The sequence below is a fragment of the Cyprinodon tularosa genome, unplaced genomic scaffold (assembly GCF_016077235.1).
Source record: "Cyprinodon tularosa strain WSP-4 unplaced genomic scaffold, ASM1607723v1 ctg84, whole genome shotgun sequence".
Lineage (NCBI taxonomy): Eukaryota > Metazoa > Chordata > Actinopteri > Cyprinodontiformes > Cyprinodontidae > Cyprinodon > Cyprinodon tularosa.
In genome coordinates this window covers 3,089,333-3,193,626 of record NW_024039607.1, presented here as the reverse complement: position 1 = coordinate 3,193,626, position 104,294 = coordinate 3,089,333, and the positions used below count along the sequence as shown (strand labels likewise).

General features: G+C 36.2%; 5 protein-coding genes across 15 annotated transcripts; 1 reads left to right on the top strand and 4 right to left on the bottom strand.

The window, feature by feature from the left end:
• Positions 1–2,266: 2,266 nt before the first annotated feature.
• On the bottom strand, positions 2,267–10,628 carry sar1aa (secretion associated, Ras related GTPase 1Aa). 2 transcript variants are annotated; one of them, XM_038272723.1, is made up of 7 exons: positions 10,558–10,628; positions 10,063–10,131; positions 8,055–8,174; positions 6,034–6,099; positions 4,959–5,062; positions 4,699–4,830; positions 2,267–4,628 (listed from the first exon to the last, which is right to left on the bottom strand). In XM_038272723.1, the coding sequence occupies exons 2-7, from the start codon at positions 10,118–10,120 to the stop codon at positions 4,512–4,514; spliced, it is 597 nt and encodes a 198-aa protein (XP_038128651.1). In that variant the 5' UTR covers positions 10,121–10,131; positions 10,558–10,628; the 3' UTR covers positions 2,267–4,511. The 2 variants fall into 2 exon arrangements, with proteins under 2 accessions (XP_038128651.1, XP_038128649.1); XM_038272721.1 differs by having other exon boundaries at positions 10,063–10,135; positions 10,558–10,625.
• A 1,856-nt stretch (positions 10,629–12,484) lies between these two features.
• Positions 12,485–17,654, bottom strand: ppa1a (inorganic pyrophosphatase 1a). Its single transcript, XM_038272601.1, has 11 exons — positions 17,101–17,654; positions 16,863–16,927; positions 16,418–16,471; positions 15,449–15,568; positions 15,276–15,362; positions 15,071–15,197; positions 14,866–14,993; positions 14,678–14,763; positions 13,556–13,625; positions 12,742–12,781; positions 12,485–12,647 (listed from the first exon to the last, which is right to left on the bottom strand). The coding sequence occupies exons 1-11, from the start codon at positions 17,159–17,161 to the stop codon at positions 12,619–12,621; spliced, it is 867 nt and encodes a 288-aa protein (XP_038128529.1). The 5' UTR covers positions 17,162–17,654; the 3' UTR covers positions 12,485–12,618.
• Positions 17,655–18,229: 575 nt separating this feature from the next.
• lrrc20 (leucine rich repeat containing 20) lies at positions 18,230–22,540 on the bottom strand. 3 transcript variants are annotated; one of them, XM_038272599.1, is made up of 5 exons: positions 22,430–22,540; positions 19,751–19,827; positions 19,373–19,522; positions 18,562–18,729; positions 18,230–18,472 (listed from the first exon to the last, which is right to left on the bottom strand). In XM_038272599.1, exons 2-5 carry the CDS (start codon positions 19,818–19,820, stop codon positions 18,339–18,341), a joined length of 522 nt encoding a protein of 173 aa, XP_038128527.1. In that variant the 5' UTR covers positions 19,821–19,827; positions 22,430–22,540; the 3' UTR covers positions 18,230–18,338. The 3 variants fall into 3 exon arrangements, with proteins under 3 accessions (XP_038128527.1, XP_038128528.1, XP_038128526.1); XM_038272600.1 differs by lacking the exon at positions 22,430–22,540 and adding an exon at positions 21,459–21,690 and having other exon boundaries at positions 19,751–19,842; XM_038272598.1 differs by lacking the exon at positions 22,430–22,540 and adding an exon at positions 21,459–21,689.
• A 1,424-nt stretch (positions 22,541–23,964) lies between these two features.
• On the bottom strand, positions 23,965–30,980 carry ndr2 (nodal-related 2). The gene is made up of 4 exons (XM_038272815.1): positions 30,697–30,980; positions 30,288–30,584; positions 25,807–26,525; positions 23,965–24,507 (listed from the first exon to the last, which is right to left on the bottom strand). Exons 1-4 carry the CDS (start codon positions 30,713–30,715, stop codon positions 24,355–24,357), a joined length of 1,188 nt encoding a protein of 395 aa, XP_038128743.1. The 5' UTR covers positions 30,716–30,980; the 3' UTR covers positions 23,965–24,354.
• A 4,914-nt stretch (positions 30,981–35,894) lies between these two features.
• On the top strand, positions 35,895–103,890 carry pald1a (phosphatase domain containing paladin 1a). 8 transcript variants are annotated; one of them, XM_038272676.1, is made up of 20 exons: positions 35,895–36,078; positions 52,978–53,160; positions 53,357–53,459; positions 55,995–56,174; positions 56,509–56,676; positions 56,752–56,912; positions 58,136–58,211; positions 58,925–59,079; positions 59,209–59,305; positions 62,244–62,348; positions 62,507–62,602; positions 62,678–62,812; positions 63,966–64,082; positions 66,095–66,274; positions 66,380–66,577; positions 66,833–66,973; positions 67,070–67,141; positions 72,751–72,891; positions 89,601–89,756; positions 101,490–103,890. In XM_038272676.1, the coding sequence occupies exons 2-20, from the start codon at positions 52,988–52,990 to the stop codon at positions 101,637–101,639; spliced, it is 2,604 nt and encodes an 867-aa protein (XP_038128604.1). In that variant the 5' UTR covers positions 35,895–36,078; positions 52,978–52,987; the 3' UTR covers positions 101,640–103,890. The 8 variants fall into 8 exon arrangements, with proteins under 8 accessions (XP_038128604.1, XP_038128601.1, XP_038128605.1 ...); XM_038272673.1 differs by having other exon boundaries at positions 52,975–53,160; XM_038272677.1 differs by lacking the exon at positions 35,895–36,078 and adding an exon at positions 43,118–43,489.
• The last annotated feature ends 404 nt before the right edge of the window (positions 103,891–104,294 follow it).

The window sequence follows — 104,294 nt, the reverse complement described above, 5'->3', positions numbered from 1 at the left end:
TTACAGTTTTATTTGAGAACAGATTTGGAAAACTATCACTTACCCTCCAATTTTGTTAATCTGTTACATTTAATCCCCATACATGCATAATAGTTTGTGATTGTAACATCACAGTATTTTGAAAAAATTAAAGAATGCCTTTAAATCATGCAAGTAATGTTTATCCCTTTGAGATAAAGCTAGACCATCACAGGTGGTTTTATTATTTTTTATAGAGCTAGTTGTTCTTGTTTTTTAAACATTGAAATGCTAAGAAGCAGTGCATCACAGGGGCCAGTTAGATTGATAAATGTTTATACATATATTGTCTTAATGGTTTTAAATATTAATCTGTGGAGTCTGGAGCTTAAAGAAGAACATTTTAGGACATGTGAAACGTAAAGGTATAGTGGAGGATTTTCGTGAATTTTTGAAAAGACCCGTCCGCTGCACTTTAAAACAAAATATGCACATGCACAACCCTGTAGGGAACACCTTTTAAATGCATGCAAGAGCATGCAGGAGACCATTTCTCCTCATGCACACTCTTTTTAAAAGTCGCTGTTTGCATCACTTATACAAGCTTACTTTCCAAAAGAAGATTTGCCATTTTGACACTATGTCAGAATCACCACCGGTAAGTGAAAATGGGGACAAGCACGCAGGACAGCCTTACATAAACATATTACCAGAATGATTGACAATTAGGAGGACCACTTATTTTGATGATTCACTAGGAAAAAGAACATCCTCCACTTTACCTTTAAGAAGTGTGTGGTTGTTTAGCTTCCCATGTTTCGGACATAGCAGCCTTACAGAAACTTTATCTACCAGCAGGAAATAATAACTGGTATTTTTCTGCATGCAAGAGCAGCAAACCAACCTGAATGCAATGCGGCAAAGCAAAATCTGAAACGGAAACTGATTAAAAAGCAGGATTATAACCTACCAGTGTTTGCAAAATGACAAGTCGCAGAAAAGCTGTGGCTCTCTGCTTGAAGTTTGGGATAGAAGAAGTTATTACCCCTCTGGAAATGTTGTGACCCCATATGTGAATCCTAAAATCATCTCCAGCTAATGGCCATTGAATGATACAATCAATAGTCCCAAGAGACATTGAATTTAAATTTCTGAGTAAATAAAACAGAAAAAAATAGAAGAGCACCTGTTCGTGATGGTTGTATGAGGAAGCAAACTGTTGCATACAAATTTACTGCTCATTTTGTAAATGTTGCTGATCAGCTTTGTTTTCTCCAGTTTATATCAAAAGGCCAGAAAGTTGTGAGTTTAGAAAATGTAAGCAGTGGCTTTGTTCATCTTTGATATTTATATTTGACTAAATTGTCAAACTGTGTCTTTATAGCGGTTCACTAACATACTTTAGAACTCAATATGTATATACATCCATTGTAGAATCTGCAAGTTTAGAGGATTTCAGGTTGCTTTGGTTGCAGATTACTATTAATTGGATGCACCACAACACAAAGCTGTTGAAAGTGTATTTTGTTTCTGAATTAAATGGATACACACAGCTTCCTGCGGTCCTACTTTACATTTCTAGTTGAAAGATGAAACTGCAACCAATAAAAGCTCCTGTTCTTGACGTACACGTCAAAGATTGTGCCCAAGTTGTTATTTTGTTTTTTCGAGTTTGCAACTTAAAGTTCTGGATTTAGTGTTTGTACAGAAAAAAAAGTGCATCACTTGAAGTTCTTTGTGTTTACTTGAATTTGCAATGTAGTTTTTTTTCTATGAGAATATTGTTGCTATGTCTTTGTTCATGCTATCAGCAGGGCAGATGCTTGTTTTTAGTATTGCATGTTAGTAAGAATGTACTTCTATGCTGAGCACTTTACAAATAAAGGCACTGGGGCCAAGCAGAGCGATGACATCAAGCTTTTTTTTTTTTTCTTGCTTTAGAGAATAAAACAAATACTTTGGTTAGAATTTAGGAATTAAATAATATATATGTCTTTACATTTCAACAAATTTTATTGGAATAATGAAACATTTCCTGGAATAAAAAAAAAAAGAAATCTTGTACTTTTAAGAGAAAATTGCACAGTCAGTGAAGATGAGTTAATATTCCAGAAATAAACTTTTTAATAGAGTGATTAGATCCATTGTGTGAGCTCCTACTTTAACTAAAAATAATTTGCATTATCTCATTTGTGATGATAGAAAACAATATAGTCCATCTGAAAGAGGGACAACTTAGTACCAGAATATCAGGAGCAACACAAGGAAGGTATAGATACCCAAAAATGACAAAAACACCAGAAAAATGAGTTGGATATAAAATAAAATTTTATTATATTAAATCCCTTACAAGAATTACATCTCTTATTCATTTTGTGAAATACACTCTCTGTTTAGTCATTAAGCATTTTACTTTTGCCAAACTATTTATTATAATACTAGAGAAATAAAAACGTCCATCCCTTTTAATGCCAACTGAAAGCTGGCTGCTGTACAAGAATTAACATCTGTATTATACATGATTTACAGTAGTTCAGCAACACAAAGTAAACTTTCCAACCAAACAGAATAAGACTTAACACCCGTATTCTGTATAAAAAAGTTTGTATGTTTTACTTATTTGCATCATTATTACACCTAACATTCCAAAGGTTAGCTTGCCTATAAAATATGGAGAAAATGGTTAGATTCAAAGATCAAATATTCTTTCTTTAGGTTTTGTAGGACAGAGACTAACACAGTTTTTTTATCCATAGAAACTCCTACACAAAAAAAAAATAAATAACCGACCACAACACTCATTTTTATTCATTTTCTAAAGTGCACTCTCATATCTTTTCAGATAATCAAAAAGTACATTAGAAGCACTAAAAATTAAATGCTACTTGCGCATAAAAATATTGCTAACCATTAAGTTTCACTTTAAATTGGATATAAGTCTGAGCTTAATTAAAGAAAGACCATAACTATCAGGAAGAACAGAAACGGCTGCAGTTAATGCTGCACTTAATACGAACAAATGGAAAATAAGAACGGATGGAGAATTAATTATAGCCTTTGACTTACTTTCAGGGTTAAGTCATCTCTGCTACAATACTGCTGGCTATTCATGTTATTGCTTTCTTACATTTCCAGAAGTCATTCAAACTTACACAATTCAGATATTATGAATAAAATAATTCGATAAATAAATAATTTCTCAGGGATGTTGCTATAGAGACAAACAATAATGAAACTATGCAGCTTACCAGTTAAATGTAACATCTTTTGCTTTTTTTTACATTTGTAGGTGAGCATTCAAAAAATTGTGAATGACCCCTTAGGGACATACTCTATATGAGGCATTAATAATAATGCTTCATTGAACCTGGCTGTTTACTTTTTCACATTTTAAAGGGAAGTCATCGTTAGTGATGTTATAGTGATGCTATAAAAAAAGCCATTAATTTTTGTCTTCAAATCACAAAATAAATGTTTCAAAGTAAAATGTTTTGAAAGAAAAGAAAGACAGAAATCATAGCGGTTCAAGTGATTATGCTTTTAGCTGTAACCAATATAAATATTGGTTTCCATATGGCTGATTTTTCAGATAAAAGTGACTTATGTACGTAAAATAATTTTTATAAAGTGCAATGCTCAATATTGTTTTTTTATTCTATTATTAAATATATTATTAAATAGCATCAAATTTTTATATTTATTGGTCAATTCTTTGAACAGAACACATCGATAATACTCCATTAGCAGGTTTCTTAGTCCGCATGAATAGAATATCACCGTTATATTTTCAAACTGGTAGCTTGAAAAAAACAACTATAACTCTTTGAAACTCTTTTTAAGACTTTGGTAACATGATGGATGATGATATATGTATTTAAGTGTTAATAGTAATCAACTTGTAACCGTGGAAGCCTAAATAAATAAATAAAAATAAATAAATAAATGAAAGGATTCTCATTGATAAGCTTTTTAATTTGAATCCTCCAATAGTGCTTCTGTTTGTTCACCCTCATATCTGGTTTGTTGAGGGGATTTAGTGTTATTCTGGTTTGGTGCTCAGTAAGAAAAAAGAAATCTTGTTGGAATCCAATCCATCTCTCTGTTAATCCCCAAGAAATTAGCATACATATTTGGCTTTGTGCTTTGGAGGTAGCGGCTGCGCATCATCAGGTCAAAATTAATCCTGTCTTTCCTCATTTGCAGTAGAACTTGTAAAAAAATCTAATCTAAATCCCAGCCATATCTGTCAGAAATCAGACAAGCTTTAAGCTACCCTAAACGAGTCCTTGTGTGTCGTCATTCACTCACTAATACATTTATAAATCAAGCAGCTGATGCGTTAAACAAATAATCCAAGTCAGCAGAATATAAATCTACAATCCTACAGATGGTTTATGTATTCTAATTAAGTACTTAACACGCCGTGCAACTTTCTCACATTATTAAAGCAGTTTTTGTTTGCATAGAAAAATTGAAATGTTTAACACGTTTTTTCTTTCCAAGATTATAATTTTCATTGGTTGATAATCTTTAGATTTTCTTAACTTATCCTCTCAGTCTATGTATTGTGATAGCCATCTAAAGCCTTCCCCGTAGCCTTGTTTCTTCAAAACGCTGCACATGAATATCTCCAGCGGGCGAACGCTCTGGTCATTCACAGAGAGGTTTCCCTGTTGATAGGAAACAGAATAAATAGAGATTCTCCTCAGTCTGTAAGTGAAACTCTTAAAGTATACCTACCTTTCCGGTCACCTGGCCATCTAAACCAAAAGCTCCTCTCAGTGCTCCTTCACTGACGGCCTCTGGGCGGTCGATTTTATTACCCAGCACCAATACTGGTACACCGGCTATGGTTTCATCTGAAAGGAGAGCCTAAAGGATCACAGAACCAGCAGTGTAGTTATTTTAAATCAATCATAGCAAACATCCAGGAGCACTTAGTGCTCACATCTAGAGATGTACACTCCACTTTCAACACTTAACACACACTTGCAACTCACATCGAGTTCAGTCTTTGATTCTGCAAGTCTTTCATGATCAGCAGCGTCAACAAGAAAAACAATCCCATTCACAGCTGGCAGGTAGTTCTTCCAAACTCTGCGAGCTTTAAATGAAGAGAAAACTCTTTGTCATTTCGTTGTCCTCCCAGCGATCAACACGACAGTCAAATTATACATTAGTCAACATTGATTGGATCTTTTAACACTTCAGAATAATAATCATAAGTATTTAACCTGGAGCTATGACAGATTGTTCTTTAAATCAGAATAACAAACGATGCCAAACCATAATATTTGACAACATAAGTAGTTCTTTGACTGGACTTGGTGACTTTAGGACAGGAATATCTTTGGATTGGAATTATTGAAGCTCTGCCTAGATGTTTAAGGTTGTTGTTTTTAGCCCTTTCCAACTCCCCAATCTGCTCTGACAAACTTTTCATGTTCCTGCTGAAGAAAAGCACCCCCAAAACATCATACTGGCACCACCGTGTTTCAGTATGCAGACAGTGCTCAGGGTGATGTGCAATATTAACATTAAAAATAGCTTTTCCTGGTTCCCTTCACTGCATATAGCTAAGTTAGCTAAAATGCATGGAATTAAAATGAGAAAACAACTTAATGTTATTTCTATTCAGAAAAGGAAATATAACGAAAAGTCAGATCCTTCTTTAGAATTTCAGAGGGAAAGTAAATCCTTAACAAAACTGCATTACAGTTAAAATCCGTGCATGAACATCAGCTGACTTTTTAATGACAGCAATGCAGAGACACCAAGTGGCAGCACAAAGAACTGCAGAAACTGTCAAACCTAATATAACAATTAACATTTTCTGGACATATGTAATAAATATTATAGTGAATACACCTCCTGGGCAGCTCTCTACGCTTGGCCAGACCAGAGCTAAATCTGCGTAGAGGATTTCAATAATGTAGCTTTTGCATTTGAACACTGCTTCAATAAAGAATGGCGACCTTCTACATGCTTATTTGGGGATAAATATATCTATACTGATCCATAAAGCATAAACCGCAAAAAACAGAAACATAGAAGAGTTGGCTGCATCAAGCTCACCTTGTACATGTCCTCCTAAATCAAATGTGGTAAATGTCATTCCACCAATTGTCAGCTCCTCTGAGGCTTTGGGTGGAAGTGAACAGATACAGATTTAATTAAATAGGAAACACAAGGCCAGGGATCACACATTTTAATATACAACACCATGCTCTCATTCCACACCTTTGTGCACAGTTTTATTAAGTTATCACTTTCTCTATGTTTTGCACCTAAGGGACAGCCTTTTTTTTTTCATCTAATGAAAATGCGTTTAATTGAAATTATTTCAGGGTTTCTAAAGATCTGGTTTTGTAGATGCACTTTAGACACAGTCTGCTTTTTCACTTCTATTAATTCAGTCATTTGGGTCCATAACCTGACAATAAAAGCTCTTTAACTCTGATCTATGGATTTAAAGTAAAGTTTTAAACTATTTATCCTCAGCCACTTGTTAATGACTATCTCAAAACTAACTGTTTACTTTTCTTTAACTGAACATAGAAAAAATGCTAAACTTAACAGATTGGCTGATAATATAATATTTTTGCACCAATAAGGCAACATTTTACCCAAGCTGTTTTGTTTTTTATCTGTACTGTTTTATGTTTTATCTATTTTTTCTGTACAGCATTTTGGTCAGCTGTGTTTTAAAGGTGCGTAACAAATAAAATTGGATTGGATTGCAAGAGATGTTTTACTTTATCCTTTATATAATTCATACTCTATAGATACTTGATTTTGAATTAAACCAATGGCAAACTACAACAAGCTGCAAAACCATCTGGAAAAACATCAACTTTGATGTATTTTATTGGGATTTTATACAATAGACCAACACAAAATGGTGCATAACTGTGAACTGGAAAGTAAGGGGATTTTAAAATATCCAAAAAGTGCTTGTGAATTTAGCTCCCTGTGTCAATACTTACTGCAGAACAACATTTTTAACAATCGCAGCAGCAGGTTTTCACAACAGATTAGAACTTTGCCCATCCTCTTTCATAATTTATTGGGAAGTCTTATATTTTCCAGACCTCAGATTATTAACTGGATTTAAAGCTGGGCTTTGATTGGCCCATGCCAAGACATGATAATGATTTGATCAAAAAAAAAATAATCCTATTGTAGCTCCAGTTTTATGTTTAGGGTTCTTGTTAAGCTGGGAAGTAAACCTCTGTCCTGTTCTCAGGTCTTTTGTAGAATCTAACAGGTTATCTTTCGACATTGCCCTCAATTAATTTTCTATAAACTATCATAATTACACTGAACATAAAGTACTATTTTCTGGGTGTTGCTAAGTAAATATCAACCCACAACATGATACTGTCACCACTATGTTTCACTGTGAAGACAGTGGATTTAAGATGATGTAAAGATTATACACTATATACCTTCTTACAACATGTTTGCTCTGCTCCTAACATGCTTTGTAATAAACTGAACAACTTATTGCTTTCTTTCATTCTTCTTATTCCGCTTGAACTCAAGAACTCTGAGCTCCGCTTTACATATCTAACCATATAAACCTTCACAGAGAAGCAGTTTTTAGACTGAGAATAAAATCATTTACAAGTGGACATTATTCAGAAACATTTGAAAGCAAGTGGTTGCCCTGGATTTTTCCTAGGAGTATCGGGGTAAATGAGGATTAATATAAATGAATGACAAACTTCTGTTTCCTTTTTCTGCAAATCCATGTTTTCAGATCATACCACTTTATAATCATGCACAACTTAATGTTTGTCTCTGATACAGAATTTTTATTGCTTGCACTTGCTGTTAAAACACAAGTTAAACTCTGAAATGTTAGGAATAGGTACAACACCTGGAGACAAAATAAGTTAAATTAAGTCAAAACCTAAAAAATGCCCCTCAAAAAATGTCCAGAAGCCTGGAAAAACAATGAAAAAGAAAATGGAAATATGGTCAATATCTATATTTCCGCTTTAATTTTTAATTATGTAAATTTTGGTTCTGTATAAAAAACAAATTATTAGCTCAACATTAGACAGCATATTGCGCTTGAACAAAATCCTTACTTGGATGCAGTGTTGGTACATGTTGGCCAAGTCTGTCATCTTTCAACATGTGCAGGAGTGTTGTTTTACCAGCGTTATCTAGACCCAGGAAAACCAGCTTCCCAGACTTTCTGTACAAACCTATTCAGAATCACAAAAGAAAGATATGTTATTAATTTCATGCTTCTTTAAGATAACAGATGTTACTGCACCCTGTGCAGCTCAAAACAGTAAAAATAGTTACAATTAGAGCAAGAAGCTCTCAACAAATATATAAACCCAGTGACACAATTATATTATGTTACAACCACATTTTTTTATTTTATTTAAATTTTAGGCTGACATGAAAAAGTGGGAGGAAACTTTACATTTTAAAAACCAACCCTAAAATATTAAAAATGAGCAGTGTGGATTCATAGGCTGTTCTCTTCCAACCCTTAAAAGAATCCTTTCTAAAAATAAAAAATAAATGTATTAATTAAAAGTAGTTGCTTATGCTAATTTAGAAAGAAGCTGCAGGCACAGGAGATAAATTTGTTTATAGGAAATGTATTTGTTATAAACTTCTGAATTTTGGACTGTTTGTAGGAAAAGTAGCAAAAATTGTTCAAAGGAAGCAGAAAATAAAGACCCATAGACCTTGGGTCTGCAACAGGGGGTCCATGGAGGTACTGCATGGGGGTCGCAAATGTTTTGGTTAAATAGACATTTTTTCCCCGTGCAATTTTTTCCACTAATTGAAATATCTTAAAATACACATTAACATGAATTCAACACACTGTAGTAAACAGATAAATGGAGGCAGAAGATGTCTTTCAGTCATCAAGGCACACATTCAGCGACGCACAGGAGCTCTTTCAAGCTGGGCACCTTTTAATTCACAACACCTGACCCATCAACCAGGAATCCGAATCAGACATACTTTAATAATCCCAGGGTAAAATGACTTTCTTTACATTACTCCATCTGTAATATAGTGACTATAGATCCAGTTTGATATAACATGATTTCATACAATATATATAATTAGGGAGTCCCTGCTCCATCTCGCCATCAGTTTGGGGGTCCTTGGTCTGGAAAACAGTGACAACCCCTGTCATAGACCATATTGGATAGATGAGGAAAAAGAATTCTCTGCACATCACCTTCCAAACAAGGCTCCCTAAGTGTCCAAAAAATGATGTTACAAGCATTTTGCCATAGGGATAATATTATTATTATTATTGCTTTTTTTCCCTCCAGCAGGGACAAAGAAGTAGTTGGAGTTGGTAGGAAGATTAAATTAGTTAAACACAGCACAATGCTCAATGAAAAACCTTAAAAGTGGGAGTGGGGGCCTATTGGTTAGAGCATAGAGCTTGGAATCCTGAGATTATGAGTTCGAAACCCACTTCCACATACTGCTACTCTGGGTCCCTGAGCCAGACTCTTAACCCCACACTGCTCCTGGGGTGCCACACAATGGCAGCCCACTGGGGATGGATTAAATGCTGAGAGTGAATTTTGTTGAGGTGTAACAGTGTAATGACAATAAAAAATATTTATAAAACGCTAAAGATAACAAAAGACTAAGAGCTGGAAGATCCATAGTTAGAGCATAAATTGAATAGTTTAGATGAAAACACTTCATGTGTTAAAATGATAGTCAAAGTTCAGATCACAGATGCATAAAACAATCTGAGTTTATTAAATTTTACACTGAAGGACAAAAATCTGAATAACTGATTTGTGTGCAAAGAAAATATGCACCAATCACTTCACAAAGATCAGAAAAATATTAACTCGGATTTATTTATGGATTTGCAAAACTCACAACAGTTTGGAAATTTTCATTTTTATCACCTTAAAAAGAAACCTACCAATGATTTCCTATTCCACTGTGTGCTAACTTCTTCATTGATATCACATAGAATCCAAACAAAACAAATGCATTTCGTCATGAAAAATGTAAAAATAAAACATGGAAAAAGGCATATGAGCACTTATGGCAATGTCTGTTTACTGAAAGATAAAAACTAAAGATTCTCACCCAAGAACTGTAAAACACTGCTAAGCCCTCTGTAGATCCAGTCAAATAAAAACGACATCCTGATGGATTCCGTCTGCAACAAAACAGAATATACATATAAACATTTTAATAACATTTTTGGTTGAAACCTTAAATACCTCTTCGGGCCTGTAGTGATATTAAGCGCTCTGATCAATTGGTGCATACAGGTGTGTTTATCTGGGATGTATGTGACATAACACTGTCTAACCCACACGTGTCACAAACATCGTCTAATATTTAACCTAATCAAACAATTTACTATATTTATGAATTATTCAGATTAAACCTTTAGATGCTCTTCGTTTGTTATTGGATACAAAAAAAGCGTTTTATTATCGGTAGTTGACGCAGGTTAGCGTTACTCTGTTCGCTTTTTTATGAAGGTGACGACGCTGAAAAACAAGCAACTAATTATTAGGAAATGTCAAAAGCAACAATATTTATCCATACAGCAATAGAGGTGGAAGAAATTACCGTTATGAAGCGCTCAGCTATCGATAGTGTCAGCCGTCTCCTTGGAAACGGTCTTCTTCTTCTCCTTCTTCTTCGTTTTTATCGGTAGCTTGCATCCATCGTGTGGAGCATAACTGCCATCTTCCGGATTCCATATTAATGACCTAATTCTTAAATGCTTTGACCAGTTTAAATTCTCCCCTTTTCCAAATTAATTATTCAACTGTGACGCAATGTCTACAAATGTCAGCTCCCCAGCAAAACCTAGTTCTAATCTTAAAGACTTCCTTTGAATTTCATATCTGTTGCACCGAATAAAAACTTGTACTGTTTCTGTTGTATTACAGCCACATACACTAACCAGTGAGACGTTTCCTGTCTTATAGGAGGAAATAGCCTGTTCTTATATTTTTCCCAGCATTTTATTGTCATTACACTGTCAGAGTACAGACAGAGCAACGAAATAAACTCTCTGAATTTAACCCATCCCCTTAGGAAGCACTGGGACATTAATTTATTCTATTTATTACTACCTCTTCCCTCCGATGCCTTCCTCTATTTCTTGTACTCTCAACAGTTTTGTATCCTATAAAAATGTCTTCCTTTTATCTCAGTATCCCACAACTTTTTACTTTCTTTAAACACTAAATTTTTGCCCTTAGATGTAGACAGCGTTATCTGTGTCTCAATATCTTTCTTTTTGAAAGCCTCCTTATCCACTTTATCTGCTCTTTTGTTTTCCAAAAATAACAGCATGAACAGGAATCCATATCATTAATATATTTTTGTTTTGTTCACATATTATATGGTGAATAAAGAGAATTTCATTCCCTCTACTAAAAAATCCATACAGAATGCTTTCAACGGAAGGTTTTAAAGATAGGAGGTTCATTGTGATTGAAGTGTAAGCTTTTTGCCAAAGGTTTGGATCAAAGCCAGAAAGTCCAATGTGGGTTTTATTAGAGTTGGTTTATTTGCTTAACTTTCCACTAGTTTATTCTATCAAAAGGGGTTAGAGAGTCCTGATAGGTCTGCATGTGTTGATAATATAATAAACATTACTTATTGAAAGGTTTAAACATTGAGAAATTGTTTTAAAACCGCTGCTGCATTAAACAGTTTAAAAATCTGATGTGTTTATTGTGCTCCTGTTTATTTGCTTTAAAAAATAACAACAATCTCTTAGGCCTTCCCGAAAACAGCTAGACTAATACTGAGATGGGTGGACTTTGTTCACTTATCAGATGATTTGGAAGCTAAATTTTAATGAGGGACATTTGACTGAAGGGGTCAGAATACATAATAAGACCAAACTTGTCAATGAGATAATCAGTGTATTATAGTACCAATCCTATACGCATCTTGCCAAGAACATATTTTAGTTACCACATTGGATCTTTATGATTAATTGGAGCCTGCAAACAAAATCCAGAGGCTCTTATCTTTTGCTTCCATACCCTTTTACCTTCGGTTATACTTAAAATAGAACAAAGATAAAATAATTTACAAGAATTTCAAAGAGACAAAAGATTAACATCTGACGTGGCAAAATGCATTTTGGATAAAAAAAAAAGCTTTGCAGGAATAGATGTGCACTCTTTTCCAGTACAACATCCATGTTCAAATCATTAAAACACATCAAAAGTGTAAATATGTTGCATAAAATAATAATGGTACTAAAATGAATCACCACAATACAAATTGTGCAAAGGTATAGTGATATTTTATTTGTGCATTTGTCATATTAGTTAGAAAGGCATTTTTTTTCACAAAGGGATCAAAGAAGCATGCATCTTTTCATGTTATTTTATATATATATATATATATATATATATATATATATATATATATATATATATATATATATATATATATATATATATATATATATATATATATATATATATATATATATATATATATATTTTTATTTATTTATTTTTTTTTTTTTTTATTAAGATTTTCATCGACAGATCATGAGGGAACAAAGAAGTTCACATTGAGAATAGATCATTACATTTGTTTGATTGACATATGCCGTAAGAAGGATCCTTTTTAAGTTCCTGGAATGGCTTTATGTTCTTATTTATCATAGTAGAACCATTTATCAACTGCAAAAAAAAAGACATTCAGATTAATACAGCACAAGGAATTAGCAAAGTTTTGTTGCATGAAATATGGGTATAAAAAATAGCAAACAACCACCTGAGTTTGAAATCGTTTCTCCAGATCCAAAATCACAGACCTGTATAAGAATGTTGCAAATCTTTCAGATAAAATGTGAAAAAATTTAGCTTACAGAGTCTAACAAAAATATACAGACTTAAAACAACCTTTTATTTTTTTATATTTCTGAACAAATACACGTTCATTATTATTTATTCATTTATTTGTTTCAATGGTAACACTGATCTTATGCATCTGATCATTCTAAAACGTAATGAATTCTAAAACGATGAAAAACTATATGAAATAAGAAAAATCCATGTAATATCATTACTAGTTGTACTCATGTGTTGAGTGGCCAAGCTGTAATATCTAAACTGCTTCAATCTAACACTGATTTAGTTCTCTCCATCTTGTCTTCGTATCTCACTAGCTTACCTATCCATACTGAATAGAAAAAGCATCCCCTCAGCATAATGCTACCACTACCATGTTCCACAGAGTGTTTTTGCTACTGTAGCACATTAGTTTTTCACATTATAAACACTTTTTCTGCATACACCATAACAAGTAAAGGGAATATGACAATTGGGAGAGCTTTTTTAAGGGGTAAACACTGATTTACTGGTTATTTTTCTCTACGAGTTTAATGTTAAATGAATTATACAAAGGTTAAAATGCACTTTTTATATTCTTCTAAGTAACACTTCTGTTCTAAAACAAGTAAAGCCACATAAGTGATTTTTTTTATTTTGCACTTGGGTCAATTCATAAAATATGTGTCATCTTTGATTAAAGAAGGAATCATAATAAATTTCTAAGCCAAGATATTTTAAAAGTTATATATACTTACAGACTTAACCACTGCTTCAGCCTCTGCAGCAGAGCAGCAGAAGGGACTGTGAGAGACACTGGTGTTCATGCTGTTTAAACACATTGGAGAAAGTTTCTCACATATCAGATTTAACCAAACAATAACTCCTACATGCAGATCACTGCCTAAGACTTAATAGAGCCTCAAAAACGCTTATTTGTTTAATTAAGTTAGTCTTTTTAAAACAGGAATTAATAATGATTTCATCAATGAAAGCAATCAAAAATACTCTTTAAAGCATGTGAAAATCTGAAATAAAAGCATATTGTGCACACCTTCCAAAGAGGCTTAGTTCAGAAAATAAAAACAAATATTTATAAACGAAAAAGGTTCATACCTTTAATAATATATTATATAATCTTAAACATAAGATCCAACTTCTATACTTGTCCTAAAAAAAACAAAATGTAATTCTGTTTTCTTATATTTTGTCATTGAAAACTTATTACAAACCCATTGTATCTGAGACAATAATCCTTTACCAGTCCTTACAGGAGAATTTTCGAGCACTGATTATCTCCTGATGTCATAAATTGTCATTGTTACACTAACTGCATATTTACATGCTGTGATTATATTTCAATTTTAATACAATTTAAGGAGTTTTAAAAAATTTCTGAAACTTTAAAGCATCTAATTTGGCAAAACATGAAACAGTTGGGTATACTTAGCTCATTTTAAAGCCCTTTTATTATGAATAAAAACTTACTAATGGCTTCATATTTTTTTTTCAACAAATGTAGATGGAATAACGACAGAGGTATAAAATAACTACATAGAGGGAGAACATGTGTCGAACATTAAAACATTAAAAATTTGCTATCATTAACTGCTGCAAGGAAGTTGATTTTCTAAAGGAAAATCATTGATTAAATATTGTTTAGGTTCTTGAAAAATTTACTGCAAATGAGAGTTTTTAATTAGTTTCAATCTAAATTCAATATGTCAATATCAAACCAAATGTTGGCTATTCTCTTTTTGTGAACAAGATGGTTTGTGTCATCTTCAAACAGTAGAATCTGCCGCAGTTTGGAGACAATGCTATAACATCATTCACTGCACTGAGCAACATAAACAGGAAGAGAAAAAAAGGCCACTAACCAGTTTAAGCCTCCAGCATCACTCTTTTTAGTTATCAGTGCTTTCCAAAACTCATGTGTACTTTTCACTGTTTGAATGGCAAAGTCCTGAAAAACAAAAAACAACAACAATTTTTTTCTATTCACTTACAAAGTTCCAAATAATGTCTAACATTTTCAACAAAGTGAGGAACATCTAAAAGTGCATACCCTATCTTTGAAGTCCCCATTGAAAGCAAACTGGTTCTCAGGTTTTCCATCGGGGACTTTGTATCGTCTGAACCAATCAACAGTTGCTTCCAGATATCCTGGCTTAAGTCGCCTTACGTCGTTAATATCTGCAACCCAAATCCACAACAAAAAGTATGCTGTATAAGGTGTACTACGGTAATCATCAAAGGCAGGTTGCTCCTACCGTTAAAGTCGCCTGCCTCTGGGTCCTCAGTATTGATAACGATGACCTTCCAGTCGGTTTCACCCTCATCGATCAAAGCCAGGGTTCCCAACACCTTCACTTTGATTATTTCTCCACGAGAGCAAACCTGAAAGCATCAGTCACACCTCTGTGGAGGGATGCTAAGTGTTTGATCCATAGGAGCCTCTTGAGCAGTTTGAAGTACCTTGTTTCCAATGTCACAGATATCAATGGGATCATTATCTCCGCAGCATCCTGTGTCACTATCCTTGTGGTGGGGATCTTCCCATGTCTGATTAAAAATAAGATCAAATGGTAACAGATTTAACAAATTTATTTATTCATTTTTTTTCTGTATGCAGACAGAGATTATCTTGCCTGTGGAATAGCTCCATAATTCCAGATATAACCTTTGTGGGGAAACACGTTGGCTACATAACGAAGGTTTCCCTTCTTCACATCCTGCTTTAGTGGATTAAGAGGATCCCCCGTTGCTATCTGAGAAAAATAAACATAAAGCGCCCAAAAAAACAAAGTAAAAGACTGCATTAACTGAAAAAAGGAAAGGATTTTTACAATGAGCATAATCGTGGAGTTCTGTTTTTGTTTTTCCTTTCTATAGAATTTATGCCTGGCCTGGCGTTTGGCTGTGTTTCTAACCAGGCAGTCAGAAAAGGTGCACAGTCTGCCATAACTATAAGGGTTATTATTGATGCTTATTCCAGGTGTATAAGCATTGGACCTAAAACACATGGTTCAATGCTGCTGTATTTAGTTATTTATAGATTTACTGCAGTTATCTCAAAGTAATCATAGTTTGTCTTTTCTAAGGAAAGTACTCCTTGCCCCTCTTATAAAGCTGTCTGTTTCCTGATTGCTGCCAATACTCTTGTGGTTTATCATTCTGTTAGAAAGCTCTTCTGCATTAGGGTTTCTATAAGGTGTCTCTTTCATGGTTGTATTCATTGAAAGAACAAAATGTTGTTAACTTTGAAAACTTTCTTTCTTGTTTTGTTCCATAGAAAGTACTACTAGTTTAGTAGTTAGTAGTGTGATTCTTTTATATAAGCCCCTCAGAAAGCTGTTTTTGTTTTCTGTTTTTCCATTGCATTTAACTGCAGTGCATTAAAATTACAACCAAATCGGAGTATAGCTAATTGGATCAGAATCTTTGCATAGATGCTATTCACTGGATTATTTCACACTAAATAGGACTAAACTGTATTCTATAAATAAGGAGTATTAAGACTAGATTGTTTTTTAAAGTGGCTTGAGGTTAAATTTGCTCTTAATAAAGAAAAAAAAAAAAACTAAATAACTGGTTAAAGTGTAAAAACAAAAATGTACCTCCATCTTTGCATTTGTCCATCTTGGAACTTCTACAATGGCATGAAAAATGTTCTGCGGAGAGATGTGAAAACACTTTTCGTTAAACAAATGGTTCATTCTCTAAGCTCTTTTGTTGATTGAAAAATATATCAGATTAAAATCTAAAACAAGGACTACCTGCAGGGGTAAATTAAGCAGAAAATATCACTTGAAAAGGGGGATAAACTACATAGGACATAAAAACAATGTTTAAAAAAGCAGTTGGTTCCATATAATTAGCCCTTTTGAATTAATTCCTGTTCTACTTATTTGTTTTTTCCCCCCAAAAAAACCCTGATTCAGTATTGAAATATAGTTCAGTCAGCAGTAACTAAAATTCCTAAGAGCTAAAGTCGAAAGAGAACTAATCCAAACATTTCTTTATTATAGATGGTTCATGTTTTCAAACCGTTAAACTACTCACCTCTGCTTCGTTTGCATAGATGGGCACATCATGAAAGGGAGAGATGTATTTACCATCTGAGTTCTCTGGGAAAGGAGCAGAAATTTTTTTAATTTTAGCTTTAAAGAAAAAAGCCCTGGTTCATCTTTCCACAACAATCTGTATTTCACCTAAAGAAACAGTTATAAAACAGGTATAAAACTACAGTTTATAAAACTACAGTAAGTTTAAAGAGATTCAGAGTAAACGCTTAGCTTACTGAAGAAAACTCTGTAGTCCTGGGTGTTTGGCCTGCCCCTCTCTTCAATGGAAAAGCTCATGTTGGTTTAAATCTCTCTCCCTGTGCCTTTCCACTTGTTCAACAAGATTAAGCTGCTTCTACAGTAACTCTCAGGCAAAACCAGGCGAGTGGACATGCGCATTGATTGGTAATACCCACAACTACCCGTATAAGAGAGAGAGCTGCTGTGTGACATGTTCAGAAAGCAAACATGTGAACATGTTAAACTCATCTTTTTCTGTCTGCCCCAGTCCCCCATTATGCAGCTACCGTCTTACTGTGTGAATCAGAGATGTGAATTATACTCAGAGGCTAATCCTGCTAAAGCAGACACGTGCATTCTGAATTATTAATGCAAAGATTCTACCTTCATTTGTCATGCTTTTCCTCTCTTTCAAGCTGTGACTATTAACAACTATTTACAGAAACACACAGATGGACCTGACTGGTGTAAGCTGTAAACCGATTAACAAGACGGTAACATGTGCTGTTACCACGGTGACCTCTTACCTTTCAAGTTTTAGTGAAACATCTTCATGGGGTAACAAAGAAAATTATATATATTATGTATATAAATATATTTATATACATTTATACAGATAGTCTGCTCATTGGTGAATTAAATTAGGAAAATTTTAAAGAAAAGGACCTGGTAAACAAACCTTTTTTAATATATAGAAAGAGAACCCTTTGCAGTTATTGCCAGTCCTGCTAAAGATATATCACTCATCACAATTTCTATTCTAGTAAGATGACCTTTGACCCCAAGATCTGTTTTCAGTTGATTTCCTTTCTAAAGCGATAACATGAATACAATCTTCATTCATATATTGCATATTTAACCCACAAGAACAACTGAAATAGAAGGAAGTTAGTTATAGTTACATAATAAGTAGCAGCGCTCCAAGTACAAATGGAGAATAAGGTCTTACTTAATATATACACAAATATATGAAAAAAATGAATGTATTTCAGAAGGTTTGGTTTATTTTAATACTTTAAAAGTAATAAATAAAAAAGACACGTTTTTATACATTTGAGAATCCCTGTGAAACAGAAAACTGACACTACCCCTCAAAAGGCCAAAACTAATCTTTCTGCATGCGTCTTTTTTTCCCCAACACACTCCTTCCTAGCATTTTAAAGCCCTCAAATTCATTCCACTTAAGTAGTTAAAGGTACACAGCATACAGGGTGTAAAAATGTAATATAGTCCATCACTCTGTCGTTATCAAGATTTCAAAGTTGTATGGAGATTGAAGAGCAGACTGAGTGTTGGAGCTCAGAGGGTTGGACTTTATGTTGAGCCATTTCAGAGCTGGCATGGCACACAACTTCTCCAAAGGCAATTCTGTTGGAAAAATTTCACCAAGAAGAGGTTTAAAACAAACAATACTACAAAGAAACAAAGTTTTTTTTTATGTTTAAACATGTTATTACCAGTGATGCTATTTCCTTCTAGATCAATCCTCTCAAGTGTGGCTATTTCAGTGAGCTTCTCAGGGAAAAATGAGAAGCTATTATTAGCTAGATTGATGCTCGTTATATGCTCCATTTCCCCGACCTTGTCTGGCAGCTTGGTAAGAACGTTGTCTTGCAAGTCAAGTTCTGTAAGACAAGTCAAATACAATTAAATTGTGAAATCTTTCAGTGCAGATCTGTTTTATTTGCCAGAGAATTTCTGGAACAAACATACGGTGGCCAAGAGGTGCAAATGCAACGTGCACACCTGAGTTTACAATAAATCCAATAGCCCATGCAATCAAAAAATTTAGAGTAGAAAATACAATGTTTAAGACCAACAATCACAAAATACATGCAAAACCTAAATGCATCAAGTGGCAACAACTGCAAGTTAAGAAAAGTTGCAAACTATGCCAATGACTGTCTCCCCCTTGTGGTGTGAAGCACTTTCCTCAACTTGTACTTATTTTTGCTGCTTGTATAAATTTTCCGTTGCATCTTGTGTGTGTTAGCATTATTAAAGCATTTACAGTGGGTTTTCGTGTTTGCAGCAGGCTTTCACTTTGCTTCTCTATTTTCTCTTTTGCAGAATTTTTCTTTGCATGTGTTTTTTGTGTTTGTCTTAGTATTTTGTCTGTGTTTGCTAGTCTAAATCGTGCACTGACACAAGGTTTGCACCCCTCCGCCACCGTATGAACAGTTTAAGAAAAAAAAGTATAAAAAAAGTATAATCAATTATACTGAATTCATGATTCAAATTATACCGTGGTGTTTTATTCATCCTTACCTCTGAGCTGTGTAAAAGCTGAAAAAAAATTGCTTGAGATGGCCTTCAATTTATTGTTAGCCAAGGTTATAATGTAGATGTTTTCTAAGACAGTCGCCAGGACCTTGAACACACCATCTGGGAAGGAAATGAGCTGGCAGTTGGATAGATCTGCAGTAAAGGGTAACGATGCATAAGATTATCCAGTATCAACACAGGAATTAAATATTGTACGCCAAAAAGCATAAACACTGTAGGATCTACAGATAGTTTAGCACTTTATTCAAGCCTCTGCCTCCATCTACTGGCAACACTTGGAATAGCTACAAGAACATACACTTGATTTCAGATAGAAAAGGTGGAAAGAACAAATAAAAAGAATATATAAGGATGCCTCACCCAGGGTATCTTTGCCTTCCTCTACTGTTGCATTAACCCTTCGGGCCACATTTGCCACTGCTTCAGCCATCGTTCTGCTGTAACCATTCAAACAGACAGGTGTTAAACAGAAGCAACATCATTTATAATCATCAATATTAATACAAATACATAAACATACCGCACATAAGGGGCATATTTTTTTAAGAACCACCTACAACCTGTGTGAAGATTTCTGAAGCAAATTTATTTATTTTTATTTATTTCAGACATACAAGTATATAATAAACACAGTATATGTCCATATAACATACATTAAAAAAGTCAGAAAAATTGGCAGAAGCAAGAAGCTTATAATGCCTCCAAAGCCAATTTACATTGGACTAGAGAGCAAAAGAAAAAAAGATAAAAAGATGGCTACCATTTATAATACATACCAACGTATGATTTTAGAAAAATGTATTATTCTACAATAATATTTCAGGAAAAAAAAAGAAAAAAAAGGTAACGCACCAAATATCTGCTCTTAATTGCATTCACATGTTTCATAATTTTCTATCGTATTATTCTTGTTGTACAATCTTTTAGCTCCTGATCTAATTTGTTCCATACATCAACCCCAACAAAAGAAAAGCAATGTTGTTTTACATTTGTTCTTGCTTTTGGTTTTCTGAACATTTTATACCCTCTGAGATCATAAGCACCATCCCTGATCAAAAACAGACCCTGAATATGTACTGGCAACAAATTATTTTTTACTTTGTACATAAACTGAGCGGTCTTGAAGTCAAACAAATCTTTAAATTTTGATATTTTTAAATGTACAAAAAGTTGGTTTGTATGCTCTCTATAATCTGCTTTATTTACAATACGAATAGCTCTCTTTTGAATTGTGAACAATGGGTTTAAATTAGTTTTATATGATTCCACACTTCAATACAGTACATCAGGTAAAGCAAAACTTGCCAATGTTTTAGATATCTTTGATCTGATATAATCAATGTGTTTTCCAACCTAACTTATTTTGTATTGTTACCCCAAGAAATTTTACACCACTTACTCTTTCGATATCTGTCTCATTTATTTTCAATTTTGTGTGCACATTAATAGCACGATTTGTTAATATTATACATTTTGATTTCTTTAAATTTAAGGTTAATTTGTTTGAATCTTACCAACACTTTAATATATTTAATAATAATAATTGTCTCCAATAAGGTTTTTAAATCTTTACCAGAACTAAGGATATTAGTATCATCTGCAAATGATGTAAAATGTAATATTTTTTAGACTTAACATAGATATTAAAGGAGTCAACATATGACTTGATGTTGATGCTAAGCAGGTTTGAGAAGAAAATATGGGTCAAGCATATAAAAATGTCTGTTTTAATGTTTTTGTTTATTATTATTATTTTAGGTCAACTTTACTATTAGTTCTCAGCTTTGAATTGAAACTGCATAGCTATCTGTTAATCATTCTGCAGTGCTTGTTTCTTTTAAATCAACCTAACTGCAGAATAAACATGATAAGACCACCTGAGCAGAAGTTATCACTTTTGGTCATAAAATCTGGACAGGCGACACAAATTTCGCCTTTTTGTTGTAAAATCCAACAAAACGAATCACGTCAATAATTTACCTGCTCGTTCAAAAAGTTTTGAATTCAATCTACTCAGTTAAATAAATAAATTACTCCATACAACTTTAAAGAAAAGGAAAGTTCTTACCCAACAACGAGGCAGTTTGTGTAACATAATCTGTAAGCTGTCGCTAGTGGCTAACATTAGCTCTAGTCCACTTCCAGGTTTATTTTTAGCTCAATGAGATAAACCAGTTTACATGAATTAAACAATATTTATAACCCAATCAAGCCTTTTAATATATATATTGTAATATTTTTAAGTTTAGGCATAAACCAGGAAATTGAGCAGCTAAGTTGTAAGCTAGGCTAACAGCTAATTAGCAAAGAGGTTCATGAGCGTCAATGTTGCGTTGTTTTTTTTGTTTTTTTTACAGTCATAACCAAAGTCAAATAATTTACAAGCATTTTAACATATATATTTTGATATTATTAAGTTTAGGCATAAACCAGGAAATTGAGCAGCTAAGTTGTAAGCTAGGCTAACAGCTAATTAGCAAAGGTGTTCATGAGCGTCAGTGTTGCGCATTCATTTTACAGTCATAGCCAAAGTCAAGTCATTCATGGAATAATCTATTTTAGACGGCAATTGTCAACTATTATTTTCATAATAAATAACACTTCATACTGGATTGAAGTGATTCAAGTTTATTCTTTAACTTAAAACAGACAAAAAAATCTGTGTAGCCTGTTTTCAACAGATTTAATTTTATTTTTTTCAAAGGCTTTTGTTTTTTTTATTTATATATATATACTTATAAAAGCATGTTAGAACTGTAAATATACAGTGATATGATTATATTACTTTTTAAAATGTATTTATTACTGTTTTCAAGGCTGCACTTTGAAATATGAAATTGCCTAGAGCTGTTCTAAACTAAATTTCTTTTTGTTTACACTCATGTATACAAAATGACAAAATAAATCTGTCTGAGTCTAAGTCTCTAAGTCTTTGTTTTAGCTAATAGCTCCAGTGCTAACAGTGCTTACAAATGCAATATTAATTTAGTTATCATTTCAACTTTCGACTTTTTAGTTATATGTTAAATATTGACTTACCCTTTGAGTCCAGGCCAACTACTCCCAGTTTAACACCTACAGGCTACTGTGATCATTATTCTAGGAAATTCCCTGTCACTGCTTTTTCTGTCCAAACAATCTGACTACAATGACTGCCCTGGCTCTAAAATAATAGATTTTTAGTTTGGCATTGTTACAGCAAACTGCCAGTTTGCAGGACTGCCAGATACTTCTTCATACAAATAAATAAACAATGGTTTATGTTTCATGGTGCTGGAATATACTCACTTTGAGTCTGTTTGAAGCTCTCTAAAACTAGAGCCATCCAATGAAGAGTCAACTAAAGCGAGAATGGACATACTGATGCATTCATAAACATAATCAGAAGCCTAATTTATCATCAAATTATTAACTCTATTCAGATGCATATGTTTTTATAGATCAATTGCAAAATGATGAATATACTATGTTTCAATACCAGGATTTACTTTTCTTGCCAAGATTGTGTTTACTTTGTAAGCAAGAAGAATTGTTTCACGGTTTGTGTAACTCTAGAACATATGACTCCTGGTGGAGAAGTTTCTACGGAAGAGGATTAGGGCCACTGAAAAATTAAAAAAAGTTATTTTAAAATTTTATTTCAGTTTAATGTGGGGGAGAAGTTAGAATTCTGAGATTAAAGTCGGAATTCTGAGAAAAAAAGTCTTAATTCTGAGATTAAAGTCAGAATTTTAAGAAAAAAAAGTCAGAATTCTGAAACTAAAGTCATAATTCTGAGAAAAAAAGTCAGAATTCTGAGATTATATTCAGAATTAAGACTTTTTGTCATTAAAACTTACATCAAATTTAAAAATCAGTTGACTTTTTTTTTTTCAGTGGCCCTAATCCTCTTCCGTAGTTTGCAGTTCAGTAGAGATGTTTGGAGTAATTTTGGGGTTAGTCCAAGAATGCCACTATTATCAAATATGGAAAATAACAATACACGTTACATAAATCTATAACTATATGGTTGAATAGGTACAAATATTCATGCTTGAATACAGCACTCTGTGAACAGCCATGAGATTTAGAAGCATCTAACATCATTAAATGTAAAGTTTATATACATTTTATTAACATAAACAAATGCTTTTAAAAAAATCTGTTTCATGAATCTATATGTAAGCTCCACTTTTTAAAATTAATTATTATTCAAAGCCTCAAATCAGCGATGAGCCTGCTGCATTATGCTTCAATCAGTTTCATGAGGTTTTCATGATCTTCTATCCTTCAGCAAGGTGACAAACTGGCCTTGATTTTATATAATTTTTTCACAATCTAGTCCCCTGGGGCTGGGTTTGTATTTTATGCTTTTTGGTAAAATAATAAAACAATTTTTTTAGTTTTTTTATATAGATAAAAGAAAATAGGTTAAAAAAAAACAATCATACATTTTTTTTGGACCAAAAAAAGTAGTATAAAACTCAGTTACAACAAAACTTCATGTCACTATATTTAACAAGGCCCTATGATAAAACCTATGCAAAATACAACATGAACATAAATAGTTTTTAATATTTACATTAAATATACATTAATTGACAGTAACAGTATAGTGTACAATACAAACAGTGCACAAATATTTAATGACGTCATTTCATGTTTACATTGAACACATTGATAAGATAAAAATAGCCTGTACTGGATTGTAGCCATAAACTACAACACTTGGGGTATGATTTAATCAGTTCTTTAAAAAAAAAAAAGTCCTTCTTAATAACCAGAGCCCACGTCATGATTTAAGATCATGATTCCCATCATGGATAAGATGCAGTCTTTACAGTGCACAATCACTAATATCAAAGAGCTTTTTTCCTCTTAAAGGCTAAGTGTTTTTCTTTTCATTCTGCAGGAATCACTTTGCTTTTGTACAGCATGTGCTTTCCTGCCACTCTGCGAAACAGTCAACTCTTTGGTTGTGGTGTTCACTGACAGCCACACTCATCCACTATCATGTCTTCGTGGTGTCGAAGAAGCATTTCTCCATTCTCGTAGTATAGCATGCTCAGCGCGCTCATTTTGGTCGGAGCGCAACATGGTGGCACCACTCGTTCAGGATGGAAATGTTTCAGGAGACTCTTAGAAAAAGACACAATAAAAGTTGGTTTAAGTTAAAGTGTCATAGATCATTTCTAAAAGCAACATTTCATTTACTTGAACGATTTTATTAGCAACAAATCCTAGTTAAATCTAAATAGTATTCAATCAGAAGCCAAAATCACATCAATCAAGCTTTGTACAAGTATTCAACCTTTGACTAGTTTTCCAGTTGTTCAGACTAGAAAAACAAACTTCAGCATATACTACTATAATGCCACCAGCATGGTCAAACATGGTGGTGGCAGCATCATGCTATGAAAATTCTAGTCTTCAAGAACATGGTAATCTTAAACAAAATCTTTTACAGTCTGCAAAGGTCTTTAACCTGAGATTGATTATATAAAAAAGTAAAAGCTATTAAAATGAAAAGGCTTAAAATTTACTCTCCAAATGTGCAAAGCTGAAAGATCCATAGCCCCAAAAGTTTTACAGCTATTGTCACAGCTCTAGATGAATCTTGAGTCTATACCTGGAGGGGCTAAATATTTATAGGCATATTAAACATTTGGCATTTGAAATTGTTGAAAAAAATGCTGCTAAGTTCATTTTATGATGTATGTACATAATCAGTGGACATTTCCGATGTTTTTTGACTAATCTTGTAGGTTTACTGTACTTACAGTTAAAAAAAAAACAAAGTGATAGGATGGGTTAAAAACTGCACCTCTTTTAATTATCTTATTGTAATAACTTGTCTCATTTTCAACTATTTTGCTGCCTTTACATCATTTTAGGTTTACTTTAAATGTAATATTATAAGAAGCACCTGTCTAGCCTTCAGATTGAGGACCGTTTTTCCGATTTCACCATCACAATGAGGAACAGTTTTTGTAAAGTGGGCATTTTGCTGGTCCTCACAAGCTATTTTACTAATGGTTAGGTTTAGGGCTAAGGTGTCAATTGGGTTAAGGTTAGGGTGAGATATATATTGCTAATGGTTAGGTTTAGGGTTATGGCATAGAAAGGGTTGAAAATGACTGAAAATCAATGGAAGGCAAAGGGAGTCACCATGTCATGGTCCTCACTACATATAGCAGAACAAACATGGGTGTGTGTGTGTGAGGGGGGGGGAGGGGAGTTGGGGGGGGGGGGGTCTTGCTGGTGTTTATCTCTATCTACAATGCGTCAGTGATTAATTGCGATCACTTTTTCAGAGATAAGTTGGTGAAACCAGCTAACAAAAGAACCAATAACTGAGCAAAACCAACCTTTCTTATCCAATTTAATGCTTAAAGCAAACAGAAACTAATAGATAACAGATTGAGTGTGCTATTTACCTGCATATAAGCGTGATTAGTTGGATTCAGACCTTCTCCCAGAGGACCAGGGCAAGAACCTTCACATCGGTAGGCGTTATATCTTTTGGGAAAGACGATCCAAGAGCCCCAGCCAATTTGATTGAAATCGACGTGCAGGTCCACTCTGCGGCAGAGGGACTTTTCGCCCCCTTTCATGGGAAACTGTGGGTTTCTCGCAGTTTGATCCCTCTGGCCCCGTTTGCTCCTACGCCTCTTCGGCCGGGGGACCCTTTTAATTTCAGCAGGCGACAAGAACTTGGATTGCTCAGCTGTATGCAGCAGGCTCGCTTTAGCTCTTGAGCTTTCATCAGACCCCGTTTGGGAGAAGATCACCAGTAAGGCCTGACCACCTGTCTCAAACACAGGTGGAATAGAGAGGCTCCTCTTCTTCCCAATTCCTTTCTTACGCCTTGATATTCTTTTGGTTCGGCTTTTTGCAGCCGATTTCTGCCTGAGCCACCCTAGGAGGGGGCTTGTCATGTTGAACACCTTCCAGCTGTGTGACGAAGTTACCAGTGATGACATGTTGAGCAGTCCTACTGGCTCATGATGCAGGTGATACACCTCCACTGAGGCATTGAGAGGATTATGTGTTGGAGGAAGTCTGATCCTCAGCTCTGCAGCCTGGATGTGCTTATCAGTCAGCAACACGTGTAGGTCAAAGGTCACCACCCAACGGCCATGTCTGTAGGTCAAACCTGAAAAAAATAAAAAAGACCACTGGGTACTATGGGTTCACAATATTAAATCATTCTAGTTATCTTCTAAAGGGAATTAAAAATGTTCTTCTTCCCACTCTTTTTAAACAAATACTTTACTATTTCAGTAATATCTTTATCCTTTTGTTTCTCCTAATTTTTTATTATTTCTGTATGTTCAAATAGAACTTTAAAATATAATAAATGCTTTCATTTTTATTATTATTGTTAAAAGTAATGTAGTAATGCTATACCAAGACCCAATGTTCCCAAAAATTGCCCATCGTTCATAATCAAGATAACAAAATAAGAGAACTAAATAAGAAAAGGATCAATGAGATTTATTAGTAGGAAACACCAAAGAAAGTCTATAACTGTTTAAGCAAAAATAATCTGTGGATTGAAAAAAAGAAACAATTTATTGTGCAGCATCAAGCGAACTATTTAAAAAAAATCACAGTAAAAATGAATAATAAGAAAATAGCTATAAAAGGCCAGTAGCAGTATATTTCTTCACAAAACCGGAATGAAACATAATCAATAACACATTACTACGTAAGTGGCGAACTTGAATAGATATTAAACATTTATGGTGCATTTATTATTTTTTTCACCGGTAGTCAGGCTGTTACTATTTTAAGAGGTCGAGAAATTTTTTTTTTGAGGTTAGAGTCAGTGAGAAACTTTGAAACCACATGGAATGTTTAGCTTAGGGTACAGGTATATTTTTTAAATATTCAAATTTTTTGTAAATGGAGAGCCTCAAGATAACACTGATGAATAAGATGGAAAACAACAAAACACTGGAAAGGTCTAAACTATAATAAACTACTGATTTACAATGTCTGCCAGTTTGATGGTACTTTTGCTGAGATTGTATAAAAGGTTTGAAAACCACTCAGTCATTCAGGCAGCAGGGTTTGTTTTTTTTTTATACCAGTTCTTCAGTTTATCTATACATTCATGCTCATGAGATTTTTGCCCAACACTTGATGAATATTTTCATATATATGATTATATTAAACAACAAAGTCACCACTAAAAGGATTTTTTACAACGATATGGAATCTTCAGCTAAAACCTGCCTGATCTATATATGCTCTAGTCAATGAAGCACATACTTTGCTTGCAGAAGATGAGGTAAGGAAAATAAAACTGCCTGTCTGTTTTACTGATGCTTTTTTTGTTTAATCCCCTTCTGCTCAAACCCCCGGTTTGTCATAGCAGATGGCTGTTTAAAGCCTTGTTTTGCTGGAACTTTTTTCAAAATAAAGTTCTTCATACTTTAAAGTCAATCACATTACAAGTTACTGTCCAACATGGCCTTGTTCATCCATGAAGGGGTGAATTGTGCATGTCTAGCTTAATAAAATCTGTTGGACAAAAAACTTTTTAACCAATGGATGATTGTGTTATACAAATTAACTTATTTTACTTCAATTCAGGGAGGGTTTAAAATATGAGATGAAACGCTAACATAATTTAAACTGCTCCTCATACAATTCTGAGACAAAACAAAAGAACAAATTGATCATTATAAAATATTTTGAATTCCTTTTATCATATATTGTAATAATAATATAGATAAACAGATATATTAATATGAAACAGCCATAATAACACCATGAAATAATACCAACACATTGTTTAATCTCATTTTGATTCAGCTTTAGCGTTTAGTTTTTCACTAAATAAAAAAAAATGGTCACGGCAGCATTATACTCAACGTGTGCCCTATTTCAGACCAATCATAAGCTTTATTAAAAGCCAAATAAGTTATAGATAGTTTCAAATATTAGTTATTTTTAATTGAAAACAATCAGTTTTTTCTAGTAAGCTGAAGATAATGAAAGATTATATTTTATGGCATTGAAGCGAGTTTAAACAGACACAACAAAAGATAAAAGATGAAAACCAGAGTCCAGAATTCATTTAACATTGCCCAATCTGTTGTTCCAGCTGAAAGGCTTACTGGACAGATGTTTTCACATTGTAGAGGCAACAGATAGATTTTTAATATTGTTGCAAATTAACATAGGTATTATTTTCAAATAAAGATGTGGGGTACTGACAGACCGCAACCAAAGAAGACTGAATGCTGAAACTGAGTCAAAATTTTTAAAGAACAAGTATGAGTTTGAGACTTTGCACGGTTATGATGACAGGTCATTGTATCTTTTTTTTTCTTTCTTTTTTTCTTCCTGTTTCTTCCTTATATGTTTTACATTTAAATCCAAGGGTAGATACCACCTTCTTTATGGAAAAAATATTTTTAAAATGATTTATTATGGCTTACACTCACATAAATATTTCCCCCAAATTCTGGGATTTATGTAATTTTATTAGATTTAAAAAAATCTATTTTCCTTTTTTTTCCCCCAACACAAACCTAGCAAATAAACCAAACATAATGCATATTCATTAATTTAATATAGCTAATTTATTTAAAATACATAATTTAATATAAAGTATACTTACTCAAATTTTATATTAATGAGTGTATTTATTTTAAATTCATAAAGTGAATTGTTTAAATTGCATAAAAATCAGGTTACCTTTAACAAATGTAATAAATTAATGAAATAAATACATGCTTTAGTATTATTATTAATACTTAATCTGGTTATTATAATTAAAAATAAGCTTTATTATAAAAATAATTATGTATCATGTTTATTCAGTAGGTTTGTGCTATAGTTATTACAAAAAGGAAGTGGAAATGTGTGATGTAATAAAATACACAAATCTTAAAAGTGAAATATTGACATGATTGTATTTTTTGACAAAAATGTATCATTTTAAAAGTTTTCACTTTTGAAAAAAATCCTTTTCCATCTAATTATTTGTATTCTAAAACAATATTTATTTATTTATTTTTTTTTACTGGATTCTGAGGAGAGAGAAAAAAAAAACAATTAACAAAACATACAACCCCCAGAAAAAGTTTTGCCAAGGATTTATTTCTATATCTCTAATTCACTAATTAATAGTTGCATGCTATTATATTTCTGAATGAATTCCAACAAATCTATGAGATAATATATAATACATTAAATCTGAACCTGAAATATGTCCTATAATAAAGCTCACCCACTAATGAGAATCATTATGATTTAAAAAACATCTGTGATTATAAGATTGAAGCCCATTTAAAATTTGCTTTGTTATTTGCAATGCTCTCCATTGAATGTGATTGTTGATCAACAGTCCAATCCATGCCCACTATTAATCCACTCAAACCAAACGATCAGCCGAAACCAATCATTTAACACGTCCCTGCTGGTCCTGATGCTTCTTGCATATCCTCAGTAGAACAAATATAGTAGAGCTGTGAAATTGGATTCAGCAGCTGGGCTTCTAGTGCCACACCATTAAATCCTGAGCTCTAATCTAATCAGCCCAAGTGTGAAAAAAGAACTGAGGGAAGTTGTTGATTTGACCTTAAAAAGAGATTTGTATAGGGGGATGTCTGGCGAGGTACCAAATCAACATCATTTATTTGAAGAAGAAGGAGAAAAAAAGGGGTTTGCTTGAAGAATTAGAAAGAAAACCGGCCTTTTCACACGCTGACCCTTGCTTGGTTATTGGCCCCCTGAGCGAGGATGTGGATTGAAGCCTCTGAGGTCGTCTGGCAGGAGAAAATGACTAACATCTTTAAGTGCCAAAGGAGGGTAGACCAAATTAAATGCATTTTGACCTATTTGTTTAGAATATCTAAATATAAAACCTCCATCTCAACCCGAATCAAAGTAATAAACTTACTTTTGGCCATCATGCTCTTTACTGTATCCGCGCGCTTCGCTGCGTCCTGCTCCATGTTATCCAGGGGCCCGGAGAAGTTGGACCTGAAGTTCCTGTAAAGATGCATCATATAGGTAGGCAGGTGGTATCCCGTAGATCGCTCCGTCAGGGAGAAGCGGTGTAGAGACCTCATGATGAGCCCATCTCTGGATTTATGGATCCCCTGCGCCAGCAGCACCAGCAGTGATGCGTGCAGCGCGACGCCCAGGACTCCCAATGAGCGCATTGCTGTCAGTCTGTCGGCAGCAAGAGAAATTCCTGCACACAGCAGATTAGGGGTGTCTTATATACTGTCACCCACCCACTTTCATGTTTAACAAGTTGCTGAGAACATTAAAGGATATTGACATGCGTCCTCAAGACTTGTTACCTGACAGCTCATCAGCCATTCAGTTGGTAATGAGGCGGCTAGGGTGCGAGGTGGTTTTGTTTGTCTCAGGGCTCTTCAGTCTGACTCCCAATCCTTGGATTTTGGGCTATTTAGTGTGGAGTGTTGATATTGGACATCACCCAGAAGGGCCCATCCATCCAGAGAAACATGGTGGTGGTGGCATCATGCTGGTTGGATTCTTAACAGCAGCGACATGGACAATGGAAATATGGGAATATGAAAGGAGTTTTAAGCGTGGGTGGGGTTAGTTGAAGAAAACCTGTTCCAGGCTATAAAATAGGGTGTAGGTTTAGCCTTCAGCAACCTGACTTCCCAACCATGATTTATTTTTAAACTATCTTGCCTTTACTTTGCATTATATTAATGGATCTATGGATGGATGGATGGATTAAAAAAGTTTGTGCATCCCAGTTCAACCGCCATAATGCATCATGTCAGAACTCCTGCCACTTTAAATTTGACACATGCCTAACTTATCCAATAAACAAATCTGTAAGGAGAGGGAATGTAAAAAACAAAATAAAGAAAACAGAAAAGGCTGTATTCATGTACCTGTTCCTTAATCAATTTAATTTTCCTTGATGCACACTCATACATATATTATAGTGCGGGGTTCACCAATCTTTTTATGGCTTAGAACTTCTTCATGGGTGCTGCATCATAGGAAGGGCTACCAGTACTGACCTATGAACTGGAGATGTCAGCAATTACTTGATGCATAATAAACATATATTTAATGTTTCTTTTAATTTCCACTTTTCTTTTGGATATTTTTATTTTGAAATCTCAAATAAATGCAGTTGTGATTAGAAATATAAGGTCAACAGAAAATAAAATACAGAAAAAAAACATTTCAAACTTAGCCCTGGTGAGTTGTGCAGTTTTTAGAAGAGTCTGGGGGCACCCCATGTGATCCTTTAGGGCCCCTTGTCACCCGTGGGCACCGTGCTTGTGACCCCTATTATAGTGAATCTAATGGATTGTACATAAAGTCGAGCTATCCTAAAACTATTCTGACATTCAACGTTTGTATAATTTTACTAATGCTGTAGTTTGCATAGAGGTTACGAATGATCAAAAATAAGAGCATTATATACTGTATAAACTACATAAAGTGTTATTCATAAAACAATTTCAAAACAACACTATCAACCAAACTGCTGTATTGATAAAAACTGATAAATACAAAAGTACACTTAGTACTAGCAGGCACGAATACACAAAATCAGTGATCATCTCATAAAACAACATAGCAATAAAATGGAATCGTATAAATAGTTTTAAAATAGCACAGTAAATACATCTGTAATTAGACTTGTTGTCTTCTGGTGATCCATGCCAGGTCGTGGGGGCTGCAGTCTCAGCAGACTGCCAGACTTCCCTTTTCCCCAGACACCTCCTTAAGCACCTCTAGGGAATGCTAGAGGTGTTCCAGGGCTGTTCCCTCCAACATGTCCTGGGCTTTTCACTGGGTCTAGAGGCACCTCATCTACCCTGTGGAGGAAGCTACTTTCTTCCGCCTGTATACAAAATCTCCTTCTTTCTGTCATGACCAAGATGTCCTTTTGCCTTTTTTCCTCAGCTCCCTTCTGTCAGCATTGTAGCGGGAGCCAATATATTAAATAATTGATACCGTTAAATCTAGCGTAGCGACAAGATGGAAACTGGTGTAACACTGAAAGACCTGCAGGAAAGTTTGGTGCAAACCGATTGTGCTCAGCTACTGACAACAATTCAGCAAATTCTTGATCTGCCTGGTCTAAGAAAATTTGACAGGCCTGACTAAAATTTTGAATAACCTTAAATAAGTACAGTGTGGCCTTATGATAAAACAAAACAAAACATGGCCAGGTTTCTGCTAAATAAAACCATACTGTTTTATTTCCAGCAGACTGTCCCAGTACAGAGCAACGAAATGAACATTCTGCATTTAACCTTAGGGAGCAGTGGGATGCCATTGTGCGGTGCCCGGGGAGCAGTGTATTTGCTCAGGGACCCAGAGTGGCAGTCGATGGGAGTGGCTCAAACTCAGAACCTCAGGATTCCAAGCTCAATGCCCTAACCACTAGGCCACCATTGTTTTTTTTAGCATCACTGTGATTCCAGGATCCAGATAAATACAAGAGAAGGGCTTCAATGAGAGGTCTAGCAGGAGTTCAGTAGTGAAATCCACAGAGAATCCCTTGACAGAGGTCCCTTGAAGGAGGACAGCTGATATTAGACTTGTCCTCAAGCTCTATTCAATTTGAGAGAACATTTGCAAAGCAGATTGAGCAAATATTGACAAGTCAAATGTGGGAGGCTGACAGACTGAATCTTGAAATTAAGTCAAAAGGTTTTTCAACAGGGTACTAGTTTACAGGTCCAACTTTAAGCAACTGCATTGCTGAAGCTTTTACTTTTCTAAGAACAGTCACACTAAAAATATGACATCTTTAAAGCGGAATAAAGGTTTTGAAATCATTTCTCATGGTATCATCTTTACAACCAGGGACCGATCTATCTTATGGAAATTCAAAAACATGGCATACATGCAAACCTGAGGTGCTGTAGTTGCATTAGACAAAAAGTGAACATTATGGATAAAATAACACTATATGCAAATTATATGCACATTAATAAACAATTGACATGCAGTGTAACATGATAAGGATTATGCCATGCTATGAGGAAGCTGGTTAGTGCATAAAGGAAGCTGGATGGAGCTGCAGTTTGGAAGGAAATTTGTTAAAGAGTGCAAGATATTTGGAGAATGGAGTTTTACCCTAACTTCCCATTATCATTACTTTATCTATTTATTTTGTGCTGACATCTAGATTTTAGTGTCAAGCAGACTATTAGGATAGTATATTGGAATGGTATGCAGTCTTTTATATAATGAAACAAACAGCAAAAGTCTACTTTGTCATTCATTAAGACTGATTCATATTTTGCTGCACTAATGTAAAATTTGTGTCAGCAAAAAAAATGCTGAATAATCGGATCTATTTGATATGAAACATTTTTAGAGTGTTTTTAGTTTAAATATTTTTAATAAGATGGAATGACATAAAAGTTTCATTACTTGTAAGTATGTCTTACCTGCTGGGGGAGAGTTTATTGTTACCATTAATCAAGTCTTGATAGATTTAGCTTAAAGATATCTTTAACGGTTGGTGGAGAAATCTGACGACTAAAGTAAAGAGAAAGTATAGTCAAAGAAAAAAGTTGCAGAAAAAAAGTACTGCCAATCTGAACTAGAGAGACCCCTTGAAAAATAAATCAAATCTAATTGAATCAATTTATTATAATTTCATTAGTTAATACCTAATAGCCCGTAGCAAAATATGAAAGCCGTTTTCTTGGATATATAACATATCAGTTATAAAACCATAATTTGATCAAATATATAAAGAATTAAAGACATTTTTTGCTTGACTAAAATCTGTCCCTTTGCATTATATATAAAATACAAACTTTTTGAGAAGTACTCATTTAGAAAAAATTATTTTTTAATTCATTGATCAAATTCTATAAAGCTTTCCTGAGATCAGAATTAAACATGGAGAGGAACTGATGAAAAAGAGTAGTCCCTCATTTCCAACTTAAATAATAATTCCAAGCTATTTATTGTCTAAAACGTTTTAAGTAGCACTTAGTATAAAATCATCTTGAAGTTATAACCTTTTTAATGTTACATTCGATGGCAGGTTCTGTTAGGGCTGCCATGCAAGCCATCTAAGAGCCTTGATTAGTTGCATGCTTTGATTATACCTCAGATCGGGAGCCACATATCATGATCTTAATTGTGGAGATTACAGGATTACATTACCACTGACAATAATCTATTTCATCTGCCTTCAATGTTTTCTCTTCAGAGCCATACAGCTGGAATACCATGTTAATAAACATATAGTTACGGACTGTTTTATAAGGTGAATTTCATAATTGCTTTTTTACAAAAAAAGCCAGCCATTTAGCAGTAAATCAATGCATGTAGACATCTAGACCGTCTTAGTCAGTAAAAAAACATGCTGCTGTCATTTTGCACATCTGATGTTGCTGCTATTTATCAATATATATCCATTACTGTAAAAATGTCCGCTTTTTATTGATTATTTACTTTCCGAATACAGAGCATTTAAATTGTAAAAACACTGTATAGTGCAGTACTTTTTCTCAAATCTGTCACGTATTCTGTTATTTGTATACACTTTCTAAGGTCCACATTGTGTGACCACTTCTGGTATAACCTTTTGGTGCTGTAACGCCACAATTTCCCCATTGGGATTTTCTATTCTATTCTATTCTATTCTATTCTATTCTATTCTATTCTATTCTATTCTATTCTATTCTATTCTACTTAGATGGTGAAGAGAACTTGCTGAATTGTATACTGGGCTTTTGAATGAGGAACAAAAAGGAGTTAAGTTAATTTGAAGAAGCAGTTGTCCAGAACCACCACCCTGCTGTAGGCTACCCAGTTTTTCACCAACACAAAATCATTTCTTATTTGTACAGAGAATGAAAGAAAAAACAGGATTTAAGGTAGATCAGTCATGGGTAATCTAGTTTGAAATGTATCAATAGGCAACAGCAACTCCTGGTTACAAACAAGTTTTACAGGATACCATCCCTGAACCTTGCTGCAGATATCCTTCAGCCAGGTTTAACAAACAGTAACAGATTGGTGTCTGTTCTGAGTATATATCAAGATGATATGGGTCAGAATTAAGTCTAAACAACATGGCAGACAGCATGGGTCCCTAATCCTGCCTTGCATCAGTAGTTCAGGATGGGGGGTGGTATTTAGCCATAATGGTGAGGGGATTACTTTTTTCTTTACTACTTCCAGATGGATAATGCTCAGCTTCAGAAACATCTCAAACAAATAATGCAACAAGAAACTTATTACAATGACCTCTAAAGTCTCTGTCCAGTAAAGTTTGATTCTAATTATCTGCACCATGGATGTACAGCAGTTTTATCTGCCAATAATGTTTTGAGGGTGAGGTTTGGGCTCCTAATAAAGAGGCCAGTGAGTCTTTGTGATAAATAAAATCAGTGGGAGCAAATTCAAACAGGAAGTAAAAAAATTCAATCTGTTTTTAATATTTGACTCCACGTATCAAACTCATGCTCTGCGCCTTCCCATGCAGGCTCTCTGTTATTTTGACGAGCGTCTGTTGAGAATTGGCGCATGCGCACTCTGGTAGAGTCCGGACAGAAATCCTTTTCCTCATGAAATACTTTGGATAGATCAGGAAAAAAAGGTAGAAAATCAGCGTCCTTTAGTTTCTCCCATCGATTATAAGAAGTATAAAAAAGTTTTATCAGAAGAAACGAGGATGTTTCGTCAGCCTACTGAGCGCTGCTGAAATGGTGAGTCGCTTTAAAGTTTACCGTTCTCTTGTTGCAATCGCAGCCTTAAAAAATTGGATTTTTCCTCCTTTTAATAAAAGCCTGCACTCCACTAAATCACAGCAACTTATATATGCATAGGTGTGGTGCATGCTTGATGAATACTACAGCATTTAGCGTGTTTTTCATGGTAGGAAGTTTTTTTTTTTTAAGGCTGATGGAGGCATACATGTGCTTGGCTGCCAACCCCCCCACACACACAATCACACACTGCTTTAACTGTGTTTTGCATTGGCACACATGCAGGGATAAAAGATCGAGCTGGAAATGCTTGATCTATTGTATTTTTTGCTCAACTGGAGCTTTTCAACGTGCAGCAGAGGCGTAGCCAGAAAATTTTAATAAGGGTGGCCAGGCAATACCCAATTTAAACTGAGGGGTGGCCAAAAGCGGATAGGAGCCAGAACCTCAGGGTCAATCTACACTGTTCCAACAGGAACGATCAGAACCATTGAGTAGAGAGTGCAGTTGCTTAGGGGCCCCAATCTCTCAGGGGCCTCGTCATTGACACCTGGGTCATCCCCTATGCTATTGGCTATGTTCACACTGCAGGCCTTGATGCTCAATTCTGATTTTTTTTGCGTTATCCAATTTTTTTGCATTGCTGTTCATATTTCCAACTATATGCACCTTGTATTTGATCTCCTCTGTGAACTGCATTCATACATCGCAAGTGTGCCGCATGTGCAGTAAAGGATGCAATGACGTCCCAGGCCCGCATGCTCTTTTTTTCCGGAAGTAAACCTGGATGGTAATGCCGGTGCGCATCTTGCGATCTTTTACAACCATAAAAACACAATCTTAAACATAAATACTGCTCTTCACATCATCGTCTGCCATGGTTGTTGTTTTTCTTGCTGCTTCTGCGTAGCAGGACGCAGAATAGTGATGTTTGTCAGGTATTAATGACGTTCAGGTCGGATGAATCCGACCTGGCCGTTCAGACACAGGTCGCATTTGAAAAGATCAGATTTGCATTGGATTCAGGACTTACATAGCCAAGTGGCCTGGGTCGCATTGGAAAAAATCGGATCTGTGTTGTTCAGACTGCCATGAAAAGATCTGATTCAGGTCGCATATAGGCAAAAAAATCGCATTTGGGTCACTGCAGTGTGAACATAGCCAAAGTGGACCAGGACGTCTCTTTGCCAATTCAATTCAGTTTATTTAACAAACAGTACAGACCTGGTGGACGATACAAAGTTACAAAAAGAAGAGAAAAAGTTTTCTTGCCTTGCAATTTGGATGAGGGAAATTAAGGGTTAAATGTTCAAACGAGTTGTAAGTATTAACTGCCTTTGGAGTAATCAGTAAGTCAGACTGAAAGATTGCTGCTACTCCTCCTCCTCGCCCAGAACTTCTGGGTATGTGCAAATTTAAATAGCTTGCCTCATTTATGCTCACATAATCCTCTTGCTGCAGCCAGGTTTCTGTAAGGCAACATAAATCAATGTGATTATCACAAATCAAGATGTAGTGGTGCGAAAAATTCCTCTTAAACCCACATGATACTAGTTTGAATGACCGGACCTTATTTATACCCCTACATATGGCAGATTTCAACATGATGGTGAGCCGTTTAAACACGACACCAATAGCAAAGCAGACAGTGGTACTTTTAATTACTATGTCAATAACTGTGTATAGTTCATTAGACGGTTGTTAGAAAAATACACTGATATAATATGTTTCAATCCGAAATAAAGATCTTAAAAGAACGATGTATTTGCATATTTTATTTTTTCAACACGACTTGGAATAATGGGTAATCCAGAGCATAGATTAAAACCATAACTGTTACGTTCAATGTGTTAACGACGATGGATACCAAAAAGAGGTACTTAAGTGGATTCCAGAAAAGAAAAAGGAAAGAAGAGCTGCTTGAAGAATGTAAAAAAATTCCCAAAATAAAAATTTTCTTTCAAAAAAACCAGAGGGAATTGTAGAAGTTGCTGCTACAGTGAGTAAAGATTGCCACCAGGAGATGAGGAGAGAGCGTGGGTGAGGAGGGGGCTGTGAAACTCAAGGTAGCACGATAAGACTCATTTTACAGCAGAATATACTAAAGTATATCCATGTCCAGTGAAGGTGAAGAATGATGGAATGATGAAGTGTGTATGTATGGGGCACATTTTGGGTCAGCTGTCGACGGCAGCAGCGGCGGTGGCAAGGGTGGGGTGTTGTACTTCATATGGGACCCACCCAGATAATGTTGCTTACGGGTCTATTGTTGTGTCGTTACACCATTGACCAGAACATCCATATTTTCTAAATAAAGACTAACTATACTTTCCTACAGCCTTTGCTAATACAGTAAATAGACACATATATTTAAACATCCATGCTGTGTTAATTAAAGGTGTAGTGGACAAAATTCTTTCAGTTTTTAATTCTGGGGTTAACATCTTATTTATTTTCATTACTTACCTACTTTTATCAATAACCGTTCTGTATAAAATTAATATTTAAATCTACTAATATCTACAATAAATGGATTACTTGTTATTAAAATAGTTATTTATCTCTGATTTCAGTGAAGATTCCTAGATGACATGTAGAGACACAATTTTCTCTTTATAACACAAAATCTAGTACTGAAAAGAGCATGAATTCTGCAATTATCATCTTTAAAGTTAGTAGATTGATGTGCATAATAACCACAGCGTTGTTGTTGTCAAGTAATTGTTTACATATAGAAAATTAAAATGTTAAATAAGTTAAAACTTGAGAGTATTACTGCTGCCACTGTCTGTATTAGAGGGAAAAAATGTAGTGGTGGCAACAGGGGGGGCCAATGATTGGGTAAGGGTGGCCATGGCCACTCCTGGCCCCCCATCTAGCTTCGCCCCTGACGTGCAGATGCTTTATATATAAGTGTTGTTACTTTTAAAAAAGTATTAATTAAAAAGAACCCATCATTAATAGAAAATAGAATAGAATATTATAGAACAGAAAATAATAGAATAGAAAATTCCTTTATTGTCCCACAATGGGGAAATTCTGGTGTTACAGCAGCAAAATATTATATCAAAAGTGGTCACACAAAGCTGGACCTTAGAAACATGTATAAAATAACATAATAGTGAAGAGTTAAAAAAAATAAACAAATAAAATACTGTAATTTAAAGTGTTTTAACAATATAAATACTGTGAAACCTGGAGAATAAATAACCAATATACAGCTATGGAAATTTTTACAATAATGGATATTTAAAAATAGTAGGAACATCAGAGATGTGCAGAAATGACAGCAGCATGTTTAACTAAGACAGAAACTGTGCATAAGTCATTATGAATGTAATAACTTATTGTGCAATGATGTGAAGGAGTTTTTAAGCATAGGCAGTTTGATCAGTGATCGATCCACCATATTTAACTATAACTAACTGGAACTTTAAAAACTAAAAAGAAAATGCACACATATGCTTTTACATAATACCTACATAGATAACAAAAATATTAATTATATTTATCATTGCATTCAATTTATGTGTATAAAATGTATTTAACTTGTGACCCATATTTGTGATCATCTCTGGTTAAATGTGACACTGAAGGTATGAGAAGAACCCAGTGAAGACAGACAAAGCACATGATGCCCTTTGATGTATTGCACTGGGGCCTCATCTAGCTGGGACCGTTCTCTCTCTCTCTCTCTCTCAAGACAGAAACTGGCGCTTGTCAGTGTGTGAACCCAGATCAAACCATGAATATCATCATTAATCAAGAATGAGAGCACAAAACTCCCAAGTGAATGAACAGCTGGGTGATAGATGATTAGTTTCAAAAACGAACCTTGTTTATCTTGATAAGAGATTTAATCCTCCCAGCCTGAGCATCGAAAATTGGATTTCTTTCTTCCCTTGCAAAGCACTTCCTTATTAGTCAATGGTTATAACACTGACAAGTATTTATTCCCCCCAAACATGCTTTTCCATATTTGCATTGCACCCCCTCTAACCCCGATAACTCTAAATAAAATCCAATGCAAGCAAGTGATTTAAGGACTGAATAGAGTCCCCTCCATAATCTGAGGGTAAATTTAGCTTTTGTTTGAAGCCTGTAGAGGTTTGTTATAGAAGATTATTAAGCAAAAACTATCCGGAAAATGCCAACAAACAAACTATTAGTGGTAGGATGGCTCTTTAAAACAAATCTCAATGATAATCGTCCAGAATAAAGCAATTGTTAAAAGAAAAAATAAACTTAAAAATTTCTGAATGTTGTGGTTTTAGACTAACCAGCCAGTCACAGTCAGAGAAACAGGACTACACTGGAAAACAGGCCGATCTTCAACATCAATAAACAAGGGTGTTGATGGCAGCAGCACAGCTGATATTTCTCTCCAGTATGGCGTCCTAGCCAAACAGGAACAGACAAGGCAAAGCTACTATGAGAAAAAGCAGAGAGAGCATAACGTTAGGGATTGAACTAACAGATTCTGCAGAGTGGTAGAATAGGGAAGCACAATCTTATAAAAGATAGAGCTCTGGTCTGATTAGATGGCAATTAAGCCGTATATGCTAAATGCAGTGCGTATTAAAAGGTAAAAGTTCCCTGTCCAGACTGAAAGATGGTGGTGTCAGCATCTCGCCATGAAGGAGCTTTTATTGAATGTTAATGAATAAGAGCGAAACATAAGACGCTGCAGAAGTTTTTAAGGTCGGGTGAAAGTTTCCCTTCCCAGCAGGTCAACATCCAGAAACCCAACATTCGAATAGTTTGAATACTTTTTGAGAATTTGTGGAAAATTGCTACTTCTTGCCCCATTTAATGACCGAGCCCATTTGGTCGCATCGAAAAGATTGTTGCTATAACCCACAGAACGCTCAGCTGCAGTTCCAGTCTATATTTTTTAAAGAATGTAGAAAAATCTTCACAATTATAGTCTACTTTTTTTTTCTGTCATAAAATGCTAAAAAATACTCTGAATTTGTAACAGTAAGGTTTTAGGGTTCTGTCTCAGAAATGCATCTAGGTTAGCTTGTTTGAACTGATTAATTTTTTTTACATTAAGCTTTATGTGAGTTAAAAAGCTGATGTGACAAAATAGATCGTCAGAGGGGATCTCTTGAGTGTTGAAGGCATTGTGCAATGCTGTTGTTTTTTTCCACCACAAGGTGTCGCATTTCATGAATGCACTTTGGGGGGAATCGGATTATATCCCTATTACAGGGCGTTCTGCATCTCCATGATCATCTTTTGCTCCTCCCTGAAGCTCTGCAGGAATATAGTGTGGACTTCAGCTGCTCTGTCCTTGAAGAATAATGACGCAGCTGTGAAAACATCAGTGATATAATCTTAGATTTGGCAAACACTTTCTGAGCGATTCTTAACTTTTGGAACTTGTAAAAACAGTTTCCTGTTCTCGCCTCCTTTTTCCTGTTGCACCATGCTTTACTAAACACACTTATGTCTCTTGAGCATGACACAGAACAGAACAGAGAGATATTTAGCACAGGTGATCCGAGGCTTGGGCAGTTTTTTCCATCGGGAACATTAAGCACAGAGGATGTTTAACCGAATCTGTCACAGAACATCCTTCTTTTGTTTCCTCTTTATTTCCATTATGGAACGAAGGGAAGCTGTCAGAACGCATACATATTTCATCATGCTATATATATCATTAAATTCTGCTTATCTTTTCCTAATTTTTCCTTAATCATAACTCCCGTCCTTTATATAAAACCGATTTCTTACTCGTCTCTCTCCGCTTGGGGTTTCTGCAGGCAATGGGAGGGTTTGGTTTCACTTTTAATGGCAAGAACTTCAGAGTCTTTGGGCTCACTGCCTGCAGGAAGGAAGGAACAGGTGTGGCAGTAGTAGATTTCTGCATCCATGTCTCGTAATTGCTCGTGCACTCTGGCAAAGAAACCTAATGTGGGCATTATCTTTTGAAAGACTGTTGATTGTAGTTTGCATTTATATGAAAATATTACCGGCTTTCTGATGCTGCATCCTTCCCGCTTAATTTACTTTTTTGTTGTTACACAGTCTAAATCTTGGATTTATTAAATTAGCATTTTATGTGACAGAACAGCACAAGGATTTTTTTTTAAATTGACAAAAATAAAAAAGCTGAAAGGTGTGGCGTTGCATTTGAATGCATCCCTTACTTTGTCTGATCCCCTTAAACAAAATCCATTTTAACTAGAGTTGCAGTTTGTATCTGATGCCGATCACAGCATCAATGTGCATAAAAATGTATTTCCATAGGAGCTTGGAATGAATATTTGATAGGTTATTAGAATAAGGTGGAAAATGAACCCTTTTGTGATGTGGTGGAGATGGCAGCATCATGCTTTGGGAAATCCTTTTCACTAGTGGGACATAATATAAAGACAAAAAGACCGGGAAAAAATACACAAGGCTGTGTTGGAAGTTTACCTGTTAGCAGGAACAACACTAAATTTACACACAGAGCTATAATTGTCCAGTGAATGGTCCAGTAAAATCTAATTTCTCCTATGCTGTCCAACAAATCTGTTTGAGTCTTATTTGTCTTGCAAAGAAAAGGTATTGTTTCTAAAGTGTTTAGTCTTTGTGCATCTGCATAAAGGTGTATTCTGAGATGTTAGGATTATAACTACAGACAGTACAGCAGACAGCCGTTTGCAGCTGAAGCTCAGGCTTAAATGCAAGTATTTGCCCAGCTGTAAGCCTGTTTGCCTTCAACATACCATGTGTTAACTGCTAATGAATGGAGTAATTAGAGCTTTGTAGTGAATTAGGCTTATGTGATGTCATCTATGTGCAGTTGTTAGCGATCGTCAACCCCCTCGGCAGAGCTTATGTTACACCGTGTCGATGTGGGTTAACTGCATAGTTGATAGTAATGGTTCGTTTCTAAGTGAAGAGATTTGCCATGTGATTGAAAGGTGCAGCAGTGCCAGGCGGGGGCTGAGGTGGTGAACTGGATGATGAGTAAGCCTCTCTAGACCCGCCTCCACATCCTCTCTACACACATACACAATACCCAGTCATGCACGAGCGCCTTTGCACCTCGTACACAGGGGATGCATACAAAAAAGTCACAGACAACTAACAGAGCAGAGCATACCTTTGCACACCTTAACCGCTACCAGAGAGTTGTAGCGACAGTCACCTCCCAGCAGGGATCTGTCCTCAGTGAAGGACGCATCTGTGGACTTGCTTTTTAAGGACCCTCTAATAATGCAGAGACTGCCGCCTACTGTAGTTTGATCAGCGGACAGAGACGAATTGCCTGACAGATTCTCCGAGAGAGAGATGCCAGAGAGGACTTGTAACTGAGACTTGTCGTCTGCTGCCTGTAGAGCTGTCAGTTTGTTTTCAACCTGCTGTTTTACACTTGTGAGCCTCTGAGAGGGTGGAGCGAAGAGCTGAATGTCAGGTATAGTTGGGATATTTCTTTATTATAATGCCAGACTTTTGCTGTAGAGTTCTGTTTTCTGTATCCTTGGTAAATATTAGATTGTTGGATTTTACACTAAGATTCTACTCAATGAATCATGCAACACCTTGAAACAGAAAGAAAAATCCTCTTTACCTCTTGTGCAAGGTTAGGTACAAAAAAAGCTAAAATAAACATTGAATACACACATTTTTTATTGCAGTTGCATTGGTCTGAGCTGCAATGGAAAGAAACAAATCAGAGTAAAATCTCTGTGTTCCCGCGGAAAATAGATTTTTGGGGCGGGTGGCAGATCGAAAGTCCTGTCAGTTGCTCCGGCGGCACTGACAGAATGTTGCGGTCAGACTCCAGGGTTTGGAGGAAAAAAAATAATAAAATAAAGCCGCATTTTACTGCAAGCTTGAAATCAGAGGGCTAAAATTGCAATCCTGACATAGAATCAATTACAGGCATGGGTTTTAAAAATAGAATCCCTTGCTCTCTTTCAAGAAAATGCAGAACTGCCCAACTTATTTATTTGATTTATGTCACATATCTGGAGGATTTGTTTTATACCACATCTGTTTATGCACTGGTTTGATCTTGCTGTGTTAAAGGAGTTTCACATGTTTTGATCAGATTTGCAATTTAACAATGGAACTGCTCTGCCTCCCATTTCAGTGCTGATTTGTGTTTTTAGACAAACATCAAGTTGACACAAATGCACAATGAATTGAGTCAGTTAGAGGAAAGCAAAACAAAATAAAACCAAAATGACCTCTGAGCTCATTTCCAGTCAGATCTCTGATATTTCAGTTCAGGACCTTGCCGTGTCCTGTAGGGGCAAGCTTGTGCCTAACCCTTAACCTCATTTGATGTACACAGCTTTGGAAGCTTCAGAGAATACCGCTGAGGATTTCCTGTGAAGGTGCTTTCTTGCTCTCCCTCCCCTTTTGCCATGCAATTAGGTTAAGATGGATGTTATTCCTGTTGTTTTGCATAATGAGATTATTATGGGTTTTATATTGAAGAAATGGTGCACACACTCTTATATGCATTTCTTTCTTTTTGCAATTTCATCTCACATATCACTATCTGATTGTTTGATTTTTTGCTCAAACGATCACTTTTAAATGAATCATCGGCAGACTGAATACATCAACAAATCAGCAAGATCCTTTAATTTGATGACAGATTTTGCATAAGTGAATTGTATTTTTCATCTTTTGTGGGTTTTGCAACCATGCTTGTGGCGTTCTTTGTGACCTTAGTATGGGATGTGGTGTTGAAAGATCTGTGTATGTGTCACGCTTGTCTCGCTCTCGAACCCCTGCATGACTTCTGAATGAAGAGAGCTCCGCATCCTTCCTCTAGGCCAGCAACAGATGCATCCTGCAGCTGCAAGCTCCTTCCTGTCTGCAAGCAGACTCTTTTGTGTTAAGATGTAGCGACAGCGAAGTTGGGACACCGTATGAATTTAAATGGAGCAGGCCTGAATGGAGCGATACTGGTCGGCTGGTGGGAGGTTCTGTTTTCCATGGTCTAACACTCGACTGTGTCATCATCACATTTAAGCACGAGTGCCACCGGCAGATACCTCCTTAAGTTTGCAGCTTAGAAATCTCTAGATATAAAGTGAGCTAAAAAAATAAGATCAATTTAATTCAGTTTATTTATATAGCACCAATTCACAACATGTCATCTCAAGGCACTTTACAGTTCAACAGATCATACAGTCAGATTGATTCAAAGTTTTCTATCTAAGGAAAACCAGTTGATTGCATCGACTCATTGACGCAAATGCAATCCCTCAGACTAAGCATGCTTGTAGCGACAGTGGAGAGGAAAAACTCCCTTTTAACAGGAAGAAACCTCCAGCAGAACCAGGCTCAGTGTGAGCGGCCATCTGCTGAGGCCGACTGGGGTTCAAGGAGACAGAAGCAGAGATACATAAAGCAACTGTAAAAGGCAGCCAAGTCCAGGAAACACACAGCCAGGCAGATGAGCTCCTAGCTGACTCCCATATCAGAGGATGAAGACAGTACATCCAGCCAGTCACAGTCAGAGAAACAGGACTACACTGGAAAACAGGCCAATCAAACTGTTAACTATTCATACTTCCAGAAATGTTTAACATTTTATCATGTAATGATGAACCTTAAAAAACTCAAAATTCTTCAAAAATTATTATTGATAATAGTTACTTTTCTTTTAGATTCTATCATTCATTTGTCTGAAAACGTCTATCATCCATTTGTTTTTTAGCCCAAGGAGCTCAAGGAGCAGAAGATGGTATTCGCACAAAAGTATGACTGTATAGATGAAACTTCATGGGGTCAGTATAGCAGCGATAGGTGTTGTAATGCCAAAAATGTACAGGTTTCTCTTTGCGCATTAGGTATGAAAGTAGGACAGTAACTAATGATTATTTTGCAAATTGATTAATCTGTCAATTATTTTTTCGATTAATCGATTTATAATCGGATAGCCAAAGGTTCATTAAAGAAGAGTTTTTTGCAAAATTAAACCAGGTGAAACTAAAACTTTTTCACTTGAGGGGTTCTCAATAGAGCATATTGACAGACAAACAAGTTTTTAATCTAAAATGCAACATTTTTTTTACTGACAATATTTTTTTCTGACAATATTAATATAATTACTGTTCTAAGTGGGTTGCTCTGTCAGGTAAAGGCACGTTTTAATACGCTAGAACTTAACAGAAAATGTGTTTCCATCTCCTGCTTTAGTACATTCCTTTTCTTCAGACAAAACCGGAGAGAGGGTTGAAACTTTTTTAAAAATAAAGGTATTTCAAATTTTGCCTTTTCCATGTTTACTGTCTGATGCTTTACTTTTAATTGCACATAAAATTAATGGAAATATGGCTAATAAAAGATTGAGATATTTGTTTTATAACCTAAACCAGATGCTTCTTTACATCCTTATCCTTTACCTGCCTGAGACATTCTTTAGTTTTCATAATATCCTCGAACAAGCCTTTAAAGCCTTCACAGTTGTATTTATTCTGAGATTAAATTACAGATGGGTGGATTCTATTTACCGATAATTGCTAAGTGACCTCTTGTTTCGGGGGTGTCAGAGTAAAGACGGTCACATGATAGATAAACAATGCACTTGTGTGCTTTTCTGGTATTTTATTGAAAAGCCATCATTAACCTTGAACTTTAAAAGCTGAATTGATATTTAAAGGTTTTTGGAAGCCACCCTAAATGATGCTATGGTTTTTTTGTTTGCCTTGTTAAAAAAATGGGACAGCAAGCAGCGTGGCGCTGCTGCAGTTGACATATGGAATAAACAGCCTCTCTGCCATTACTGGCCCTTCATCAGTAAGTTAATGACTGAGGGCTAGTTCTCTCTTTAAGCCTCCGCCCTGACTGTGCTTGCTTTGCAAGACTGAGTTTGCCTTAGCTTATGAGCTGGAGGCTTTTGCGAACACCCCTGGCTTTGGTGGAAAAAACCTGAGAGTACAATGGCAGAGATGATAGAAAGTAAGGTAAGGTGGAGGAAACGCTCTGATGCACCAAATATTTGAGGTGGTGAATGTTGTTCTGCAGCAGCAGTAATGTGACATGTTCTCAGCTGGCCTCTTCATGTACTGAGGTACAAACTGTTTTCAGTTCATTTATAAGCATATCATCATTTTTTTTACTTTATCTATCTGTTGTTTTATGTCCAAAATGAGGACATTTATGAAAAGCCTAGCTGTAAAATAGTCCCAAAAATCCCTAAGCAATGAGGGTGTTAGGTTTAGAAAATCAGCCCATTATAAGATCTTGTTTTAAGGCAGTAGTAGCTATAGTTCAGTCTTTCACTGGAATATATAAGATTATGGAGTGAAGATTTATGTGGTGAATTATCTAATGATGAAAAGACTGTCAGGAGAGATGGAGCAGTTGGGAGACTTAACAAACTAAAGGGCTGGTTATCCTCCCACAGCAGTGTGTCACAGTGAGCTTGTAGCAGATATTTTTGATTTATGCCCAATATTGATGCATGGTCTGAACTATGTTATTCCACGCCAGAACACATGCGAAACAGTCACGAACTAGCTGTGGGTCTAGATACGGTGAGTGAGGAAGTGGGGGCAAGTTTGTGCAACAACATAGGAACATGAGGGCGAAAAAGAACGGGAATACAGGTGGAAAGGGTCCCAGCGTTCTCGCGCACCTCGCTCTTCTAGCTGGTCCATCTTCACAAGTCGATTTCCACAATGGCGGTCATACAAACAAAACAAGCCTGTAAGGTACCAAACAGGAAATAAGCATAGTGTAGAGTGGATGTAGATTTGACCAATCAGAGGCCTCCTGTCTGCGGCACTGTCTGCGGTCACCTACAGTTTTGAAGAGGATCAACAGAGTGTCTGCCGAAGGGTTGGGAGCATATTTGTTTACACTGCGACACACACACAGACTACCTGGTTTCTGAGTATAAATTTGCCTTAACACTCTTGCCACAAATTGAAAAGCATGCGGGCTATGCCTTTAATTTGCAATAGAAGGGAAGGGCTGTTAAAACAGCATTTAGATGGACATTTCAATTTCTGCTCCCTTCTGATCAGCCCCATAATTAGTTTAACACTTGAATATATAGTAGACTACAGGATAATGTTAGATAATATCTTGACTTTATGCTGAGGGCATTACCTGACACACTGTTTATACTCTACTGTTCCTTTTTGCGGTTAGTTTACTCAAAAGATATCATATACTAACTTCCGGCTAATATAACTCATTGTGAACAGAAAGTCGTTAGATTTGTTTCCATCAAGTATCAAGTGTCAGAAAAGCTTGATTGAAGTGACAAAATGAAAAGATGGAAACACTTTTTTCCAAATAGCTGCGATACTGATATGTTAACGTAACAACAACTTTAATTCAATTCATTTTAATTATATATAGCTTCGGCAAATGTCATCTCAAGGCACTTTATAGAGACAATACATTCAGATTGTTTAGGAAAAAAAGTTGATTGCAGTCATTGACTTGCAGGACATACTCCTCCTGGATGAGGTTGTGGCAACGATTATTGCTTGCATTTTGTCTTTGACTCTTCAGCAATCCCTGCCACTGAGCATGCATGTAGCGATAGTGGAGAGGAAAACTACCTTTTAACAGGAGGAAACCTCCAACAGAACCAGGCTCAGTGTGAGAGGCCAACTAGGGGTCAATGAGATAGAATCAGACATACAAAATGCAGCACATATACAAAAGGTAACTGATAACTAGCTCTACAGTTGACCCCGTCCAGGAAACACAGTCAGGCAGACAAGCTGATTTTCTTGTGAGGATGAAAGAGAGCATATATAGTCAGTCACAGTAAAAGAAACAGGACTACCCTGGAAAAAGGCCAATCTCCAACATCTATAAACAGATATGTCGATGGCGGCTGCACAGCTGATATTTCTATCCAGGATGGAGTCACAAAGGTATGCTTGGAACTTGGCAAATACTGCAAAATGAGAGAAAAGATATAGAATGAAAGAGAATGAGAAAAAGTGGTCCCAATTTCATCCAGCACCCCAAACATATAGCAGCACAGGTACAGAAAATAGCTCAGGATAACCTAGCTATCTTAGATGAGGTATAAGAAAGGTAGAGACAAAATAGGGCCAACAACCTGCCAAATAGCAACCCAATCATTAAAACTTTCCTCCATTGCTGATCTGTGGTCAGTGCTATTTTGTAGCCTCTACTTCCTGATTATTACAGCCACGTGCAATGGCATAATGTGGACGACAATGTATGACTACATTATGCTTTGCGTAAAGTCTGTTCCACCAGTAATTATATAAGGCAAGGCATGTTTAGTTGTATAGTTTAGTTCAGTACAAACTCAATTCAAAGTGCTGTAGGACACTCATTTGACATACAGTATACCCATTTAAAGGGTATTCTCTTGTCAAGAAAGCCAGGCAGTGCAGTCTGAGACGCATACCCTCTTTGTTTAGTAGTGGATTCCTTCTATATAGGATGTAGCTAAAAGGGTTCAGTTTAGGTCAGAAACGCAGGTGTTATTATTAGTTGACTGCTTTAAATAAATTGGAAATGTGAACCGTAGTTTAGGTTTCATACTTTGTGCATATGTTGCAATAGGCTCTTTATAACAACTCACACCATAAAGAACATGTTTCTCTTTTTTGTTGAGTACAAAGATGGGATTCTTTCTTTGTAGTTTTTGCTGGTAACTTTTGCGATGCAACTAATACCAACTTTAGATAATTGCTCTGATGAGTGATTAAATAAAATCAAAGCATTTTACTGTTATTATCCTTTTTACAATTATGTTGGTTTGCATTTATAGCCTATAGTATTGTGCTTTACTCTGAGAAGTACACTAGTCTTTTTTTTTTTTGAGCACCCTATGTGAACGGACCTAAACTGTAGTCATCTGGCCACCAGATGTACCTCGACTTCCGTCGGTCTCCTCCGTAGAGACTCAACTCTTTTGCTTAAATCCACTTCCCTACTTCAGACAGGAGATAGCACGCAGCAGTGCAGGACGTTGTCTGAAAACTTAGATTTTTTTTTCTTCTCTTCCTCTTCCTTTTTTTTTTTCACTGAATGCCAAGCTGTCAGGGGCTCTGATTTCCCGCGAGGGGTGTTTCCCACCATCTAAGGGGGGGCGGGTGACGGGATTCCAGAGAGGAATATATTTCTTCTTTAGATGGGATGCCAAGTTCTCACACTCTTTTGGGACCATGGCAGACAACAAGCAGCAGAGAAAAAGCTCTGGAAGCGGAGATCGCTCCCCGTCTCATTTGTAAGAGATCAGGTTTGAGTTGATTCTTGTGCAGAAAAGTTTTTTTTATTGTTTTTTCTTTTTTAATGGCTGCAGATCTTTGGCAGCTGGGAGGCTTCTGGTATGTGGCTAAGACTGAAATAGATGTGGGAAGCTGAAGCAAAGTCCTCTTTTAAAAAAAGGTTGCTTTTGTGGAACATGAGGTTGGGACTTTGTTTGTTTTTACTTCTTCATTTACATTGTCTAAAAGCTGCAAAAGGATTTAAAACTGTCTAGAGACAGAAAAACAAAAACATTTTTTTTTTCTGCTGGTTTATGCTTCAGCATTGTGGATCTTTTTATTGGCTTGAAAGCTTTTCTGAGTACAAGGTTGATCTACCCACTGATCTCCAGACGCAGCAACTAAGAGAGTGGCTGTGACTCATCTGGCAACCCTCTCTACGTACAGCCAGGGATGAATTTTATTCAGAGCTCAAGATACAGCAGAGAGGCTTTCAGCTCTAACAGCAAACATTCAGCTGAGCTGTGCGACAACATGTTGATTTTAATTAAAACATGTATAGGGGTTGTGAGGATATTTTATATTCAAGGTCTATCTACAGTTTATGTGTTGCTTCTGAGTCTCGGGGTTTGTTTATCTGCAGAAGCTTCTGAAAAAGAAAAAAAAAAAACAGTTTTATGTTTTTTCAGATGGGAGGAGACCCGTGACAGGCTCGTGTCAGCCTCCGTTTCAAGTTTTCTTGGGTGCTATAGAAGTATTTTAATAGAAATATATCCCTCCATTTTAGAATAGAAGACAATAGTATTAAACTTTCATTTATCGTCTCAGATTGGGGAAATTCAGCTGTGTTGACGTCAAAGCCAGAAATAAAAAATTACAACAGATTGTAAAGTAAAGTAAAGGAAAACCCCCATCATGTTACCATTTGGCCTAATCAGATTATGTCAAATTATGTGCAACATAGTGCAGGAAAAAACAACAGAAAATTCACAGAGACGAAGGAAAATCTCCAAATGTCAAGAAGGGAGGTAATGCAAGTGTATGCTTGTTAAAGTTTAGATTTTTGGATTATGTGAATTGCAAAAAAAAAACAAAACCCTAACATTTTTACATATTGTGTTATATTTGGGTTGTTTATTTTACATTTATTTGCTCATTTATTTACCAAACATCTGTGATTCTGTTGAGAAAGCATGTTCCATGCTGGGATTGAGAAAGCCGAGGTACAAAATGTTTGCAGTTAGTTAGTGGTATCAAACAGAGATAGTTTATCAGTTATGAGTACATTTCTCAGAGCAAAATGTGATGAAGTAATCTAACATTTTGTAATATCAGTTGAAGTAATATCAGTTATGGAAGTCTAAGGCATGCAGTAGTGGGAAAAAAAAAAATCCAGATTTTGAAAAAACTAAATCTTCATAAACCAAAAAAAGGATTAACAGAAAAAAAAATCTAATAATTCCCCATCCCTAATTTTTTTCTTTTCTTTTTTTTTATCCCCACGGCATCTAAAATAGTATTAAGTATAATTGTTTTCCAGGGTATCGATATTGACTTTGAAATGTTAGTATTGTGACGACCCTACGAGTAAAGACTGAATCTTTTTCTGGATAATCTCGAGCTAAACTTCCTCAATTGTGTTTTTTCTCTATTTTTCCCCAGATGTTTTAAGTTTTAAATATTTCTGACTTATTTACATTGTTGCCATGGTACAGCCAATAATGCAGATATGAATTCAGACATAAACTTAAAAAGCTACGTTTGGGGAAATATATGAGCGATCGGGGAACTTAACCTTGTTTCATGATGTTAAACATTTTTCAACTTCAATCTTTGCTCAGTCCACAAGCACAATGCTGAAGCTGCTCATTTCAACAACTTTAAATTATTTAAAACATTATAAAAAAAATTTCACCCTGCAACAAATAAAATAATTTCTCGTTCAGTCTTAAAGTAGTGGAGTTTTAAGACACTTTTACCAAAATCCTAACTTCCTTATATAACTCAGCTTGATTTTTTTTTTATCTGTTTCAATGCATACTTAACAATTGTTCACATAAAACTCTATGAAATACATTGAGGTCTGTGGTTACAATATGAAAAGTTGGGGTAAAGATGACAACATTACAAGCAGCTGAAAGAGGAAGGTTTATGATCAACCTTCTCACATCCACCACAAGTTTTACCCCTTATTAGAACGCTTTTGATCCGTGGTTTCCATGGTAATGAGCCACACTTCATCCATTAAGTGTTTCAGGCTGACTTCTGACTCCATTGTTCTCTTTCAAGTGCCCTGCATTATTATCCATCCAATCATCCATCAAGCCAGCTACCAGACCTAGACATTTTTTTAAAACATATCAATATTATCAAAAAAACAACTGTTAGTACTCTGCATACAGCAGCTAAATAAAAGTAAAAATTGTTCAGAAATCAGTGAATTTAACATTGAACACTTAGGATGCAACAAATTAGAAAATAAAAGCTCATTGAAAAAGGGAGCATTGAAAAAGCATAAAAAGGGGATGGCTCAAACACAAAACCCTTTACCAAATGGAGAAATACCCAGTAAGTATTTTTATTCATGTGTTTATTTCAGCTCAATATAAGGAACCACCCCTTTCTCACATGTTAGACATTCTTAGTGTCTCTTCAGACCCCCTTAGGCCCCCTTGTTGTCGCTTTTTTTCTCTGTCTCTGAGTCCCACTGTTATGTCATTCGCAGCAGCTTGTGGAGCATGGGTACAACTGCCAGCGCTGCCCCACAGCCTGTTTATGTAGCGCCGCCGCTTGACAACGTCCACGCCAACGGGATGGCCGACAGCACTATGAGCCCGTTCCATACGGTCAGCATCCACAACAACAAAGCCAAGTCCATTATCACCAACAAGGTTGCACCAGTCGTCATTACGTAAGTCCCTCCTCAAAGCTGCGTTCTCACGGTTGGGTGTTAATCCTGTTTGAGCACTTGGGGTGCCCCCAACCTCTCGCCAAACAAACTCCAAGCATGTTTGCCTCTGTTATCATCTCGTTTGTCTGCTTAGGCAGAGCAAACAGTAGCAGATAATTAAACTTGCCCCCTTTTTTGCAAACATGTTTTTACACAGATATAACTGCAGACAAGAGTTTCAAATTCACGATGAAATCCTTAAAGCCAACTACAAAGTTGGTCGGATATCAGACGCCTTGCCTGAGCACTACCTTGTTAAGGTAAGGACGCCTCAACCTACCAGCAGTTTTTGAAGTGAAAACAAGCCGCTGCCTTATCACAGAAAGCCGTGGAGCCAGCTCGCCTTGTCCTCTGTGTTTGCCGTTTTCACATCTACGTGTCCAAATTGCAGAGCTGTGTTGGAACATTGTCATTCGTTTTTTTATGATCAGAGACGGGGATTGTAACAGAACTTTTGGCACCCCCTTATCAAGTCTTTGATGTGCACTGTCACCTCTGCTGCATACACAGTTTTCTACTGTTAGGCTTCTGTTTATGAGTGGGATAAGATAAGGGCATGTTTGACCAAGAAGAAGCATCCATTTTGGCTTTTGAACATAAAAATATATGTTGTATATTAAATAAAATAAAAATAAAAAGTTATCCTCCATGTAAGGTACTAAATGAGGTTAAATCTATACATATAATCTACACAAATAGCTATCTAACTAATTCTAGGTTGGCGCCCTAGTGGTTGGGGCATAGATTAGTTCGAGCTCCACTCCCACACACTGCCACATCGGATCTCTGAGCAAGACTCTTAACCTGATATATATGGATATAAAATGCTAAAGTATTTACTCCCCTTAAAAACTTTTTCAGATTTTTACTCTTATAACTATAAGCAGTAGCTCCAACAGACACTGTATACTGTGTGTGTGAAGCCGGGTAAACACTTTTTAGCCATTTTCGGGACGATTCTCCAGTCGTGGGAGAATTTTTCGATCGGGCAGAGTTTCAGCTTGATCGTGCCTAGTGTAGTAAACAGGGTGTAACGAGGGGCAATCAGTCTGTCACGACCACCTCCCGATCAGGAGAGGGCGGGAGAAAGTCAAACATGTTTGAAATTCAATCGGCCGTCGTAAGAATCTCATCAGAGCGTCAGGCCGCACAGTGTGCATCGTGAGCTGTGAACTTTTAAACCCTGGGAACGGATTTTAATGAAATTTTTTATCAGAGGTGTCCATCATGCCAAGGAAAAATCCTTAAATTATGCTGATGATTTGGATCATCAGCATAATATTAGATTCTCTCAAACATTGTGAGATAGGGATATTTGGCGGAAGAAGCTATTTCCCCCTAAACCACAGGGTGGCAGCAGAACTCAAAAAGTCCAGAGGTATTTTACCGAAGATAAAAACACAAAAGGGAACGCTGTTGATTTGTTAGCTGGATCAATTGAAAACTTATCAATGGATTTTATTGGATTTTTTATTTTATTTTTACCAGAGGTGCACCTCAAAGGCTGGTTATGCTCCTGCAGCAGTTTGTCGCAGTGAGCTGTTGGCAGGTATGAAGCTGACATTTTTGATGTATGCTCAATATTGAAGTGTGGTCTGCGGTATGTTTAGGGGAAAATCACGACCTAACTGTGGGTCTAGATACGGCCAAGGCGCTGAGGAAGTGGGGGCGAGTTTGTCCGACAATGGAGGGACATGAGGATCCAGGTGGAAAAATTGTTTCAGCGTTCTCACACACCTTGCTCTTCCAGCTGGTCCAATTTCGCTACTCGTTTTCCGCAATCATGGTCAAACAAACAATACAAGCCAGTAAGGTAGCAAACAGGAAATACGCATAGTGTAGAGTGGATGTGGATTTGACCAATCAGAGGCCTCCTGTCTGCGGCACTGTCTGCAATCACCTACAGTTTAGAGGAGGTGCAGCGGGTTGACTGCGGAGGGGGCGGGGACATCTCTGCGTTCACCGCGACACCTAAGCAAACGACCTATTTTCGAAGTATAAATCAGCCTTCTTGCCTAGGAACAATTCATTTAAATTTGGTAATGATAGAAAGACTGGTTGTTCAAGGCAAGGCAAATGTATTTGTATAGCACAATTCAGTACAAAGACAATGCAAAGTGCTTTACACGTTTAAAATATAGGAAAATAAAACAGAATCAAAGCAAGTAGGAAAAAATAAATAAATAAGATAAAATAAAAAATGCAGAAACAAAAAAGAACATTAAAAAGAATTGGACTAAAGAAAATAAAAAAGTTGAACTAATGATGTTTCAGTTGTTTACCTAGAACAGTGGAAGGCAATCATAAACAAATGTGTTTTTAGTCTTGATTTAAAGGAACTCAGGCTTTCCGCACTTGCAAGTGGAGCATAGGAACTAAATGCTGCTTCTCCATGTTCAAAGAGTGCTGCTTGTAAGCATCTGTTTATCATTAGAAAATGCCTCTTTAACTTGAGTAATTCATTTGGTCCATTATGGTGTCTTTCTAAATGTTTGATTGACTTTGGTATCGATTTTACACACCTAAATCACTGTTTTCGAGCTTATCTTAATGCCATTAAGACAGGAAGATACATTCTTTGTAGGGATTGGTCTCATAGACCCACTCACGAAGTGCTGAAGTGTACACAGCAGAGATTTACGCTGTTGAGACAACAGAGCAACCAGTCTGTGTCTGCTGTGCTGTTTCCTGCTCAAAGAAGAGGTCAGGAACTTGGGAACTGAATAAAAAGAAGAAAAACAAGTGAAACTTAATAAGGGTCATGCCCTCTGACTCATTCAGATGAATGATTTCAGGGCGAATACTTCATGGTGCAGGATGTGTACAGCAAAGCGGATGTTTTAAACACAACGGCCAGCTATGGAGCGCCCAACTTCCGGCAGGTGAAGGGATCCTACCCCCTCTATGGAATGGGTCAGCCGACCTTGAATGGCTTCAAACAGGTTCTCCAGAGACTCCAGTCACAGGGACAAGAGGTGATCCTTTTTTGTTTATTTTTAAACAAGCATTTAGCTAGAATTGAGGGGCTCCTTGTCTTCGTTTGACACAAACGATTAGCAAATTAGAGTGTATGTAGCTCACCGGGCCTCTTTAGCTCAGTTTTGGCTGTAAATATGTAAGACATTGAGTCTCCAGTCTCCATTTGAAGAATTTATATGTAACATTATCATGCTGCGGTTGAACTTTCCATTACAAAATGTTTAAACTAAATTATCCGCTTTAACATTTACCAGGTTGAGTTTTGCATTTGGATGATGACAGCAAAGCTGCACACATCCACTGTCTGATGTTTTCTCTCTTTTCTCCAAGCAGGAGATTATTTTCTTCTGCGTGCGAGAAGAGCCAGTGGTGTTCCTTCATAAGGATGACGACTTTGTGCCGTACACCCCGCGCAGGAAGGAAAACCTACACGAGAACCTTCACGGGCTTCATGGCGAGGAGACGGTTGAAAGCCTGGAGCTCAGCATCAGAAACGAGGTTACAAAGATATTCACTTTCTATTCAGGATAATAAAAGGATTTTGGACGTGTGACAAAGGTCGTGTCTTTTCAGCTCCACGACTTCGCAAAGCTCAACGAAAACGTCTTCTACGTTTACAATGACATTGAGTTCTTTAAGGATGAGCCCCAGAAGATGTCCATAACGTGTGAGGAGGACATCCACGTGACAGAGGAGGTGTACAAGAGGCCGATGTTCACCATGCAGGGCTACAGGTTGTTTATTTTGCTTTTCCACACAGCATGGAGCTTTTTTTGTTTTGTTTCTAATACGTGTCACAACAAGGTTAGTGGAGATGTTGGGGGAGTGGTTAGGGCATAAAGCTTGGAATCCTGAGGTGACTGAGTTTAGCCCCACTCCCAGAGACTACCGTTCTGGGTTCCTAAGCAAAAGACCCTTAGCCCCACACTCCTCCCTGGGTGCCGCACAATGGCATCCAACTGCTGCCCAAGGGGATGGGTTAAATCCAGAGAGTTCATTTCGTTGCTCCGTACTTGAGAGAGTGTAATGACAAAAAAAAGCTGATAATAAAAAAGATGTTATGTTGAAAGATCATGAAGGAGACTGTGGTCAAAGAGTGCTGGGCAAGCTTGTTAATGAAAAACTGAGTGGCAGAAAAAACTGGCAAATGCTGCAGTAATTCATGGAAGAGATCAGAGCTTTACACAGAAACAGACTTTTACTTTTCTAACAAAACAAAGAACATCTATTTTAAATCGGATTTTTAGATAACATCTCTTAGATAATTTAACAAAACCTATTCCAAAAAGCATCAGCAGAGCCTTATATAGCTTGAGGTAAAGTAAACTTTCTGTTTTATCAAGCATTTACATCTGTTGTCCTCTGATTATTGCATTAAACAACCTGCTCATACTCCTATTGATCTTCCACACTTAATAAAAATGTTGCTGGAACAGTCTGGCTACTTAGCTTTGGTGCTTGACAGGAGAAGAAGTTAGACTTTGCAGAGCCTGAGTGGGCGGTCAGCTGTTAAGTGGTCAAGCTCAAAGCTGGCCAGTACCAGTCAGTAGCAGATTGATTGGTTCGTGCCCGCTGAAGATGGGTGCATCCTGTTTGTTGATTTATCGACATGAGCTGCAGTCTTCCGTCGAAGGGACAGAGGTTTCCTTATTTTCAGAGAAGCAAAGTGCTTTGGTATACAGTGCCTTCCAAAAGCAGTCATACTCTTTCCACCTTTTCCTATTTCTTTTTTTCCTTTTAAACTACATTTTGCTGCTTTTAAATGAACAATAGTAGTCCTTTAAAGCTAAACTGCACTTTGTCATATTTGCTTGTGTAAAGCTGGTTTTTCACCCTGACAAAATAAGTGAAAACCTGAGTGTTTATATGATACAAGCCCTGAGCTACACAACAATGCTACTGTATTGATACAACAAAGGCTGCAGGTTCACCTCTGGGGTTATTATTTGCGATACAGGTACTACAGATTACCTTTACCAATGGAGGGAGCGCCACTGGAAGAAGATTTTGACGCCTTTGTTAACATACTCAGGGTAAGTATACGTAAAAATGTCAGTCCAATAGTTAAATCTCCCTTTTTTGGCGGTGCTCTTCTTGTTGAATCTGGTTGCCACTGAAGTTATTAATGGCTGGAGTATTGCAGGGTGTCTGCTCTCTGTCACCGATGTGGAGAGAAGGTCACTTTGTCTTTTATTTAATCCACATTTAAATCCGTCTTTCACATGCAATTAATCATGTTATAGATATGATTAAAATCAGAGAAAAAAAAGAGCCCGCAGTCACTTCATGTCCGCTCCTCAGTCATCCTTTCGGCCTGCTTTCTGTCCTGCCCTTCACTTACGCAGCATGTTCTCTCCGTCTCATTTTGCCCTTTTTTGGAATGAGCAGCAGCAGCTGATTCCACTCCAAGTGGTTGGAAAGTGGCTCCGTTTTTCCTTTTCTTTTTTATTTATCGTCTTTTAATGAGGTGCTTTATCGTCTTAGTCAGCCTTTTTGTAAATCCCTCTCCTATTATTATTTTCAGGATACTAACTCATATAGATGTAGCTTAAGCTTGCTTAATCCTTCCCACTGAGAATATTTAACTTCTTAAAACTTCAGTTTTCTCTGACAGAATGTAGTTTTTACATCACTGTAGGATTGGTTTTATTCTTCACAGTCATATTTGATCAGCACAGATGTGCTGCTGTTTCTCCTCATGGCCTATTTTCAGTGCTCCTCTCTTTTCTGATGTGTTGTGTTGCAGGAGAGCCCCAGCTTGTGTCTGGGTCACAATGCATCCAAGCTGCCGCCTACCCTCCTCTTTGGCTGCCAGGTTGGCGTCGGCCGCACCAACCTAGCCATGATCCTGGGCACGTTAGTCATGAATAGGCTCAAAGGGGACTCAATACAGCCACAGCAGTAAGACCCCCCCTTCCCCCAAATTGCTTTATTGCATTGCATTGCCAAACTTTAATACAACAGTGCCTACAGAGATTTTAGTTTGTCGTTTATTTAAATAGAAGGTGGAAAATTTGCTTTGTGTTGCAGAGTTGAGGAGGGAGTTACCTCAGAGCCAAGACCCCTTTTTCAAGTTATCCAGAGTTTGATCAACAAGCTGCCTAATGGTCAGCAGGTTATGGAAGAGGTAGTATTGCACACATCTGCAAAAAGAACAAAAAAAACAAAACAAAGGAGAGTGTGGCTGCAGCCTGGGAACCCTTTATATCACAGCACCCATCTCATCAGCATTGACTGCTGAACTCAAGCCCCGCTTCTTACCTTTTGAAAAACTTGCTACATATCAACTTAACTTGACTTTTTCTGGGTGATAAGATGCCCATTATTAAGTGTTTCTCTTGTTTTTAGTGATTTGTCATGTAGCTAGTTACACACTGCAAAAACAATCTAAAATTAGTGAAAATTTCTTAAACTTAGGCTATGTTCACAGTGCAGGCCTTTAAGCTCAATTGCCATTTTTTTGGCTGAAATCCGATTGTTTCACATTTCTAAATATATGCGACCTGTATGTAATCTACTGTGTGAAATGCATTCATAGAGCTGATCTGTCCTGCATGCGCAGAAGAGGATGCAATGACGTCACAAGTTGCCAGCGTGTTCTGTGTTTATGGAAGTTAACAAGAATGGTAGTGCTGGAGCGCATCTAGCGATCTTTCATTTTTTTCTTCCTTCTTCTGTGTCTTTGTTGAGGGACCTTTGTTGAGTAATAATAACATTCAGGTGGGATGAATGCGATCTGGCCGTTCAGACACAAGTTTGAAAAGATCAGATACGTGTCGGATTTAGGACCACAAAGCCAAGTGGTCTGGGTTGCATTGGACAAAATCGGATCTGTGTTGTTCAGGCTGTCATGAAAAGATCAAGGGTCCGTTTTTTAAACCTAAAATATGGGAAACTCTTAAGTTTTCTGTTTAACAAAGAGAGTTACCTTAACCTCTTTTTCAAGAGCGGTAGTAACATTCATCCCATAGCTAATCTGGTCGAGAGCAGGCTTTATTCACTTGTCCTTTATTCACTGTCCTCTATCTCAACTCTCCTTACAGCCAATCACGTTGTTTTATTTCCTGATTTAGTCAGATTTTTTATAGTCTTGTGCATTTAAAAAAAAGGAAATAATTCGCTAGGTGTGTTAGACACATTAGCTTTTAAAAACAAACATTGCATTGCAAACTTTTAACGAGGATCTTATTAAAATGTTATTTATTAAAGAAAAGAAAATTAAAATGTTTTTTATTTTTACAGTACATGAAGAACTACTGAAATTATATTCAGATTTCAAATAAATAGTAGTATTCACTCAGAGATAACAACCTACTGAGTCTACTGGCACAATCTGAAGCCATCCTATGGGACTGATAACTGCAAATAACAACGATTTATTGGGATGATAACATCCGAAGCAGCTGGAAACAGCCACTTAGTATTTACTGTGTAAAAGAAGACAGAATCAAACAGATGAGGAACCCCATTAGATGGTGAACCGCTCATAACTATTAGAACGTTTTTATTTTTCATCTTTACCTGCTACCAGATGATTTCACCTAAATAGATACTTTGATCCACTACCATTCGGGAAATAAACTCGTAAACTCGTTGACATAACCTAAAAAAACACACAACAAATAAAGGTTATGTGTAATGTGAAGTTTTATTTTGAAAGGTAAGAGCTTGGGGCAAAGTTCATCAAATGAGAGCTTTGAGGCGAGCGCTATGGTGCTGAAGGTCTCCAGGATGCAGCTATATAGTCTTAGAAAACATAAAAAAATACACATTTACAACTGCAAATCTGTTGGGATGTGTATGGCTTTATTAAGTTTTTAGAGTAATTTGGAGTGTTTTCAACCAATATAAAATTTTGCAACATTATGGAGGTAATAATTAAGGCAACAAAGACAAAAAATGTTTTTGAATAATGGAGAAAAAAAATTATCAGACAGCTTTCATTCGAACGTGAGGAATAGATATATTAATATATATATATATATATATATATATATATATATATATATATATATATATATATATATATATATATATATATATATATATATATATATATATATACATATATATAACTGCATATGTGGATATGCTCTGTGTAAGCATTAGTAGCTGATCACTGCTGTCTGGTGAGTAGCAGTGATAACAGCAGGGTTCTTTTGCCTGTTTGTTTTTTTCTTCATGCGCCTCTTAGATTCGCATGAAGAAGGGGTTTTAGGATGCATACCAACCTGGTTCTTGAGTGGGTAGCTGTGATAACAGCTGATTTAACCACACGACTTGCAAATGAATGCAAACTGTTTGCTCCAAGTCAGGCTTCAGCTGCAAAGGGATATGATTTCAGTACATTTATGCATGTTATGCAACATTATCCTTCCTTCCTTCCTTCCTTCCTTCCTTCCTTCCTTCCTTCCTTCCTTCCTTCCTTCCTTCCTTCCTTCCTTCCTTCCTTCCTTCCTTCCTTCCTTCCTTCCTTCCTCTAGAAACTCTGTATCCAAGAGTTGCATGAATCTATAGGCGAAGCAACATTTTTAAATTAGAATTAAATGTCCAATTTATTACATTAAAGAAAACTGCCTGTGGTCATGAGCTCCAGAATCTTGTTGTATTCAAATCAGAAACCCTAGGAAACTTGTGGTTATTGGACAGTAAGTACTTAACCATGAGTGACAAACTTTGCCAGTTGGCTTTTGTCAAATCTCCTAGGAAGACTTGTAGGACATTCAAGGACATTCAAGATTTGGATCGGACCTAAACCTTCACGGCTGTTCAGCGGTGTAGTGGGTAGCACTGCAGCCTTGCAGCAAGAAGGTTCTGGTTTCAATTCCCGGTCCACGGTCTTTCTGCACGGAGTTTGCATGTTCTCCCTGAGTGGGCATGGGTTCTCTCTGGGTACTTTTGCTTCCTCTCACAGTCCAAAAACATGACTGTTAGGTTAATTGGCTTCTCTAAATTCTCCTTAAAAAAAACAACTAAACCTTCAAATATGCTGTTATGTTGTTATACTTTTGGCAAGCATGTTATAGTGATATCTTTTGTTGAAATTGTTATTTGCATTTTTTTAGGTTGACCATGCTATTGCATTGTGCTCAGAGATGCACAATATTAAAGAAGCAATATATGAGAATGCAAAAAAGTTGGAAGGGATTGGAGAAGATTATCAGATACAAGTAAGTCGTACTTTTTTTTTTCTCGAAGGCAACAGATTTAGGTTTCAGCAGTCTGCCTCCTTGAAAAGTTATGATTTAATAAGTCCAAAATAGCGGCTGATGATGACCTTTTCAGTTTGTGCATGGAGCAGATAATAGCTCTCCTTTTTGACTTTTAGGGAAGCAGTACCAAAGAGTACTTTCTGAACAGAACAAAGCAGAGCTTGGAATGCTACTTCTACTTGATCGTGTTTAATGCTTACCTTCACGAACAGGTAAGGTTTGTTTACACTTCATAAATAACCAAGAGTTGTGAGATAAATCAGCTCCAATTCTGTTGTGTTTTCCAGTATCCTCTGGCGTTTATGTCCAACTTCAGTCAGTGGATGTGCTGCCATGCCTGGTTGTACAGGTTGCTGGCCTGCATGGATGTGTCGGAGCTCTCTGCTCCTGCAGAGCTGGTCACCAAAGGAGCACGTGTTCTGGTGAGGAATCGAGAAGCCGATGAAAAGTGTTAAATTTTGCTTTAGTGTTCTTGAATTGTTGTAGTTCTTAAGAGATGGCCTTTTAGATCTACATTTCTTTTACAGAACATGCTTTGATTGCAATAAATGCTTATAAAGTGCTAATATTAAAGAAACAACAGCTGTACACTCCCTGCACATCCTGTGTTTGATCAGCTTGGATTGGGCCATTCTTACTAACAACAGAGCCATTTTTGTTTTGTCTGTTACACATCCCTAATTTGTGGAACTGTTGGAGCACAGCTGACTGTTTTAGGCAGTATGCCTTCATTTTATAATTAATGGGAAGTTTTACCCAGTTTTATATTTTATAGCAGAGTCAGATTCTGTCTGCTTTCTGGAAGAAAATTAATTTTAGGTTTCTTCTGAGTACTGTTAAGTACCGAAAAACAAAAAGGTTCATTTTTTCTGCTCTATATGTCCCTTAGTTCCTCCCCTCTTTTCTGTATCTCCAGCCTTCCCTCTTATCTCCTTGATCCCTTTGATATTTTCTTTTTTCTTCCTTTCCGTCTTATTCTTCATTACGTCCTACAGCTCTACCCTCATTGTTTCCATTTTGTCGTATTATTTTCTTTCCTTCCTTCCTTCCCATTCTATACATCATTCTTCTCTTCATTTCCTTTTTTTCCATTCCTTATTGTCTCTGGTTTTTGTGGGATCCATATTTAAAGCCAGACCACTGTGGTTGGTGATAAACTTGCATGTTCTGTATATTAAAACTGACATAAAGGACTAAAGACCCTGGATATTAGATTTTTGGAAAGCTAAGGTTGTTAATATTAAAAATGTTTAGGATCTGACATAATCGATATTATGAAAAGAGGAATATTGCTGCAACCTATGGCCTTATGATACCCATGAAAAACGTATGTACATATCTGAAAAACCATTACATTTCTATGTAGTTAAATCAAAATAATCTCTTGAAGTTTTTTTTTAAATAAGTACGTTTTCACACTGTGAGATAAATTTCATTTCAGGCCAGGTGCCGGTTTACCCCCGCCACCCATGCTGCCTTCTGAGCTCTCATCCTCATCTTCACACACACTCTGCATTTGTTTTGTTTTTTTATGTTGGAGCTGTAATTAATACGTGACTGCTTGTGTCTGAGCAGGTTGCTGATGAGTACTTGTCCCCCGACGTGCTCAGCACAGTCAAAGAGATGAAAGCAGCCAACTTCAGACGAGTGCCCAAGATGCCTGTTTATGGAGTCGCACAGCTGACATCAGAGGTGAAGTGTAGTTACTGATGCTTTCGTCAAATTGTAATCAGTGGTTGAGACGTTTTTGAACCATCCTAAGATGAGCGAACGTTTCTGTAGACTGACTCTTCTGCTGTTCTTTGCATTTTGAGAAGATGCAAGGAAGATATTGAGCTTGTAAAATACAAGCCATCTAATTCTTTTCCAAGATACATATGTCATTGAGGTACAAAGTCCAGATCTAATTCTGTATAAATATTAAACGCCTTGTCTAAGTTTACATTTTAGAGCTTCTTTAATCATTCCATTGGCACCATAATCTTTTTGGAACAAAAAGGTATATCCGAGCTTCCCTCATCTGACCCGTACTGTCACAAAATTGGTTAGAATAAATCAAACCAAGCCAGGAAACCAGTGATAATAAACTAGCAAAGCAGGTTTGACATCACAATGAACTGGGAGGATAAAATCAAAAAAGAAACACCTGCCTTTAAATACAGTACTAGTTGACTAACATTTTCTGCTACAACTATGGACAACCCAGATGATTTATTCAGTCAAAGCGACAAGAACAATGCTGGAAGGGGTCATAGTGAGGCTTTTATACCTAAGAACAATGTAACAGCACCAGCATTCCATGTGGAACAATGAATTTAGTTCACCTACAGAAACATCATTATCCGAAAAACTAGGGCTGTCAGTTTTAAAGCGTTATTAACGCATTAACTGTTTACAACTATACCGCCGACATTTCTTTTAATGCACGTTAATCGCGCATCAAAACACACGCACCGTTCGCTTGTGTTCTTTTTGTTCCCGCAGCGCTCTCTGTACTTTTCGTTTTACCCTCAGCGCTTTCCGTAGTTCCAGGAATGCTAAGTGTGCAGGAGAGTCCGCAGCATAAGAGACCTGTCCTTTGAATGGGCAAAAATGGCCAGCAGACAAGGTGAATGACAAGTTTCTTTTTAAAGTTATGCCAGAAGGCTTAGAGCCAACAAGACAAAGAAATAAACTAAGTCATGTGGACTGCACTGCTGCTGCAGTTCCTGTTCAGAGCAAAGAAATATTTTAGTATTTTGAAAATGTTCTACATGTAAAATGTTATGTTGTTGAGATGACTGCAATAGCCGGTTATTATAATTTTGTTTGATTTATTTATTATTTTGTGACTAACCTCATTTTATCTGAATTAGCTTTATATTTCATAACACAATGTGCACTTTATTTTAACAGTACAACTGTATTTTTGTCCTGCTGAAAAAACGTAAGTTTAGGGAGTACTTTGAAGTATTCTTTACTGTTCTGTAGTTTTGTACAGTTTTGATGGGAGCATAACACATCATTTTTTTTTTTACATTTTTTTTTTATAATTATTTGCCAGAATTTAAATAAGGATATTTTTTATTCTAGTTTCTTAAAAGAAACTTATTGTATGAGCATTTTTTTACATGCCATTTATTGCACAATTGCATTTTTAAAATGTCCAAGTAGGCTTTTGTACTTTCGGAAATAAAAAGATAAAATATGTGATTCATTTGAGATTCATCTGGAGTTAACTGTTGATATTATGCGATTAATCGCGATTAAAATTTTTAATCGTTTGACAGCACTTTCAAAAACACATAAAAACTGTTTTTTATAATTATTTAAGCAGGAAACCAACCAGCTTTAATGAGCTGTTCTAAAAGTGAGGAATTATCCAACTGTATGCAAGAAGATTTTATTTTTAAGACTGCAAAAAGAATTTAGTTAAAGATCAGTAATCAAGTGAACCATCACAAGCTCAGACTTTGGCATTCATGCTAATGGGAAAAATGTCTACCTTTACAATAAAGGGTTTAAAGAATGAAACCAACAGATAGTCCTTTACTGTTTAGTTTGCATAGAGATTGCTAAGATGCATCATGGTACTTTGCAGTAATCAGTGCAAACAGATTCACAGGAACAATCATGATTGTTTTATGAGGATTCAGACGCCCACCACAGGAAGCTCGAGCTGGACTTCCAGCTCTCTGCCTTAATCCTGACTGCACTCTTTGCAGGCCATCGGAGCGGTTCTCGCCCACCTGACGGATGAGAAGAGAAAGCACAGACACATTTTGTGGATCAACCTGCAGGAGGAACTGTCGCTTGAAGGAAACGGTCAGATCTTCACTCCCAGGGAGCCCTCATGCCTGGACCAACACATCCCTGTCCCAACGAGTGATCCACAGCTGCTTGAGGTAGAAAAAGAAAATTGTAATCTAAGTTAAACGAATAATTAAAATCGGCATGATTCAAATATTTTGCTTAAGTTTTCCCAGTGCAAATGATTCTGTGTTCTGCAGAAATTAGAAACCTCCCTGAAGGAGGAGATTCTGCGAGCTCAGAAGTGGCTGGAGGTGACCCTGGAGAGGGAGAAACAGATTAAGATGTTTAAAAGCTGCCTGACCGTTCAGGAGATCTTCAACCAGCACAAAAGCTCCCATCAAGGCCTTGTGTACAAACGAATCCCTCTGCCAGATTGCAGCTCACCAAGGGAGGAAGTAAGCATCCTTTCATTCTTTTTCTTATTTTCTATTTTTTGGCATTAAAAAAGTATGGGCTTACAGTACAACACATTAAAAAACAAGTCGATTCAAGATTAATCAAATTCAGGCATTTAGGCAGGTCAGGGCAAAGAATAATACTAAGGCTCCCTCTAGTGGTTATAAAGGTATCTACATTTTTTTCTCAAGGTGAAGCTGAGCTTTCCTGCAGTCAGTTTATACATACAGTAATGGGAACTTTTTGTTTTGTAGGACTTTGATAAGCTCCTGGAGGCAATGAAAACTGCATTAGCTGAGGATTCCCACTCAGCTTTCGTCTTTAATTGTTCTAACGGCAGAGGCAGGACCACGACCGCCATGGTTGTGGCTCTTCTCACTCTTTGGCACTTTAAGGTAAGCGGCAGAATTAATATAGTTCTCTATCTGCGCATTTGGACCTCTGGTATTTAGGACCTTTTTTTTTGCTAAAACTTGGCCTGGGTCCTGCAGGGTTTCCCAGAGTGCACCGATGATGAGATTGTCAGTGTCCCTGATGCCAAGTATACAAAGGGAGAGTTTGAGGTATGTATGTATTCTTTACACTTACACATTTGTTTATTTAGTTATTACACTTTAAATTATAGAAAATTCACCAAAGACAAGTTTGTACGTGTAATCACCTCTTTGTTGTCAGATCAGTTTAAAAAAATTTTTTTTTTTATTTGAGCAACATATTTTAATTTTCATTTGTTTAAACTTTGAAATTCACCCTTAGACAACATTTTTTGAGTAAAAAAAAAAAAAATCTAATTTAACATAAATATTTCAAATTTAAAAGAATAAGTATTGGCACCCCCTAAAAACAAAACAGAAGGCTACATCAAAGTTATTTGGTTTATTTGGTTATTGAGGAAAAATGGCTGCTCACCAAGTCATCATTAGTTTTTCAACAAGGTCAAATGACTTTAAATTATCTCTTTAACAGATAACTTGCATCCCTTTATGTATCACATTTATAGTATATATGTATAGTGAATATATATATATATATATATATATATATATATATATATATATATATATATATATATATATATATATATATATAAATACACACACATATAGACAGATAAAATAAGGGTGAACATGCTGAGAAGCACGTCATAGTTGGTGTACAGGAGGATCTGTGATGCTGAGGGTCTTTTTTTTCCTGTATGCAGTAAGACCTTTGTGAGAGTTTTTGTCATGTGAAACTCTTTTAAACCGAAGCAGAATTTTCTATTTGATCCTTTTTGGATCTAAATCCTATGAAAACAGTTTGAGATTAAAATGAAATGTTTGACATTAAAAAAAAGAATCCTTGAAGAGAAGAGAGTATTAAAAAAAAGAAATCAGTAAGTATTAAGTTCTTTAAGTGAATATATTTAGCCAAGTAGGTATCTATAATATAAATATTATGCTATGGTAATACAAAGATTCATTTATTTTAAAGATGTGTTTTCACATTTTTATCAGTCTGTATGTTCTACTGAGACCATATCAGCTGGAAACCGAGAAATGCTTGCTAAAGGTTTTCTTCTTAGAATAGAAATGTAAGTGGATTATCAGCTATTACTGATTTATATGCTTTTTCTTTCCTTTTAATGAGTGAAATATGAAAAAAGAGGTTTTTCGGAAATACCAGGTAGTTTGAGTAAATCCACTGAGATTGTAAATAATCATTAAGCCCAAATATTACATGTTAACCTGCTTCTTGATTTGTCTTTATTCTGGACAATTACTCATAGGTTTTATTTGTGCCTTACTAAGTTAGGAGATACTGTGTTTCATTATTTTGTCGCATTCAGAGATCAAAGGTAAAACACTACTTAAACAATTTAAACACATTTTTTTGCTGTTTTTGTTGGGTTTTAGCACACTAAGGGGAACATTTTTTTAACTACCAGTTAGTGCTTAAAAGCAGCAAATGCAGTCTTTTTAGAATCCAGATCTTTTCTCCTTTTGTCTGTAAAATAGAAGTGCTCTTATGTTTTTCCTTTTCTTGGTTCAGACTTGTGAGCATTAGTGCGTGTTTGGAAAACTGCTGGCTCTGTTCTCAGCACAGGAGGCCACACTCTGCAGTCACACAATAGCACATGTCAATCAGAGCAGCGTGTCCATTGGATTTTCTCAAAGGCACAGAATGGTCTCCAGGGTAACCTAGTCGGCCTCCAATTCAACCTCCTACGAAAGCAGGATGTTGTAATCCCCTTTCAATTGATGGCTCAAAATGCTGTGACTGCAGCAAAGTTTTGACACGATTTAACGTAATAAAAACAAACAGTTTAAATAATCTCTTTTTATTTTACCTCCCTTATGGGTTTCGTTTTTAGGTCTTATGCTTTTTTTTAGACTTTGTACTCTAGTAATTTTGACTGTAGTATTAAAAAAATGACAATATGTTGCATTTTAGAGCCTTCTAACCTCAGCAGTCATTTTCTTTTTGCCTGCTGTTACCTTCTTATTCAGTTCATATATGAAAAACAGCTTTTAGAGAAAATGCACTAAATCCTGTGGAATTTCTGCTCTTTAAAATTAATATGATTTCCCCTCATATTGCACCGATTTGCCAATGCTTACATGTAAAACCAACCTGATCCACCTATCTGACGTACTTCCACAAATATCTGAAAATCAGCCACTGTCAGTGCACCAATTTTATGAATTTTTATGTATATATTTGTTTAATCTGTATCAAAAATAAAAATCAGACAGCTCAGACTGTTTAAAGATCAGTGATCAGCCTGACTAGGACATTTGATGCACCCCTAGTTTCACACAGAGCTGTAAAAAAAAAATCTAGAAAGTTTAAAACATTAGTTTAGTGAGATCCAGCTCAAGAATTTGCTAATTTTCTTTGGACTTCTAGTTGATGCAGTTGTGTCAACCAAAAATAAAGGAATGTAGTTGCAGACACTGTTTGATTTCCACTGATAAAAAGCAAACAAACAGTGTAGCTTGTTTTTAGAGCTTCGTATAGCTATAATATAATGTTAATAAGGCTGCACAGAATTCTATAAATATATTCATTGCTGTGGTTACTGACACAGTGTACAATTTCAGGAAAGTTCACAGAGTCAGCTACACAGGTGAAAATAATAGAGCAATCTGACAATTTTTTTAGTTGACATACAACCCTAGTTAGCAAATATTGTGCATTTTTTCGGTCTGTTTTTCTTTCTCCCGTTGGCTTATCATTTATTACTTGAAACTTGTGGCTAAAAATGAGGAAGCTATTTTTTTTATCACCTTATCTTTAAAGCCTTTTTACCACAGAATGCCATAATTAGGATGTCAGAGTTTTGAGACGGGGTAGTTAATGGTGACATATTTGGGTTCTGGGTGGTGTCTGGAAGAGCTTGGTTGGATTTGCCTCACAAGCGTCAGCCTTGATCAGTCATCAGGGAATTTCAAGAAGTAGGCGCCACACACTCCCAGCTCCCAACTGTAAAAATGTTTCTGTACCTCCAAACAACTGAGACTAAGTGAGATTATTTAAGACTGTAACTCAAGTGTCTCTTTGAATTCTGTTATAGAAATATAAACACAGAGAGCTGTGAGTGGTTTGAATTAATGCACAAAAGGCCAGGACTTAATCTTTGCAGAAAATCAGTCCTCTGACTCCTCTCAAAGGTTAAAAAATATTTTAACGTTTAAATAGGGCTGAAACTGATGGTTGAGGTGCAAAACCCTCCCACATGAACACAACCTACATTCTGCAGGACGTGAGAAAGCATACGTGTATAGATTCAATAGGAAGGGGCCTAGTATTATGAAAAATAGTAGAGTCCTGATCGTTTTTAACTCAACATGTATTTTTTTGGTTATATTTGATTATTTGTTTCAGAAGCATTCAGATGGTTGTTTATAAGTTGGTTCTAGTTGCAGTTGTGAACAAAATGTTTAAATTTCTATTTTAAATGAAAAAAAATCTTTGACGCTGATCTATATTTGTCATTCCACTTTCAAATCTGAATGACTTTGTGTTGCTCTGTCACAAAGAAATCTTAATATAACACATAGATGTTTGTGGTTTAAACAAAATGTCAAAAAGCTCACTTTTAAATGCTTTATTTTATGTGGTTGAAGGAAAAAAAAGGTATCTAACAAGCATGTTGTGTTTAGGGGAAGAAGAGTAAATCACACATAAATGTTGCTTTCTTACCCTGTTATTAAGGGACTACTTACCCATAAAGCATTTTTTTTTTTTTGCTGATTTACTAAATAAATGTCCCATTATTTTAACATCTTAGTGCACATTTGTTAAAAGCCTGATTTTGTGACAGCAACCTGTTTGCTGCCACACTCAGGTTAAAAAGGGGACAACTGCATTTTTTTTTTTTTCATGAATTGAGGAGGTAAGTGAAACACTTTGCCAATGGAACAAGATGATTTACATTGAAAATAAGAAAAAAACAATTGTATCGTCTTATTTAAAGTGCATACTATCCTATTATCTTATTTTAACAGTAAATATACTCGTTTCATTGGCAAATCATCTTATTTATCTAATCAAATTAAGGGTAAATGCACTTAATTTAAGGATTTTTATACTAATTTTTGGATTTTTTTTTGTAGTGTGATAAAAGCAGCTCTAGTTGCTCCCCTATGCACAAAGGTGACAATACATTACATGAGTTTCTATAGTAAAAAATCTAATTAAATAATGATTTTCCTTATTATATTAATAGTAAATGCCTTAAAATTGGATAAAAAACTGTGCATCAGATATTGTTCTGACATTAGTTTTGTCACATGACTGAGCTATTTAAAAAAATAATGAAGAAGAACAAAATTTAATGAAATGAACAAAAAATGAGTGTACATCATCTTTCTAGTCTTAAGTAATGATTTAGCATTTATTTTGTGCCAATGGAAACCAAGATATGAAATTTGTAATGTTTTGTTTATTAAGTTTCAGATATTTATGATGTTCCCTACAAACGCATATGTGGGAGAAGCCAAACAGAGCCTGCTAGCCTCCTATATTTGGTGACATAAACAATTTATTTAACATTTATTGTAAGCTGATCAAAGGTTTTTAAATGATCTACAGGAAGGTTTTATGCAAACCGAGACAGATATAAGATGCTTATAACTAAGAGACACTGATTTCCAACATCACAGAGGCTCTACAGACACTAACTTAGATGATTAGACCAGTGACCGCTTTGTTTGACTGTTTGACGTCATTTGCACGTGTTCCTGGAAACATTACTCGTTTCTGCAGCGTCATCACACTGACACACATTTATAGCGGCCCACTAATTGGGTCAGAGCAGACAGGCGACATTCTTTATAACTAAACGGGGTTCAAAATCCAGGCCAAGGGAAGAATTTGTTGTTATACAAACATGGATTGGAGATATATTATGCAGCATCATATGAGTCAAAACAATCCTCAGAGGGAGTTTGAAACATTAGGTGACTCTATCTCTGACTGTCTTTCAAGCGGGTACAAGATGAAAGGTATTTTAAATTATAACCAGCAGGTATAGTGGCACTCATCGTTGTAATGAAAAAAAAAAAACCTCACAGAAGGACAGTGTTCTGCATAGCAAACCTTTGGATAAAACCAATAGACAGAAAATATTCATTACAAATTATTTTGTACAAAATGAAACCAAAGCAAAACAAATATTATGATGAAATTGAAATTATATTGTTTGCCCTTGTGTGTTCTTCCTAAGTTACACTCTGCAATAAAATAAAAATACTAAATACAAAAAAGACAAAACAGTTGCAGAGCTTAGAATCTAATAGCTTTGCATGGCTAACATAAACAGAACAACCAAAACAGTGGTTACTGTATTCTTTTAAGAGAATTTAGATCTTTGTGTCTGAGATTTCAAACTCAAAGTGTTTCATGACAGAAGGAGGTTAAAAATTCAAAGGGGTTTAGCCTTCCTGTTATCTGGTACAAAACAGCTCTCTCTTAAAAAACGGCATCACTTAATGTATCCCCAATACATCCTATTATTTTCACTTCTCAGCTATGCATTAAAATTTGTTGATCTTTTTACATAAAATCTCAATGAAATACCGGTACAAAAAAGTGCTTTTGGTGTAGGTGAAATGAGAAAAAAGGTGATATGAATGGTTTTGGAAGGTACTTTGTGATAATAAGACCATGTGTTTCCGCTGATCCTCAGGTCGTAATGCGGCTGGTTCGACTTCTTCCTGACGGCCACAGGAGGAAGAAAGAGGTAGACCTGGCGCTGGATTCTGTCAGTGAGACCATGACCCCCATGCACTATCATCTTAGAGAGATCATCATCTGCACTTACAGACAGGTACTGAAGCATCCCTGTTGGATTATTTTTCCATTCTCAAGGGCAACTATTTTTATGTAAAATGTGTCTAAATTAGATTGAAAGGTAGATGTAGGTTTTCTATTAAGCCGTAGCAAAATTATTGTTGTTTCAGAAGAAAAATTAAGCACACAAAAGATTATATTGCATTTCATGCTTCCTTTTACTCTTCCTCACAAGCAACAGTTGAGATAATTTATGTGCAGTTGCGCATAGAGGCCTGCAGATGGCCTCAGGGCTATAAATTTAAGCTGGTTAGCTGCTTTCTATGGAAAATAATGGTAGCCACAACACACCTCATCTCCAAAGCTTAATGGAATTCCCATAAATGTATGATGGAAAACTGTGTGGGGGTGGGGGGGTCGGCTTTTGAGTTGGACCTGTTGGAAGACTGGTTCTTTAAAGCTGATCAGATTTGAAAAAATTTTACCAATCCCAAAATATCAGTGTCAGCTGCTTTCTTTTTAAGAACCCTGAAAGTGTTTTAATGCAGCAAATAAACAAAAGAAGAGCCAAAACAGAGACAATTTAAAGATTTTGATTGTTTAAAAACACAAAAAGTAATTCCTGGAAGCTTTTTTTTTTTTCCAGGAGCTTTCATCTTGTGCAGAGGCAGTCAAGGTTTTTCGATTTCTTTCTAAATCTTTCTGTACCTTCACATCTCTGGTTTAGCCATTTGTAATGCAGACTAATCGTGGTGCCTCTGTGCACCGTCAGCTGCCCTCGGCACACGGGAGGCGCCCGGTCCTGTCTCCAGCGTATCAATGGGCCTCATTGTCCCACGAACTCTGTCGTTTTCTCTGCCTGTCACTTTTAGATGCCATTCTGCAGAAGAAAAGAGCTCCCTGTAAACTCACTTTGCGATTAGAAGCATGCTTTGTATCATTATTTCTTTTTATTTTTCCCACTGTAGATCATGTAGCTGACCTGCAGTGAGCTTTCATTAATTATTAGCATTAGAAGTGAATGCAAAAGAAGGTTTTAACAAGTTCTAAAGCTAAGACTTGGTGAGCAGAGCTTAAAGAGTAGCCTCTGTGCACATTCCTAGAGAATCTATGCAATCTTCTGCACTTCTAAAAAGTTCCTAAATCAGAAAAAAATGAGAGCTGAAAAATCAAACATATTCAACCTTGCTGTACATTTTCAGCCCATCTCATATATTGACAACATTGCAGTTTTTTACTCTTTTACTGCCTGAAGCAACCAGACATGTATCAACATGTTACCAAACAGTATATCTCTAAAAACCTTAACATGATGTGCACAGAAATCTGACTCGTTATGATTGTTTTGAAGCTCAGTTTGTATATGATCCCTGCTGTTTTGTCTAATAATCAAGAAACCAAAGCAGCGTCACTATTTCTGCAGGGAGTTGTTGTGTAGCTTTACCCGGCCAATCTCACTCTTTAGAAATGAGCTGCATCTTTAAAAAGTGAGAGAATATTGTAACTAAACACATTAGCTGTTCATATGGTGTTTGTGTTTCTGTTCATTTTGTTGATAATGACACCCTCATCATATATTGATGTTTTTTAGCGTTTGTCAGCTTTCTCACCGTTGCAGTTATTTCTTTTAGCTGTTATTGTTACTGTTAAAGAGATTTTGTCCTCAAGACCAGGGGTTTGCAAACATTTCTGCGTGTAATCCAAAATATCTTTGCAACAGACTGGGGAACGTCTAAAAAGATACAGCTCTCTCTACTGCATATTTTTAAATATGGAGAGAAATTATTTGACTTATTTTCAAATAGACTATTTTGTCTTTATTTGATACTTTACATTTAGACTCCTAATAGAAATGGCTGATAATAATCTATAGATATCTTATTATTTAATGTGCAAACACTTTAAAACTCATTAGTGGTTTATGCCAAATATTGAGCCGAATATGTTCAATTATGTATTTCATCTAGCTTTGCTTACACACATCTCAATTTGTATCACTAGCTTGTAAGTGCAATAAGCATTGCCAAACATATATTTTTAAGCATGAATAATATGTTGAAATTATGTTGAAAGTATAATAACACTAACACATAGATTATATTCATTAGCTATCAATGAGGGATCATTATTGTAAAGTGGTTTTGATCTTTTTTAATGTCATTTTCATTTATTTAAAAGGACATTTAACTTTTAAATTTAAAATTGTATAATTAATTTGAATCCTATTGTAGATTAATAAATAAATGGTACTTATACTTATTTAATGGTACATTTACTCGTCTCAATGCGAGGCATCCATCCACATAACTCCGGATTCACACCATCATAACTGTGAAAACCACCCCTCACCCCCTTGTTGGTGTATTGCGACCCCCACTTTGGGAACCCCTGTTGTAAACCCTCAGTCAGCCATGCCCCTGTATTCTGCACAGCCAGTTTCCTCTCATTTCCATATAAACAATACACAGAACTGTAGTATAGAGTGTTTTTTTAGGCCTAGAAAATCTTGGTTTTCCACACGATTCTGCTTGTTTTCACCTTTAACAATGACAGTGACAGCAAAAGAATCAATTTAATTGTCCTTTTCTCTCTGTAAATTGTTTTGATGAAGAATGAGCAGAGAGCAGCTGAAACGCCACACAATTAACCTCTTTGGTGATCCAAGTGAAAAGTTTATGGAGAGGGAGGACGTTCTGCAACTCCATTGAAATATATGTTACAAACTAAATTACTGAAGAGTCATATCCAAAGCGTATCAGTAAAATATGTTAGCTTATCACTTTTTCCATAAACTGCTCAGCATTAAATCACCGTCAAATGAATTCATTTAAGGAGTTTTAGAAATAATATGCTGCATCTAGAACATCATCAGTGGCCGTGCTATTAAATGTTTCTTATTTCACTTTGCTTTATGGCTGAGATTGCATTGTTTTAAAGTGCTGGATTTTGACTCTGTATTGGCCTTATTGTATTATATTATTTGTTGTATTGATAAAGATAGCATTATTTTCAAGTGAACCAAAGACTTTCTTAGCAAAATTATAAATTATTTAAAAAATGCTTTCAATTAGAAGTACTATTTAGATCTACTATAATGGATTAAAGGTTGGTGCAAAATCCATCTTACAGTCTTTCCCCTCTCTGAAGTACCAGGCCAGATCCTAAATAGTGCCAGATGTTGCTAGAACTGGCAGGCACAGCAGACAAAAAAAGGGGGGGGTTAAGAAAAAAGGTTTACCCTCACCTTGAACCCCTCCCCCCATGAAGCAACCTTCCTCTCTCAGTTTGACTTCTCCTTAAATCCCTGCCACCACCTAAATATGAGGCCCGAGTTCAGGCTATAAACTCTTAACGCTTAATTAAATACAACAGAGGGACAGTTTACTGTATCTTGCAACAGTTACAGCAACAGTGGCTATTTTTCTTTTTTGTTGTCAGGTTTTTTTGAGCTTCTACGATATATTCTTAAAGGTTTTGGATGAAATCTTAAATGAACAATGGCTAGAATAAATTCTGCAGTGACACAGTTTTTGTTCCTATTTGTTTAACTCTTGCGGTCCTCTTCCATCTTCCTGTCATACTATCAGCCTTCACCTTCTGTTTTTCTTTTTTCTTTTTTTGCAATACCGCATTTTAACAAATAGTTATATTTTGGCTACTTTTGCAGGACATTATTTTGCACAGTGTGCCCAATGTTACCTTTCCTCCCTATAAGCTGCGGTCTCCCTAGCCTTGACTGATTTATTTCCAAGCCGCTTACACTCTCTGACCCGAGAATGTGATCACTGAAGATCGCTGGCTTCCGCCCACTCTTCAAGAAGCTACTGAGAGCAAAAGTGAGCGGTCCTTGAGAGTTGGCCTGTCTCAGGAACCTGAATACTAATCTTTAGCTGTTGAGCGAGAGCTGCTGTAATCTTTTTTTTTTTCTCTTTATGTTACCTTTGGTCAAAAACTTGAAGCGTGCACAGGTTGAGAAATGACAGAGTGCTACAAATCTTACTCGCACTGTGTGTGTGTTCAAAGAAAGTCCTTATGGTTTGGATCAAGCAATGGAAAAATACTTCTATATATGGGAGAACGCTGTACGCAGGTTCTTAGCAAATGTACCAGTAGTATTTAGAATAAGAAGACTCCCAAGACATGATTAGAAATAGAAAGCAGGAATTATGAATAATATACAATAAAACTGTACTTTAGATCACTAGTCCTTGTTAAACTCATCCACCTTAGAGGTATCATTTAACATCAATGCAGCCTGATTCCTTGTCCTTGATGCTTCTTGGCACAAATTAATCTTTCCACAAACTTTCCACATAGTTACCATCCTTCAAAGTGCATATCCTTTGTGTTCTAAACTTGACGACCTGTTTTCTTCAGTTGTTTGAGTTGTCGTTCTCTTATGTGCAAGCTAACAGTAAATAAAATGAGTAAATTACAAGCTATAGTGGTTAGTTAGGCAATTGCTCGGACTTACTTGGAGCATTTGTGGGAAAAAGCATTACTGCTTTGTTTTCTAAATTGAAATGCAGCTGTTGATGAATGTTTTTTAATTGAGCGCATTTGTGATTCTCTTATCATTTACTTGCCTGTTGTGCCTTATAAAAGAGTTGCTCTTATGCTTTTTTATCAATTGTCTCCATATTTATTTACTACCGAAATGTTGGAACAAAAAAGAATATGTTCTCTGTTTTTCGTATATTACTTTATGAATTGAAATTTGAAGAAAAAAAATGTCTCGTATTTTTATTTTTTGTTTCAAATTGAAAAATAAATGAACCAATCATACAAGGATTAAACCATTATCTGATTTCTAATTTTTTTTTTGCATGATTTTGGTTGATGATCTCGGTTTTGTCTGCGTATGTCAGCCTTGTCTTCCTTTCACTCTCAAGATTTTATTTCAAGACTTGAGCTTAAGCTGAGGAAATATAATAACATTGATTTGTTTATGTATTTAGCTGATGCTTTTATCCAAAGCGATTTACAAAGTAGCTATGTGATAGGGATTATTGCTAAGGATCATGCCTAAGGACCAACACTTACAGCTACTGGTATCCCCCCCCCCCCCCCCCCCTAGCGGGGACTCGAAGCAGGGCCCACTGTGTCCAAGTCAGGTGACTTTACCACTAGATCAAGCCAGCTTTTAATATCCTTTTTTTATTTGCTATTTTTTATGTTGAATGTAATGATTCAAACTCATGAAATAAGTTAACTCATCAGTAGTTATGTTTTTTAGTTACTGCAGTCACTTACCCACCCAGTAAACCTCATCCTTCCCATCCCCTCATCATTCACCATATCCCGCTGGGCAGCTTGAGTTTATTAAACTGGTAAAACAACTTCAAATGCACAGTGTAGTACAGGTAGAGATAGAAAAATACAGAGCCTGTTTGGGTCAGACAGCTGCTCCCTCACTTCGACTCTTACCTGAGGATGCATCAAGCTGCAGGTACAGCCTACCTTCGGTTTGCTTTCACCTACATGCAGTTCGCCCTCTGTGCCTCTGCTCTGATGCTCTTACAAACAAAAGTTTTTCTAGGGAACTCTTCTATATCTTTGTTAGATGAAGTTATTAAAACTGTAGGAAACGTCTAATATATATTATTAAGCAGCTGCACTGTTTCACTCTTACTTTATACTGACCTGAATACCAAGCACATCCATCGCTGCACCTTTAGATTTAGGCTGGACGTGATCTGCACTAAACAGAAAGACGATCCTGCTGTACAGGCTTGTCTGCTAAAAGTTTTGACCACCAGTATAAACCTTTAAATTAAGATTCAAAACAAAGATACAATATTTTAATTTGGAAAATATTTCATTTCAATGTGATTTGTGATGTATGCATGAAATTGATAAAATCTTTATCTTAAATAAATTTGTCTGTTTTTTGCATTTTTGTACTATTTTCTATTTCTCTTTTTACAAATTAAAGTTATTCTTGCTACATCAAAGTACGGTAATTTATAGTGATTTAGGTTTGTAAGGTGAACTTATTCTGACTTTCATTATGTGCTTTAGCAAGGCAACTAAGAACGTCCTTTAAAAATATACATCTTGGCTATAATGTAATCAATAATTTGTATAAAAAGTGAACATTTTAGTGATGAGTATCAAAAAGAGAAAACTAAAATTGCTTGACAATTACTGCAAAAACATGCTCTGAAGGGCTCACAATGTAGAATATGAGACCTTTCAGTAGCAAGACACTTCCCATCCTAATGTTGACTCCATAGAGAAATCTGAAAATGATTAAAGTAAAACAAACTTTTCTCTTTTGACTGTAAAAATACAAATCTGTGACATTTTCTTCCCGTAGCCATAGAGTTGTTAACAGAGAAGAACATTACCAATTAGACAATTAACTGTCTAATTGGCTGTAGTTCCCTCTCCTGTAGTTTTTCTGCCCCAAATTGTTTGTTTTTTGTTACTTTACTGAATGATTGATTTGAAATTGGAGTATCCGAGTCTTGTATTTCCAGGCATGTGCGTGCACAAAATGTACCATAATTTGTGTGGTTAATGTGGGGAGATATTCCAGTCTGTGCGTAGGCAAAGTTGATTAGCCCTGTCTCCTTCTGTGGCATTTGTTATCTTTCCTGAGCAGACATGCCCTGTATTCATGTTTGTTTTCTGCTTTAAAAAAAGCTTTCCTTTTGAAACCAAAGTCTTTTGTGTTTTTTGGGGGGGGATTATTCCTTCCGTTTGCCAAGCTTTTGGTTAATTAAATGTTCAACTTCTGTCATATTGATGATAATTTAGTTAAATATTAGGAGACAATTACAACCATTTTTTGGGAAACAGATCAATGAAAGCTGAGTATAAGGTCCTCAGTTTTGTGACTAGATAGACTATCTGTATAGAGCACTTTATGGACAGTGTTTGGACTCAGATGGCTTCCCTCTAAAATCCACCTCAGCTTTAACACTATGATTTAATCAGCACAGTGTGGCTGGAAAAAGACAGAGGCTTGGAATCTGCAGAAACCATTAGCAGAAAGGCATCTTCCTCTATTTTTCTTTTTACCGGCTGCTTCATGGCTTCTTTGGGCCTTTAAAATTTGATTTTGGGCTCCATCTCGATCCATAAGGATCAGCTTTTCAAATTGAGCCCAGATGATGTATCGCTTTGATTTTAAGTTAAACTCAATGGATTTAATTGGTGGTTCAGTCTTTGTTTGAGTTTTCTTAAAGAAACCATACCCAGGATGATGAAAGATATGAGTTCTGAAAAATGGTTACTTATTAATGACTTTTACTACAACTTTATATATGGAAAACAATCAGTGTTCGCAGTGATAACAGATGGAGGGGAAAAAAAATTCAAAATTCACCCGTAACACTGAGTAATGCAGCTCACATTATTGCTGATACTGCAATTTAATAATGGATGTATTTTACATACTGACTATTACTCATGATTCACAGCTTTAAAGTAAATAATCTTTAATTTCCAGTACTAGTTGTAAGTAACCCAAAATAAGAAAAATAACCCAAAGTAAGAAGAGATTTATTGCCTTACTTAAAGACTGTATATTCATATTTTAAGGTGGAGGTCTCAGACTTTACATACAACACATGGATATATCTTAAAAAGAGAAAAACTATATATTTTTTTGTAAATCTTATGTCTGTAAGATAAAAAAAATCTTGACCCTGCACTACACGGTTCTTCTGTGGGTCAACTTGTTTATCTTTATCAGATAAAGGTTGCTCTTCACTATGCTATGAATACCAAACATATAGACCCTTTGAGCAGTCTGATCGAAACTTGGAAAGAAAAATCATGTTGATGATTAAATATTGATGCTGGTAGCTTTTTAAGATTTATCCATGCTCGGTTTATCAGCAGAATCTAGCAGAGCTCACTTAGTTTGTCATTACTTGTTATTACATTAAGTCTTATTCATTTTGGGGGAAGCAACTCAATGCTGGACGACTGAAAAATTAATATATGAAATTATCTTGCGGGTCGTCAGGATACGGTTGTATTTTAGGGGTGGTGTAAAAAATGTAACACATTACTGCCCTCCCATTTCCATTGGTTTTTAAGGTCATTTTAAGCCTTCTGAGTCGCGGCCTCAAAATCAAAATGTGCCCCTTTTTATGATTGATGTTTTAGCATCAGCTCGCTCACCACCTGAAAGACTTTCAAGCTTTAATGCTCCATGAAAAAAGCTGATTTTCTTTTTCGTCAACAAAAAGAAGACCTTTCTTAAAGGTCATTTTACACGGATGTGCAGCTGCTTAATGGCAACTCAGAAAAACATTATAATGATCAGTTTAGTTACAAATCACCTCTATGCGGGATGTTTTTGTGAGCTTGGAAATAAACAGGTTACTAGACACGGGCTCTTTTATATTTGTAGACTCCACTGGCTTATTTCATCAATATTTTTTAACAAACTGAGCTGAAATGTTTTTTCCCTATTCACATGACTTATAAAAAAAAAGGAATATACCAGCTGTATTCCTGTTAATTAGGTGATCTTATGACTGACATGTAAAGCTTGGTCCTTTAGCACCACAGGTAAATTTTTGTCTTAAACAAATGTATAAATATAATGATGTAAACTGTTCAAATACTGTGATAACCTCTCATCTAGTTGATGATAATAGTTCTGGTAACACTTACTCAACAGATGACTTAATGAAAGACTCACTATAATTTCAGCTGTATGTTGTTTTATTTTTCTTTGTTTTTGCTTTATAAATTCAGACATTCAATAAACACTAATAGGAATATATCAGTTAAAAGCACAGACTATTTTCAAATATTACACCAAACCACCCCCAATAAAATAACAAGTGGACTGCTTTACCCATGTTGTGTTTTAAATCGTTGTCATGATGCTTTTAAGGGATCTGACCCACATGCAGAAAACCACTAAGAGAACCAAGGGAAAGTTTAACAGGATTATTAAAGAGGACAACTGAAGGTATAAGCTTGAACTCAGAGAGAGCTGTTAAACCGGAACTAGAATTGGAAGGGAAGTTCACAGCGGTTAGTTCAATGGCCGTTGGAAACTGAATAGAGTTCTTGAGCATAGGAAGGGATCTCAGTCAAAGCCTTGAATCCAGAATGTGTGAGTTTCCCAGAGGGAGCGCAACTCGTTGGAGGGCAGACAGGTTGGTGGAGTTGGACCCTGAGGAGTATGAGAGCGGACTGCCACTTAGTTTTCCGACTGTACTTGAATGGATCGTGTGGAACTTTTCCCCAGCTCAGTGTGAACACAACATATCCTTCCTGGGGGAGGAGGCCAAAACTTCCAGTCAGCTGGAAGGCTTCCTGCTAAAAGGCAAAGACAAAAGCACAGGTTAGACTCAGCTAATCACGGCTTGGCTAGAGTACCCAAAACTGGCAAACACTCGAGGTAGTGGCAGTCAGCCGCTCAAATACTCCCCGGTGATGAACCAATTAGCCGGAGGTGTGTAGGAGGACCAACGAGGACAGGGCGCCACCTGGTGGTGAAGGGAAAGACACACACCAAACAACCCATACAAACTGGATTCCTAATAATCGCAGCATGTTTGAAATCTCCAAGCTGCTTCTTCTTAGCTTTTCTCATCGAAATCCACCATGAAAATCTTCACATATTAAATTCAAATCACTCTTGCAGACTTTGCTTCAATACTTAAAAAAAATATATAAATAATAAAACATGCTCTCTAATATTAAAGATGATTTCTTTACTCAAGTTGCAACCTGGCCGTGTATCAGTGTCAGCATTAAACTGGCTATTCTGTCCTCAATCCTGTACTAATGTTCTTTTAATTGGACGAAAACAAAATCAATCAAAACATAGCTAAGTTTATATGATTGATATTAGTTTAGATTGCTTTAACAAAGTTCCCTGAAAAGAAACATGTCTACCTGCCTGAGACGTCTATACATTTACTCCAGAAGTTATGTGGGAGCTGCCTGCCTGCTCACAGCTTAAGCTTGAGTTTGGTTTAGGATTTGGGTGGGAGCTTTTCTTATTGAATCCAATGAATAGATGTTTGTGCAAAGCTGTGTGGGAAGGGCTAATATAGGTTGGCCTTTTTACCTCTACAACCCCATCAGCTGGTAATTGACACCATATGCCAAACAAACAGAAAACGCCATAATATGCTGCTCTTATTTAAGAGGTCGCTCTCTTGAGTCCATAGAAAGTGACAACTGTGTTCCCCTAATTAGAAATATTTATGGAATAATTTGAAATGAGAAAACAAAAGGTACAATTTAACCAACTATATATAAAAATAGACCTGTGTAACCTGGCATTAAACCTTTCCTATGGGTGTATTATTCAAAGAAAACTAGGGAAAAGGGTTTGTTAATGGTAGTTTTTAAAGTTCTTTTTCACTGAACTGAACTTTAGGGAATCCGTTTAAGTTTCTAAAGGAGGCACTTTATGTAAGTCAAACAGCCATGCCTCTCAGGATGTTACAGTATGTAGTGGATACTTTGAGGAATGTGGGTTTTCAGGCTATGATTTTGTTTTACAGATTTTAAAGGAATAGTCCAGTCATGTTCAGAATTCAAACTTCTGAAAGTACTTTAAATATGAAATTATTACTTATTGTTCAATAGATTATAAGGATTTTACTTAAGAGTAATTTCATTTGAATGTGCTTTACCAGAGACATCCATTTTTGATCAAAGAACATTACTGCCACCCACGGGACGTCACCGTTCGGTGTCGGCTGTTGAGTAAGTCCCAATGCTGATTCTGGTGTTTGTCATCTTGAAACGTTAGTCTTCGAAATGTTGGCTACATATTACATGTTTTTTCTCTGGCAAATCCTCCCTCTTGAAGTTGGCAATCAGTGGAGGATCATGAATCGGAAAGGTGAAATAAAGATTTTTTTTCACTTTTACCCGATGTATTACAACATCCAACTGCCATGCACATGAACATTGTCAGTTTAACTATAGCTCTCACTAATTAAAATGGTGAAGTCCTCTCGAAATCTTAAATAATTGTTGTTGATTGCATATGTGTCTAGTTGTTCCCGTTGTATTTGCTTGTAAAGCCGGGAGAATGGCCTTCTGCTTACCGCACCGTGACATCACTGGTTGAAGTGTTACTATATTTGGGCAAAAATGGTCGCTCCCAGACTCAGTGGTCACAACAAAATTTATTGTTTTTATTTTTTTATTGATTAACGCTAAATTCATTAAATCACCGTAAACGTATTGGGTATAAACAATGATCCATTGATCATTTCTTGCTGACCGGACTTTTCCCATAAGGCACTGACACCTCCCCTTTTCATTTTTTTTAATGTTTGACAGTATTTGTTTTTGCTGTTATGAGTATAATATTTGGTTGCAGCAACTTCTGGAATTCTGGTTGGAAATTTATAGGGTTTTCACATAAAGACCACTATTATTTATTTCTATATTAAAAGTATGGTTTGAGTTGATCAAATACATTTAGGCTAACCTAGATTTTTAACTAAATTGTAACTTTTATAATTTTCTTTTTGTGAGTACATGAAGCCAAGATGCTCCTAGACATTAAAACAATGACTATAGATGTAAAGTGCTTTAAACTTCTATGGATTTTGTTCTGTTATTTAATGCACTTGAAACCCCTTATGAAACTTTATAAGATCCCTTTTATATGCGTAATTTAAATAAAGAACTGATTGCTCTAACTTAAAATAAGACTCCTATTTCACAACTTTCACATTGCAATTGCTTATAGACCCACTTTACCAACCAGCATTCCTGATCTCTAAAAAAAGAGGATGTGATTTGCCTGGCTTTACTATCATTTAGGGCTGGAAAGATCTTAAGATGTTCATTATCACGCCTCAGAGGCGCTTCCTTTTGTTCTTAAAGGCCAGACAAGATGAGAAGATGACCACCTTTTCTGTCTTGTCATGTACTGCAGCCCATCAGAAGAAAATGTTTATTTTTTTTGCCGTAAAACTAAAGAAAAGGACAGTTAGAGCTCGCTAATCTAAACCATTTGATTTTCAACAGTCAAATATGGAGGTAAGTTGATATACACGGCAGCCCGTTTAAGACTGTCCTGGTACTTCCCAAATGTAGAACATCTTTCCTGACTATTCTTATGGAATTTGTAAAAGTGCTCAGGAGAGCACTCACCCTCACATGTGGCTCTCTCTTCATATAGGCTGACAGATGGTAGCCCACACATTTAGAGTTCAGGACATCTCAGATTGTTGGAGGTGTGAATTATGTAATCTCTCGAAACTAATCACTTTCATCTGTGTTCTAAGAATGTATGTGTGTGCGAGCGTGTAAAGAAAAAAAAGGCAAAGCTGTATTTCTTTCAAAGCTTCTTTCACAGGCTTAACATTAGGCATGAAAAAAAATGTTGGGGTTCAGGGTGCACATGGTAATTGGGTTCACAACTGTTTCCTTTTAGTGGCAACTTTGAGAAATCTGGAAGAAATATTTGGATGTTTAGTATCTCTTTTCCTTGCTGCCTCTAATAAAGATCATTGGACAGTGCATACATTGTCTTCCTCAGTGAAGTCTCCTCTACTCTGCGGTATGTTTGGGAAACTTGGATCTAGCCTTGGCAGACTTTAAATAGAAAAGGACACTTGTTCATACTCTCTCTTCCTCTGCTTTGTCATTTAACTCTGGAATTATCATATTATGGCATATGTTTTTCGCTGAATACTGTGACAAATTTTTATTTTCATTTTTTGTAATCCAAACATTATCCTCACCACTTGCTATAACGCAGAGATGGCACAGTCCCCCCCCGACAAAAGATTAAGTAACCCATCAAATAAATTATCTGGTTCAATTTGATGATGGTAACCCAAGTTTTATTCATTTACAACCTGCTAAATCTAGAAATCCCCCAACTGTTTCTGATCAGAAAACACAAAGTAGCCTAAACTATTATACAAAACAAAAGCTTTTTTAACCTCAATTAAACAAATTCAAATAAAAGTTAAAAAACCCCAGAATATTTAAATATCAGTTAGCCGACTTTATAAAACCCTATTTAAGGCTTTGGTACTCTATCTAAAGCCAGTAATGGTGAATATCCAGGAATGAGAATAAACAAAAAGCAAGGGTTAACCTTTCCAGGAGTAGCTTCCTATCAATTGTTAACTTAACATAGGGAGCTTCAGATCTGGCGGTTAGGAGCTATAAAGACTCCCACAATACATTGCAAGACAAGACGTATAGGCACAGCCCCCTCACAGAATTTAATAAAAATACATTATTTATTTTACGTCTACTATGTATGACATATGAAGTGTACCCACCCTTATATGTTTTGGCTTTCATAATGGTGAGCTTCAGCTTTCTTTTTTACCACGGTAGCATTCTGATCGTCGAACCTGCAAATGGTGAAGAAAGAGGAGCGACAGTAGAAACTACAATTAGCAGTATTCTTGTCTGGTATGACTTAGAACTGTGGGACGAAGTCTGAGTATCAGGAATAAAGCAAGACATGCGCAGTAACATGCAGACTCCATGCTGAAAACCCTTTGTGCACATTTGAACACGACTTGTTGTCTCCAAAGCAACATTATCTTCTCCAATGTGCAGCCCTAAATAAACATTAGCTGAGTGTACAGTAAATTGATTATTTTCTTTTTTTTTTTAAAGTAAATTCTGTATTTGAAAGCCTTTCTGCTTGCAGTATCTTGCAGTTTTTTCCTTCTTACTACCAGGTATCAAGTTGTCTAGTCCTTTAATGTCTGTGTTGTAACCCAGATGGGTTATGGGCCCTTTGACTTTATGCCTCAGATCGCCCGAGGCTTCAATCAGCCTGTACAAAGAAATGTGGGAAAAAAAGGAGAACATGTCACAGACTCCACAAACTAATGAAGACTTGCAGTGAGCTTCTAACAACCTGTAATCAAAGAGGAGCCCATTCGCTGACCTTGCTCTTTTCAAATTGGCATGTATGCAATTCACTGGAGCCTCAGACAAGTCAGAATAGAAGGTAGCCTTGAATATCTTCAGTTTTTTTTAAATATTTTAAATCTACCTGTGCATTAAGAGGTAAATTTTTGTCTATCAATGATCATATATGTGGTTGATTTTAATGTGGTTTAAAATTGTATCGATATATGTTGACTTAGAAACTTTAGACATTGTTTTTCCTCACCTCTCTGTTGATGTTGTGGGCTTTGGTCCAGTCACATAAAGGTGTTATTATCTTTTTTTAAATAACAATCAAGAGGATTATTGAAGCATCTTGTAATTTGGATAATGTCAATGTTATGTTGCTGATCATAGGGAAAATTTTAATCAACATTTATCCCACGAGTGGCCATGTGTGAGTGTTGTTTGTTTTAAAGCCAAATATTTATATGTAAAGGTTGGTTTTGCTGGTTGTGCTGTCTGTTTGATGGCTGTTTTACTTAACAGCCTACCTATTGAGCTCCTTCTAAATGTCAAATCTGCTGTCTAGCTCTGGGCTTCACCAGCGGATAAAGAAATAAAATGAAAGAACTCAGAAGACCCTGCCCTTGCAGTGAGTCCCTTGGCAGAACAAATAACTTTAAAATGCAATAAAAAAAAAACTTTGAAAGACTATATATTAAAAAGTCTATTTGTACTTAGTTACGTACTTAGTTTTGCAGCATTAAATGATGGAAAAGGTAAAGTGGGGAGAAAAAAATATGCTAAGAAATAATTGTTTTTGTACCATATCAATGAATTTTCATGGGCAACATAATTGATTCTCTTTGGACTTTGACTAGACCGTTGAAACACATGGATATGCTTCTAAGTTGGGGGTTGTTTTGGTCTTTTATGTTTTTTGCAACCTCTAACATGCGTCCTTCTGGATTTATCTCTGTTAATCTTACCATAAACTCTGACCAGCTTCCCAGTATTTGATTATTAAAACCACCCTGGAGCTTGATACTCAGTGATCAAGCTCTGCATTTTGCATGGTGGCAAAAATCTTCTTTTCTTACCAGCATACATGTTTAAATTCTCCAATTATATTATATTTGGAAAAAGGGACTTTGGATTCCCTTTTATTAAAAAAATTGCCATCATGGCTTAGTTTTAGAATCACAACCTTAGGGCAACAGAAAAGGATGGATGGATGGATGGATGGATGGATGGATGGATGGATGGATGGATGGATGGATGGATGGATGGATGGATGGATGGATGGATGGATGGATGGATGGATGGATGGATGGATGGATGGATGGATGGATGGATGGATGTGTAAATTTGAAGTTTTAACATTTTTCAGTCTCAATAGCATAATTCTGATTTGGTTTTAAACTTTTTGTTTTACATTTCCCTTATAGATATACAATAAATTATTGTCTCGTGTGCCTAGGGTTGCCATCTTTTATGACAGTAAGGGATGCCCTTGGCCCAATTTCCCAAAACGTCTTGGTGCTGATCAAGAAAGCAAAGCTTCACATTCTTAATTGGCAATTTTCATATTCCTCTAAGCCAAAGCTACATTTAAAGAAACGTAATCAAAACAATTAGGGAAATACAACAAACTCCCATATGCAGACCACTTAGTTACTACACGATTACCTACTTAATAAAAAGCTGTTTAATTCACTGCATAGCAGAGGAACTAGCACCTTAAAGTGGTCAGTTTTTATGAACTGTATAATAAAGAACTTGTAATATATTTGCTAAATAATAAATAATGTCTGAATTAAATGCATCTCATCCCACAATTCTTCTTTAAATTATCCTTAAATAAAGATTTTTGTACTCTTAATCAATATTAGTTACATTCTAAATATCCATTTAAATGTGTTAATACTTCATAGTATTAAATAATCATTGACTAAAAATCCTAAACATTTAATAGAAAAACAGTAAATGTAATGTATCATAACTCCATGCCATATCAGTCTTGGGAGATGGTTGGGGTATGAATGACTTAGTGTTTCTGTCCTTACTATGAACAGCCATTAAAAGCTTGCTGTGTGCCACTGTAAAAGCCTGGCATACTTTTAAACTCTCCCCGTTCTTATTCCCAGTGCTGCAAATCATCCACGGATTTGCTTCCTCCCACATTTCTGTATGTCTGAAAGCATTTTCTCCTGAGAAAGTGGTGAAGTGTTGTGTTTTGTGTCCATATCCGTGAAACCATTACAGCAGCAGACATGGAGCTGAGGAGGTCCTTCTTATATCCCACCACAAAAATTAGCTTCCTTTATTATTTCCGGTTAATATTATACATTCTTGTTGGGGTTAGTGACGATATTAGTGTGACAGACACGTTTACTCTATCAGAAATGTATGAAAATATGGGACCTTATTGGTTCAATACGGGAAACAGCATTCAACAGTCAAAGGGTGGTTCCATATTTTTGCCTTGGACACTGTAGTAGATATAAACTCAAATCTGCATAATTTAATGAACTTTTTCACTTTTGCTTGTTAAAACCACTTTATTTTTGTCTGTATTGTCAAAAGGCTGCCTAAATATATTATATTTATATTCAAATGTATTATAACATTATTCCTTCCTCAAAAGAAATAAGCATGTATCCCTTGTCATGTTTTTGCTATAGAAGAGGTAAACCTCTCCAAAACATTTTGTCAGTTAAGTATATTTGCTTTGCCACACAAGTGCTTCCAGCTTTAATAACACATAAAAAAGACCTTCGATAGTCGAAAGACTTTTCGACTTCAGTATGGTTTGAAAGACCTTCAACAAACAAATCGTTCACCTCTAAGGCAGCCTTGCTGGTTCATAAAGTTTTGACAGAAGTATTTGCAACCATGATATACAAACACCGTTTCCCTGCTTCTTTGTAGATCAAACATGAAAAAACAGAGAAGGAGTGTAAGCAGCTTCTGCTCAGGAGCCTGCAGTTCCTGGAGCGCTACATTTACCTCATCCTCTTCAATACTTACCTGCATCTTGAGAAGAAGGACTCCTGGCAGCGCTCCTTTTCCATGTGGATGGAACAGGTAAATCACCCTCTTACTATACACTTTCATTTATGTGCATTACCCTTTGTGTAAATACAATAAAATATAAAGTGTACTATTTAATAGTATGGATTATTATAATTAATTAGACACTATGTACAGTATAAAAGCAATTACTATCCTCACTATTTTATTAATTAATAGAATTATTTAGATTTACTGTTTACAAGTAAACACTGAATACATTCAATCCCCTTAATTCTGACACCCCAAGAGAGAGTTCATTGCAATTAGTTGCAATCAGGATATAAACAGAGTTCACTCATGTCTAAATTCATTTCAATGACACAATAAAAGCCTTAAAGAGTTTTTAAGGGATCATTGGTTAAAACATGTTTTTTTATAAACAGCTAAGAGACCTATTGCAACTCTGGAGAAGCTGCAGAGACATAAAGCTCGGGTGCATGACAGCTGCTTGTTTTGTGTTTAACAATCTTGTCTTTATGGAGAAAAAAAAGGAAGAGGAAAGCCACAAGAAAATGTATCTTTGGATTGATTAGAGGATCATTTCACAGGCGGACAGAATAATGCTCAAAACGATGAAAAAAAGATGACAACCTTCCTAGGGGTCAAAGAGTTTTTCTGAGACATATCTATTAATATTCATTGAGAGCATGCCAGGAGAAACATGCCAGAGAGCCCTGGAATTTTTGAAAAGAAAACTCTTTTTTTCTCTTCTTCTTAAAAGATAAATTAAAGAAAACAAAAGAAAAAAACAGCTAGTCAACCAAAATAGACCAGAACAACTGCTGTGAAAACAATTGTCACAGAAATATGCACAGTCATTCATGGAATTTTCTTTCTGTTATGAAGAGCAAATATATGCAGTGCATCAGAGTGGCTGTAATTGCCCAGTTATGCTATGAAAAAAAAAAAATACTGGGTTTTGTTCAGAGAGGAATATTCTGCTGGGAAAACCACTCGCTGTAACAATTTCCAAAATCATCCACAGAACATGAATGTCTTTGTTTAACCAGCTTCATTTCTGGAGCTACTTCTACCCTGATGTAATTTAAGAGGTTACTGTTAAACCATTTGAAGCTTTGTGTTAATTATTTCCTCCTGCTTTGACCAAACTTAGTCCTTATCAGTCGCTGTTATAATTTTTAGCGGTTGACTTGTAATATATATATATAAAAAAACATTTGTTCTTATGCAAATTGCTAATATGTTTCAATGTTGTGATCAACTGATTACTGCAGTTTCTAAATGTAAAAACAAACTGTTCAAATCACATGTTTGATGACAGTTTTATCAACTTACTCCAATTAGTTATGTTGTCCTTATTTAATGAATCAACCTTTATGAATATTTCCTTTTATATTAGTAGATTATTTAGTATTTTAACCTATTTTGCAAGCTGAATTCTGGGGGTATTTGTAAACTCACAGGGCCGGATCTATCAAAGGTTTGCGTGTATAAAAACGTGAGCTATTTCACTGCGCACGCTAAAAAATGTACAAACTGATCTATCAACAGCGTGCTAAAAGGATTTGGTCTTTAAAACGTGCTAAATAGCGCCTCTTATCCATTTAGTACTTTTTCTGCTATGAATATGCAATTTGGGGCGTTTACACGCAAAAGTGCGTCTTGTGGGAGGAGAACATGTAAATATATTAATTTAGCACTCGCAAAGTGATTTATCAAAGCTGAAAGCAATTTTGCTAACGGTATTTGACTCTATATTTAACACGTTTCAAAAGAAGGTGCAAATGGTCTGTATGCGTAATTGCGCACACATGGCAGCGGTTATTGTCGCAAGAAGGAGACATCGAAATGAAGCAAGGAGACGCAGAGAACGCATTTTTTCACTCCGTGTGAATATTTTTGGAATGAACGAGGAAACGATCATCAAAACATATCGTTTATCCAGCATTGCCATTTTGGAGCTGTTGGGGGAACTCCGAATGGATTTGGAGCCAGCCACAAGGAGGACCCACGCAATACCAGATATCACGAAACTCCTTGCAACATTGCACTTTTTTGCATCTGGGATCTCCCAATCTCGTTTTTCAGAAGTGCTGTCCGACGTTCTAAATGCCATGTCGCCCTGACGCCCTACCGGAGAACCCCGACACCCTGCGCCTGTGGAGCAACATGCCAATGCTGTCATCTTATCCACAGTCACTTCTTGTGAGCCATTTGGTATGTGCATTTTTCTACAGGCCGATACAAAACACCTGTTTTTTTTTTTTTGTTTTTTTTTTTTCTTACTGCGGTAAAGTAGAAATTCAGCCACATACCACCTTAGGGAATAAAGGTTGCCAAAGTTTATATATATATATATATATATATATATATATATATATATATATATATATATTTTTTTTTTTTGGAGGGGGTGGTGTTAAAATTTCTTAATGCACTAGTTTGCACAAACTACAAACTACTTTGCCGCAAACCACAAAACGCGCAAAACCATCATTTAAATAGGGCGTCTCCAACAGTTTTGCACCTGCCACCAGTTACGCAATCGCTCTTGTTAAATCACCCGCAAACCATGGTTCAGCCCCTCGCGCAAAATTCCACTTTGCGAGCGCAAATTACTGCACGCAAAATTGGATCTTGATAAATCCGGCCCACAGACACAAAAGAATCCATTTTGTGCAGCTTTGACATAAATCTACCAAAAATTTGTTGGCTAATCGTGTTGCCAGGGTTATTTTAACAGCAAGAGGTGTTGAACCCCAATTAATACGTCAGTGGAGGGTGTACGCTTAGCTGCTACTATCACATCTATTGTTGTTTTTTTTTTTAGCTTTTTAGTGTCATTACACTGTCACAAGTACAGAGCAATGAAATTAACTCTCTACATCTAACCCATCCCCTTTGTGAGCAGTGGGCTGCCATGGTGCAGCGCCCTGGGAGCAATGTGGGGTTAAAGATCTTTGCTCAGAGAGCCAGAATGGTAGTCTGTGGGAGTGGGTTTCAAACTGAGAACCTCAGGATTCTTATTTCTATGCCCTAACCACTAGGCCACCACTCCCTTTTGTCAGAACCTACAGTTTTAAAGAGGAACAACTCAATCATAAAAGTAGTAGCGTCCGCTGCTACTTGATTTGTTATAGTGATTGGCTGAAGCCAAACCTTTATATGTGAGCACCAGGTGTCGCTTCGATCAATCAGCTTAAAAGGTTTGGCTAAACAGAATTGATGGGAGCAGTCCCAGATTAATATTATGCAGAGCTAACCCTAAATGCTACACATTATTTAGCAATTTCCTTGCTTTAGCTTTCTTTGCAAAGCACTATTTATATAAACACTCAAAATCAAGTTATGCTTTGATATGTTGTTAAGTAGAAGCTCTTAAAACATTTTCTTTAAAACTAACTCCAGATCCAGGATTATTTACACTTAGTAATGATGACAAGGATGCAGAATGCACGTTATGGAGTTCTGTAAGTTGTCACCTAAATTGAGCTAATTTAGACAGGCTGCATGGCAGAGCAGCATAAACGTCTCTACTGTGTTTTGAAGCTGAGGTTGTGATGGAAGAAAAGTGGAGGATATTATACAAACATTTGTGACTTGATAGAAAAAGACATGCTAACAATAAGCACAGTAGGAAGGGAAAGCTTTTTTCAGTTAGTACATTTAATGGAGCCAAGTTTTAATGTTCCTCAAAAAGCAACCAGAACCATCTAACCATCCAGAACCAAGCACATCTAAAAGCACAAAGTCTCTCTCACAAATAATTGTGTGATTACACAATTTCAAATCGTTGCAAATTGCGCAAATTGAAAATACAAAATGGACATACTGTGATTTGAATGAAAGGTTTGAGGCTTCAAAACAGTACGTTTTGTGTTTAAACTCAGCCTGCTTTGTGCATAAAACACAGCTTTCCTGCATCTGCCTATCTGGGCTTTGTTTGGTTGCACCACTTTCTTTTGTTACGTGTGTCAGCCAACAAGCTGGGTGCTTAGAGTAAGCACATGGGTAATTATGGAGATAGGCTATTTCAGTTTGAAACCATTTGATGAGATCACCATGAGAAACCAGTGAGACCGAGAGCTTTAAGGGCTTCCCCTTTTCCCTGGGTTAACAGTGAGCTTAGAGACGCCCTGATTGAAGAAGAAACAAACTTTGGCCAGGGCTAAGACTGAGATTACATACCTACTCCTATGAATAATGACAAAGGTTTCACAGTGTAACACTCCTCTGGCTGCATTGTCTCCATATAGCGAGGATACCTGCCATGTGTGCTCTATTGTTGCAAATTGAGGTTGCTTTTAGAATGCACAAAATTATAGAAGACAAGTAAACAGTGGATTCATTTGCTGCTTTATTGGGTCATATTGTACCGATCAAATAAACATACACATTTTACCCATTTACAAAGCAGGGTTTTTTTCCAGCAGGCAGAAATCTACCCACATCCTTGCAACCCTGCCGGCCTGACCATCCTCTAAACAGATTACAGCTTGCAGACCTATTTTCCTCTCGTTCTGAGTTAATTGATATTCATATTCTCTAAGTTTCTTACAATAAAACTCTTGAAACATTTTTCCTCTACCAATCCTTTTTTCTTTCTTTCTTCTTGATCATAATTGCTCATAAACCATGAAAATATTCTCAGAACCTTCAAAAAATTGAAAAGGTGAAAAAATGTTTTTTTGTGTGCTTTTTTTTTTTACATTAAGTTAATTCCTTCCAGTTTTTTGTCTTACTTAAATAGCTCTGAGTGAACATCATTTGGTTCATATTGGACATGTGTCTTCACCATAAATTAAAATATTAAGTCCACTGTTTCTCCACATGTGTCAAATTGATATCTTACTGGAAAAATATTTAAAAAAAAAATTAACTGTACAGATCAGGGATTTTAATATTTAGTTTAAATTTCTGATAGCTAACGAGCCTTGTTTAGTTATGAACAACCAAATCTAAAGTAGATGATATTTACTGTGATATTTGATGCTGCTTTGTATTAACTAAGTATATTTTAATTAACGAAAGAAGATGTAAAACCAACAGCTCTTGTTCTGTTCAACTAGTATAGAATTTCCATTAAAAAAGTAATATATCTTTAAACCAGTATTACTAAACATGTGACAGCCACACATTATCTTTGACTATCATTAGTCTGAGCACTATCCAAACAAACAACATCTGCATTCTGCCTTTCGTGACCCAGTTGCAGCAGAGTCTGGTAGCCAGCCAATTTTTCTGACCTAGCCACCCCACGGCACAATCAGTAGCCTATCATCAATGACCGTGGCTGGATCCGTAATGACAAACAGCCAATGCCAAGGGCAACGATCATGGGTCGTCTCCAACCTCTGGTCATGCTTTTTGGAGCTGTGTTACACAACCTCTCAGGTCTGAAGTGGCACATTCTGCCCTTCACTCTAATTTGTCTGTGTTGTACAGGTGGGATCTTATACCACTTTTGGCCACAGCAGAAGCACTGCATTAGCAGTCAAGCAACTGTGATGTGTTTGGAAATGTTCCCTCTGTTTTGTTCTGAACATATGACTTCTGTCACAGGTTACCATCAGTCAAATTTAAGAATAAAGGGGAATTAAAGTTATTGAATTTGGTGAAATCTTTTCTTACTTTGTCACTAGAAACAAAAAGTTATCTACAGTTATGTTATGACTTAAGCTATTTTGCTGCAAAACAGGTAAAAAGGGATTTAACCTTTACCTTAGAAATTAGATGACAATGCTAGAAGTGTCGACACATTGGGTATGCCGCAAGATTCGGGTTTTCAGTCTCACAACAAATCCATCTTGAAAGACTCCCGCCAATACGTCGGACCAGCGAGTCGGACCAATGACATGCCAGCAATTCCTTTGGGGGTGGGACATGTAGGAACGACGACAGTCAGAAGGGCCTTGCAAACATGGCTACGCCAGAAGACTCACCTGTCAATGCTGCAAATGACCCAGTTTTTGCTAAAATAAGAACAATTTGTCATTAAAAAAAGAACAAAGAGAAGCAATTTTTGCATTTGTAGATGGGAAAGATTTCTGTTCTTTCCTACTGACAGGATTTGGAAAAAAATTTGATTTTTCAGCTTACTCTGCTAGTTGTGAAAATACTCAAGAATCTGCAGACGAATCCTATTGTGATCACCATGTCTCTTTGTGGCTCTCACAGATGACCAGATTGCCAAAGCTATTAAGTATGAAACGTCACGATTCGCTGCTACAATTGGCTTAAAGCCTATTATGGAAGGCGGGTACTAGCTGGCACATTACCCATCATGCAAAATGATGGGTGATGTGCGATTCATGCACCCATCATGTCCCTCCGTTTCACGGACAGACCGAAGGGCAGCCATTCCATGATTGATAACTGGAACTCAACTCAGTTCTACACATATAAATCTTTTTTTGTCAGCTTTAGTACTTATTGAAAAAGACAAAATAAAAACACTGCATTGCATTTGAATATCAATTGATTGATTCAGCAGTTTCTGCTAGCATTAGGACTGCAATCCTCCTTAAAACTCCCATGAACCACTGCTTTAAAACTGGTTAAATAGATAATATTATTTTTTTTTTTGGCAAAATGACAAACAGTTTGGCACCCAGTTAAGAGCCGCCATGATGCAAATCTTTTAACTTTGCCAGAATGTATTGAAAGCTAAGGTAATTACGTATTAAAGGTATCATGCTTTATGCAATGCATTTGTTTACTGATTTTAACATCAGTGTGAAATTTAACTACAACCACCTCACAGAAACAGTCGTTTTGTATCCCAGGGAAAATAGGTAATTAAAACAATCATTACATTTATAATTAGCACCTCTTGGCTCATCGTTTACACACATAAGATTACTATACTCTGTAATTGGACCCTAATTGTAGGATCTGAGGAAAACATTATCAGAAGAGTTATAGATGTTTGCTAATCCATCATTTTGGCTTTAGCACAATAACATGACTTGTGTACAGTGCATACCTAAGATGCCTGCAGGTCAATCCAGCTGTTTTGATGTGTGCTACAGAGGCTTTACTGTCCCCCTACACAGACTTGGTATGTGCCGCATTTCAGATTGCTGAGTGTGGGAAAGACCTGACTGTTGCCTCCCTACCTCCACTTTCATCAGTCCAACACTACATGCCCAGGATAATAAGAATTGGCTTTAGCCATTTTTGCTTTGTATTATGAGACATCTTTCAAACAGATCTGCCTTATGTCTTAGCTACTATTAACAAATGAACTCTACATGAACTTTCCTCATATTTATACATTACAAATGAGCAGAACTCTGAGAAAATATTAAAACTACACAACTATAAAAAAAAAAAAAATGTATTCCTTTAACACATATGATGCAGTAATGAAAGCTAACGTAATAGGGCACACCTATAGTTGTCTGGAAATCGATATCTCATCCATAGAGTGAAATTGTCTTTTGGAAGATATTATGGTCACAAATTCCACTCAGATATATTTTGTTCTTGTAAGTCGTGATGTGTAATTGTGAATTTTCCAGTTTGTAAACAAGATTTCTTCTTTGGTGCATCCATAGCAGGGTTACTGTAAGCGCCTCAAGGGCAGCCCTCTACTAAAAGCAGGCAGGAAATTTGATAATATGAGTATTTAATTACATCTTATTGGAATTTATCATTGATAATTTCTTGACTTTTTAAAGGCACAGTCTTAAAAAGTTGTTTAAAAGTACAAAAAAGTCTAAATAAGCCAAAGCTGTTTGTGCTTTGGCTTATCTTGGATGCTGTTCACATTTAAAAATGAAATAAATTAACATGAATTAAGTGCAAACAAGGAAGCAACCAACTGATCACTTTCAGACCAAGGCGTTCTAACCACTTAGTTATTGCTTTGTGCTCCTTGTTATTCACCGGCTTAAAGTTTTCAATTTCCATTTACATTCATTCACTTTTTGCTTATGTGTGCGTCCACTTCAGACTCAGTGCTATGGTGGAGCTCTTCTATGTGCATTTAGACTTTATTTTGTTGAAAGAGCTTCAATTACTCTGTTGTGGCATCAGCATTCTTCTATGGAGTTGTCTGTTGGAGCAGTAGCTTATCTGTAGCTGAGAGAAAGTGGCTGGATAAGCTGATGAGGAAGGCCAGCTCTATGATTGAATTCTCCCACTGGACTCAGTGCAGGAGATGGAAAACAAAAGTATCCTAACTAAATTACCATCTCTGTTGGATAATGTTTCCCACCCCATGCATGAAGCTGTGGCAGAACTGCAGAGCTCCTTAAGTGACAGACTGTTGCTCTCTGAATGCAGCAGGGAGCATTATCACAGATCCTTCCTCCTAGCAGCGGTAAGACTCTATAACCACCACTGTTCCCAACAACCTCAATAAGTCGTTACATTCATGCTGCTTTTGCACAGTTTCTACCTTAGTCAGTTGAATAACATGCTGCTGTCATTTTGCACATATCTGATGTTGCTGCTATTGTCAAATATCCATTATTGTAAAAAATTTCTTAGCTGTGTACTGGTTATTCTCCAGGTGCACAGTTTCATATTGTTAAAACACTTTACAGTACAGCATTTTGTTTGTTTTTTAACTCTTCACTTCTATGTTATTCTTTATAAATTTTTTTGTAAGGTCCACATTCGTTTGACCATTTTTTCTATAATCTTTTTGCTGTTGTAAACACCACAATTTCCCCATTGTGGGACTATTCTAATAAATTTCTCAGTGGTTGTACTACTGACAATGGAAAAAAAGCCAAAGCTTTGAACAATGCATCTTATGTTGAAATAAATAGCAACCTTACACTTTTAAACCAGCTACAGTCCTTAGAAGAGCAGGCAATGTTGCCATCACTGCTTTTTACTGCTGAAAAGTCATGTGCAGTGATTGATTTCTGCTAAAAGTAAAATTCAAATGCTTCACTTTCCTGTGGTATTCATTTCATTTGAGCAGAGGACCTTCTTCCACTATGTTTTCCTAAATTCCCCAACACATGGTTCTATCTTTGACAAATTAAGATTCTAAAAACCAGACAGGAATTTAGATATGCAAAGAAAATACTTTATTGATCTCACATTGGAGAAATTTACCTCTGCATTTAACCCATCCCCTTGGGTAGCAGTGGGCTGCCATTGTGGGGCACCCAGGGAGAAACATATCTTGCTCAGAGACCAAGAGTGGCAGTGGGTTTTGAGCTCACAACCTCAGGATTCCAAGCTCTTTGCTCTTACCACTAGGCTGCCACTTCCCTAATTGCATTGTATTGTTTTGACCTGAAAAAATAAATTGCTCTGTCTTTCTGATGTGTAGATGTCTTGGCAAAGTCGACAAACTTGTATCTACATAACTAAGAAGATAATTTATCAGAGTCTCAATCTAAAAAGAAAGTAAAAATTAACTGAACTAAACAAACGGGATGTGTTGAAGCTTCTCTGAAAGAAATGCGTCTCTTGCTTAGAAATCTTCAAAGCCATTTGTGACATCACAGCAGGATAAACTCGTTAAATCAGGAAAAACAAAATTTTTATTTATCTTTGTAAAAATAATCTTGTTAATTCAGAAAAACAAAACAATTTTCTGCTTCTGTAGGTAACACAGTAAAAAGGGCTAAAAACAATTTCCCATGAAGAAACATTGACATATTTTAGGACACCAAAATGTGAAACAGCTAGACTTTTTAAGTCAGCACTGTCTATTTTTATTCTAGTCTTATTTGCTTTGTTGGCATTTTATTTATTTTTATTTTTTGGTGAAATATTTGATGAAACTGACAAGCAGTTATTTTCTATGACAGAGTAACCCCTTCAGGATTGCTTATCTTATACTAAGGATGTAAATATTTTTTCCCCCCCCCCACACTGAGATGTGTTTCAACAATCCCTCCGAGGAGTCGAGACGGGGATGTCAACGCACTCGGCGCAGATTCTCCAGGGAATGCATGTAACCATTGTTCCCGGATTCTCTCTTTTTTTCCTAATTCTTGACTCAATCCCTCCTAACCAAAACACACACACATACATTCACACATTTCAAATTGTTCACACATCCATTATTTAGACAGCCAGGATGTGGAGTGGATGAGTCAGGTTGCTTTGGTTAAAAGCTAAATCCAAGACGTCTCCGAGGAGGCACTTCCACTGACTAATAGTTCAGCTGCACCAAGTCATCAAAAAAGCTTTTTTAACAGCATGTAAGCTTTCCAGAAACACATCAGACATAAGTGTAGATGTGATGACAAAAAAAAAGGATTATTGACTTAAAAACAGCTGCTTTAAAGATGGGGGGAGAGTATTGGAAGATTTTTCATTTATATTATTCATCCCATAAAGTTTTTTAAGCTTATCCAAATTGCTCCAGTCATCCTTCATGATCAATTGTGAAACTGACTCTGCACTGTCAGCAAGTAGACATTTCAAACTCCACTTTGCAGTTTCTACACAAAGCTGGAAAGCTAAGCTATAATCATTGATAGCAAAAGGAATATCTTTGCCACCATAACTCCTCTTTTTGTTCCGTTATGGTAACATGAAAAGAACGGTCGACCTATGACTGTGTTCCTGTATCTGGAGCGTATTGTGTTAACATTAAAAAATATCTTATGTTTTTAACCCTTTATTTCAACTTACATGTCCAAAACACTTTCCTATGACAGAGCAAGAAAATAATTCAGTTTCAGTATATTTTAGAAGAAAAAAAAAAGCGATTAGGACTTGATACCTATATTAATGCGTTCTCTGTGTGTTTCTGGGGAATTAACAGAGAGAGGTAGAATTTTAGCCCCGTAACCTCCTAAATGTTTACATTTGATTCTTTTCTGAATCCGCACTCACACTATGTACAGTAATGCATAAAGTGTAACTTGTAAGACTATCCTTTAAATTCTAAGCAATAAAATCTATTTAAATATCGAGTATCTGAGAATAAATGTGTTTAAGCCTGGCTTCTTTTTTAGGATTAGGTGTAGACTTTGCGCTATTTTCAGATATGAATGAGTTGTTAAAGATATTTTTTCTTCCAAAAGGTAAACCTTTTTTTGCTCTTCACGTTTTTTTCTTCCATTATTAACCTGTATATGGCTGCATTGATCTTTCCACCAACTCTTATCAGCGTCCCAGCATGATGATGCCACCACCATGCCTCACCGTGGTGCAGAGTTTAAGCCTCGGCGGTGGGTGTCATACTGTTTAGATATTGGGATTATAAGCTGAAAATATCCCCAAGCCGTTTTTAATGCAGGGTATTTACTCACGATCTCATCCTGCTCTAAACATTATAATGTAATGTGTTGCTCTTAATTATGTTTTTTTCTTCACTGATGAATAAAATAAGCTGTCCTTTGAATCGAGTTTGTTTACTGGGTTTTATTTAGGAGTATCAGAGTATTGTGGGCTCAATAAAATATCTCAAATAATAAAATTTTATTTGTGGTTCTATGGTATAATATTGAAATGTTCACAGAGTATACATAACTTAGAAAATATAGTATATATAGTATATTTTCTGTCACTAAGCACCTGTGTTTTGAACTGACCAGAAACTATTCTGATTTCCGACCCATTTCCCACTACCTGTGCTTATAATTCTCATAAAGTGAATGACTTTATTCTCCTCCTGCCTCATCCTTTCTACTGCTCACTACAGTCGCCTATTGTTTCAGTGTAACAGCTGCACATGTGAGAAAACAGCCAAGAGAACACTTTTGCTCTTTAGTGGTTTGCATTTCATTTTGTGTAAAATTAGAATGCTTTCCTAATTGTTTTTCATTACTTTTTGCTTTGTTTTGTTTCTCCTGTGCATAGGTTGCTGCCAGAGCCGGAGTTTATGACATCCTCAACCAGCTGGGCTTCTCAGAGTTCGAAGACCCAAGGGAGACACCGCTGGCCAGGCTGCGCTGCCGCTGGCAGCAGCAGAACATTCACTCACTTCCTTTCCGAGGGGAATTCATCTGATGGAGGATTCCTGCATCTGCACCATTTTCACAATGACGGACGCCTTCAGTAACCGTTTTTATGCCTTCACCTTTAGCCCCTGTGACATCAGTGACTTTAGATCAGAATTTCAGATTTTTTTTTAATCCTTACTTTAACTCTTATGTCTCATTCTCCTTTATTTGTCTTCTTTACATCAATAACCAACTAATATTGCTTTTTTTTAAATCAAACTTTTAAAAATATAATTTTCTGTGTTAGATTCTTAGGGGTTTCTTTTGAGGAGTAGAGATAAATGTTGTTTTGAAGGAGAGAAACAAATTCCACTGCGTGAGCTAACAATTATGGCTGCATGTCACAACTGTTTGCTGTTGTGTGAGCTGATATTTTCCTTCAGCGTTGTCCTTTTCATATTTTTTTTTTTTTTTTTTTTTAGACTCACAGTGTACATAGAAAGGCTGTTATTTAAGTTCGGATGCACCCACAAGCTTATCTAAGAGTAAATGGTTTTTAACAGTGTTTCATATTATTAAATTTCTCTTTTACTATAATCATACTGTGTCCCTCTGTTTTAACAGTTTTTTCATTTGCCTTTTAATTTTTAGCGTCCTGATGCAGGTACTGACATGTCAGGAATTTTGATGCTAGAAGTGACTTTGAAAGGGTTTGTGTCTGTCAAGAGTTAGTGGGGAGTTTTTGACATTTTTACAGCGGCCTTTTTGAATTAAATTCCCCCGAATCAGGCCTTTTTATTTGTCAGTCTGTAAATATAACAGCTTGGGAAGCTTTACAGCCAAGTAAGAACATTTATTGCCTTTTGCCTTGTTTGTTCATTTATGCTAAAAGGGTTCTTGCCTCTTCAATGAGCCTAAATTTAGGTCTTTTTTTTCCCTTACTGCCAAGTTTTCATTGATCTTGTGTGATGTACTGCCTCAGCTCCAGAACTCATGCCAGCAGCATGTCATGGTTACCATTGAAGTCAACTTAAATATTTAAATATCACTATTTAAAACAGTCTGACTCAGTTTTTGGAGGAAAGAGTCAAGATCCTAATAATTGTTAACATCTTTTCCAGCAGTTGAAGTAGAATCAACTCTAAATGGAATTTCAGCCGTAGTTTCCAACGCCTTGTTAAAGCCCAAATGACCAGCATCAAAGAAGAGCAGAAAATAGCTTGCCTATCCGCTTAACATCAATACTCTGTCTCTAGGAATTAAACTATGCATAAGTATGGGATTTTAGACTAAAAATACCCTTAGTTAGTGAAAAAGCCAGATAATTTATTGGAAAAGTATCTGTGGGAAGTGAAAAAATGGGACAATTGCAGCAATTTTCAGAATCAGAATTTTGTTAACAATTTCTAGATGGAGATTACTCCTTAAGAAGTAAGAAGTTTTAGATACATAAAACTGATTTTAAAAATCAGTGATCAGTTCTATGCTGATTTCTCTTCTTCCCCTTCTATCATGAATTTTTTATTGGTTGTAGAAATCAAACCTGGAGTGTCGTAATGGGGCTTTATAATAGAGCATCCCTCCCTCCACTGTTGTCGGCTTATGTTGCCACATTGCTAGAGTAGGAGGTCCCTTCATCGTTTGAAGGGAAGAGTCTTTGTCACATTGAAGCCTCAGTGAGTGGGTCCTGCTTTCTACAAGACATTGATTTGCTTAAACACACTTGAAGCAGAGCAGTAAATCCTGCTTTTAAATAAAAAAATCTAGAAGCTGAAGTCGATCTGCCTGGATAATACTCTGCTGCAAACTCCTCCAATGCACATTTTAAATAATGGCCTGAGGATGCCTAGAAAACCACAGGAACTACAAAACAAAGAAAAGTAAACAGGAATTAGCAAACTGGACTCCCATTTCTCAAAGACTATGTCTACAAACAATGACTTGAATCTTTTGAGTCCAACCAGCAATGAGAATAAGCTAGACTTTAAATTCAGAGTACGACCAAGCCGCCTGCTTTAGTTATATGAGGACCAGATAGACCTTATAATCAACCCAATTAGCTCACATAGCTATCCTCACAATGTCTTCATGTATCTTAAACCTTCTCTGGATCCACAAAACATGTGGAGAAGTTCATCATAATGGATTGGTTACTCTAGAACATGGTTTTATTATTTTAAAAAGACAATGTTTACATACTTTAGTATTATTTTAGATTTATTTTAAATTATCATTGAAATAATTGGATTAACAACCAGTCCAGTTCATTTTGTTGCTCTGTTTTTATGACAGTGTAATGACAATAATAAGCTGGGGGGGGGGAAATACTCACCTTGACTGATGTGCTTAAAAGGCTGCCTAAATTTACAAATCCATATCAACAAGATGGTGTAATTTCCAAAGAGGAAATCCACTGGACTCCATTCAGCCTTCCTGTTATCTGCTTTTAGTCTTGCACTCTCTTGCGCTCTTACAGCCTAAATAAATCCAGAAAGTCTCAATGGGTTCGGACTAGCTTGGGGTTGCCTCCCTCAGTAGCAGCTTGACTTGTCCAGTCAAAGAAGGGAGCTCTTTCATGTTAGGCAATAATCAATCAGCACAGGACAAGTTTCTGACCAATATGGCTGAAAATCAGCTGATTTTAAGCACCAGCTAATTGTTTGTGCATCCTGCTTGTCAGTATTAAAGCGGATGTTAAGCACTTTCATAATTAAAATTTGTT

Excerpts from the sequence above, each read along its gene's own strand:
- sar1aa (XM_038272723.1), bottom strand. The coding sequence starts at position 10,120 with ATGTCGTTTTTATTTGACTGGATCTACAGAGGGCTTAGCAGTGTTTTA. Across the intron at positions 6,100-8,054 it reads TGTACCAACACTGCATCCAA|CCTCAGAGGAGCTGACAATT; the intron begins GTAAGGATTTTG and ends TTCCACCCAAAG. Across the intron at positions 4,629-4,698 it reads ATGGCCAGGTGACCGGAAAG|GGAAACCTCTCTGTGAATGA; the intron begins GTAGGTATACTT and ends TCCTATCAACAG.
- ppa1a (XM_038272601.1), bottom strand. The coding sequence starts at position 17,161 with ATGAGCTTTTCCATTGAAGAGAGGGGCAGGCCAAACACCCAGGACTAC. Across the intron at positions 16,472-16,862 it reads TCTATGCAAACGAAGCAGAG|AACATTTTTCATGCCATTGT; the intron begins GTGAGTAGTTTA and ends ATCTCTCCGCAG. Across the intron at positions 15,569-16,417 it reads GGACAAATGCAAAGATGGAG|ATAGCAACGGGGGATCCTCT; the intron begins GTACATTTTTGT and ends TATTTTTCTCAG.
- lrrc20 (XM_038272599.1), bottom strand. The coding sequence starts at position 19,820 with ATGGCTGAAGCAGTGGCAAATGTGGCCCGAAGGGTTAATGCAACAGTA. Across the intron at positions 19,523-19,750 it reads GGAAGGCAAAGATACCCTGG|ATCTATCCAACTGCCAGCTC; the intron begins GTGAGGCATCCT and ends CCTTTACTGCAG. Across the intron at positions 18,473-18,561 it reads AGAAGGAAATAGCATCACTG|AATTGCCTTTGGAGAAGTTG; the intron begins GTAATAACATGT and ends TTTTTCCAACAG.
- pald1a (XM_038272668.1), top strand. The coding sequence starts at position 50,208 with ATGGCAGACAACAAGCAGCAGAGAAAAAGCTCTGGAAGCGGAGATCGC. Across the intron at positions 53,161-53,356 it reads GTTGCACCAGTCGTCATTAC|ATATAACTGCAGACAAGAGT; the intron begins GTAAGTCCCTCC and ends GTTTTTACACAG. Across the intron at positions 59,080-59,208 it reads GACTCAATACAGCCACAGCA|AGTTGAGGAGGGAGTTACCT; the intron begins GTAAGACCCCCC and ends TTTGTGTTGCAG.
- ndr2 (XM_038272815.1), bottom strand. Across the intron at positions 26,526-30,287 it reads AAAGAGCATGATGGCCAAAA|GTTTGACCTACAGACATGGC; the intron begins GTAAGTTTATTA and ends TATTTTTTTCAG. Across the intron at positions 24,508-25,806 it reads CTAATCACGCTTATATGCAG|AGTCTCCTGAAACATTTCCA; the intron begins GTAAATAGCACA and ends TCTTTTTCTAAG.